At 38.1% G+C, this 144,179-nt stretch overlaps 7 protein-coding genes across 10 annotated transcripts in view; 2 read left to right on the plus strand and 5 right to left on the minus strand.

The window, feature by feature from the left end:
- The first annotated feature begins 4,026 nt into the window (after positions 1–4,026).
- On the plus strand, positions 4,027–8,777 carry LOC131944180 (neuronal acetylcholine receptor subunit alpha-7-like). The gene is made up of 9 exons (XM_059304711.1): positions 4,027–4,136; positions 4,486–4,640; positions 4,812–4,856; positions 5,136–5,245; positions 6,010–6,205; positions 6,725–7,016; positions 7,148–7,234; positions 7,648–7,766; positions 8,234–8,777. The coding sequence occupies exons 1-9, from the start codon at positions 4,073–4,075 to the stop codon at positions 8,558–8,560; spliced, it is 1,395 nt and encodes a 464-aa protein (XP_059160694.1). The 5' UTR covers positions 4,027–4,072; the 3' UTR covers positions 8,561–8,777.
- A 3,982-nt stretch (positions 8,778–12,759) lies between these two features.
- LOC131944156 (myosin, essential light chain, adductor muscle) lies at positions 12,760–20,315 on the minus strand. Its single transcript, XM_059304680.1, has 6 exons — positions 20,159–20,315; positions 18,623–18,650; positions 16,383–16,529; positions 14,541–14,708; positions 13,421–13,507; positions 12,760–13,110 (listed from the first exon to the last, which is right to left on the minus strand). Exons 1-6 carry the CDS (start codon positions 20,162–20,164, stop codon positions 13,073–13,075), a joined length of 474 nt encoding a protein of 157 aa, XP_059160663.1. The 5' UTR covers positions 20,165–20,315; the 3' UTR covers positions 12,760–13,072.
- A 10,663-nt stretch (positions 20,316–30,978) lies between these two features.
- On the plus strand, positions 30,979–37,268 carry LOC131943990 (uncharacterized). Its single transcript, XM_059304421.1, has 13 exons — positions 30,979–31,422; positions 32,560–32,749; positions 32,937–33,086; positions 33,282–33,368; positions 33,490–33,586; positions 33,947–34,088; positions 34,394–34,464; positions 34,707–34,784; positions 34,939–35,039; positions 35,338–35,416; positions 35,937–36,006; positions 36,188–36,492; positions 37,092–37,268. The coding sequence occupies exons 1-13, from the start codon at positions 30,979–30,981 to the stop codon at positions 37,240–37,242; spliced, it is 1,965 nt and encodes a 654-aa protein (XP_059160404.1). The 3' UTR covers positions 37,243–37,268.
- A 2,055-nt stretch (positions 37,269–39,323) lies between these two features.
- LOC131943980 (uncharacterized) lies at positions 39,324–75,688 on the minus strand. The gene is made up of 6 exons (XM_059304409.1): positions 75,218–75,688; positions 53,014–53,101; positions 46,771–46,862; positions 45,156–45,205; positions 42,116–42,290; positions 39,324–40,008 (listed from the first exon to the last, which is right to left on the minus strand). Exons 2-6 carry the CDS (start codon positions 53,073–53,075, stop codon positions 39,998–40,000), a joined length of 390 nt encoding a protein of 129 aa, XP_059160392.1. The 5' UTR covers positions 53,076–53,101; positions 75,218–75,688; the 3' UTR covers positions 39,324–39,997.
- Positions 75,689–76,875: 1,187 nt separating this feature from the next.
- On the minus strand, positions 76,876–91,947 carry LOC131944024 (propionyl-CoA carboxylase beta chain, mitochondrial). Its single transcript, XM_059304469.1, has 17 exons — positions 91,709–91,947; positions 88,544–88,657; positions 88,278–88,346; positions 87,450–87,506; positions 87,102–87,215; positions 86,874–86,934; positions 86,271–86,320; positions 86,003–86,044; positions 79,988–80,054; positions 79,686–79,806; positions 79,504–79,585; positions 79,087–79,210; positions 78,610–78,717; positions 78,417–78,517; positions 78,103–78,201; positions 77,686–77,785; positions 76,876–77,439 (listed from the first exon to the last, which is right to left on the minus strand). Exons 1-17 carry the CDS (start codon positions 91,928–91,930, stop codon positions 77,318–77,320), a joined length of 1,653 nt encoding a protein of 550 aa, XP_059160452.1. The 5' UTR covers positions 91,931–91,947; the 3' UTR covers positions 76,876–77,317.
- Positions 91,948–96,428: 4,481 nt separating this feature from the next.
- Positions 96,429–119,071, minus strand: LOC131944031 (uncharacterized). Of its 3 annotated transcripts, none has more exons than XM_059304490.1 (4): positions 118,985–119,071; positions 105,611–105,822; positions 104,282–104,372; positions 96,429–98,913 (listed from the first exon to the last, which is right to left on the minus strand). In XM_059304490.1, exons 2-4 carry the CDS (start codon positions 105,759–105,761, stop codon positions 98,538–98,540), a joined length of 618 nt encoding a protein of 205 aa, XP_059160473.1. In that variant the 5' UTR covers positions 105,762–105,822; positions 118,985–119,071; the 3' UTR covers positions 96,429–98,537. The 3 variants fall into 3 exon arrangements, with proteins under 3 accessions (XP_059160473.1, XP_059160465.1, XP_059160483.1); XM_059304482.1 differs by lacking the exon at positions 118,985–119,071 and adding an exon at positions 118,715–118,972; XM_059304500.1 differs by lacking the exon at positions 118,985–119,071 and adding an exon at positions 108,083–108,184.
- Positions 119,072–132,135: 13,064 nt separating this feature from the next.
- The window catches only part of LOC131944168 (myosin-VIIa), a 25,073-nt gene continuing 13,029 nt past the window's right edge, over positions 132,136–144,179 (minus strand). The window contains exons 9-30 of one of the 2 annotated variants that reach the window (XM_059304691.1): positions 144,117–144,179; positions 143,439–143,569; positions 143,097–143,193; positions 142,459–142,599; positions 141,854–142,125; positions 138,951–139,102; positions 138,477–138,658; positions 137,144–137,244; positions 136,868–137,034; positions 136,352–136,446; positions 136,080–136,141; positions 135,718–135,870; positions 135,433–135,541; positions 135,225–135,339; positions 134,905–134,988; positions 134,685–134,794; positions 134,354–134,472; positions 134,039–134,105; positions 133,499–133,615; positions 133,164–133,247; positions 132,789–132,908; positions 132,136–132,402 (exon numbers count right to left, since the gene is read on the minus strand). The exon at positions 144,117–144,179 is cut by the window's right edge and continues 111 nt beyond it. In XM_059304691.1, coding sequence (XP_059160674.1) covers positions 132,292–132,402; positions 132,789–132,908; positions 133,164–133,247; positions 133,499–133,615; positions 134,039–134,105; positions 134,354–134,472; positions 134,685–134,794; positions 134,905–134,988; positions 135,225–135,339; positions 135,433–135,541; positions 135,718–135,870; positions 136,080–136,141; positions 136,352–136,446; positions 136,868–137,034; positions 137,144–137,244; positions 138,477–138,658; positions 138,951–139,102; positions 141,854–142,125; positions 142,459–142,599; positions 143,097–143,193; positions 143,439–143,569; positions 144,117–144,179 — 2,652 coding nt within the window. In that variant the 3' untranslated portion in view covers positions 132,136–132,291. The remainder of the gene's footprint in view (positions 132,403–132,788; positions 132,909–133,163; positions 133,248–133,498; positions 133,616–134,038; positions 134,106–134,353; positions 134,473–134,684; positions 134,795–134,904; positions 134,989–135,224; positions 135,340–135,432; positions 135,542–135,717; positions 135,871–136,079; positions 136,142–136,351; positions 136,447–136,867; positions 137,035–137,143; positions 137,245–138,476; positions 138,659–138,950; positions 139,103–141,853; positions 142,126–142,458; positions 142,600–143,096; positions 143,194–143,438; positions 143,570–144,116) is intronic. The other variant, XM_059304700.1, reaches the window with a different exon arrangement.

Raw genomic sequence — 144,179 nt, forward strand, 5'->3', positions numbered from 1 at the left:
ATGTCAACAGAGAAAACGCGAAACGGTATACAGTGGACATTGTGGAGCCAGCTGGATGACCTGGACTTTGCTGACGACCTGGCCCTCCTTTCTCACACACAACAGCAAATGCAGGATAAAACCAACAGGGTTGCAAATTTTTCTGCAAGCCTGGGTCTGAACATCCACAGAGGGAAAAGTAAAGTTCTCAAAGTCAATGCATCAAACAACAACCCTATAACACTGGCAGAAGAAGCCCTAGAAGAAGTGGATAGATTCACCTACCTTGGAAGTATTGTTGATAAGCAGGGTGGGACAGAAGCAGACATAAAAATAAGGACGGGTAAGGCAAGAGCAGTCTTCAACCAACTAAAAAATGTTTGGGGTTCGGGAGATTTAACCCTTAGAATAAAAATCCGGATCTTCAACACACTAGTAAAACCTGTTTTACTCTATTGAGCCGAGACATGGAGAATAACTGCTATAAATAAGAAGAAAATACAATCATTTATAAACGCATGTCTCAGAAAGATCCTGCGAATTCGCTGGCCTAAAACCATCAGAAATGATGTTCTATGGCAACGGACAAATCAACTGCCAGTGGAAGTAGAGATCCTCCAGAGAAAATGGAAATGGATTGGCCACACACTCAGGAAGCCTGTATCCAGCATAACAAGACAGGCCCTCACCTGGAATCCACAAGGCAGGAGGAAGAGAGGCAGACCAAGAAAGACCTGGAGACGTGACCTGGAAGAAGACACCAAGAAGATTGGATACACCTGGGGACAGTTGGAGAGACTAGCCCTGGACAGAGACGTCTGGAAAGCTCTTGTCAGCGGCCTATGTCCCAGTAGGGACGACAGGCAAACATGACATGAATAGCCGTCACCAAACCCGTCTCTATGATTGTAAAATGTAAACAGAGTGAACACCGCTCACCAGATCATGTGGGGTGGGGTGGGGGGTGGTAGTGATAGTGATAGAGAGGAAGAGAGGGGACTGCAAAGGCGCGCTTGCAGCTTGTTTTCTAACTGATCCCAGAAGAGAATTATATATATAGATAGTAACAACAAGTTACTAGATTCTAAGAGTTAGTGTAAACCTAAACTTAACTAAACTAAAAAAACTTCTAGATCTAGATCTAACTAATTCTAGGTTAAAGTAGATAAGTAGTAGATCTAGATCTAGAAGTTTTTTAGTTTAGTTAAGTTTAGGTTTACTCTAGTTTAGAGTTTAGTAGAGATCCACGACTCTACTCTTAGTTTACTCTACAACTCTACAGTTTGAGATTCTTGTGTGCTATGTCAGTGAGTGCACATAATACTTAGATCTAGTTATAACTAACTACTAAGTTATCCCAACTGTGTAACTGCAATACCTAAGAAATAAATTAGACTAACAGAATATTTTAAAATATAACTTATTTTTTACCTTCTTGTTGAACAAAAATGACTCAGTAATCATATGTAGTACATACGTACACCAAAGATAAACTGGTAGTTTTATGGTACTTTATGATAAGCAAGAACTGTGTGGTTGAATGGTAGAGCATTAACTGCTAACTTGTAAGTCTCAAGTTCGGATCCTGGGCTCAATTCTAAACAATGTACCAAAGTCCTCCCATTGTACCTGACTCAAGTTAAGCCAGGGAGAGTAAAGGTGGCTGGGCATAGTGCTTATCACACTATCACTGCATACAGCAAAGTCACTGATACAGGTGAACTCTGCTTACTTTTTATGATAAGCAAGCAGGGTTGTGTCAGTTATATTTATTATTTATATTATTTATACTGTTAATGAAACCCCATATCCCAACAGGAGAAAATAAGAGCTGATGTGATACAGATTTGACTCTGAAATCCCTTGCCTGTGATCACATAAATAACTATTTGTATTAGAACAATAACAAAATACTTTTGACAGGCAAATAAAGGTTTGTAATCATCATCAGATTCAACTACTTAAAGATGTTTTTTCTAATACAATATAGCAATACACAGACAGGTTGTAAAGGTGGATCTAGATTGTAGTAAAGTTTCTGTTAGTGTATCAAAACTCAAAGCCAGCATTAAGAGAACTTGATGAAAAAATATAACAATGGTGGCAAAGTGACCTACATACAGTGACTACTTTCAAATTGTATAACTAGTGTCTGAGTCAAATTATCCAAAAACAAATATCATTCCCACACACATAAGATATATCTGTTGCGGAAACTTTTCTCCCCTAACATAAGCTTTATAAATATAAAAATTCCAACGTATTTGAAACCAACCTTATGGGTACAGTAATATATTTTTATCATAATAATATGACAATATAATGTGCCAATGTTATTAAATTTAACTAATAGCATCCAAGTTTGATGAGAAGCCCCCCTCCCCCTAATCATTATTGTTGATATGGATACAAAAAATTTGCCTGTAAAAAAATTATTAAAAACAAACTCAAAGCTTAAATAAGATTAAATATTTAAGAATCAATGTTATTATTAAAATTAGCAAATTCAAAGATGCAGAGAACTTGAAACTATTTTTTACATTTAATTTTGATCTATTGAAAGGTGGCACCTGGACATAAGTTTCCTAGCATATTTTGTAGATATGAGCCATTGAGCAAGCTTGTAAGTTTTTCTTTTGAAAGTCTAGAAAATTTAAGATACAAGGACCCGAGGACATGTTTTTTTTTAAACAGCCTCCTGGTGAGGAAGTCTATAACTGACAAATTAATTACTAGAAAAATCTAATATCAACAAGTATTTCATGGAAATTAAAATAGACTTAATTTTACATGAGCTTCTTAATGAAGTGGCTGTAAACAAATAAAGCCAGAAATCTGGGGTGTTGGATGCTAGAACTTCTACCCAACCATCAACTTAAATCTTTTTTCTATGTCAACACCTTTATGTTTTGGACTGCGATAACTCAGTTAAAATTAGATATATAATTATATCTCTCTCCCTTGTAATACCTTCAACATTGTTAATATATGTATACTACTGATGATCTCAGTATTTTGTTACCTCCTTTTTGTTTTGGAACAGTTTGTATTTTTTTCATGTTTAAATTGTTATAAATGCCCATCCAGCACAAAATGTCTCCTGAAAGAGAAATTGCTAATACATTTTGCCTAGCAAGCACCTCAACCTGCCTTAAACTATGATAAACCTGACCCTAGCTAAATCAAACCACCATCCCTACATAAAAATGCAAAGATCAATTTTAATTCATTAAATCCTGTATGCTGCTGTTTATTGTATTACAATTTTTTTAATTTTATTTTAAAAAGAGTGGTTGTTAAATTTAGAAGTAGAATGAAAAGATTTGATAGGGTGACAAACAACAACTGGCAAGCTCTTTCACCACCAGGACAACAGAACACATTTCTTATTTCATCAGCTCAGGGCTTTAGTTTTCTTTGTACTTTAATGATTTCACACCCAAAAAATTTTGGAGATAACATTTTAAATTTCTTTAAATATAGCTCTGGATCAATAATCTCATTTGACTCAGACCCAGCATAGAAAGGCCAATCTTTTCAGCAGATTATATTTTTTCTCTGGATGATTAAATTGTTTAAATAGAAAGTCAATAATTAATTTAACATTTCCAATTTTTAAATTTGTATTTAATTTAAAAACACCAGTAATCATGAAAATTAGAAAAAAGCTAAAATAAACAATGTCCTCTCCAGTAGTATTTAAATTATTTTTAAAGTTTCTAAAAATATTTTTGTGTCTTTTGCAACATTTTTTTTCTGTTTTAAACACCAGGCTATAAATTCATGGCAGCTTATAGTTGTGTGAAGTATGTGACAAGTGCTCCAGTTTAGTGTATAATCTCATCTTATTTGTCAATTCATGTTTTATACATTATTTCACTCTAATCTTTACTTCAGTAACCAGAAAGATTTGTAGCATATTTTTCAATTCATGTCTTATGCATTATTTCACTCTAATCTTTACTTCAGTAACCAGAAAGATTTGTAGCATATTTGTCAATTCATGTCTTATGCATTATTTCACTGTAATCTTTACTTCACTAACCAGAAAGATTTGTAGCCAACGTTTGATCTGCAATGTTAATGAGCAGGAATGTTTGAACAGAAAATTGGTGTTCTGCTGCTTCTGTCATTGTTCTGTTTCTCTCCCAACAAAGGTAGGCTATTTAGGTTCAGTAAGTCAAAAGTTAAACTTTGTGTCAGAACTTAAGGAATCTTAATGTAAATGCAACCTACCAGGACATAAAGACTTGGAGCATTAAATTTGATACATCTGACAAGTTTCTAATAAGTTTTGGCATGCCAGTTAAGTGCTGTTTAATATCTTCTCAAGTTTATCCATTTTTAAATTATTTGTTTTATATACATATCCTTAAATTCATGACTGATGGTTTAAATGTAAGTCACAGAAGAAAAAATATTTTTGGAATGCCAGAGTTTTATGTCTGAGTATTCTGAAATAATGACTTGCCAGTTAATGTATAACTGTGTGTGGTTTGGGTATAGGTCAGCAGCCACAGAAGAAAACTTACACCTTTCATGAAGAAAGCTTGATCAGAACACTGCTGGGTAACTACGTCAAAGAGGCTCGGCCAGTTACAAACCCAAATGAAGCTGTGTCTGTTTCTGTCAAGTTTTCATTTGTCAGGATTGAAGATCTGGTAAATAAAATGTAGCCTCTAGTCTACACATTCGTTATAAATTCATGTCTACCAATTTTAACCTGTAGTTTTTTTGTTATTAAAACTATTTTTTAACTCTTAGTTTACTACATGTTTTTAGCGATTTACTTATCTTTGTTTTCCTAACTTGAAACATTTACATGACAATAGGATGAAGCCTCAGATACATTTTCATCTTCAGTCTTCATTGTTCAGGTAATTCCATCGCTAAATCTTTCTTAAATTATTTCATTAAATTTCAAAAGTCTGCTACTAAAGTTCTTATGGCTCCCATGCAGGTGCCTGGTTTTGTGTGTTATTCCAGTTAGTTTAATGTGTGCTGCATAGAGTCTTAGAGTTAATTTATTTAAGACCAAGTAAACATTAGTAAAGCTGTATGAATGCATCTCTTTAGATGTGCTGCATAGAGTCTTAGAGTTAATTTATTTAAGACCAAGTAAACATTTGTAAAGCTGTATGAATGCATATCTTTAGATGTGGAATGATCCTAGATTGAAATGGAACAGTTCAGAGTTTGGTGGAGTTCGTTCTGTTCGCCTCCCTGCCAGCAAGCTTTGGACTCCAGATCTGGTTTTGTATAATGTGTATGTCATCCTAATTATTTGTTAATTCTTTCTTCTATCTTATTAATTACATTGGTTAAACTTTTAATATACTTATCTATTTCTATTTTTTTGTATGATTACTTTCATAAAAAACTAAAATTGGATAGCACTGACTGTGTGCTGTATTTGTATTGTTGGGTAGCACTGACTGTGGTGTATTTGTATTGTTGGGTAGCACTGACTGTGTGGTGTATTTGTATTGTTGGGTAGCACTGTGTGCTGTATTTGTATTGTTGGGTAGCACTGACTGTGCTGTATTTGTATTGTTGGGTAGCATTGACTTAGCTATATTTGTATTGTTGGGTAGCACTGACTTAGCTGTATTTGTATTGTTGGGTAGCACTGACTGTGTGCTGTATTTGTATTGTTGGGTAGCACTGACTTTGGTGTATTTGTATTGTTGGGTAGCACTGACTGTGCTGTATTTGTATTGTTGGGTAGCACTGACTTAGCTATATTTGTATTGTTGGGTAGCACTGACTTAGCTGTATTTGTATTGTTGGGTAGCACTGACTGTGTGCTGTATTTGTATTGCTGGGTAGCACTGATTGTGTGCTGTATTTGTATTGTTGGGTAGCACTGACTGTGTGCTGTATTTGTATTGTTGGGTAGCACTGACTGTGTGGTGTATTTGTATTGTTGGGTAGCACTGACTGTGTGCTGTATTTGTATTGTTGGTTAGCACTGACTGTGTGCTGTATTTGTATTGTTGGGTAGCACTGACTTAGCTGTATTTTCTGCAGGGCAGCCAAGACCCCACCCCAGTCCCTGTACGAGGAGACCGTGACTGTAACAGCAGATGGGGGCATTGTGTTTGTGCCCATGTTGACCCTGTACAGTACCTGTCCCATGGACCTGCAGGACTTTCCTTATGATGTCCAGACCTGTAGCATGGTCTTTGGTTCCTGGATGCACACTAGTTGGGAGATGAATGTCACGGTCAGTTGGTTTTTTTTATTTAACACACTAGTTGGGAGATAAATGTTATGGTTAGTTGGTTTTTTAATTTAACACACTAGTTGGGAGATGAATGTTATGGTTAGTTGGTTTTTATTTAACACACTAGTTGGGAGATGAATGTTATGGTTAGTTGGTTTTTATTTAACACACTAGTTGGGAGATGAATGTTATGGTTAGTTGGTTTTAATTTAACACACTAGTTGGGAGATGAACGTTATGGTTAGTTGGTTTTTATTTAACACACTAGTTGGGAGATGAATGTTATGGTTAGTTGGTTTTATTTAATGGTGCCCTTTTATTTTATTTTGGTGACATTTTAAAAACAAAATATTTACTCGACTGTAAAACTGTATTTTTAATAAGATACAAATATACATTAATGATATCCTGTAGCATAAGCAATATTTTGGTATTTCACAAAATATATAAACACATTTTGTGATGATATGTTCCCTGTTCTAAAATAGAAGGTTATTCTGCTTTCTGCTTCCATTTTAGTTTCTATCTAAGAAGACAGAAATGGATGTGATGCTGAATGAAGAAGATTCATCATACCTTGTACACCAGCATCCACAATGGGAACTTGTGGACAACAAGGCTCATGCTAAGCTCTCATTTAAAAAATATGAATGCTGCCCACAACCTTTCACCCTCATCACAATCACTGTGCAGCTGCGTCGACGCCCCCAGTTTTATAGGTACCTGACCATTGGACCTGCTGCTGTCATGGGCCTCTTGGTGCCAGTTATATACTTGGTCCCCAACCCAAGACATGATAAAAGTATTTTTGGTACGTTTTGTCTGTTGACTTATTTATGTGTATGTGATTAATTTCTGGTAAAAAGTGTAACAAAATTTGATGTAACTTAAAGTTGTTGTCTGAGAGGTTTTCTAGACTTGTGTTTGTAATCTTTTGTTTAGGGTTGCTTCTGTTGCTAAGCCTGACTATTTTGATGAGTATTTTACAACAAGCTATCCCATTTAACCACGGAACACTGCCTAAAATTTGTAAGTTGATCAAATTATTTTTGTTTATGTTAAATAACAAAAAGCACTTTTACAGTAGCTAAGGAAGGATGTGGTTGAGCTGTAGCACACACAACTGCCAACAGAGAGAGTTAAAAGTTTGCTTCTGTGAGACTGTAGAAAAGTCCTTGAGTCCACCCAGATCTGATGGGTACCTGACCTGAGTCAGGGAGAGAAAGGCAGCTGGTCATAGAGCTGACCACACCAACCCCTTACAAGTCAGTCACAGATACAGATGAACACATACATCACAACTTCTGAAAGAGCACTTTACTTACCTACAACAGATAAATGTTACATTGTGATGCAGCCAAGTATGGCAACTGAAGTAAAAATGCTTTAAAGGGTAGTGAAAAATGTAATGTCTATTTAATTATTCAACTCACTGCCCAAAGGTTCCTTCTACCTGGGCACAATGATCTTGACCTGCATGAGCATCATCACATCCGTGGTTGTGGCCAACATCAGTGTCAGGGGAGCCAGAAGGAAACCTGTGCCAGCTTGGATACATGCGGTAATTGCTTCCCTTTGTAATTGCTTCCCTTTGTAATTGCTTCCCTTTGTAATTGCTTCCCTTTGTAATTGCTTCCCTTTGTAATTGCTTACCTTTGTAATTGCTTACCTTTGTAATTGCTTACCTTTTTCTTACCTGGTCCTGTCACTAACATGACATGAGTAGTTTGTTTTACTAACTAAAAATAAAAGTCATAATTATACAACCTATATAAAATAGAAAAGTAATGACTCAATTAATCATCCCATCCTTTTGTTAAACAATTAAAAAAACCTTTTTTTAAAAACTATTTGTCCAGAAATATTTCATCATTTTGCTTCGAATTTAAATAATAAAACCAAACTATTTGTAGTGGGTTTTTAAATATAATTATCTAGAAGTTTTTAATAATCTTGCTTTACATTAGTTAGGTTAAGGTTTAATTTTATAAACAGATGTTTGGAGTTCTGTTTCTTGTTTCTGTTTAGATATTTCTTGGCAGACGGAGTTTGCGCCGAGTCCTCTGTATAGGTGACTACAGCCCAATAGGAAATCTCTACAGCGCTGACCTTCAGATGTCTGGCGTCCAGGACTTGGAAGGTGTGAGTGAGCACATGTTGCATGCACACGAGGACGGAGGCAAGCTCATGTCTCAGATCAACGCAAACATCAAGTACATTGTCGGCAAGATGATTGCTGAAGTTTCTTATGAAAATATCAACCAGGAGTGGGAGGAGCTTGGCAGAGTCATTGACAGATGTCTGTTTTTAGCATTTTTCACTCTGTATGTGTTTACTGCATCTTCACTGTTATAGCTGTAACTAGCCAGGTAAAAGTAGGTCGTGTGTATTGCCTTCAATGTAAATATTTTCATCGCAAGCCTTAAGACTGCTGCACATTTATATGCTGAGGAGTTTTACCTTTAATAAAAATGTGAATTTTGAGCACTTTCTCACATCATTAGACTTTTGATGTGGACAATATTTTTCACCTCATTTATAAGACATTGTTAGTAAATGTGCAGTTATTTTTTACCTCTTTTATTAGACATATCGTTAGTAAATGTGCAGTTATTTTTTACCTCTTTTATTAGACATATTGTTAGTAAATGTGCAGTTATTTTTACCTCATTTATTAGACATATTGTTAGTTAATGTGCAGTTATTTTTTACCTCATTTATTAGACATATTGTTAGTAAATGTGCAGTTATTTTTTACCTCATTTATTAGACATATTGTTAGTTAATGTGCAGTTATTTTTTACCTCATTTATTAGACATATTGTTAGTTAATGTGCAGTTATTTTTTACCTTATTTATTAGACATGTTGTTAGTTAATGTGCAGTTATTTTTTACCTCATTTATTATTATATATTGGTATTAATGTGCAGTTAAATTATACCTCATATAGAATTTATATTGATTATAGAGCCATAAGTCATTTATCAAACAAAATGTTTGATATTTTGTCTGTCTTTGAAACATCTTAAAAGTTTTGTGTACTGGAAATAAAAACCAAACTTGTCAATTTTTGTGTGATTCCGTCCACCAAGTTCCAACATTTTAGGATACAACATTTATTGTGGCTTAATTTTCTCTGCTGTTTTTTTTACTATTGAACAAATGGCATGAATCTTAAGTTTTAGATTCAAAGATCTGATGTCTTAAATTTTGAGAAGATTAATGTTTTATATCCTTAAAGCCACAACAGAAGCAATGAGAGTGGCTGTGTTGTAATGTAAAGCCACAATAAAAAATTTGAACTGTTGAACATTTTCCTTAGCCTTATTGTTTTCATTAAAAAAAATTCTAAATGTTTTAAACTGCACTTATTTTGAAAATGTTTCATGTTATGAAATGCATTTTTTTTCAAAATTTGTGTAATGTTATGAAACATTTTTTGGTTGTTGAAAAAACTCCATGCTTCACCCCTGCTGTAGAATACAATTTTTTTTTCAAATGCTGATTTCAATTGACTGAACAATTTTTTTATGTAACGGTTGTGTAACAATTTATTGGAATATTGTACTTATAGTTTGATGATTTACACATAAATGTAACACTATGTAGTAACTTTTTGTATTGTTATTTAAACAAAATTTACAAATATAATATCTTAAAGATGTATCTAAATAAATGTTAAATGGATGTAAAAGACTATATACTTTTGAAAATTAGTGATTGTATATTTTCTGCTTATTCACTTTGTTCCCTTGTTTTCTGACCTGAAATTTTACTTGTGATAGCTTCTTTATTAATTTAGCAAACAAATAATCTTGTCCATGAAATTTTTTTACAAGCATCTCCCAAAATTTTTAGAACAATCAAGTGCCCAGTTTTTTCTTGCCTGTAAGTGAACCTTGCAGCTCCTGGTCAGATTTTTTAATCTGACACACAACCTAACCACAGCAGTATTAATTTAAATTTTGAGATGATTTTTACAATTGAATGGTACAATCATTTTTTCTCTCACTTGTAATGTATATAAATGATTCATACAACTTTTTTACCTTTAGCATTTATTTCCATGTGGTACTTAGCATTTTTTCTACTCCTTCATTTTTTTTATATTGGTTAATTAATTAATTAATTATACTGTTTAAATAACTACAGGTTAAAATTTTGTAATAAAAGGCATTAAATCAATCTTTTACATAAATAAAAGAAACAACTTTAAGTTCATTACATGAAACCTGAACAGCTGAAGTCATTTTTCCGTGTGCTTTAAATTGGTCTTTTGTGTATTTGACCAAAAATGTCAAATGTCTTCTGATTGAATCATTATTTAATAATCGATGTAGCTGTATTGATATGTATGCTAAAACATTTTTCCATTTTGTACTTATACAGATAGACAGAAAGTACTGTGTATATTCCAGATTTTGTTGTTTGTATACCTCAAAACATAGCCAAATGTGCTACCTCATATAACAATATTTTATTCCCCAGAACCAACAGGCTGCTACCTGCTTACTATATTTAGAGCTGTATAAAACCTGTGGTACTATTTAGCATGGGACACTTTTTATTTGAGTTATATTTTTTAAAGTATCAATAAATATATGTACAGAACATTTTTGTTCAATGAAGTAATATTTAGCTGTTAACAAGTTTGTTACAAATGAAAATATTTTTTGTTCAATTGATGGTTGTTTCCCTTGTTCCACAATTGAGTACAGTGCACAAATTTTACTGCCAGTTCCAGTTCATTAAACTTCATGGTGAACTCTGTGTATTAAAATTAGTTGGTGAATTCAGATTGCTAAAATGTATACTGAGTTCAATTTATTAAAATTAATGGTGAACTTAGTTTATTAAAATGTATGGGTGAATTCAGTTTACTTAAGTTATTAAATTTCACAGTGAACTCAATTTATTAAAAATGTATGGTGAAATCCTCAACAAAAGACTAAACATTATTCTCCATATTCTGTTTGATAGAGGTTTGTTAAAATATATTAACAGTGTTCTTTAATTGTGTGCATTTTTTTAAAAAAGGAAGCAAATTTGTCTATTTCTGGTTTTTCCAAGAGGTTATGCTAATAATTTAACCAATATCCATTGAAGTGTATTCTCAAAAACCCAGAAAGCATATCATCTCATTGTCATGTTCTAATTTCAAACACTCATCATCAGTGTTCATTTTAATTTCATCATTAGCACTGTAAATTATGTAAGCATTCATTCACTGAACTTGCTTGAGACAAAATAAAGTTAATATTAAGAGATCTTTTTTCTGATGGCTGTTTTTTAGCTTACTCCACCATCTCAGAGATGAAATTATCTCCCATTTTGTTCACTCCACCAACTCAAAGATAAAAATTATCTCCCATTTTGTTCACTCCACAGGGGGTCGGCGTGGTCGAGTCGGTAAAGCTCATGGTTGCTAAACCGAAAAGTTTCGAGCTCGAACCCTCGGGCAGATGAGGCTCGTTAGCTGGGAACCGCCACTCTTCTAGGAGAGACAACTCCAAAATTAAAACAACTGCTGCCTTGTAGTTTGTTCTTGGTTGGACAAAGGCTATGGAAGCAAATCCAAAAAGAAAAGCAGGCTGAAATCGGAGTCAATGGCCTCACCAATGGCATAACCAGTTGACACGTAACGCTTAATTGTGTTGGAGGCGTGGTCGAGTCGGCAAAAAGCTCATGGTTGATAAATTCGAACAAAGTCTCGAGTTCAAACCCACTGGCAGATAAATCTCGATCCCCTTCAACACTAATAATTAAGAACAAAGAAGAAGAAGTTCACTCCACCAACTCAAAGATAAAAATTATCTCCCATTTTGTTCACTCCACCAATACAAAGATGAAAGTTATCTCCCATTTTGTTCACTCCACCAACTCAAAGATAAAAATTATCTCCCATTTTGTTCACTCCACGAACTCAAAGACAAACATTCATTTTGTGATGCCACCACAGACCCCAACTTGTTCTCACATAAATAATTTGGTGGTTTTCATACACCTGTATCATACCTGTATGCCATAATAAGTTTTTTAAAAATCATTTTAACAAAAACAAAAAATTTCAAATCTTTTTTTTAATTGGTTCCAAACACACACACGGATAACACTGTGGATACAATAGCCTGATTTAAAGGTGGATAATTCTTAACAACAGTTGGATGTTAGTTTCAGCAGTCTTCTTATAAGATGCCTTCAAGTTGTTTTAATATTACTGTCCCAGTTTCACATGCCAAGTTGTTCTGTTATTGTTGGTTGCTATGGTGATCCTCAGTGTTTATCTCTCCGCCTGTTTGTGTCATGGATTCATACAAAGGTAAACAGATGTCTTGTAGCTCGGTGTCAGAGTGTCTCCAGTTGGGTTCTAACTGCAGCTGAGTTGGATCAGTTGAGTTATAAAACTATTCCTGTACAATGCACTTCTTAACTTTAAAACATTACATGTTGCGTCACATGTTGCAGGTTAAGAAATAACTGGCCACACTCAAAACATGTCTACCAAAGACAAACAAATGCATTTATCGACAGGTGTTCGACAGGTGTTCGACAGGTGTTCACATGGACCTCACACAGACAAGACAAAACCTTCCACACACACATGGGTTCTAGCCAACAGATCATAGCTTTCAACTTTAACTTTTTGTAGTAAAAATAAACTGAAAACTGATCTATTTTTAAATTGTGAAGAGAATTTTCAAGAAGTACAGAAACTTATGTAACACTAGCCAGATGAGACCAAATTTTCAGGTGTTTTACTTTTTTGTCGTCAAATTTTGAAAAATGAACTTTGGAAAATGTTTTTTTAGTGATAAAGAGATGAGAGAGTAAGTCTGGTTTCTGAATGCCTGAGGGGGGTGGTGACCTTATTCATATGGTCCTTTCAAGATTTTCTGGATGAAATCTGGGGAAAAAAATGTATTAAAAAATAAAAATTAAGTAGGCATTATCTCCCCTACATTGTCTAACTATTATCTCCCCTACATTGTCTAACTATTATCTCCCCTACATTGTCTAACTATTATCTCCCCTACATTATTAAAATACTGCCTCACTTCGAGTACCTACTGTTTAACTTTTCATGATCTATATTGACGCAATTTAATAATTTTGCACCTTCGCCTCAATTATCACAACCATGTTTTAATTCTATTTTTAAACAAATGTTAGTGTATAAGGAGAATTTAAAATGAACAGGCGAAAGCCTTCCCCACCTTCGTATTTAATGTTTCCTTCCAAATCTTCTCTGGTATCTGTGGCCTGAATGATTTCGTCCACTTCAGCGTCCTTGAGTTTTTCTCCTGAAATCGGCAGAGAAATTTACAGGAATCAGATTGGCTACACGATCGTCATAAATTTCACATTTACTTTGAAAAATTAGATAACAATTTTAAATGTCTAAACAAGTCTGTTTTTAATTCACCAGGCGCATGTACACATGGAGGCCTAATAGATTCTATCATTAACTTCACTTGTGTACGTTTTATTGTATCGTCTTCAGCATCTCTCACTTATGTTTGAGACTCACCTCTCAACACTGACGTCAAATAGTCCTTCCCCACCCCCAAATAAAATAGACATTATGCTAAACGCATTTTATTTACCTAACTTTTTACTGCGAGACATTTCTTTACTCCCTTCCTCAAATCTTTGAACTCTTTTCCTCATTAGGTGTGTGACGTTATATTTGGTAGACTCTTCCCCCCCCCCCGGGATATTATTGCCCATACACAATGTGTTAGACCGTTGCCCCTATACACAAAGAGTGTTAGCCCGTTGCCCCTAGTGTTAGCCCGTTGCCCCTAGTGTTAGCCCGTAGCCCCTATACACAAAGAGTGTTAGCCCGTTGCCCCTATTGTTAGCCCGTTGCCCCTAGTGTTAGCCCGTGCCCCTATACACAAAGAGTGTTAGCCCGTTGCCCCTATACACAAAGAGTGTTAGCCCGTTGCCCCTATACACAAAGAGTGTTAGCCCGTTGCCCCTATACACAAAGAGTGTTAGCCCGTTGCCCCTATACACAAAGAGTGTTAGCCCGTTGCCCCTATACACAAAGAGTGTTAGCCCGTTGCCCCTATACACAAAGAGTGTTAGCCCGTTGCCCCTATACACAAAGAGTGTTAGCCCGTTGCCCCTAGACACAGAGTGTTAGCCCGTTGCCCCTAGACACAGAGTGTTAGCCCGTTGCCCCTATACACAAAGAGTGTTAGCCCGTTGCCCCTATACACAAAGAGTGTTAGCCCGTTGCCCCTATACACAAAGTGTGTTAGCCCGTTGCCCCTATACACAGAGTGTTAGCCCGTTGCCCCTAGACACAAAGAGTGTTGGTCCACTTACCAAGACATGTTAGGACGTGCCTCATCTCGGCTGCTGAAATGAACCCCTGGCCCTCACGATCGAAAGTCTTGAAAGCTTCATTGAAGTCAGCGAAGGTGCCAGTGTCTTTTTCTTTAGAAACAGCTGAGAAGATGGGCAGAAACTCCTCTAGTTTGTAGGCTTTCTCTCCTGTAAAAAGTGGTAGACATGTTGGTACTCACAGGTAGTTAGAGTATACGCACTGACTATTTTTTTTTAAACTACAGAAATCTATGCTTTACTATAATATTGGAAGTTCTTTTTAAACTTTTACTTTGTTGTCCAGTCACCTACCCAGTATGTTGGGTATGTTGTCCAGTCACCTAGTTTGTTGGGTATGTTGTCCAGTCACCTACCCAGTTTGTTGTCCAGTCACCTACCCAGTTTGTTGTCCAGTCACCTACCCAGTATGTTGCCCAGTCACCTACCCAGTGTGTTGTCCAGTCACCTACCCAGTGTGTTGGGTATGTTGTCCAGTCACCTACCCAGTTTGTTGTCCAGTCACCTACCCAGTATGTTGCCCAGTCACCTACCCAGTGTGTTGTCCAGTCACCTACCCAGTGTGTTGGGTATGTTGTCCAGTCACCTACCCAGTATGTTGTCCAGTCACCTACCCAGTTTGTTGTCCAGTCACCTACCCAGTTTGTTGTCCAGTCACCTACTCAGTTTGTTGTCCAGTCACCTACCCAGTTTGTTGTCCAGTCACCTACTCAGTTTGTTGTCCAGTCACCTACCCAGTGTGTTGTCCAGTCACCTACCCAGTTTGTTGTCCAGTCACCTACCCAGTTTGTTGTCCAGTCACCTACTCAGTTTGTTGTCCAGTCACCTACCCAGTTTGTTTTTGTATGTTGTCTAGTCACCTACCCAGTTTGTTGGGTATGTTGTCCAGTCACCTACCCAGTTTGTTGTCCAGTCACCTACCCAGTTTGTTGTCCAGTCACCTACCCAGTTTGTTGTCCAGTCACCTACCCAGTATGTTGTCCAGTCACCTACCCAGTTTGTTGGGTATGTTGTCCAGTCACCTACCCAGTTTGTTGTCCAGTCACCTACCCAGTTTGTTGTCCAGTCACCTACCCAGTATGTTGTCCAGTCACCTACCCAGTATGTTGTCCAGTCACCTACCCAGTGTGTTGGGTATGTTGTCCAGTCACCTACCCAGTTTGTTGTCCAGTCACCTACCCAGTATGTTGTCCAGTCACCTACCCAGTGTGTTGGGTATGTTGTCCAGTCACCTACCCAGTATGTTGTCCAGTCACCTACCCAGTATGTTGTCCAGTCACCTACCCAGTGTGTTGGGTATGTTGTCCAGTCACCTATCCAGTATGTTGTCCAGTCACCTACTCAGTTTGTTGTCCAGTCACCTACCCAGTATATTGGGTATGTTGTCCAGTCACCTACCCAGTATGTTGTCCAGTCACCTACCCAGTTTATTGGGTATGTTGTCCAGTCACTTACCCAGTTTGTTGTCCAGTCACCTACCCAGTATGTTGTCCAGTCACCTACCCAGTATGTTGTCCAGTCACCTACCCAGTGTGTTGGGTATGTTGTCCAGTCACCTACCCAGTATGTTGTCCAGTCACCTACCCAGTATGTTGTCCAGTCACCTACCCAGTATGTTGTCCAGTCACCTACCCAGTATGTTGTCCAGTCACCTACCCAGTATGTTGTCCAGTCACCTACCCAGTGTGTTGTCCAGTCACCTACCCAGTATGTTGTCCAGTCACCTACCCAGTTTGTTGTCCAGTCACCTACCCAGTATGTTGTCCAGTCACCTACCCAGTATGTTGTCCAGTCACCTACCCAGTATGTTGTCCAGTCACCTACCCAGTTTGTCGGTTCCTCCGTTCTTCTTGACGGTGCCGAGGGTTGGGTTCAACCCCAGGCAGTACAACATGTGACCTGTCTTGAAGGCATCGACCTCACCGTCACGACCGTCCCAGAAATCGAACAGTTCGAACACGTCTTTGATCTCTGTGATCAAGGATAAAACAACAGCTCAGCACACAGCTAGTTCAAGGTTAGAATTATGGTGTTCAAGGTTAGAATTATGGCGTTCAAGGTTAGAATAATGGGCATTCGAAATCTAGTGGCAAACAAAACTCTAGGTTGGGCAGAACAGACGTTTATCTTTTATTTAGAGAGCCTCTTCTGTAAACTCTCAAACAAGTTTTTGTTGCAGACTCTGTTGTATAAAGCTGCTGAACACACCTATTTATCCTTTTAAAAAATAGCTTACACACTTTATTGCGTTATTGAGCAGATAAAAGAAAATCATATGACTTTTATTTCAGTCATTGTTAGATTTAGTCTATATTGCCAAAAGTGATGTATTTTGTTAATGTCTCTAGTGACGTAATGCAGAGAAGAGCATGCAGGATCATGAAGTATATCGCAAATTTGCGTGTTTCTATTTTTGTCTACTGGTCTAACGCGACATGAAGCTGGTACTTGTGCTAAACTAGAAACATCTTTGAAACACGCAAACACGCAGGCCTATATAAAGTGTAATGCGGCAGAGCACAAAAATTAAAAGCGAATGTCACAAATAATGAAGTATCATTTTGCTTTAATAGGTATACATAGTATGATAATTATTTTTTTTAATACTTGAACTCAAATAGTATGATTCTATCTTTTTAACAGTCACTATTTTTTTTTAAATAATTAAAAGTGCTCTTGAAGCAACTGTATATGTTTAATTAATGCCGTATTTTGGGAAATGCGCACACAATTTGTAACCGTAGATAAATAACAAATAAATTCTTCCACCCTCGCCTCCCCCCCCCCTCTCCCCCACAAGCAACGGTGTGCCAAATTGTTGATTTACCTGGCAACCCAGCTTTGCCTACCGTGCCCTAAAAACCTGACCCGTTACGTGGCTGATCTTTATGCGCTCTCCTACAACCGGTTGCCATGGTTACATATGGGTAGAAATGTGCCCTATTCAGCACATCACAGATCTAGCATGATGTTAATAATTGTATTTATTAAAATTAGATTCTATATGAAAAGTTTTAATCAGACAACCTAGATCAATCTATTTTTTTTAAATCTTTCCAAGAAAATAACGCTCTACATCAGTTGTAAAAAATTTCCTTCTGGTGTAGGTCTAATCTCTAATGGCTACCATAGGCAACAACATATTTAGTTTATTTACAGTTAGCACAACATACTTACATTCCATCTAAACCAACTTTAATGTTTGCCGATGGAGGATATTTTTAAAAATGGCATTAATGCAACACAACTTACGTTATTGCATGACATACTGAATTAGAAGAAGGAATTAGATTCTAAGATGACTCAAAGGGGAAGCAATTCAAATAGAGGTAACTGTTTGGTGTATGGGAAGGTACTGGGAAGGTAATGAGAGGGTAAAAATATTGATAGATGGATTAGAAACAGTGTTTCTTCCAGACTTTTTTCTCCGGGGGTGCACTTGAAATCTTCGGGGGGCGGTAAACTTTCTTCGGGGGGGCGGACACTGTTAAAAGTATATATTTTCTATATAAATTATATAAATTTCATTTCGTTCGGGGGGGCGGTAAAAATTTTTCGGGGGGGCTTCGCCCCCCCGAAGAGATGCCTGGAAGAAACTCTGATTAGAAAATGCAGAGTAGGGTTCTGAGATTATAGATATATCATTTAAATAGAAAATCTATGCTATGGAAATGCAAATACCGTTGATGGAATGAAGGTGGGGGGGGGGGGGGGGGGGGGGGAGTTGAGGTACAGGAAAAATGTTCTACTTTCGAAATGCACGAAACGAAAGGGAGATAAATGCTTGATGATAAGTGAAGGAAAATTTAAAAAAAAAAGAAAATCAAAAGAAAAATCAAAATCAGGGAGAAACATACTAGATAGTAAGTGGGTAGAGTGGAGGTATGGAAGGGGGGATAACACACCGGTGAAGGTTGCGGGTAGTTAAAACACAGCAAACGATGACGTGAGGGCAGGCGCACACAACGAGGGTCCCACGTAGAGCCGTGGTTGCTCCAGGGCTATCGGCGCTGATGCTATGAGAAACATTCCACGAGGGGAGAAAACAAATGGGTGAGAGTTACCTTCGATCTCGTCTCTGGATAGATCAGTCTGTGGAATCAAGGGGAGCTCAGTCAGTTTCACATGAAAATATTTGCTTTCTTCAAGTAGCAGTTACTTCCCATGACTGCAAAAAACTACGATATTGTATGCCCCCTACCTACATTCATAGTATTTGTTTTAATACGAATTCTCCACCAATTATTTTCTGGTATAGACCTGATTCTGGCAATTGATGAACAAAACATGAGTAGATCTGTACCAGCTTTAAAATTAAACCTGTCGAGCTTGGGCTTTGGAACGGCGTGGCCTAGCGGTAGAGCGATAGAATGCTAACCCGTAAGTACGTTAGGGAAAGAAAAGACGGCTGGGCATGGTGCTGACCACACAAACCCTTCATATGCCGAGGTCACATAATCTACCATGGACCGTCAGGGAACTTTACTAGCTGTGGTTATCCTCTACACCATGAGCGGATCTTATCTACCTGTACCAATCAAGTGGTACCCTCTAATAGAGCTAGGTGTTGGCCTGATTAAATAAATAGAAACTGGGAGATATTTTTAAAAAAAAAGAGTTACTTGAACAAACCGAATTATCTTTCTTAGGGGAGTTATCTCACTTTAATAAACCAGTTATCTTTCTTTAACACGTCGAGTTACTTTACTTTAAAATGTTACCTTACTGTATTAAGCCGGGGTTACCTTACTTAAACCAGTCAAGTAATGTTACTCGTTGGCCTACACGCAAGTATTATTTTTAAAAAAACCCGAGTTATTTTACTTTGATAAGCCTTACTGTAACTCTAGATATTAAAACACGCTAGAGAGGAAATTACAAAAGTATTGCGTGGACCACCAGACCTCCATATACCAGGAGGTCTGGTGGTATGTTAAACTCTGGCTTCAACTATCTACAGGCGTTTCCTGGTCTATTCAAACTACCTGTCAATACAATCTGTCATTCAGGTTAAACTACCTGTCAAAACAACTGACCGGTCAATACAACTGCCGGTCAAGCCAACCTGCCGGTCAAGCCATATTAATTATCAAGTTTCCGTAACTAGGCAATGTAAAATATTCATTGACCAGATGTGCTGCCCACCTCGCTCACTTCTCTCGACTGTAATCCCCACCTTTTATCTCTCACTTAATTAGATGTGTAATTAAAGCTATTGCTTTTGAAAGATACAATCACACAAACATCTGATTGTTTTCACATTGCATAGTATTAAGCACTGAAAAAAATAACCAACCATTCACACTATAATTTACATTTATTTGACAATTTCCAATGAATCACTAGAACAAAATTACGAATATCCTTGAAAGTTTTTTAAGCAAGAACTATGCTCTTAATTAGCTAATTAAGTTTGTTAATGTATCTATTATCATTACAGTTAATTAAACTCTCAATATAACACATTTTTCGCCTGATTTCAATAAATCTCCGAATTGTATCAAATATAGTGAAGAAATCACCACAACAATGCAATCATTCACAGTATAAATGTCTAATTAATTCGTCTAGGAGAAGGTAATTTAGAATGGGGTACTTACAGCCATGGTTCTCTACAAGTTTGACAAAGGCAGGAGGCGATGATACACCGGCAGCGGTGGATTAAATACACTAGAAAGACGCACGTCTCCAGCCAATGCCTTATAGTACTGATGGCTGGGTATGCACGCTCGTGCTCAGGTAGGATGGGACTGGCCCACTTTAGCTGCGGGGGTGTACAGGTACAAGAGGTGAGATTTCAGGCTAGAGTTAGTTATTCAGCAGTTTTTTGTTATCGGCGAACGTCATTGGAAACAAATTTAAAAAAAAAAAAAATTAAAGTACTTTTATTCATGTGTGACATATATATTTATCAAACATCAACGAAAAATAAGTAAACTTTCTAACACTTCACAAATGTAACTCTTTATCAGATTGTGCTACAATAAAAGATCGTTAATGTTACCACCTATGTATAACAGGTACAAACGCATTATATGCCCTATCAAAAGTTTTCAAAACCTTACAGGGCCTAGATAATTCCGAGCTAAGATCTTCGGGCTAAACGTGAGTTTGGGTTGGTTGATCAGAAGTAACAACAATAGCCATGGGTCGCGCTAAAATATGTAGAACACAAGACTAAATTGATTGTACAAAAACTATCACGTGGACGAAGCTATGAGGTTAAACATTTGCATTCAAGCTAGGCCAGATAACGAAGGTTGCTACAACATTAGACCTAGTGCTACATCATTAGACCTTGTATTACAACATTAGAACTAGTGCTACAACATTAGACCTTGTATTACAACATTAGAACTAGTGCTACAACATTAGACCTTGTATTACAACATTAGACCTTGTACTACACCATTAGACCTAGGGCTACAACATTAGACCTAGGGCTACAACATTAGACCTAGTGAGTGCTACAACATTAGACCTAGGGCTACAACATTAGAACTAGGGCTACAACATTAGACCTAGGGCTACAACATTAGAACTAGGGCTACAACATTAGACCTAGTGAGTGCTACAACATTAGACATCTAGTGAGTGCTACAACATTAGATCTAGTGCTACAACATTAGACCTAGGGCTACAACATTAGACCTAGTGAGTGCTACAACATTAGACATCTAGTGAGTGCTACAACATTAGATCTAGTGCTACAACATTAGACCTTGTATTACAACATTAGAACTAGTGCTACAACATTAGACCTTGTATTACAACATTAGACCTTGTACTACAACATTAGACCTAGGGCTACAACATTAGACCTAGGGCTACAACATTAGACCTAGTGAGTGCTACAACATTAGACCTAGGGCTACAACATTAGAACTAGGGCTACAACATTAGACCTAGGGCTACAACATTAGAACTAGGGCTACAACATTAGACCTAGTGAGTGCTACAACATTAGGCCTTGTGAGTGCTACAACATTAGACCTAGGGCTACAACATTAGATCTAGTGCTACAACATTAGACCTAGTGCTACAACATTAGATCTAGTGCTACAACATTAGACCTAGTGCTACAACATTAGACCTTGTACTACAACATTAGACCTAGTGCTACAACATTAGAACTAGTGCTACAACATTAGACCTAGTGAGTGCTACAACATTAGACCTAGGGCTACAACATTAGAACTAGTGCTACAACATTAGAACTAGTGCTACAACATTAGAACTAGTGCTACAACATTAGACCTAGTGCTACAACATTAGACCTAGTGAGTGCTACAACATTAGGCCTAGTGAGTGCTACAACATTAGAACTAGTGCTACAACATTAGAACTAGTGAGTGCTACAACATTAGAACTAGTGCTACAACATTAGAACTAGTGCTACAACATTAGAACTAGTGCTACAACATTAGAACTAGTGCTACAACATTAGACATCTAGTGAGTGCTACAACATTAGACCTAGTGCTACAACATTAGAACTAGTGCTACAACATTAGACCTAGTGCTACAACATTAGAACTAGTGCTACAACATTAGAACTAGTGCTACAACATTAGACCTAGTGCTACAACATTAGACCTAGTGCTACAACATTAGAACTAGGGCTACAACATTAGACATCTAGTGAGTGCTACAACATTAGAACTAGTGCTACAACATTAGAACTAGTGCTACAACATTAGAACTAGTGCTACAACATTAGAACTAGTGCTACAACATTAGACATAGTGCTACAACATTAGACCTAGTGCTACAACATTAGAACTAGTGCTACAACATTAGACATCTAGTGAGTGCTACAACATTAGATCTAGTGAATGCTACAACATTAGAACTAGTGCTACAACATTAGAACTAGTGCTACAACATTAGACATAGTGCTACAACATTAGACCTAGTGCTACAACATTAGAACTAGTGCTACAACATTAGAACTAGTGCTACAACATTAGACCTAGTGCTACAACATTAGACCTAGTGCTACAACATTAGACCTAGTGCTACAACATTAGACCTAGTGCTACAACATTAGAACTAGTGCTACAACATTAGAACTAGTGCTACAACATTAGAACTAGTGCTACAACATTAGACATCTAGTGAGTGCTACAACATTAGACCTAGTGCTACAACATTAGAACTAGTGCTACAACATTAGACCTAGTGCTACAACATTAGACATCTAGTGAGTGCTACAACATTAGACCTAGTGTTAAAACATCAGACCTAGTGAATGCTACAACATTAGATCTAGTGAATGCTACAACATTAGATCTAGTGAATGCTACAACATTAGAACTAGTGCTACAACATTAGACATAGTGCTACAACATTAGACCTAGTGCTACAACATTAGAACTAGTGCTACAACGTTAGAACTAGTGCTACAACATTAGACCTAGTGCTACAACATTAGACCTAGTGCTACAACATTAGAACTAGGGCTACAACATTAGACATCTAGTGAGTGCTACAACATTAGATCTAGTGCTACAACATTAGACCTAGGGCTACAACATTAGAACTAGTGCTACAACATTAGAACTAGTGCTACAACATTAGACATAGTGCTACAACATTAGACCTAGTGCTACAACATTAGAACTAGTGCTACAACATTAGAACTAGTGCTACAACATTAGACATCTAGTGAGTGCTACAACATTAGACCTAGTGTTAAAACATTAGACCTAGTGAATGCTACAACATTAGATCTAGTGAATGCTACAACATTAGATCTAGTGAATGCTACAACATTAGACCTAGTGCTACAACATTAGACCTAGTGCTACAACATTAGACCTAGTGCTACAACATTAGATCTAGTGCTACAACATTAGACCTAGAACTACAACATTAGACATAGTGCTACAACATTAGACCTAGTGAATGCTACAACATTAGACCTAGTGCTACAACATTAGACCTAGTGCTAAAACATTAGACCTAGTGAATGCTACAACATTAGATCTAGTGCTACAACATTAGACCTAGAACTACAACATTAGACCTAGTGCTACAACATATATATATATTATTTATATATATATATATATATATATATATATATATATATATATATATATATATATATATATATAATATATATATAATATATACAAATGTGTGTGTGTTTACTTCAGTATGTTACAGGTCATTTAGTGAAAGTATCTTTTTATTTTTTAAAATATTAATTAGACTTTAACAATCATAAGCATGGGTCTTTTCATCCCATTGTCTAACGACATATACCACCAACTGCTACCATTATTGTAGTCTACATAGAGCAGTAACTTCTCGGGCCGACAGGAGAAAAAATGGCGGGGATCCAAGAAATAGTTCAACACGCTCGTGCTAGAGACTTATATGGCACGAGATACCTGAACAACGCACACGCCGTGTGCTCAACGTGAGCTGCTCACGCATGCCATGCACCAGATCTGCAAACCGGGTAACCGTTTCAACGGTTCTCACACTCGTAGCACTCTGCTGGCAGGCTACATGAGTGGGAGGCGTTCGTACAAGACACACTAGTCAACAAATGTAGGAGTGTGTACACACTAGTCAACAAATGTAGGAGTGTGTACACGACACACTAGTCAACAAATGTAGAATTGTGTACACACTAGTCAACAAAAGTAGGAGTGTGTACACACTAGTCAACGAATGTAGGAGTGTGTACACGACACATCAGTCAACAAATGTAGAAGTGTGTACACGACACACCAGTCAACAAATGTAGAAGTGTGTACACGACACATGAGTCAACAAATGTAGGAGTGTGTACACATTAGTCAACAAATGTAGAAGTGTGTACACGACACACTAGTCAACAAATGTAGGAGTGTGTACACACTAGTCAACGAATGTAGGAGTGTGTACACGACACATCAGTCAACAAATGTAGAAGTGTTCACACGACACACTAGTCAACAAATGTAGAAGTGTGTACACGACACACTAGTCAACAAATGTAGGAGTGTGTACACGACACACTAGTCAACAAATGTAGGAGTGTGTACATGACACACTAGTCAACAAACGTTGGAGTGTGTACAAGAAATCAAATTAAATAAATATTTAAATTATCGCTACATTAATCGACTAATTTGGTCATGTGGAGTGTTTTTGTCTAATCATGTCATGTAGTTCGTATAGTCACGACAATTAGCCTGCTCTGTCCAACGTACGTGTTGTATCTACATGTTGTTGTCTTACGGGACTTTGTTTGCTTTATATGTTGTTGGACCACATGTCGTTAGACTTTTATGTTTTTGGATTTAATTTAACATTGATGTCAATAAAAAACTTGTCACAAGAACTAACGAAGAACTTTCTCTCTGATGAAATATCAGATAAAAAAATAAATTCTCCCATGACTTGAACAATTCACAAAAAATGATTCGTCTTTTTAACAACTAAACTCAATGTTCATTTTTTTGCGTGCACATTTGTAGATCTAAGGGGTCGTCCATAAATGATGCCACACTCGTTGGGGGGGGGGGGGGGCGTAATTTTGTGACGGTGTGTGTGATGAGGGGTTGGGTGGGGGGGGGGGTTCAGACGCATTTTGCATTATAAAAAGCAATGTTAGAAAACTAATTTTAGCCGTTTTTTCGCGTTTTAGAAAACTGCTTTAATAAATTGTAATAGGAATTTATTAAAATACTCCATGTTGACAGAGTTCAGACAGATTTTGGAAAAATATCGATGTTTTAAGAAAAATTCAACAGCAATTTTTTTTTTGGGGGGGAGGGGGGTTGTAGGCTGAGGTTTGACGTCATTTTAGGGGGTCTGGCTTTTTGTGACGATGTGTGACGGAGGGGAGGGGGGGGGTAAAAATCGTAAAAAAACGTGACGTCATTTATGGATGACCCCCTAAGACCTGCATATACAAACGACTTATTTCGTATTTCATGTGTTTCTAAATTATTTTTTCCTACAGTATAATAGAACAAGAAAAGAATGGCCCACAAGTTGGGCCATATGGCCATTTTTGGCCTTATAGAACCAAATCAAACCATACAAGTCTGGCCATATGGCCATTGTAGGACAAGCAGAGCATGGCCTACAAGTTGGGCCATGCGGCAACACCTACAGCTTTCACCTAGAGCTGTATCGTGTGTGCTAAAGGTGTCTTAATTCTACCTGCTGTCTGTACCTCAGGTAACCCGTGCTATGACCGACATTGCTGTAGAATGAATTCATTTCTTCTACTTAACAACCAGAGGTTCTCAAACTTCTCCCATTCTTCTTAGTTTGTCAACATTCCCAAAAGAACACATTATATTTTCTGCCAGTATCCAACTAGTTTATTTTGTAACTTTTACTATTCCCCCTTTGACTCGGGGTGAGTTGAATCAAAATAAGAAATGATTTACGTTTTCAAACTAAAATAAACCGGGAGTGATCTCCCCTAAACTTTCTCGAATATTCTTATATAAAACAACAGGGGATGGGAACTCGGGATATAGATCTAGTTATGATTTTTAATCCATTTTAAATACTTAAACTTTTTAAAATAGAATAGAATCTCATAGAAAAAAGTATTGCGCACCAAGCGAACGCCGAATAAAGATGTTCATAATGGTGCGCAATATTATTAGTACTTTATAAATTTACATGCGTTTTTGAGAAATCGGAAATAGCGTAAATTAGTACTTCCCGTCAACGGAAATTAGTCAAAATTTAACAGAAGGTAGAGAATTAGATCTTTTACTTACAGTTGAAATTTCATTCCTCTATCTGAAATAGTACTCAAGTTATAGGCTTTTGAAAAATTCAAAGTAAAAAAAGTACCACTTCCGGTTATCGGAAATCGCTCAAAAGTTGATACGGATCTACGATTTTGATAAAATACTTATATATGAAATTTCATCAACCTAGCTGTAACGGTACTCAAGTTATCGTGTTTACACACACACACACAGACACACACACACACACACACACACACAGACACACAGACATACGGACAAGATTGCAAAATTATGTTTTTCCGTATCAGTGAGGTGTAAAACGTCGAGATTTGTAAAAATCTCGATTTTTTTTTTGCACGATTACAATACTTTCTCTATACTACGTATATACGAGAAAGTAAAAACGCATCTTTGTATGAGTCACTCAGTTTAACAGGAATTAAATAATTACAAGTGATGTAATTGTTTGATGGTGTCATCAATTTGACATTATCTGCAAGCCATCCCATCAGTGAGAAATTGCTTGCATACATCATATGTTAATAGAAGTCTAATGAACTTGTGTTAATTGATGTACTGACTTTATGATTGGGACTAGAGATGTGCTAATATGAGTGTAGCACCTATAGATGTGCTAAAATGACTGTAGCACCTATAGATGTGCTACTATGACTGCTGTACCTATAAATGTGCTGCTATAAAGAGTGTATACATGGCTGTGCAAGGCCAACATATGGTAGCTGTAGACAACATATTGTTGGTACCAACATTAACTGTAGACAACATATTGTTGGTACCAACATTAACTGTAGACAACATATTTTTGGTACCAACATTAGCTGTAGACAACATATTGTTGGTGCCAACATTAGCTGTAGACAACATATTGTTGGTGCCAACATTAGCTGTAGACAACATATTGTTGGTGCCAACATTAGCTGTAGACAACATATTGTTGGTGTCAACATTAGCTGTAGACAACATATTGTTGGTACCAACATTAGCTGTAGACAACATATTGTTGGTGTCAACATTAGCTGTAGACAACATATTGTTGGTACCAACATTAGCTGTAGACAACATATTGTTGGTGTCAACATTAGCTGTAGACAACATATTGTTGGTACCAACATTAGCTGTAGACAACATATTGTTGGTGCCATCGTATCTAAACTAAACACCTCCTGTTGGTGCTCTGCTACGACCTATTTAGGTCAGTCTCTGCTGCCGATCGACTCCCACACAATGTCTTAAGTAAACACGCGCATCGCACGTGCATAGGTAGAATATATTCTTAAGACGTCTTCGTGTTTTTTTTTTTAATGAAAGCTGTAATTAATTAAACAAGATCCGAGGAGCAGAACGAAAATGGGAATTAAAAATTAACTTGTTTGGTAGAGAGGCCTACATGGTTCATCACGAAGGTTGAAAGACGACAAAATAAAGGTCGACATGGACAAAAGGTCGACATGAACCAAAGGTCGACATGGACAAAAGGTCGACATGGACAAAAGGTCGACATGGACAAAAGGTCGACATGAACCAACGGTCGACATGAACCAACGGTCAACATGAACCAAAGGTCGATATGAACAAAAGGCTGGCATGGTCAAACGACCGACACGGACAAATGGCCGCCGACGTGGACGAATGCCGACATGGACAAAAGGCTAACATTGAAGAGTCCTACTGGCCTACACACTATAAGGACATAATGCCGACAGACTGAAAGACGGCCGTCAAAAATGTTGACTGACAAAAAGCCAGCGAACCAAAGACCAGAAACATAAGGCCGATATACCAAAAGGCCGACAACTAAATACCTGTCTATTGTTAATATTCTCGAATGGGTCTTACATCACGTGATAGGCCCTGTCTATGACAACAAGGTGTGACAACCATCTAAGAAAAAAAACATGTATTGCCGGCAGAGGCGTAGCGACCCTTCCCGGCGCCCGGGGACATACTTTCAATTTGGCGCCCCCCTCGGGAGCAAATTTTCGATTTGCACCCCCCCCCTCGAACTTTTCATTTGCACCTCCCCTCGAACTTTTCATTTGCATCCCCCCCCTCAAACTTTCGATTTGCACCCCCCTCGAACTTTTCATTTGCACCCCCCCCCCCTCAAATTTTCAATTTGGCGCCCCCCCCCCTAAGGTCGGCGCCCGGGGACATATGTCCCCCCCCGCCCCCCCCCCCCCCTCACTACGCCTCTGATTGCCGGCGACACTGTCCACATGAACGCTATTTTATGATAGGAAGGTCTTCAAATCAAAGCAAAAGGTGGATATTAGTCTGTAAGTAGTAGACTGGTCACCACGATATGACCCCTACTAAAGATAGATTGCAACATGATGTTAATTGCATTCTAGTTTTCTCACATTAGCCCTATTTATATTTTTTTTTAGATTCAATGGACAGTGAAGTTAAATCTCTAAATCAGTAGCGTACGCAGGGGGGAGCAGGGGGAGCGGCCGCTCCCCCTCTGGCCATTTGTAGCAAAGTGGCGCCTTTTGGAAACTTTTTAAACTCAAATTTTTAAAATTGATTTGTTAAAAAATTATCTTTGGTCGGTACATTTGAAACGTAAATCTCTGTGAATATTGTTTTTGCAATTACCAGTAAAAGGTGTGTGAGCAATACAGTGATCTAACCCATACCTTCTCATTAGGTCAAAAAATTATGTTTAAAGAACACAAAAAGTCAGTAGCTAATTAAAAGTGCATGGTTTGAAATGTAAAGCTGATGTTTCAGTTACATGTGGGCTATTATTCCGAATCTTTTACAACTACATTGAAAAGTTGAAAAGCTGGCTTTTATACCAACTTTAATTCTAAAAACGTTTATTATGCTGTAATACTTTAGCATTTATGATGACAATATATTTAATTTTGATTGTAGACAAAATATTTTTGTACAAACAAATAGTATTAAGACACTTTATTAGATTCTAAAGTAATTATTGATTTTTTTTTTATATTCATAATAAAATATCTAGACATATACATAGTTATATTAAGATATTGATTATTTCCCCTTTTCGCTAGTCTTAATATATGTCTCAGGAATTATTATGTAATTTTTTTACAAGGATTATTACGAAACAGATTTTGCCGCGTTCATTGTTTTTGTTGTAGTGTATATATATATATATATATATATATATATATATATATATATATATATATATATATATATATATATATATATATATATATATATATATATATATATATATATATATATATTTGTTTAGAGTGAAAACATTTTTTTTTGTTTCGTCGGCCTACATTGTGTGTTTTTTTTTATTTCTTCAGTGTGTTAATTTAAATTTATTTTACATCATATCGAAAAAATAACATACACCTAATATATATATATATATATATATATATATATATATATATATATATATATATATATATATATACTTATATAGAAGATATTACAAATTCGGCGCCTTTTTTTGCTATTTCCGCTCCCCCTACACCGAAAACCTGGATACGCCTCTGCTCTAAATATTCTTTTGTTTTATTTTCAAAATAATTTGGCTAACATATAAATAAGAACACTGTTTTCTTCAATAGCCTTAAACATTTTAAATCTGTTACCCAGATGATTTTGATTTTATATCAAATATAAAACTCCGTTGAGTGAAAAGTTTTTTTTTAGTAATTTAGGGGAAACTATTATACATTTAAAATTGTATGTTAATTGTCGGCCTTTTGCCAGTTAATTTTGGTAGTATCGAATGTATTTATTCTGTCTATGTCCGGCTTATATCTGGACCCCATTCTCTACTCTAGAGTGCTCAAACATTGTTGTTTTATAACAATTTTGTTCATTTGTGGGGTCCTTACACCAAGGCCGGATAATTAACCTAAGAGTTGCCGTCTTACCAGGTTTTCTTAATACTGGAAGTCCTCAACTTTAATAAGGTGCAGAGGAAAAGCTGCATTCAATTGCGAAGGATTAGGTCAAAGATTCCAGAGTTTCTTCCAGCCTTCTCTTCGGGTGGGGGTGGGGGGGGGGCTCTTCCCCCCGAAGAAAGTCTACCGCCCCCCCCCCCCCCCCCGAACGAGATGGAATTTATACAGTAAACATATACTTGTACTAGTGTCCGACCCCCTCCGGAAAATGTAGACCCCCCCCCCCCCCCGAAAATATCAAATGCCCCCCCCCCCCCCCCCCCCCGGAGAAAAGAGTCTGAAAAGTCTGGAAGTAACACGGCAAGATTCCCTCCCCTATTCGTTGCCCCCCAACATTGAGCTAGTTCCATAACACAAGGGGTTGCGTCCCCAAGTTTCAGGCAACTATTTATTGCTCACTTCCTCAAAAGCTTGCAAATTATGTAGGAAATATTTAGGCTACTCCAACCAATGCTTTCTTTAATAAAAGCAAGCTTGTATTTTCTTATTTTCAGTACATTTATTTTAAAAGCTTATTATTATAAAGCTTTTTATAGGGTATTTTTTTTTTAGTAATTCGTTCTAGATCTAAATGAAATTCACACTAAAACCTGACCAGTAGTGTTATTTTTTGTTTTCAATATTTAAAAAATAGTTTCAAAGCCTTTGTGCTAAGGGTATTCCATTTAATGACGTCCACAAAATCTGAGAGCGAGCGTTTCTTATAACTGGTATTTAGACTTTTATAGTTTTCGTTACCTTTTCTGTTCTTTTACGGTTTTTGGGTAGACCCAAGATGGAAGATATAAACATAAACAAATCGGTAACTTCGGAAAATGAAATTGGGACTGTCTCCATTGAAGGGTTTTGCAATCACCCATCCCTAACTTTTAACATAAATAAACCAGACTACCACGCGCCGGTTTACATTGGGGAAACATTAAAATATGATGTTGTTATCAAGCGGGCAAACAAAGATGAAGGAGCTTGGAAACTTCAGATTGTCCAAATTGCTGGACAAGCTACTATCGTACCATCGACATTTTCATCAACAGTGTCAGGCGATACTCCAGATTCTTCTCAAAACAGAAAAATAGCAGACTCTAAAAAGACCACTTTGACATCTAATGAAAGTTTTGGTTTAGTGTGTCCTGTCTTAGCTACATTTTTTGGAACATCTAGTCAATCAAGCTCTTTAACTTCTTCTGGTTTAACATCAGCTTCAATGAGCTTAGAACATGTATGTGTTGTATGTTGTTTAATTTTGTTGCTTATCATATTAGAAGTCATGTACGTTAGAATCTATATATATTTATATAATTCTCCACGACGTTGCCCTACCATGCGGGACACCACCATGCACGCAAGCCGTCTCTCTAACCCACCCCCTCCGTCACTCTCCAGGCATGCACGACAGACATCACCCCCCCCCCCATCAGTCTGGTGAACTGTGGTTCAATGTTTACATTTGTAGAACCGGGTCATATTAGTGGTGGCTATTAGGGGCAGATAATTTAGGTTTTAAACAATTTGAAACTAAGGGGAGGTAACAAGTTTTGCTTGATCTTTTCATTGTTGCTTGTAAACTGTCATCACCGATGGCTGCTTTCACTAGGAGGGGGGGGGGGGGGGAAGGGAGGGTGAGGATAATTGACCTTCATTAACCTACGGATAGTCTTTTATAGCAAATATTTTTAGTCCCAGTATTGATAGTGTCGAATTAATAAATTATGAATTCCTGAAAAGTAGAAAATAAAATAACCAAATAGCGGCGTATACTATGCAGCCGTTCTGCTCGTAATATATAAGTGTCCAGTTATGTCATAAGGGAATTTTTTTTTTTTAAATGGGTATCAGTTATCAGGATACAGGTAGTTATAGCTATAATAAAAATAAACATACTAGTTTCACTTACTAATGTCAATGCTATCTGCACATCTGGACTCCTTAAGTCATAATGGTTAAAGTGAAGCCCTATAAGTTGTAGTACTAATAATACTCAATATTAATCTTTATCCTAACACCGAACCTGTTAAAACAATACTACTCACTACTAACAAGAACCAAGAATTTAAGTTAGGTTAGACTTAGAATACGAAATATTAAATTAATTAAACATTTTAGAAATACGAAATATTAAATTAATTAAACATTCAGTATTTATGGAATCTAATTCAAATTATGTTTGTCATGGTGAAACAGTATCATAATACTATCATTAATTTTTTTTGCCATTTTATCGTTATGGCTATAATTAAAGCTAAGGTTTTAGGACCAGAGTTAGGGTGGAAATACCAGCAAACAATTATGATATGTTAATTTAGCCATTGAGGGAAACAAGTTATTACAACTGCCTACTTATTTCTTTAAATTACAGGACAGCTCTTGCAAACCTTATTTTCGTGACGATAGCACTTACATCATACCTATGTCATCATGTCTACAAGATCTATCAGGAGACTGTCATTATGTTGAGCTGCGTGTAGTTTTGTGGCTGAACAGCATTGTCACTAATCCTTCAGATAGCGGAACTAGTGCAGAAAGTGATTTGCAGACCAAAGCAGAGGGTTGGTGTTTAACATATAGTTTTGTTGTGTTATTATTTACCAATTTGAAAAATATTAAATTAAATATTAAACAAATGAGAATATTTAATCTCTCTTTTGTCATACACTACAGATATGTATACTTTATATTCTTGTAATTTCTAAAGCCTGATGTCAATCTAACTTTTTATTTATTTTTTAACATTAGCTGCAACCAACAATGAAGTTGCAACTAAAAAAAAAATTCTGGTTGACATCAAAGAGTTCTTTGATTCAGCTCCTGGTGATGGGACAAATATCAAACACGCCAGACCTGTCGGAGTACCTTGTACTTTCCACACAATTCAAGAAAAAATAGGTGCGCTAAAAGTTGTTTTTTTAATTTCTATCAAATACATACTCATAGTCTTTTTTAAAGCTGTTTAAAATTATTTCATCTCATCATTTTTGAATAATTTCAGTAATAACATTCAGAGAGAGAATAGATAGAAAGATATTTCAGGGTAATTTGACAGAGTTACTGAACCTGATTCCTGCCATTTATTTTTGTCAGTGACCAAGAAGCTGCGAGTTCAAGGACCACCAGAACTGAGAGTGAGACAGATGTCAGCTGGACAAAAACAGCTGCTTCTTTTATCAGGTAATTAGGCCGACATTAATTAAATTAATTAATTAAATCACATTCTGTTAGTCATGTTATATTGTAAGATAATTCAAAATCATAACATATTGCATGTAACAAAGAATCTTTACATTGCTAGTAAACAACACTACAGACAAACAAATGGTCATCAAAAGTATTCAAATACTCTCAAGTTCTAGTCCTGTTCTTGATGTTGGAATTTCGTATGAAGATGGGTAGGATATTTATATTTATTGTTCATCTATTCATTAAATGTGCAGTAATAGTATTTAATACCTTTGGGAAAGATATTGTTTATGATATCACCCTGTATTCTTCTATCCCCAAGTCTAGTTAGATCATTTGGTGTCTTCTTGAACATCTTCCCCCATCCCACTCTGTCTTTCACCAGCCTCTGTGCTTCTCTCAGTGTTTGACCTTTAGTCTTCTTATCTATTTTTAAAAAAATGGCGTACATCGTGACATATCATAAAGGTTATTTTGCTTACATAAAAAGCTTGTTGCTAGATTTACATGGTATGGTACCCACATTCTCCCATCATTTGATACATCATTACGTCCACCATTTTTTCAAGTTCCATCAAATGGGAAAGCTGCCATCAGCTGATCAGTCTGGAAGTCCCTAAAAGAAGTCTGGCATTTCCTGTGATACTGAGTCCATGTGAGGACTTGAACCTGATCTATAGGCTCCATCTTTCTTCCATACCATCAGACTCAGTAGGTAGCATTCCATCAGACTCAGTAGGTAGCAGTTGACTTAATCAGTCAATCAGACTTAGTAGGTAGCAGTTGACTTAGTTAATCAGTCAATCAGACTTAAAAGGTAGCAGCTAAAAGTATGTGTGTAGGTCTTTCATATCTATTTAGAAGAAATAATTGTTATTACTTATAAGTAATAAATGAGTGTAAAAGCAAAAGGGGACTAACCATGTCATTTTAAGTTATGGACTATCATGGTTTGTGTTATTCCTGCTTGAAGTGCTAATGAGATGTTAAAACAATATGAATATAAACATTCTCAGGAGCTTTCATTACGTGCCAATGTGAAATGGACACATGCTGGAGCCAGTCATGAAATTACAACTCTCTACAAGTTGGTTTACTCATTTCTTTATTTTTTGCTGCTACATTGTTATAGCTTTTGACCTTTAACCTTAAGCTTACTTTTACCCTCTGCATGACATGAACATTTTATATTTTTGAATTTTTTAACAAAATTTTAAAATCTTTGACCTTAAGTAAACCAGTTTATACAAGTTTATTCTATTCAAATTTAGTCAAGGTACAGAAAGTACTTCAATGTTCATGAAATTCTGTCTTGTTTTTGTATCATAGGTTACCACGTATTAGAATACGTTGTCCTCCATTTATAATTACTGTCAAATGTGATGAAGAGGTGGTCTTGGGGAAAACGTAAGTAGGCCTACATTTTTATTTGTGATATCAACACATATACCATACCATTAGAAGATTTCTCTTAGGCATAAGATCCCACATAGCCTACTGTATCATTAGAACATTTCATTTAATTTTTTTTTTATTACTAAAAGCTTTATTTTTGTTTCAGTTTTTTTGTTACCTTCAGCATCAGCAATCAGCTTCATGATTTTATGAGCATGAGACTGTATTACAACCTGGAGAACATGTATAGAAATATGTTAGAGAATGGTAGGTGAAGGTCATATGAAACAGAGCTAGGGGAGATAATCATATTTTAATCCAGTGTCTACAATTTACAATAATGTTTTTCCTTGTGTTATTTTATTTAAAAAAAAAAATCCATTCTTTTTTTTATTTTGAAAGGTGCAAACCATATTTACATAATTACATTTACAATTTGATTTGTTGGTTCTTCTTTTTTTGGGTGCTTTCTTATGGTTTTGTTTACATATTTCTGATTAAACCTACTTTGTGAGTTGTGACATGATTGTTGTGCAAACACTCACTGCACATAAACCTATCTCAGGGGGATCTCCAGAAGAAATGAGCAGGATTCAGCACCTCAAAGATTCCATCATTTGTCATGACCCAGATATTGCTGGAAGGTAAGTTGCCTGGAGCTATTTCTGTATGTCTTGGTAGATGACGTCTAATTAATTGTGTGAGTGTAATAGATGGATGTTCTCTAAACAAATATCCTGGAAAATTTCTAGTGGTGACTAGTGAAAAAAGATTGCTATCATCTGTGTAAGCTAAAACAATTTTGTTTAGTCTTCTCAGTTACAACTAATATACTTCGCTATAGCAGTCTTTTAAACAACTTATATATCTCGAGTTATATTTTATCTAATCTGCAGCCATCTTTTAAAAGACAACAATATATACATTTTTTTAAAAAGTTTCTCAAGTTGGCTTAGCGCTTTAAAAACATTGAGTTCTTTGGAGTAAAACTTCAAAGCAATATGGATAAAACTGTGCTTTATTCTAGTATTAAGGCTCTGTGACCTTCTCATGCTTGTCTTCAACACTTTAACAAAGTTAATCAACCACCCCAAACATGTGTATTTTTAACAAAGTTTATCAACTACCCCAAACATGTGTATTTTTAATCTAACCTTCTGCCAGCTCCTGTCCCCGCGGTTCTTGTATGCCACACAGAGTCGGTTTTCAGATCCATAAGCCTGGACTTTACGAGGTAACCATTTGTATATATAGGTTGATGACTTTACGATGTAATTATTTTTATGTTTGGTGTGTTATAATTAGCATTTTGATTGAATTTTTTTTTTCACACAGTTGAATAATTTTAATAAAATTTTAAACCATACACCTCGATTAAATATTGACTTAACTGAACATTGACCTGTTTTAACCAGCTGAGTGAGCTGATGAAGGTAAACCTGCGCTACTCCCTACCTGACACACAGCTGTCACCTGTGGTTGATGAAAGTGGCTCGTCATCCAGCGACACCTCCATCTCCTTCCAGTCCACAGACGACCACCTGCTGGCATCTGAAGAACTGTGGAGAGACCGCAGTGGGAGCACGGCTTCACTGGCCACACCCATCATGTTCCAGACGGCTGAGGAGCGCAGACGCAGCTTTGCTTCCAAGTCTTATTCATTTGGGGATCTAGGCCCAACTGTTTCAGCAGAATCTGACGAAGTGGCTGGTAATGCCAGGTAAATAAATGGCTGCTTTCTTGTTTACTATTTTCTTACTTTCACCATAAGTGAGGTCCTTTAGATGATTTAAAAAACTTTCTTGTTTACTATTTTCTTACCTTCACCATAAGTGAGTTCCTTTAGATGATTTAAAAAACTTTCATGTTTACTATTTTCTTACCTTCACCATAAGTGAGTTCCTTAAGTTGATTTAAAAAACTTTCTTGTTTACTATTTTCTTACCTTCACCATAAGTGAGTTCCTAAAGTTGATTTAAAAAACTTTCTTGTTTACTATTTTCTTACCTTCACCATAAGTGAGTTCCTTTGGATTATTTAAAAAACTTTCTTGTTTACTATTTCCTTACCTTCACCATAAGTGAGTTCCTTAAGTTGATTTAAAAAACTTTCTTGTTTACTATTTTCTTACCTTCACCATAAGTGAGTTCCTTTGGATGGTTTAAAAAACTTTATTGTTTACTATTTTCTTACCTTCACCATAAGTGAGTTCCTTTGAAAATCAAACCAATAGTTTCTAGTCAAGTAATTGTACCTTTTAAATAAACCTCAAACTTAAATTAACCAAGCTATGAAACAAAATAATTTGTATGTGTGTAGGCCTAAGGTCATCAAAAGGTCCTCAGCAGTTCCTCCACCACGACCTCCACCTCCTCGTTTACTGAGTCAGTCTGAGAAGGATCTGATCAAGCCAAGTAATTTTCTCAAGCAGCCGTTCTATATTTACGTCAAAGATTTGCAGATGTTGTAGAAGCTGGCTGGGAAATTTTGTTTTATTTGCTGATAGCTTTATCTTTTATTTAGCAAGTTATCTTTTAAAACCATTCCTATTTTATTTTATTTGTATCCTTGTCATTCCACTAATGGAGTTGTTCATGTGACATTTTTACACTTGTCACTCCACTAGCTCATGTATGTGACATTTTAACACTTGTCACTCCACTAGTTCATGTATGTGACATTTTAACACTTGTCATTCCACTAATTGAGTAGTTCATGTATGTGACATTTTAACACTTGTCATTCCACTAGCTCATGTATGTGACATTTTTACACTTGTCATTCCACTAGTTCATGTATGTGACATTTTAACACTGGTCATTCCACTAGCTCATGTATGTGACATTTTAACACTTGTCATCCCACTAGCTCATGTATGTGACTTTTTTACACTTGTCACTCCGCTAGTTCATGTATGTGACATTTTTACACTTGTCATTCCGCTAGCTCATGTATGTGACATTTTTACACTTGTCACTCCACTAGCTCATGTATGTGACATTTTAACACTTGTCATTCCACTAATTGAGTAGTTCATCTATGTGACATTTTTACACTTGTCACTCCACTAGTTCATGTATGTGACATTTTAACACTTGTCACTCCACTAGTTCATCTATGTGACATTTTAACACTTGTCATTCCACTAGCTCATGTATTTGACATTTTAACACTTGTCACTGCACTAGCTCATCTATGTGACATTTTAACATTTGTCATTCCACTAATTGAGTAGTTCATCTATGTGACATTTTTACACTTGTCACTCCACTAGTTCATGTATGTGACATTTTTACACTTGTCACTCCACTAGTTCATGTATGTGACATTTTAACACTTGTCACTCCACTAGCTCATGTATGTGACATTTTAACACTTGTCATTCCACTAGTTGAGTAGTTCATGTATGTGACATTTTTACACTTGTCATGTATGTGATAGTTAATTTTACACCTGGTGAATCTCCCATAATAACTTGTAAAAATAATTTTTGGTATTTTGAAACTACTAATGTAACAGATTATTTAACTGCAATTGAATTTTTCACTAATGAAAAATAGCCATTAAGGGGTCGTCCATAAATGACGTCACACTCGTAGGGGGGAGGGGGTCCGTAATTTTGTGACGGTGTGTGATGAGGGGGAGGGGGGGTTCAGATGGTGCGACGTCACACTTTTGTATTATAAAAAAGCAATGTTAAAAAACGAATTTTAGACGTTATTTCGCGTTTTAGAAAACTTTTTTAATAAATCGTAATAGGAATTGATTAAAATACTCTATTTTGACAGAGTTCAGACAACATTTTAGAAAAATATCGATGTTTAAAAAAAAAATTCAAATGCAATTTTGAGGGGGGGGGGTTGTAGGCTGAGGTGTGACGTCATATTAGGGGGGGTCTGGCTTTTTATGACGACGTGTGACGCAGGGGGGGAGGTAAAAATCGTCAAAAAAAGCGTGACATCATTTATGGATGACCCCTAATTAAATAATGTTGTGTAATTTAGTATATTTTTAAAAATGTAAAGTTTGATCTGCAGGCAGAAGAGTAGAGCAGATAGTTGTTTTTAAATTTAAATCTCCGTTTCAAAAATTTATAACTGTACTTGACTATAAAATATTTATATGGAGTGTTAAAATTGTTTTAAGTTTATTTCAAGTTGAACTATTTGAGTCATTTTTTTTGTTTACATTCCTGGCTTAAGCCAATGTTGAACATAAGATGAAGTAAAAAATACTAAATTATTTTTTAACTCTTTAACTTTAAGCTTTAAGAATGTTTAAAATGAAAATATTTTTTATAATTAAAGTGTTGTGGTCATTTTACTGTTACAGACAAATATTTTGTATACAGCATTAAAAATATCGGATCCAGTCATTTATAGTTCAGACATTTATAGTCTAGATTTTAGTAATGTCTCAGTTTTGATATTAGACATTTGTAGTCTAGATTTTTGTACTGTCTCAGTTTTGATATTGTAGGTTCAACACTTTTGTTAAGTCAAACTATATTGTAGTATTTAAGTTACTTTTATTTGTGAAAGGAAAGGAAGAGGAAATATATTGTGAAATAGTATTTTATTACATTTTCTCTAATTTTACAAAACTGCTCAAATATTTAATGTATTTTGTGTTAGTTTTACATATTTTTAATTTTAATTTAAAGTTTAAAAGTTGAACTTATTATCAAAAGAACAACTTTACAAAATATGTGCAATACTAGTTTTACAATCATGTGATAAACATTCAATAAAGTCACTTCTTGTGTACTGTGTTGTTTCATACATTTATTGATTTTATAAAAAAATTCTTTTCAGTACCTTTTTTTTTTATTTATACAAAAGATCTATATTGGTAACTAAAGTTTATCATTATTTTTAAAAATCTAATACAACAACATATTGAATATCAGACAAATTATATGCATGGACTAATACAGGACAATTATTTCTTTAATTAAAAGTAGAAATGTATATCTATAAATAATGAATTAAAATAGTTACAATTGAACCCCTAGAAAATTAGAAACCTAATGCTTACACTAGTATGAATCAATCACCATGATGTATACAATTATCTTTTATAATACAATTTTTCACTATGCTACAAATCAATAATTTAATCTAGCAGTTAAAAAATGTGACTAGACTAGCCATACAAGACACAAACGCACTCAGCACAGAGGTCATCAATTTTTGACTGCTTGTTGCTACACTCTACACAACAGATTAATCTGCCTCTGTAAGAGAAAAGGTTGGTTAAAAATATCACTTCAAATATCTACAGTATAACTTAGTATAACATTCCAAACTGAAGTTATCTAATCTCCACCGTAGTCTATATGTTGCAAAAATGAATAGCTTGCAAGTTATATGGAATAAAAAAGAACAAAATCTAATTCTGGATCAATGTCTTAAAAGAATGCAAGCAGAAACCCTTATTCCCCACTAAAAACTGACCACAACAAAAACCTTACCACCCCCCCATTAAAAAATGACCACAACAAAAACCTTACCACTCCCACTAAAAACTGACCACAACAAAAACCTTACCATCCCCCCCCCCCCCATTAAAAACTGACCACAACAAAAACCTTACCACCCCCCATTAAAAACTGACCACAACAAAAACCTTACCACTCCCACTAAAAACTGATCACAACAAAAACCTTACCATCCCCCCCCCCCCCCATTAAAAACTGACCACAACAAAAACCTCACCACCCCCCACTAAAAACTGATCACAACAAAAACCTTACCACCCCCTCCCCACTAAAAACTGACCACAACAAAAACCTCACCACCCCCCACTAAAAACTGACCACAACAAAAACCTTACCACCCCCTCCCCACTAAAAACTGACCACAACAAAAACCTTACCATCCCCCACTAAAAACTGACCACAACAAAAACCTTACCCCCCCCCCCCCCCCACTAAAAACTGACCACAACAAAAACCTCACCACCCCCCACTAAAACTGACCACAACAAAAACCTTACCACCCCCTCCCCACTAAAAACTGACCACAACAAAAACCTTACCATCCCCCACTAAAAACTGACCACAACAAAAACCTTACCCCCCCCCCCCCCCACTAAAAACTGACCACAACAAAAACCTCACCACCCCCCACTAAAAACTGACCACAACAAAAACCTTACCACCCCCTCCCCACTAAAAACTGACCACAACAAAAACCTTACCACCCCCCCCCCCCATTAAAACTAACCACAACAAAAACCTTACCACCCCCCATAAAAACTAACCACAACAAAAACCTTACCCCCCCCCCATTAAAAACTGACCACAACAAAAACCTTACCCCCCCCCCCCCCACTAAAAACTGACCACAACAAAACCTTACCATCCCCTACTAAAAACTGACCACAACAAAAACCTTACCACCACCACCCCCCCCCCCCACTAAAAACTGACCACAACAAAAACCTCACCACCCCCCACTAAAAACTGACCACAACAAAAACCTTACCACCCCCCTCCCCACTAAAAACTGACCACAACAAAAACCTTACCACCCCCCCCCCCCATTAAAACTAACCACAACAAAAACCTTACCACCCCCCATAAAAACTAACCACAACAAAAACCTTACCCCCCCCCATTAAAAACTGACCACAACAAAAACCTTACCCCCCCCCCCCACTAAAAACTGACCACAACAAAACCTTACCATCCCCTACTAAAAACTGACCACAACAAAAACCTTACCACCACCACCCCCCCCCCCCACTAAAAACTGACCACAACAAAAGCCTTACCACCCCCCCCTCCCCCACTAAAAACTGACCACAACAAAAACCTTACCTCCCCCCCCCCACACACTAAAAACTGACCACAACAAAAACCTTACCCCCCCCCCACTAAAACTGACCACACCAAAAACCTCACCATCCCCCACTAAAAACTGACCACAACAAAAACCTTACCCCCCCCCCCCCCACTAAAAACTGACCACAACAAAAACCTTACCACCCCCCATTAAAAAATGACCACAACAAAAACCTTACCACTCCCACTAAAAACTGACCACAACAAAAACCTTACCATCCCCCCCCCCCATTAAAAACTGACCACAACAAAAACCTCACCACCCCCCACTAAAAACTGATCACAACAAAAACCTTACCACCCCCTCCCCACTAAAAACTGACCACAACAAAAACCTCACCACCCCCCACTAAAAACTGACCACAACAAAAACCTTACCACCCCCTCCCCACTAAAAACTGACCACAACAAAAACCTCACCACCCCCCACTAAAAACTGACCACAACAAAAACCTTAACATCCCCCACTAAAAACTGACCACAACAAAAACCCTACCATCAGGGCGATGACCTGACTTCAAGTTGGTCTGTTTCTCCTGTGCTACCAACTGATCGTCAAAGAACAGATAGTTGGTCATTTCTGTGCCCTCCACGTCACTGTAGATGTGACCTTTATTCTCGCCCAAGTTGAATAAAAGGTCAAGGTCATACCCGCTGTCCGTGATGTAAGCCTGTCATGACGTCAAAGGTAGATTTTTAACGAAACTTTCTACCCAAGGTACACAACATTTTACTTGATTTATCCAAACTACAAAACTGAACTACTATTTATAGCTCAACATTATGTATAGTTCTGCTGAATTGCATGCTCGGTTACCAAAATAAAAAAAAAAATGAAAACTTTCACAGTCCTCACATGCTCACTGAGACATCAAATTACATCAATGTTTTTATAACGGGTTTGACAGAATGGAAAAATTTTTAAAAGCATTTCAAAATCTGTAAATTAGACCCCGGATACGCCGGCATCGATTGGGTAGAATTCCTTTATGTTGCTCCACTCTCCCTGTTGTGAGGCTCAAATGTTTTTGTCGTCTGTATCACAGAGCTGAAGTGGCCAAGAGATGACCCGCCTGAAAGGCTCTGTCTGACGTCATTGTTGACCAGGTCGTGTGGCCATTTTGTCCATATAAGGGCAGCCAGAAATAGTCAGGTGGCCATTTTGTCCATATAAGGGCAGCCAGAAATAGCCAGGTGGCCATTTTGTCCATATAAGGGCAGCCAGAAATAGTCAGGTGGCCATTTTGTCCATATAAGGGCAGCCAGAAATAGTCAGGTGGCCATTTTGTCCATATAAGGGCAGCCAGAAATAGTCAGGTGGCCATTTTGTCCATATAAGGGCAGCCAGAAATAGCCAGGTGGATTGGTGTGTTTGTGATGGGAAATGTTTTTCTGCCTATACAATATTGCAACACGTTAGCTAAAGGCAGACCACCCCTTTTCTTTTCTCAGTGTCGTAGACAATTGGCGGCAGGGGTAGAGGGGGAGCAGAGTTTCTTCCAGGTATCTCTTCCGGGTGGGGGGGGGGGGGCCTCCGAAGAGAGTCCCGCCCCCCCCCCCCGGAAAATGTTGATCCCCCCCTCGAAAGTATCAAGTACCCCCACCCCCCACCCCCCCGGGAAAAAAGTCTGGAAGAAACACTGGTGGCAGGGGTAGAGGGGGAGCAGAGTTTCTTCCAGGTATATCTTTGGGGCTCCGCCCCCCCCCCCCCCCCCTCCCCAGAACGAAATGGAATTTATATAGAAAACATAATTTTACTAGTGTCCGCCCCCACCCGGAAATTTCGTTCACCTCCCCGAAAAATATCAAGTGCCCCCCCCCCCCCCCCCGGAGGAAAAAATCTGGAGGAAACACTGAAATCAGGGAAATATCAGAGCATGGCAGGAAGGATTTCAGGCACACTACTGTAGACTGGAGGTTCCAGACCAAGTTGCCGGTGACCAGAGTTTCTTTCAGGCATCATCTCTTCGGGGGAGTACATCCACTCCCCGGACGGGCAAGTGGCATTCGGGCATTTGTCGCATTCGGGCAAGTGTCCATTCGGGCATTTGTCGCATTCGGGCAAGTGTCCATTCGGGCATTTGTCGCATTCGGGCAAGTGTCCATTCGGGCATTTGTCGCATTCGGGCAAGTGTCCATTCGGGCATTTGTCGCATTCGGGCAAGTGTCCTTTCGGGCATTTGTCGCATTCGGGCAAGTGTCAATTCGGGCATTTGTCGCATTCGGGCAAGTGTCCATTCGGGCATTTGTCGCATTCGGGCAAGTGTCCATTCGGGCAAGTGTCCATTCGGGCATTTGTCGCATTCGTGCAAGTGTCCATTCGGGAAATCGGCCTTCGGGCAAACGGCATTCGGGCAAGTGTCTTTCGAGAATTTGTCGTAGACCCCTGATATATATATATATATATATATATATATATATATATATATATATAATCCCACCCTTGCAGATACATTATCGCTGTAAATATGACCGCGTCAATAAGACTGCTGTAAGTATGAGTACTGTAAATATGACTGATGTAAATATGACTGCTTTAAATGTGACTGAAAACATTCAGCATTTGATGTTCATATTGTATTGCCACGTAACAATAACTTCTCCATAAGATTTCCGCACCAGGAAATGTTTGTTCATTTCATTGAGAGCTCAAGCCTAATCGATACTAAGAATAAATCGATTCACTTCAGTCGGAGATTAGCAAAGCGTGACCGCTGATTTATAGGGTACCTACAGCCCCATATGGATTGCCTTTTGCATGTAGCTGAAAACTTGAGGGTGGTGGAGATGGAGGGTAAAGCCTGTGGTAGCAGAGAAGATGAGGAAAACAAGAAAGGGGGGGGGGGCATTCGTTATCCGCATTGTACCCAGAGCCTGTAGTGAACCTACTCTTGGAACATGAGAGGAACCTGGGATAAAAATTTGAGAGAGAATCTAGGCTACAATACAACAAGGGGGAGAACCTGATGTAAAACATGGGAGAGATCTTACAATAAAACAAAGAAGAGAACCTGATACAAAAATTCCAGCGAAAACCTACTATGAAACAAGGGGTCGGCGTGGTCGAGTCGGTAAAGCTCATGGTTGCTAAACCGAAAAGTCTCGAGTTCGAACCCTCGGGCAGATGAGGCTCGTTAGCTGGGGATAGCCACTCTTCTAGGAGAGACAACTCCAAAAATTAAACAACTGCTGCCTTGTAGTTTGTTCTTGGTTGGACAAAGGCTATGGAAGCAAATCCAAAAAGAAAAAGCAGGCCTCAATGGCATAACCAGTTGACACGTAACGCTTAATTGTGTTGGAGGCGTGGTCGAGTCGGCAAAAAGCTCATGGTTGATAAATTCGAACATTGTCTCGAGTTCAAACCCACTGGCAAATAAATCTCAATCCCCTTCAACACTAATAATTAAGAACGAAGAAGAAGAAGACAAGGGAGAGAATCTAATGTAAACCCATGGTAGAGATTCTACACTACAGTATATTACAACATGGTGGAGATCCTACAGTACATAGCAAGGGAGAGAACCTACAGCCCTTACCGTACACTCGATTGGATTGTTGTCCACGTACACGTTCATGTTGTCGCGAGCTGGAGAAAAAAATATTGAAAGTGTTAGTTCATAGACTCGGAGCTGCAGAAAATAAATAAAAAGTTGTAAGTTAAAGTTGATAAACTCGGAGCTTTAGAAATTAAATCAAAAGTTGTCTAATTCTTTATCTAAGTGTGTCTGACTGTGAGTGTTGGTGTATAGCTAAGTGTGTCTATGAGTATAGCTAAGTGTGTCTGGGTGTATAGCTAAGTGTGTCTATGAGTATAGCTAAGTGTGTCTGGGTGTATAACTGGATTTGAGTGTATAGCTAAGTGTGTCTATGAGTATAGCTAAGTGTGTCTGGGTGTATAACTGGATTTGAGTGTATAGCTAAGTGTGTCTATGAGTATAGCTAAGTGTGTCTGAGTGTATAGCTAAGTGTGTCTATGAGTATAGCTAAGTGTGTCTATGAGTATAGCTAAGTGTGTCTGAGTGTATAGCTAAGTGTGTCTATGAGTATAGCTAAGTGTGTCTGGGTGTATAACTGGATTTGAGTGTATAGCTAAGTGTGTCTATGAGTATAGCTAAGTGTGTCTGAGTGTATAGCTAAGTGTGTCTGGGTGTATAGCTAAGTGTGTCTGACTGTATAGCTAAGTGTCTGGGTGTATAGCTAAGTGTGTCTGAGTGTATAGCTAAGTGTGTCTATGAGTATATATATATATATATATATATATATATATATATATATATATATATATATATATATATATATATATATATATATACAAGTTTGTATGGTTGTATAGCTAAGTGTGTCTGAGTGTATAGCTAAGTGTGTCTATGAGTATAGCTAAGTGTGTCTGAGTGTATAGCTAAGTGTGTCTATGAGTATAGCTAAGTGTGTCTATGAGTATAGCTAAGTGTGTCTGAGTGTATAGCTAAGTGTGTCTATGAGTATAGCTAAGTGTGTCTGGGTGTATAACTGGATTTGAGTGTATAGCTAAGTGTGTCTATGAGTATAGCTAAGTGTGTCTGAGTGTATAGCTAAGTGTGTCTGGGTGTATAGCTAAGTGTGTCTGACTGTATAGCTAAGTGTCTGGGTGTATAGCTAAGTGTGTCTGAGTGTATAGCTAAGTGTGTCTGAGTGTATAGCTAAGTGTGTCTGTGTGTATAGCTAAGTGTGTCTGTGTGTATAGCTAAGTGTGTCTGAGTGTATAGCTAAGTGTGTCTGGGTGTATAGCTAAGTGTGTCTGACTGTATAGCTAAGTGTCTGGGTGTATAGCTAAGTGTGTCTGACTGTATAGCTAAGTGTGTCTGAGTGTATAGCTAAGTGTGTCTGTGTGTATAGCTAAGTGTGTCTGTGTGTATAGCTAAGTGTGTCTGAGTGTATAGCTAAGTGTGTCTGAGTGTATAGCTAAGTGTGTCTGAGTGTATAGCTAAGTGTCTGAGTGTATAGCTAAGTGTGTCTGTGTGTATAGCTAAGTGTGTCTGAGTGTATAGCTAAGTGTGTATGTGTGTATAGCTAAGTGTGTCTGTGTGTATAGCTAAGTGTCTGAGTGTATAGCTAAGTGTGTATGTGTGTATAGCTAAGTGTGTCTGAGTGTATATCTAAGTGCACGCTCACAAAATGAGATGGTCACTTTCCGTCCCCCTGTCGTCACCTTCCATAATGCAGTAACAGCGGGTTCCTTCCCCTCAGCAATCTTCCCAACTTTCCTGGGGAACACAAGGGGAAATAATCGTTCATTTAAAAATAAACTCTTTGCTGTTATGTGGAAGCCGTTTATCTGGTTTTACGATTGTTTCATGTGTATTTTTGCATGTATTTTTTTTTTTGGAAAATGTAAAGGAATAATTAAACAAAGTATTTTTACATGATAAAGATTGTTATTATACTCACTATTGTTTTTAAAAAATGCTGCTCTTAATAAAAAAAAACAAAAAAACAGACGCCTTTGTCCATTTAAAAATGTGACCAAGACACCGGACGAATAACTTATGAGCTGAGGTGGGATGACAAAGTTCTCTTCAACAGGAGTCTACATGTTTAATGATACCATCCCTCTAACAGGAGTCTACATGGTTAGTGACGCCATCCCTTCTACGGGAGTCTACATGGTTAGTGACGCCATCCCTTCTACAGGAGTCTACATGGTTAGTGACGCCATCCCTTCTACAGGAGTCTACATGGTTAGTGACGCCATCCCTTCTACAGGAGTCTACATGGTTAGTGACGCCATCCCTTCTACAGGAGTCTACATGGTTAGTGACGCCATCCCTTCTACAGGAGTCTACATGGTTAGTGACGCCATCCCTCCTACAGAGGTCTACATGTTTAATGACGTCATCCCTCCTATAGGAGTCTACATGGTTAGTGACGCCTCACCACTGCAGGAGTCTACATGTTTAATGAGGCCACCCCTCCTAGGAGTCTATATGGTTAGTGACGCCTCACCACTATAGGAGTCTACATGGTTAGTGACGCCATCCCTCCAACAGGAGTCTACATTGGTAGTGACGCAACTCCCACAAGATTCTACATTGGTAGTGACGCCACTCCTACAGGAGTCTACATTGTTAATGACGCCACTCCTACAGGAGTCTACATTGGTAGTGACGCCACTCATGGATGTGTCTGCTAAATAAAGCTCGCGATCAGGCGATTGTCATGTCACTACAAACTGCCTTTGTGCAAGTCACGCACTATTCTCTTCAGGCAATCCACCAATTAAGATCCTGCAAAACTCCGCATAGACATTGCACCATTGAACACACAAATACACACACTGCACCACCAAATTTATAAAATCCACTAATCAACACATACTGCACCATTTAACATACAGATGTACTACCCCATTTAATACACAAACATAGTCTACTGCACCATATATATATAATATATATATATATATATATATATATATATATATATATATAATATATATATATATATATATATATATATATATATATATATATATATATATATATATATATATATACACCGGTATAGTAGCAGTATCAGTATAGTGGCATCAGCATAATGGTATCAGTATAGTGGTAACGGTAAAATGCTACATGTATACCCCATTACGATGGCAAATAAAATACTAAACCATTTCAACCTGCTATTCGATTGATTAGGGTAGGGACGAGGGCCATAATTTCAACACTCATAGTTTCCGCAGTAATGGATATCTTTAATTTTGGTAGTAATGGATATCTTTAATTTTACTAGTAATGGATATCTTTAATTTTGGTAGTAATGGATATCTTTAATTTTACTAGTAATGGATATCTTTAATTTTTTTTAGTAATGGATATCTTTAATTTCGACAGTAATGGATATCTTTAATTTCGACAGTAATGGATATCTTAAATTTTGGTAGTAATTGATATCTTTAATTTTGGTAGTAATGGATATCTTTAATTTCGACAGTAATGGATATCTTATATTTTGGTAGTAATGGATATCTTTAATTTTGGTAGTAATGGATATCTTTAATTTCGGTAGTAATAGATATCTTTAACTTTGGTAGTAATGGATAACTTTAATTTCGACATATTCTGTTTCGGCAGTAATGGATAACTTTAATTTCGGCATATTTCAATTCGGCATTAAGAGCGACACCGAGTCTGTCGCTTCAAATGGGCGGGTCACAAAAATCGTGTGACGACTTGGTGTACGGTCCAGTACAATTGGGGAAGAAACTCAGTGAACCAATCAAACAGCTCATACACAGTAATATCTAATGAGCTCATACACAGTAATATCTAATGAGCTCGCGACTGATGTCATCTCTCAGACCACAAAGGTGGACTTTCTGAGCAGATGGTGTTTTTTGTCAGGCGGTCAAGTGAAAACTAGAGACAATCAGACGCATCAATCAATCATGTAAGCATTGATCTCAATCATGCAATTATTGATCTCAACAATTTTCGCGCATAAACAATTTGTTTAAATACTGATGAAAGATGAGATAACTTGTGATCAATAATATCGGATCGATCGACACGATTATCGATTTTCTGGCGAATTGAGAGGGGAGCTTGAAGTGAGATTACATTTATATTTTGCACAACTGCACTAGTGCTATAGCACAACTGCACTTTCAATACAGCACAACTACACTTGTTCTATAGCACACAGCTGTACTTGTTCTATTGCACACAGCTGGACTTGTTCTATAGCACACATCTACACTTGTTCTATAGCACACAGCTACACTTGTTCTATAGCACAGCTACACTTGTTTTATAGCACACAGCTGTACTTGTTCTATTGCACACAGCTGGACTTGTTCTATAGCACACAGCTACACTTGTTCTATAGCACACAACTACACTTGTTCTATAGCACACAGCTACACTTGTTCTATAGTACAGCTACACTTGTTCTATAGCACAGCTACACTTGTTCTATAGCACAGCTACACTTGTTCTATAGCACATAACTACACTTGTTCTATAGCACACAGCTACACTTGTTCTATAGCACAGCTATACTTGTTCTATAGCACACAGCTACACTTGTTCTATAGCACAGCTACAATTGTTCTATAGCACACAGCTACACTTGTTCTATAGCACACAGCTACACTTGTTCTATAGCACACAACTACACTTGTTCTATAGCACACAGCTACACTTGTTCTATAGCACACAGCTACACTTGTTCTATAGCACACAGCTACACTTGTTCTATAGCACACAGCTACACTTGTTCTATAGCACACAGCTACACTTGTTCTATAGCACACAGCTACACTTGTTCTATAGCACACAACTACACTTGTTCTATAGTACAGCTACACTTGTTCTATAGCACAGCTACACTTGTTCTATAGCACAGCTACACTTGTTCTATAGCACATAACTACACTTGTTCTATAGCACACAGCTGGAACTGTTCTATAGCCTAGCTACACTTGTTCTACATCACAACTACACTTGTTATATTGCACATAGCTGAACTTATTCTATAGCACAACTACTCTTGTTCTATACCACAGGTGCAATTTTTCTATAGCACAGCTACTCTTGTTATATTGCACATAGTTGAACTTATTCTATAGCACACAGGTTAGATCGACCAAACCAATGTCTAATTCTTTAGTATGCTGTAAAAGTATTAAATCAATTACAGGAATAGAAAAAAACATATTATCAATTGATTTCGACTCATTAAGCAACACCAATCAACATGTCAAGTCACCAATCAACACATCAAGTCACCAATCAACATGTCAAGTCACCAATCAACATGTCAAGTCACCAATCAACACGTCAAGTCACCAATCAACATGTCAAGTCACCAATCAACACGTCAAGTCACCAATCAACATGTCAAGTCACCAATCAACATGTCAATTCACCAATCAACATGTCAACTCACTAAGCATACATTCGTCATGAGGGTACCAATCAACACATCAAGTCACTAATCAACACGTCAAGTCACCAATCAACATGTCAAGTCACCAATCAACATGTCAAGTCACCAATCAACATGTCAAGTCACCAATCAACATGTCAAGTCACCAATCAATACATCAAGTCACCAATCAACACGTCAAGTCACCAATCAACATATCAAGTCACCAATATCAAGTCACCAATCAACACATCAAGTCACCAATCAACATATCAAGTCACCAATATCAAGTCACCAATCAACATGTCAAGTCACCAATATCAAGTCACCAATCAACATGTCAAGTCACTAATCAACATGTCAAGTCACCAATCAACATGTCAAGTCACCAATCAACACATCAAGTCACCAATCAACACATCAAGTCACCAGTCAACATATCAAGTCACCAATCAACACATCAAGTCACCAATCAACACATCAAGTCACCAATCAACATGTCAAGTCACCAATCAACATGTCAAGTCACCAATCAACACATCAAGTCACCAATCAACATATCAAGTCACCAATCAACATCTCAAGTCACCAATCAACACGTCAAGTCACCAATCAACATGTCAAGTCACCAATCAACATGTCAAGTCACCAATCAACATGTCAAGTCACCAATCAACACATCAAGGCACCAATCAACACAACAAGTCACCAATCAACATCTCAAGTCACCAATCAACACGTCAAGTCACCAATCAAGATTTCAAGTCACCAATCAACATGTCAAGTCACCAATCAACACATCAAGTCACCAATCAACATGTCAAGTCACCAATCAACATCTCAAGTCACCAATCAACATATCAAGTCACCAATCAACATTTCAAGTCATCAATCAACACGTCAAGTCACCAATCAACACGTCAAGTCACCAATCAACATCTCAAGTCACCAATCAACACGTCAAGTCACCAATCAACATGTCAAGTCACCAATCAACACATCAAGTCACCAATCAACATGTCAAGTCACCAATCAACATATCAAGTCACCAATCAACATTTCAAGTCACCAATCAACATGTCAAGTCACCAATCAATACATCAAGTCACCAACCAACATGTCAAGTCACCAATCAACATGTCAATTCACCAATCAACATTTCAAGTCACCAATCAACATCTCAAGTCACCAATCAACATTCAAAGTCACCAACCAACATTTCAAGTCACCAATCAACACGTCAATTCACCAATCAACATGTCAACTCACCAATCAACATGTCAAGTCACCAATCAACATGTCAATTCACCAATCAACATGTCAACTCACTAAGCATACATTCGTCATGAGGGTAACCAAATTTGTTTGGTGCAGTACATGGTGAGGATAAAGTGAGGGAGAAAATGTTGGCTAAGTGCTTTGGTGTGTTCAGTGTACGGTGTTTGATCCTGTCTGACACCGTCACCAATACATGGCATCACGTTGCCTAGCAACCAGCACACTTCCAGACGAAATTTCAATTAGCGTTTGATTGTTTTTTAAACTTCAGACTCCCGGTTAGAAAGCTATTAATGACAATTTCTAATTAAAGTTGTTTAAATCGGTTTTATTATACTATTCAAACACATTCACATTGGCGTATGAATTTTATTGTTTTAGAATAGGCAACCCCTGCAAATGAGGCGATTAATTGATCATCCTTCATTAGGCATTAGCTCCCCACCCGGGCTCCATCAATCATTACAGTCGGCATTAATTAGTGGGTAATCAGCAGCCGTTCGCCTCCCTGATGGCTATATACTCACCCCCCCCCCCCCACCACACACACACACCAACACACACTGAGCCAGCGTCTTTGTGTAAAATAGCCTACCCCCCCCCCCCCCCACACATACCCATTTCCCACACATTGCAAGTACGAAAGGTGTCACTTCACACATCTCAGAAACCACATACCTGTAGTTACCACATAACTACACTTTAAGCGGCAGAAAAAAAAATCAATATTTATCGATTACTTTCTGCATGTTTTGGCTTCAAAAAACCCCGATGTAATGACAAATAAATTTTATCTGAAAATGGACAAAAAAATGTCTTTCATATCAACCCAAGCGTCACACACAGTAAAAACCATAAATTGCCCCTTTCCCTAACCACAACATCCCCAGCGATATTCTGGTCCATTCTTCCATGTGGTTCGTTTAATTAATATAGTACCAAAGCACTCATCAAAAGCAAGAAAAAGAACGTACGCGTGGTGTAACTATAAAGCTGTATTAATTGTGACCTAAATGTAATACACTACACAACCCGTTAACACTTTGATCGGCAGAGAATGTGTAATAGAATCCCTCGTTAAAAAACCTTTCTAACTTGGCGAAACTCGCTTTGACTGTACCAACGGCGTCACTAGGAAGGGTTTCACCCGGTGCGGTTGCACTGAGGGTGTCACATTGATAAATGAAAATAAAATATTCTGCAAGATCTTACCGAATAACTTTTTTCTTCTCAGCAATTGCTTTCTTCCTCCCAGACAAAAGTATGACCGACATTGCTCAGGTTAATTGGATGGCTTGAACTGTGGATGAAGGATATAGAACAAAGTATGAATGACATAGCTCAGGTTAATTGGATGGTTTGAACTGTGGATGGAAGATATAGAACAAAATGTCTAAGTTAAATGGGCTGAAACTTTGTATTTGTCTAGCTAAGTCGTGAGACATAGGGAAATATAGCTCAGGTACATAGACGCTTCTGTGACTGATGAATTGGTCTGTCTATTGGGTAACGTCATCGTCTAGTTACAGACGTCATGGTCTAGTTAATGCCGTCATGGTCCAGCTAGTGGCTTAATGGTCTAGTGAGTGACGTCATGACACAATAACACAATAACACACATACAAGTAACACACCAAGTGCCCTTAACACACGTCTCTTTAACCTGTTTCATGTTAACCCAGAGTCTTATCCCGTAAAATATCATCTCTGTAATGGGGGTCTTAGTCCGTAAAATATCATGTCTGTAATGGGGGGTCTTAGTCCGTAAAATATCATGTCTGTAATGGGGGGTCTTAGTCCGTAAAATATCATCTCTGTAATGGGGGTCTTAGTCCGTAAAATATCATCTCTGTAATGGGGGTCTTAGTCCGTAAAATATCATGTCTGTAATGGGGGGTCTTAGTCCGTAAAATATCATGTCTGTAATGGGGGTCTTAGTCCGTAAAATATCATGTCTGTAATGGGGGGTCTTAGTCCGTAAAATATCATGTCTGTAATGGGGGTCATAGTCCGTAAAATATCATGTCTGTAATGGGGTCTTAGTCCGTAAAATATCATGTCTGTAATGGGGGTCTTAGTCCGTAAAATATCATGTCTGTAATGGGGGTCTTAGTCCGTAAAATATCATGTCTGTAATGGGGGGTCTTAGTCCGTAAAATATCATGTCTGTAATGGGGGTCTTAGTCCGTAAAATATCATGTCTGTAATGGGGGGTCTTAGTCCGTAAAATATCATGTCTGTAATGGGGTCTTAGTCCGTAAAATATCATGTCTGTAATGGGGGTCTTACCCCGGAATTATCAATAAAAAACACTAGTGAAATGGTTCCAGCTAGTAACTACAGTTTTTGTTTTAATTTTTTTGTTTAATATTTTGTTTTAGTTTTTTCTTTTAATTTTTTGTTTTAATTTATCATACACAGCCTTATGGGCAGTGAAGGACGACGATTTTGTAAATGTTCCTTTTCAACAATTGTTTGTCTTTCAAAGGTATCATGTTTTCTTTGCATTTCAAAGGTAGTTTCCTATATCAATGGTGGTTCTGGTCCAGTGGTCACACTGCGTGACAGAATCGAATGGTGTTTGATGTAATATTCAATGAGCATCACAAAACACAGATACAAGAGACACTTCAAAAGAGATCACATCTCATTACAAATGCACCAACCAACACAATGTGAACATATTAATATGGAACACAATTACAGCAACTACCACAATGTGAACATATCAATATGGAACACAGCAACTACCACAATGTGAACATATCAATATGGAACACAACTACATCAACTACCACAATGTGAACATATCAATATGGAACACAGCAACTACCACAATGTGAACATATCAATATGGAACACAACTACATCAACTACCACAATGTGAACATATCAATATGGAACACAGCAACTACCACAATGTGAACATATCAATATGGAACACAGCAACTACCACAATGTGAACATATTAATATGGAACACAGCAACTACCACAATGTGAACATATCAATATGGAACACAGCAACTACCACAATGTGAACATATCAATATGGAACACAGCAACTACCACAATGTGAACATATCAATATGGAACACAGCAACTACCACAATGTGAACATATCAATATGGAACACAACTACATCAACTACAACAATGTGAACATATCAATATGGAACACAGCAACTACCACAATGTGAACATATCAATATGGAACACAGCAACTACCACAATGTGAACATATCAATATGGAACACAACTACATCAACTACAACAATGTGAACATATCAATATGGAACACAGCAACTACCACAATGTGAACATATCAATATGGAACACAACTACATCAACTACCACAATGTGAACATATCAATATGGAACACAATTACAGCAACCAACACAATTTGAACATATCAATATGGAACACAGCAACTACCACAATGTGAACATATCAATATGGAACACAGCAACTACCACAATGTGAACATATCAATATGGAACACAGCAACTACCACAATGTGAACATATTAATATGGAACACAGCAACTACCACAATGTGAACATATCAATATGGAACACAACTACATCAACTACCACAATGTGAACATATCAATATGGAACACAGCAACTACCACAATGTGAACATATCAATATGGAACACAGCAACTACCACAATGTGAACATATCAATATGGAACACAACTACATCAACTACCACAATGTGAACATATCAATATGGAACACAGCAACTACCACAATGTGAACATATCAATATGGAACACAGCAACTACCACAATGTGAACATATCAATATGGAACACAACTACATCAACTACAACAATGTGAACATATCAATATGGAACACAGCAACTACCACAATGTGAACATATCAATATGGAACACAGCAACTACCACAATGTGAACATATCAATATGGAACACAGCAACTACCACAATGTGAACATATCAATATGGAACACAACTACATCAACTACAACAATGTGAACATATCAATATGGAACACAGCAACTACCACAATGTGAACATATCAATATGGAACACAGCAACTACCACAATGTGAACATATCAATATGGAACACAGCAACTACCACAATGTGAACATATTAATATGGAACACAGCAACTACCACAATGTGAACATATCAATATGGAACACAGCGACTAACACAATGTGAACATATCAATATGGAACACAACAACTACCACAATGTGAACATATCAATATGGAACACAGCAACTACCACAATTTGAACATATCAATATGGAACACAGCAACTACCACAATGTGAACATATCAATATGGAACACAGCAACTACCACAATTTGAACATATCAATATGGAACACAGCAACTACCACAATGTGAACATATCAATATGGAACACAACAACTACCACAATGTGAACATATCAATATGGAACACAGCAACTACCACAATTTGAACATATCAATATGGAACACAATTACAGCAACTACCACAATGTGAACATATCAATATGGAACACAGCAACTACCACAATGTGAACATATCAATATGGAACATATTTACAGCAACTACCACAATGTGAACATATCAATATGGAACACAACTACATCAACTACCACAATGTGAACATATCAATATGGAACACAACAACTACCACAATGTGAACATATCAATATGGAACACAACTACATCAACTACAACAATGTGAACATATCAATATGGAACACAACTACAGCAACTACCACAATGTGAACATATCAATATGGAACACAACTACATCAACTACAACAATGTGAACATATCAATATGGAACACAGCAACTACCACAATGTGAACATATCAATATGGAACACAGCAACTACCACAATGTGAACATATCAATATGGAACACAACTACATCAACTACAACAATGTGAACATATCAATATGGAACACAGCAACTACCACAATGTGAACATATCAATATGGAACACAGCAACTACCACAATGTGAACATATCAATATGGAACACAATTACAGCAACTACCACAATGTGAACATATCAATATGGAACACAGCAACTACCACAATGTGAACATATCAATATGGAACATATTTACAGCAACTACCACAATGTGAACATATCAATATGGAACACAATTACAGCAACTACCACAATGTGAACATATCAATATGGAACACAGCAACTACCACAATGTGAACATATCAATATGGAACATATTTACAGCAACTACCACAATGTGAACATATCAATATGGAACACAACTACATCAACTACCACAATGTGAACATATCAATATGGAACACAACAACTACCACAATGTGAACATATCAATATGGAACACAACTACATCAACTACAACAATGTGAACATATCAATATGGAACACAACTACAGCAACTACCACAATGTGAACATATCAATATGGAACACAACTACATCAACTACAACAATGTGAACATATCAATATGGAACACAGCAACTACCACAATGTGAACATATCAATATGGAACACAGCAACTACCACAATGTGAACATATCAATATGGAACACAACTACATCAACTACCACAATGTGAACATATCAATATGGAACACAGCAACTACCACAATGTGAACATATCAATATGGAACACAGCAACTACCACAATGTGAACATATCAATATGGAACACAGCGACTAACACAATGTGAACATATCAATATGGAACACAATTACAGCAACTACCACAATGTGAACATATCAATATGGAACACAACTACATCAACTACCACAATGTGAACATATCAATATGGAACACAGCAACTACCACAATGTGAACATATCAATATGGAACACAACAACTACCACAATGTGAACATATCAATATGGAACACAGCAACTACCACAATGTGAACATATCAATATGGAACACAATTACAGCAACTACCACAATGTGAACATATCAATATGGAACACAACAACTACCACAATGTGAACATATCAATATGGAACACATCAACTACCACAATGTGGACATATCAATATGGAACACATCAACTACCACAATGTGGACATATCAATATGGAACACAACTACAGCAACTACCACAATATGAACATATCAATATGGAACACAGCAACTACCACAATGTGAACATATCAATATGGAACACATCAACTACCACAATGTGAACATATCAATATGGAACACAGCAACTACCACAATGTGAACATATCAATATGGAACACAATTACAGCAACTACCACAATGTGAACATATCATTATGGAACACAGCAACTACCACAATGTGAACATATCAATATGGAACACAACTACATCAACTACCACAATGTGAACATATCAATATGGAACACAGCAACTACCACAATGTGAACATATCAATATGGAACACAACTACATCAACTACCACAATGTGAACATATCAATATGGAACACAGCAACTACCACAATGTGAACATATCAATATGGAACACAACTACATCAACTACAACAATGTGAACATATCAATATGGAACACAGCAACTACCACAATGTGAACATATCAATATGGAACACAACTACATCAACTACAACAATGTGAACATATCAATATGGAACACAGCAACTACCACAATGTGAACATATCAATATGGAACACAACTACATCAACTACAACAATGTGAACATATCAATATGGAACATATTTACAACAACCAACACAATTTGAACATATCAATATGGAACACAGCAACTACCACAATGTGAACATATCAATATGGAACACAGCAACTACCACAATGTGAACATATCAATATGGAACACAACTACATCAACTACCACAATGTGAACATATCAATATGGAACACAGCAACTACCACAATGTGAACATATCAATATGGAACACAACTACATCAACTACAACAATGTGAACATATCAATATGGAACACAGCAACTACCACAATGTGAACATATCAATATGGAACACAACTACATCAACTACAACAATGTGAACATATCAATATGGAACATATTTACAGCAACTACCACAATGTGAACATATCAATAAATTAGCCCAGCATTGGGATGTGTTAGGTTTTTAATCAACAATTTATAAAAAATGTCCGGGTGCACTAAAGAACTATAATCTGAAGTAGAATCGGCGCTAGTGTTCGCTAGAGCGTGGTAGAGAGTAGGCCTGTATCGTCATATCAGCATTGTTTTCCCATCCCACGGTGTACAGTTTGCATATGGACAGGGTGAGCTCAATGTTTCAACGGCAAGGCGACCCCCCCCCCCCCCCCACCCCACACCTCCCAATGACTAAACGTTCATCTTTGCAGCTGTTTGACCACATAGTGCTTCATTTGGTGTTTAAAATTGTCCTAAACGCATTGACCGACACGACACGACACATCCTCACTATCGACATGTTTATTTTACTACATTGTCAGCAGTCGCTACTCAACATTTCTGTTTTTCTTAAAGAAGAAACAAGCGCTTGCGGCATTACTCATAGAATATAAAAAATCATTACTTTTCACTGTTCGAGGATTTAAAAGGATAAAACAATGAAATGTGGAATTCGATCTTTTGTCATCAATAATTTATTTAGGTTTCTGGATTAAATACTAGACCAAGGGGAGGGGGGCATAAAATGAAAGAAATTAATTATAGCCCGAGAAATTTTAGCCAGGCAAATTATAACCAAACAAACTGAGCCATATCTGGTGCTGTAGACTTCTGCGCCATTTCCTTGTTTTACTCACTCAATTCAACAACACACGGAAAAAGGTCAAAGTTCGATTTATTTGTCAATGGGCGATTGGATTTCAGTCAGCCTACAATAGTACGATGTAGGGAATCAGTGCAGAAACAAAGAGACGCTGGGTCAAGGTCAGCAACAGGTGACGTCATAGATTGTTCGATTTACATTCACTGCGATACTAATCAAACTAGTTTTACTGCGAAACTGACGAGGGCCATATAACTATATATATATATATATATATATATATATATATATATATATATATATATATATATATATATATATATATATATATATATATATATATATTTATTTATTTATTTATTTATTTATTTATATATATTTGTGTGTGTTTGTGTGTGTATGTGTGTGTGTGTGTTAAATCAAAGCCCGACTGAGCTGGCAGCATCAAATTAACTAATCTAGAAGTTGTATAAAGCCCACTATGTTGAAACTCCCACATACAAATAAAATCCGTCATAAAAATGTTTTTGACAACTTAATGCGCTAGAAATGGCGAAAGCTGGAAATTGGCTTGACTCAAAAGTCAACCTCTCCAAGCCAGAGTTTCTTCCAGCCATCTCTTCGGGGGGGGCGAAGCCCCCCCGAAAAATTATTTCCGCCCCCCCGAACGAAATGAAATTTATATAATTTATATAGAAAATATATACTTTTAACCGTGTCCGCCCCCCCGAAGAAAGTTTACCGCCCCCCCGAAGATTTCAAGTGCCCCCCCGGAGAAAAAAGTCTGGAAGAAACACTGCTCCAAGCTACTGCTGCAGCATGGCATGCAGTTACCAATATTTAGTTGCGGCTTTTCGTGTATTTATGTCATCTTTTTTTTACAGTGGACTTACGTCATAACTGTGACTTTGCTGACGATTCTGTTTCACAAGCTACAAGTGACGGTTCTGTCTCACAAGCTACAAGTGACGATTCTGTTTTCACAAGTGACGATTCTGTTTTCACAAGTGACGATTCTGTTTTCACAAGTGACAATTCTGTTTTCACAAGTGACGATTCTGTTTCACAAGTGACGATTCTGTTTCACAAGCGACGATTCTGTTTTCACAAGTGACAATTCTGTATTCACAAGTGACGATTCTGTTTCACAAGTGACGATTCTGTTTCACAAGTGACGATTCTGTTTCACAAGTGACGATTCTGTTTCACAAGTGACGATTCTGTTTCACAAGTGACGATTCTGTTTCACAAGTGACGATTCTATTTCACAAGTGACGATTCTGTTTCACAAGTGACGATTCTGTTTCACAAGTGACGATCCTGTTTCACAAGCTATAAGTGAAAGCTATCCTCATCCATGATGTGATCATCTAGTGTTAAAATATGATTGACTTCCGTTTTCGTGCCTTCTTAACCAACAGGTATCAGAGTTTCTTCCAGGCATCTTTTCGGGAATAAATGGAATTTATATAGAGAATCTATGCTTTTAACAGTGTGCGGCCTCCCGGAAAATTTAGTCTCCCCCCCCCCGAAAATTTTAAATACCCACCACGTATAGACAGGAACTAGCTTCATGAACCAATAGACGTTCAACTAACTTAAGTGTTGAGCGATGTGGTCAACCAACACAGAGATACAAACTCTGACCTTCTACAGACGCCAGGTTTAATACTCGCCACCTTTTATTATTTTTTTTGTTAGTTTTTTCCCGTTAGTTTTTTTTTTTTTTTGTCTAACTGTCGCAGTTTGGTTTTATTTCAGCTGCTCACGTGTTTAAAAAAAAAAGGCCTTCCAGATATTGCTCTCATGGGCATTGCCGCCCCCGCTGCTCAAGCCTCTGGGAACTGCCTAACGATTTACTGCGAGACTCTTTCTAAGCTGCTAAAATCGAATTTCTATTGATCTCCATGAAATATCTCTGATCGCATTATCTGTATCTTTCCCTACAAAAGCCTAACGAACAATTCCAGTATTCTTGTAACTACAATGGACAACATGTGTACAATATTGCATCTGAATTATAGACGACAAATTTTTTTTTTTACTCGGTGACCAAGTTTTAAAAAAAAAACATCTTTTATTTTACTTTAGACAAGACAATTATTTGCCATGGGCGACCAACAATGGGCGCTAAAGCTAAGCAATCAAGCGAACAGCAGGAGCTAAAGAGCAAACTAAACTCTTATACAAGAAACGATGCAATGTATTGTATGGCTGCAGCTATTGCAGAATCTAGCAGCCAGATCAGTGTATTGTTGTATGGCAGTTTGACACGCAGCTAGACCCGTGTATCATCCACATGTTTGTACTATCCATCTGACCATCTGAACTAGCATGTTGTCCACATGTTTGTACTATCCATCTGACCATCTGAACTAGCCTGTAGTCCACATGTTTGTACTAGCCATCTGACCATCTGAACTAGCCTGTAGTCCACATGTTTGTACTATCCATCTGACCATCTGAACTAGCTTGTAGTCCACATGTTTGTACTATCCATCTGACCATCTTAACTAGCCTGTAGTCCACATGTTTGTACTATCCATCTGACCATCTGAACTAGCCTGTAGTCTAAATAATTGTACTATCCATCTGACCATCTGAACTAGCCTGTTGTCCACATTATTGTACTATCCATCTGACCATCTTAACTAGCCTGTAGTCCACATGTTTGTACTATCCATCTGACCATCTGAACTAGCCTGTAGTCCACATGTTTGTACTATCCATCTGACCATCTGAACTAGCCTGTTGTCCACATGTTTGTACTATCCATCTGACCATCTGAACTAGCCTGTAGTCTAAATGTTTGTACTATCCATCTGACCATCTGAACTAGCCTGTAGTCTAAATGTTTGTACTATCCATCTGACCATCTGAACTAGCCTGTTGTCCACATGTTTGTACTATCCATCTGACCATCTGAACTAGCCTGTAGTCTAAATAATTATACTATCCATCTGACCATCTTAACTAGCATGTAGTCCACATGTTTGTACTATCCATCTGACCATCTGAACTAGCCTGTAGTCCACATGTTTGTACTATCCATCTGACCATCTGAACTAGCCTGTTGTCCACATGTTTGTACTATCCATCTGACCATCTGAACTAGCCTGTAGTCCACATGTTTGTACTATCCATCTGACCATCTGAACTAGCATGTAGTCCACATGTTTGTACTATCCATCTGACCATCTGAACTAGCATGTAGTCCACATGTTTGTACTATCCATCTGACCATCTGAACTAGCCTGTAGTCCACATGTTTGTACTATCCATCTGACCATCTTAACTAGCCTGTAGTCCACATGTTTGTACTATCCATCTGACCATCTGAACTAGCCTGTAGTCCACATGTTTGTACTATCCATCTGAACTAGCATGTAGTCCACATGTTTGTACTATCCATCTGACCATCTGAACTAGCCTGTAGTCCACATGTTTGTACTATCCATCTGACCATCTGAACTAGCCTGTAGTCCACATGTTTGTACTATCCATCTGACCATCTGAACTAGCCTGTAGTCCACATGTTTGTACTATCCATCTGACCATCTGAACTAGCCTGTAGTCCACATGTTTGTACTATCCATCTGACCATCTGAACTAGCCTGTAGTCCACATGTTTGTACTATCCATCTGACCATCTGAACTAGACTGTAGTCCACATGTTTGTACTATCCATCTTAACTATCCTGAAACATAAATGTTTGTACTATCCATCTACGTGTAGCCCAGAGGTGGGGCAGGTGTGTTAGACTTCGTGTAGCCCAGGTGTGTTAGACTATGTGTAGCCCAGGGGTGGAGCAGGTGTGTTAGACCATGTGTAGCCCAGGTGTGTTAGACCACGTGTAGCCTAGGGGTGGGGCAGGTGTTTTAGATCAGTCCAGGTGTGGAGCAGGTGTGTTAGACTACGTGTAGCCCAGGTGTGTTAGACTACGTGTAGTCCAGGTGTGTTAGACTACGTGTAGCCCAGGTGTGGGGGCAGGTGTGTTAGATTAGCCCAGGTGTGGAGCAGGTGTGGTAGACTACGTATAGCCCAGGTGTGGAGCAGGTGTGTTAGACTGCGTGTAGCCCAGGTGTGTTAGACTACGTGTAGTCCAGGTGTGTTAGACTACGTGTAGCCCAGGTGTGGGGCAGGTGTTTTAGATCAGCCCAGGTGTGGAGCAGGTGTGTTAGACTACGTATAGCCCAGGTGTGGACAGGGTCGCCGGGACACCGGGAAAAATTTCGGTGGGCTGCAGATGTCGGTACTGTAATGGGCCTATTAGTCAGGGGCGTAGCGAGGGGGGCGGGGGGTGCGGATCGCACCGGGTGACACCATTTAGGGGGGTGACACGAAGGCAAAAAATAGCAAAATATATATAGGGGGGGGGTGCAAATCGAAAGTTTGAGGGGGGTGCAAATCGAAAGTTTGAGAGGGGGGGGTGTAAATCGAAAGTTGGAGGAGGGGGTGGTGCAAATCGAAAGGGTCGCTACGCCTCTGGGGGGTGACACCATTAAGTGCCGCACCGGGTGACACCCGACCTCGTTACGCCACTGCTATTAGTGTTTTGATTTTACTTTTAATGTGTCTGATTAATTTACCCTTCCGATTTGTCGTTTTGTTATTCTTATTATTTTATGTGACTTTGTAGGCGGCTGTCCTCCCTAAACCTCGATTTAGATTTTGTTCACGATACATCCTTTATGTACGGTATACGATAAAGTAGGGGAGAGGTAAAACGGAGAAACGGTCAAAATTACTGTTAAATATTTAGCCCCGTTACAAAACTTCCTCTACACTCTGTTTAAGAGAAAGTAAAAATGCACCATAAAAATTGAAGTCGAGAGGGACCGCTTTTAATTGTAGCATTTTTAGCTACACCAAATAGAACCGGACAAAAGAGATCTAGAACCGGACAATGAGATCTAAAGCAGACAATGAGATCTAGGATAGGACAAAAGAGTTCCAACATCCTGGTTCCATAGTGCATTGATTATCGGTCGTGTTTTCTCAGGGGCAAGTAACAAAGTAATGTTTACCCAACATTATTCACTGTCACAATCACAATCAGACTGGCACACAATCCTTTGTCATAATCTACTGGCACCAATATTAGTGAATGATCTATGAAGGATTATATTTTTATTAGGAACGCCAACAAATTAATATGATGGCGCGCGAGAGAGAAAGAGAGAGAGGATGAAAAGAAGATAGTGTCCTTTATCCTTTCTTGGTTTCGTTAGATAATTAAGCGACCTTGTAACGGGTAATGAAGCCCCTAATGTTCTTGTTTTTCAACATGTCTACGACAAATTCCCGAAAGACACTTGGCCGAATGCCGTTTGCCCGAAGGCCGATTCCCCGAATTGACACTTGCCCGAATGCGACAAATGCCCGAATTGACACTTGCCCGAATGCGACAAATGCCCGAATTGACACTTGCCCGAATGCGACAAATGCCCGAATTGACACTTGCCCGAATGCGACAAATGGCCGAATTGACACTTGCCCGAATGCGACAAATGGCCGAATTGACACTTGCCCGAATGCGACAAATGGCCGAATGGACACTTGCCCGAATGCGACAAATGGCCGAATTGACACTTGCCCGAATGCGACAAATGGCCGAATGGACACTTGCCCGAATGCGACAAATGGCCGAATGGACACTTGCCCGAATGCGACAAATGGCCGAATGGACACTTGCCCGAATGCGACAAATGGCCGAATGGACACTTGCCCGAATGCGACAAATGGCCGAATGGACACTTGCCCGAATGCAACAAATGGCCGAATGGAGACTTGCCCGAATGCGACAAATGGCAGAATTGACACTTGCCCGAATGCGACAAATGGCCGAATGGACACTTGCCCGAATGCGACAAATGGCCGAATGGACACTTGCCCGAATGCGACAAATGGCCGAATGGACACTTGCCCGAATGCGACAAATGGCCGAATGGACACTTGCCCGAATGCGACAAATGGCCGAATGGACACTTGCCCGAATGCGACAAATGGCCGAATGGACACTTGCCCGAATGCGACAAATGGCCGAATGGACACTTGCCCGAATGCGACAAATGGCCGAATGGACACTTGCCCGAATGCGACAAATGGCCGAATGGAGACTTGCCCGAATGCGACAAATGGCCGAATTGACACTTGCCCGAATGCGACAAATGGCCGAATGGACACTTTCCCGAATGCGACAAATGGCCGAATGGACACTTGCCCGAATGCGACAAATGGCCGAATGGACACTTGCCCGAATGCGACAAATGGCCGAATGGACACTTGCCCGTATGCGACCAATGCCCGAAAAAGTAAATAATTGATGGGAAAATCTTGGTATCTATGACTACGGTGGCCATCTTGAAAAATTTCCACCATTCATAAAGCTTTATATTTTTTATGCCCAATAAACAATGAATTCGTAATCTTCTAGATCTATTATATTTGGGGTATTCGGCTAAAATTTTTAAGTGCAGACCCAAAAACTCCTAAAAATAGTTACCCAGATTTTTCCCCCACCAATTTTTTAAAATGAAAACACATCTGCGGATGTAGCCTACCTTGAAAAAGCTATAGAGAAAAAATTGTTTCCTAACGGGTATTTAAATAAAAAAAATTACCGGCGCCTACCCCCTTAAAAAATTCTACATTTTTTTTTAATTGTGTTGTCAAAGTTTTGAATACAAATAACTATGAGTTTTCTATGAAGTGAGGTTTTTGGAACATCGATTATGGAGTCCCTGTACAGCCAATCAATGTTTGTCTTACGATAGTAAAACTTCAGGTTATAACTTAGGCTTGTAAAAATAAATAGTAATATAGCGTTAAACTCAAGAAATTATTTTCAAATTCTCTGCATTTGCAACTTTTACATTGATTTTAAAAATTCTAAATTTCTGAATTATATTGCAGGAGTTTTTGTTTTATAAAAACATTTTTTACGGCCCCTTTGATAGCAAATTAAAAAAAAAAAGTTTTTTTTTAAATCCATGTCAACAATGATGGTCGAACCCAACGTGTCAAACGAGGCTGCCTCCATTCTGCGAGTTTCCATTTATAATCTTTTTTTTTTTTTGGCAAACACAAATCCTGTAAATTGGCCTACGATTGTCTAACAGTCTAAGGCGACATTCGACTATGTATTAACATGGTGTTGAATGGTGCGCGGACCTTTGACCACAGAGGGGCTTTGACCATAACGGGGTTTTGACCATAGGGCCTTTGACCATAGGGGGTTTGACCACAGGTGTTTTCTCAGCAGAGGGTCTTTGATCACAAGCGCTGTGTCCGGCTTTGACCACAGGTGATTGTCCACATAGGGTCTTTGATCACAGGTGGTTTGTCTATATAGGGTCTTTGATCACAGGTGGTTTGTCCATATAGGGTCTTTGATCACAGGTGGTTTGTCTATATAGGGTCTTTGATCACAGGTGGTTTGTCTATATAGGGTCTTTGATCACAGGTGGTTTGTCTATATAGGGTCTTTGATCACAGGTGGTTTGTCTATATAGGGTCTTTGATCACAGGTGGTTTGTCCATATAGGGTCTTTGATCACAGGTGGTTTGTCTATATAGGGTCTTTGATCACAGGTGGTTTATCCAATGCTGGCTTTTGATAACAAGCGCTTTGTTTATATATGGTAAGGATCAGGGGCGTAGCGAGGGGGGGGGGCGGGGGGTGCGGACCGCACCGGGTGACACCATTTAGGGGGGTGACACCAAGGCAAAAAATAGCAAAATATATAGAGAAAAACTCGAGGGGGGGGGTGCAAATCGAAAGTTTGAGGGGGGGATGCAAATCGAAAACTTGAGGGGGGGGGGTGCAAATCGAAAGTTTGAGGGAGGGGGGTGCAAATCGAAAATTTGAAAGTTTGTCCCTGGGAAGGGTCTCTATGCCTCTGGGGGGGTGACACCATTAAGTGCCGCACCGGGTGACACCCGACCTCGCTACGCCACTGGTAAGGATTAATTTCAAATGCTGTGTAATTATATTTTAAATTGCGGCAGGATGTAATAATATGTTAATTCATTCGTCATTTAGTTAGCCATACAAATATTATTTATTTGACTATACTGGTAACTGTTGGCATGTTTTTTATCCTTTATATAAGCTTTGTATTTTCAAGTACATCTACATTACTTATTTGTGAAACTTGTTATATGTCGCATTATTTGTGTTTCATTTATAATTAAAATAAATCTATGAGGCCTAGCACCAGCCTTTATGTGGAGACTAAAATATCGTTCTTGGCTGTTTTTAGTAAATTTCTATTAATTGACTCTCATGAAACATGTGTGAAATCGTATTAATTGTATCATAAGTTTAAATCAAATAACAGTTTATAATTTCTATTTTAAAATCTATATGTTTTGTTTAACCTCTTCTGTGGTCAAAGCCACGCTGTGGACAAAGCCCCGCTGTGGACAAAGCCCCTATGGTCAAACCCCTATGGTCAAACCCCCCCCTATGGTCAAAGCCCATCTGTGGTCAAAGCCCCTAGGCGGTTATATAAAAGCAATATATTGTTTAACATATATAAAATCATAAGCTAATAACACTAGATAAGAGATATGTCAGTCTACCAAGTTTTACGGCTAACGTAAAAGCCTAAGTGTTTAGGATTGAGGTAGATTATTTTTATATTACCAAGATAACCGATGTCTGACTACACAGCCACAGTGATTTAAGGGGATATGCGCATTAAAAAAAATCACCAAAAATCTTGATTTTCGTCATAATGGGTTTCTTGCACTTTTGGATACTTTGTCCATTTTTGTATTAATAAAACTTTAATGAGATTTTTTTAATGCGTTTAAAATACCATTTTTACGACCCCATTAATTAAAAATTATATTTTTTTCCCAATCTTACAAGCTCTCTATGAAAAGTTTAATACCCGTCATCATATTGTATTTGGCATCATTGGAAAGCTGGATTTCTCATGCATTTGATAATCATATTTCCCATCATTTTGGAATCACACGAAGCTTACAATCGGCTTTACAAATTACACAGAAATAGTATTTTTGCGACCTTTTTGGTGTTTTTCTCAGTTCGCAGTTTTTTATCACTAAAAAGCCAATTGCTATTTATCTATAAAGCAATACCCACCATATTTTCAGTAATTGTACTTCGTGCAAAAATAAAACTTTTGTTTCGAGGGAATTGTGATAGAAAAATAAGTTTATGGTAAAGTTTGAAACTTTAGCATACTAAAATGGGTGATATTTTTCAGACCTTGTAGAATTCTGACCAGTAGCAGTATCCAAAGTTTGTCGTGACAAAAGTTTTAATATTTACTGAAATAAAAGCAGTGTCAATTTTATTGCTATAACTGCATTAATAAAAAAAGCCTTAGCGTTTTTAAAAGTACCAAAAGAATTCAAAATGGCGGAGGTTTTTTGTCGGGTTTCCATGACAACCGAAATTGTTTTCAAACCCTTTTTTAAATACCTACTTTCATGTGCCAAAGATGGTTAAAATATTCAAAAGGCTTTAGATCTTAAATTGTAAAAAAAACAGAAAAAAACTGACCATATCCTCTTAAATTCTTAATGCTTTTAATATTTTTTGTTTGCGATACCAGTACCTAATTACTTGTGATTTATGGGGTGATGGAGGGGGTAGTGGAAATGTAAATGTAAATGTAAAGAGAAAGTTAATAAAAATGTTATGTAATATGATATGGTGACGTAAGGCGTACAGCATATAACAGCTGACAAAAGCTGGACTATCTTGCCAGAAAATTGCCAGAGACCGACAAAAGAGCTTTTTATGGCGGCCCTATGTGTCTTGGGTACAAAAGGGAAAAGATGATGATTGATATGAGATGGGGATGGTCTATGAAAATATGAGCTGTGTCGAAATTGTTTTATTTACATCAAGCTGGCGCTCCCTAACTGTCCCCACAAATAGGCTTCAGATGATCGTTCTGTACAACATTAGCCAGTCCTCTATTGTCCAACATTAGCCAGTCCTCTATTGTCCAACATTAGCCAGTCCTCTATTGTCCAACATTAGCCAGTCCTCTATTGTCCAACATTAGCCAGTCCTCTAGTGTCCAACATTAGCCAGTCCTCTATTGTCCAACATTAGCCAGTCCTCTATTGTCCAACATTAGCCAGTCCTCTATTGTCCAACATTAGCCAGTCCTCTATTGTCCAACATTAGCCAGTCCTCTATTGTCCAACATTAGCCAGTCCTCTATTGTCCAACATTAGCCAGTCCTCTATTGTCCAACATTAGCCAGTCCTCTATTGTCCAACATTAGCCAGTCCTCTATTGTCCAACATTAGCCAGTCCTCCAATTGTATGCACGTATTTTAAATTAAGTATTTATTTACTGGTTAACCAAAACTAATTTTCATACGCAGTATTTTTCTTTGAGTATTTCTCTCTTAGTATTTCTTCATGAGTATTTCTCACTACCTATTTCTGAGTATTACTCGCTGAGTATCTCTGAGTATTTCTCGCTGAGTATTTCTCACTGAGTATTTCTCACTGAGTATTTCTTAAGAGTATTTTACCTTTAGTATTTCTCTGAGATTTTCTCCTTTTTAAGTTTTTCTAAATTCCACTTTAAATTGTCAGCTCCGGTTTATGAGCTTACAATTTCTGCTAGAAACGGGTCTATGCCTACTTTCTGCTAGAAATGGGTCTATGCCTACTTTCTGCTAGAAATGGGTCTATGCCTAATTTCTGCTAGAAATGGGTCTATGCCTACTTTCTGCTAGAAATGGGTCTATGCCTACTTTCTGCTAGAAATGGGTCTATGCCTACTTTCTGCTAGAAATGGGTCTATGCCTACTTTCTGCTAGAAATGGGTCTATGCCTAATTTCTGCTAGAAATGGGTCTATGCCTACTTTCTGCTAGAAATGGGTCTATGCCTACTTTCTGCTAGAAATGGGTCTATGCCTACTTTCTGCTAGAAATGGGTCTATGCCTAATTTCTGCTAGAAATGGGTCTATGCCTACTTTCTGCTAGAAATGGGTCTATGCCTACTTTCTGCTAGAAATGGGTCTATGCCTACTTTCTGCTAGAAATGGGTCTATGCCTACTTTCTGCTAGAAATGGGTCTATGCCTACTTTCTGTTAGAAATGGGTCTATGCCTACTTTCTGCTAGAAATGGGTCTATGCCTACTTGCTGCTAGAAATGGGTCTATGCCTACTTTCTGCTAGAAATGGGTCTATGCCTACTTTCTGCTAGAAATGGGTCTATGCCTACTTGCTGCTAGAAATGGGTCTATGCCTACTTTCTGCTAGAAATGGGTCTATGCCTAATTTCTGCTAGAAATGGGTCTATGCCTACTTTCTGCTAGAAATGGGTCTATGCCTACTTGCTGCTAGAAATGGGTCTATGCCTACTTATGTGAACCCGTGGCTCGCCCACGGGTTTGTTTTCCACTTGACAGATTGAAGTTGACAAGTTCCACTTGACAGATTGAAGTTGACAAGTTCCACTTGACAGATTGAAGTTGACAAGTTCCACTTGACAGATTGAAGTTGACAAGTTCCACTTGACAGATTGAAGTTGACAAGTTCCACTTGACAGATTAAAGTTGACAAGTTTCACTTGACAGATTAAAGTTGACAAGTTCCACTTGACAGATTGAAGTTGACAAGTTCCACTTGACAGATTGAAGTTGACAAGTTCCACTTGACAGATTGAGGTTGACAAGTTCCACTTGACAGATTGAAGTTGACAAGTTCCACTTGACAGAATGCTCTCATCTTTATACGGGTATCGCAGCCGCTAACAAGTTTTCAAACTGCTGCACGATAGACAATATTATATACTATTGGCGATCTAAGGCTTTGTTATTATTTCTAATGTAGAATCTAGCTGTCACCAGCGATTTGTTTCTAAACACAAGATTGTTTTTGAATTTATCACTATCTGTCAAGGTTTTATGTCTAACTTATTATCCCACTGATGAAGATATGACTTTTTCTGTAAGAGATGCGTAGCGACTCTTCCCGGCGCCCGAGGACAAACTTTCAATTTGGCGCCCCCCCCCCTCTATATTTTATATATTTATAATGCAAAACTGCAGCTCAAATGAGCTTTTCATTATTTTTTCAACCCATTTTGGCGCACCCTAGGGTCGGCGCCCGGGGACCTATGTACCCCCCCCCCCCCCCGCTACCCCCTCGCTACGCCTCTGTTATGTCATATCTGCAAATGCAGAACCTCAGCTTCTTATAGGCCTATATGTTAGGGCCAAAGCTCAGACACTTCGCAAACTGGCCGGCATGTCATGACCAATGTCCGATGTAGGTTACATTTTCAATAATTCATTGTGAGTAATGTATTGCTCGGCTCGCTTTTGTATTGCATTCTATATGCATGCCGACATGGACAAAAGGCCGACATGCATAAACGGCCGACAGGCAAAGAAGCAGACGGACTATAAGGCAGCCAAAGAACACAATCCACACTCTTGTTTAGTTTACGAATACCGCCAAATAAAGGCTACTGTTGTATTTCATAGCCATCTCTGCGGTAACGAAGTTAGATAATAATCAAAGAACAAAACCGAAGGTAGATGGCGTCACCGCCCACGTGCAAGGGATTTAGCAGCAGTTGATGCTACCCTTTAAAAGTGAAGGATATGGTCCAAACGACCCGGGGCTCTAAAACCACATGTGGCCAGCAAAGGAAGTAGACCGATCACCACACCTTAACCGGACTACATGATAAATACCGACACAATTATAATTGCATTTCTGTGTTTTTGTGCACTTTGGAATACTTAACATGTTAGGCCTATACTTCTTCTTCGTTCTTAATTAAGTATATGATGGAGGATTTAAACAACAAGCCCAACTTCGTGTATGAACTGGACTGTGGTCTCCAGATCAGCGGGTGCCCCATATAGTTTTTCCTTGAGTGGGGTGTATAGGGGGACAGTGTTTGGATCGCACCTGTCTATATAATGAACATTCTTGAAGGACGTGCTCCGTATTTTCCGGGGCCACAAGGGCATATTTCGTCGCACCCAATTTTTAGTTTTTTATGCATGTGCTGTTTTAGTCTATTGTGGCCTGTTCTGAGTCTAAAGAGTATGCGTTGTTGGTTTCGTGTCAAATTGTAATATCCATAGTCTTTTTTTAAGTGAGGGTGTGTGTCAGACCACATTTGTGTTTTTTTTTATGATTCTTTTGATTTCTTTTGGATGTAGCGAGATTTCTGGTTGTTTTTTTCTTTCCCCCAATTTTTGCTAGCTGGTCTGCGATCTCATTTCCTTGTATCTGTCAGTGGCCCGGGATCCACTGCAGCACAATTCTGCTGCAGGTATTGTAGCCTTTCAAGTGCTGTCCTGAGTGATTGAGTATAGGAGTCTGGATTTTTTAGGGACTGCAGGACAGATTTGGCATCTGTAAGAAATACTGACTATTTGGAGATTCAGGGTGTTCTGACAGGAGGTTTGCTGCATGCTCTAAAGCTTCTTTTTCTGCTCTAAAATTGTCAGATAGGCTGCCTGTGGCTATTGACTTTTCTAAGCTTTCTCCGTTTGGCCATTCAATAAGGACGCCAGCCCCGCCTTTTTGTGGTATCTTCAGCTGAGCCATCTGTGAATACTCTAATCCAGGTATTGCTGGGGTACTGATCCTTAATGTGCTTATTTGTTCTTTTCTTTAATTCCTCTTGATCGTAGTAGGATTTTTTTCTATGGTGTCTATTGAGTCACTGATGGTTAAAGTATGGTGGGAGATCCACGGCGGGGAGAGGTTTTGAGTTTTGATTGTTTTAGAAATGATGTTTTCTATTTCATATTTCTTTTTTAGATTTTTTGCTTCTTTGATAAAACGAGTTCTTTGAAGTCTGTTTGATGGAATGGGCTTCTGGAGTTTGTGTTTTAGGTTATGGTTTTCCAGTGCCTCTAGTTTGTGCAATTGAGTGAGGATTTTTTATTCTCTTCTTTCTTCTATTGAACTAAGAGCGGCTATTTCCTCCATTGCTTTTATAGGCGTTGTTTTCATAGCTTCTGTAATTATTTTTAGGCCTATACAAGTTTTACCTTATATTTGTTTGATTGTGTAGGCCTAGACAAGTTTTACCTTATATTTGTTTGATTGTGTAGGCCTATACAAGTTTTACATAATATTTTTTCATTGTGTAGGCCTATACAAGTTATACATTATATTTGTTTAATTGTGTAGGCCTATACAAGTTTTACATTATATTTGTTTAATTGTGTAGGCCTATACAAGTTATACATTATATTTGTTTAATTGTGTAGGCCTATACAAGTTTTACATTATATTTGTTTAATTGTGTAGGCCTATACAAATTTTACATCATATTTGTTTGATTGTGTAGTCCTATACAAGTTTTACATTATATTTGTTTGATTATGTAGGCCTATACAAGTTATACATTATATTTGTTTGATTATGTAGCAGAGGCGTAGCGACCCTTTCCGGCGCCCGGGGACAAACTTTCAATTTGGCGCCCCCCTTGGGAGCAAATTTTCAATTTGCACCCCCCTCAAACTTTCGATTTGCACTCCCCCTCAAACTATTTATAATGCAAAAATGCAGCTAAAATGACATTTTAATTTGTTTTTACAACCCATTTTTGCGCCCCCTAATGTCGGCGCCCGGGGACATGTGTACCCCCCTGCTCCCCCCCCCCCCATCGCTACGCCTCTGTTATGTAGGCCTATACAAGATTTACATTATATATGTTTGATTGTGAAGTCAGGCCATCCAAAATTACAAAGACATTGCAACAAAGACTAAACATCAAACTGATTTTTAAATTTAAAAAAATTAATTAGTTTCGTACCAAAACAATAAGCATGGCACTATGCCAGGAGTCGGAATAAGGGGAGACAATGACGTCACGGGATGGAGTTACAGACACACACAGCAGCAGAGGACCGAGACGGAAAATGATCAACTGTGGTGCCCAAATGTCACAAATAAAGGTTAAGGGATGAATGATTGATTGAATGATTGATTGATGGAACTTTTATCTGCACTAATCGTAAATGTTACTCTAAGGTGCTGGTGTATGAAAATGTTATGTAATAGTAATATTATAGGGCGTAGGGAGTGAAAAAATGTTTTTTTTTTAAATTTAAAATGCGTGTGCACTTTCCTAGCAGAACCTCGCATTGTCTCAATACGGGAAAAATTGTTTAAATTATTACAGATTAGAGTTGTCAAATAAAAAAAAACTAAAGCAGAGGCATTATTTTAAAATATGCGACAACTAAAAAGGTTGAGGTATTCTAAGCTTTGCAACCCCCCCCCCCCCCTTTAACGATCAGCATCTCTTCCTATTACATTGTTTAGTGGTTAAAGTAAAGTTTCCCTTTCAAACCTGACGGTCTATGGGGCAAGTGAAGTAGAGTTCTAGCGGTAGAGAGCTGGACTGCTAACCCGTAAGCCTCGAGTTCGAATCCGGGTTCAAGTCAATAGACGGTCCCTGAATCCACCCAACTCTGATGGGTACCTAACTCACGTTAGAGAAAGTAAAAGCGGCTGGGCATAGTGCTGACCACACTATCTCTTTATATGCCGAGGTCACAGAAACAAGTTTAGTGGTTAATCACGCCTTAAATGTGGATAGTATTTTGTTTTCAAACGTTATTCTGTTACAACACAAAAAAAAAATATTTAATCATTAAAATCAAACTGCACATTGAGTGCTAAGCCACAGAAATGTTAAACACGTCGACACCAACCTTTTAGACAAGAAATGTGCCAACAGCTACAAGTGACCTGTCCTGTAGCCTGACGCTGTAAGTGACCTGTCCTGTAGCCTCACGCCGTAAGTGACCTGTCCTGTAGCCTGACGCTGTAAGTGACCTGTCCTGTAGCCTCACGCCGTAAGTGACCTGTCCTGTAGCCTCACGCCGTAAGTGACCTGTCCTGTAGCCTCACGCCGTAAGTGACCTGTCCTGTAGCCTGACGCCCAGTAAGTGCCGACAGGAGACTGAATCTAACGCCGCTGTTTGTTTACCTAATTGCTTCAAAGACACGCGATCTGCCTCATTGATTTTTTGCTCATTGATTTTCGGCTCATCGAACGCTGGCTGATTGGGCGCTAACGGCGAGCTTGATTACTTGTGAATCGGCCTCACAATCGACGAGTCATTAAGACAAGCAAAAACTCAATCTAAACAGCTAGTACTTTTTGACGTCTGCCGCTGGAAGGCCCAAAGTCAAGAGAGAAACGTCACAGCGCGTGAGCTCAGCTCACGTGACTTAGTGTCGACACGCTCCCCGTCACGGTTCGAAATTCTCCCGGCAGTCGGCAACCTGCACCGCAGGTGTGTCTGCAACACCCACAGGTACAATCATGCAACACCCACAGGTACAAAAAACGCAACACCCACATGTACAATCATGCAACACCCACAGGTACAATCATGCAACACCCACAGGTACAATCATGCAACACCCACAGGTACAATCATGCCACACCCACAATCACCCACAGGTACAATCATGCAACACCCACAGGTACAATCACGCAACACCCACAGGTACAAAAAACGCAACACCCACAGGTACAAAAAACGCAACACCCACAGGTACAAAAAACGCAACACCCACAGGTACAATCACGCAACACCCACAGGTACAATCATGCCACACCCACAATCACCCACAGGTACAATCACGCAACACCCACAGGTACAATCATGCAACACCCACAGGTACAATCATGCAACACCCACAGGTACAATCACGCAACACCCACAGGTACAATCACGCAACACCCACAGGTACAATCATGCAACACCCACAGGTACAATCATGCAACACCCACAGGTACAATCACGCAACACCCACAGGTACAATCACGCAACACCCACAGGTACAATCATGCAACACCCACAGGTACAATCATGCAACACCCACAGGTACAATCACGCAACACTTCTTTCACATGCGCTGTAGCACTTGTCTCATAAGTACAACCTGCAGAGCCTGTTTCACATGTACTACCCGCAGAGCAAAACTGGCCTGGACTGCATGCTACATAAGTGCCTTAAATGGTCTACATGTGAGTTTTTGTATTTTTAACTCAGTAGAAGGGAGATAATTTATTTTAGCGTATTAAAATGTTGGCTGATTAACCTCTGTTCAACAAATATCTCAATCAGCTAATTCTATAAATGTAAGCCATACACTACTTGGTGTTTTCTCCTCTAGATGGGTTGTTGTCCTCAGCTAAACAAACCCTATCTGCCAGGGGTTCTAAAGGAAAAACTTTTGGAGTTATCAGCCATGAGCTCTGGCCCACATCCCATAGAGACATACTATCAACATGTAAAGATTGCTCCATTCTATAGATGTATTCATTGAAAAAGTAGGGAACCACAACAAAAAAATAGATTGAATAGATACACAATTTTATTGCAACAATACATATAATAACATTGAGCATGTATAGAAACTGTCACACAAACAAAACCTTTACAAATAAATGTAAACTAATATCTGGTTAGAGAAGTTCACCTGCTTAAAATTTGAGTACAATATTTAAGCATCAATCTTGACCACATAAAACATATTTCAAAACTTCAGACCCTCATAATGTGAGTAAAACGTCTGGCTCACAAATTAAATGAATAAAAAAATCTTTAGAATCACAGCACATTGTATAGCATTCATACATAGTAACAATGTATTTACAGTAAAGCCTGTCTGTTGGGTGGTACTGGCATCACACACCACGGGGTGGGGGCAGGCAGGTTACCCTACAACTACATGAAGCCAGCTCAATACAGTAGAATTTGACACTCGTCAGATCTAACAGCTAATCCAAACTTTTATTACAATGGAATGTTGGCATGTTTTTTCCATGGGTTAGACCGGGTTTTGCTGGACAACATATCCAGGTCTCTGTTGATTCTCATTCTGGTTGTACGGGGCTCAATTATGTCATCCACAAACCCTGGTGAAACAAACAAAAAATTATGTCATCGACAAACCCTGGTGAAACAAGCAAAATTATGTCATCCACAAACCCCAGTGAAACAAACAAAACAATTATATCATCAACAAACCCTGGTGAAGCAAACAAAATTATATCATCAGCAAACCCTGGGTGTTACAAACAAAAAGCAACATTACCAAAGCCTGGGTGTAGGATACAGTGAATTAAATAGCTGCTATCAAATGGAAGTTACAAATGACATACCTCTTATAGCAGCAGGAAATGGATTGGCAAACTTTTCTATATATTCATCTTCATTGTCTTTTTGGTTTTTGCTGCCTCGAAATATGATGGAAACTGCACCCTAAAATAGATCACTCATCATCAGACTGAGCAAACATCAGACAAAAACTGATTAACTATTAGTAAAAAAAGATAAATGTTTTTAAGAAAACTGATCAATTTTCAGTCAATAATATATACAATCTGTCTAAATTAGCCCCACAGTCTCAGCACAATCTCTCCCCACCCATTCACAGTTTTTCCTAAGTTATTTCAGCGCAGTGACTGGTGGTTATCTGACCTAGCAGCCAACAGCTGAGAAAGCCTGTGGTCAACCTACTTATCCAATGCAGTACTAGAAAGTAGATGTTGTAAAGCTAGAGTTAAGCATGAACCAACCTTTGCACCCATTACAGCAACTTCAGCTGTGGGCCAGGCATAGTTTATGTCCCCTTTTAGATGTTTGGAGCTCATGACATCGTATGCTCCACCATAGGCCTGGAAAGTAAAATCATTCGTTATTAACAGCTGGCTTTAGATTTAACATATTTGTACTGGCAAATGTTGGATACAGTTTTGTTGTTCACTGAAGAACAGCTAATGTGTAGGACAACTAGGTAATCATACTAAGTTTAATTCGTAACTAATAAAAGAAAATCTAAAATGTTAAAAAAAAACACCATGCACACAAGACCCAGACAGATAAAAAGTACCTTTCTTGTGATGATTGTTATTTTAGGCACTGTGGCTTCTGCAAATGCATACAAGAGTTTAGCTCCATGTCGAATGATTCCACCATACTCCTGAGTCGTACCTACAGTGTTTAGATATTTCATACACATTAATTTTAAACAATAGACAAAAATGTTTTCAGAAGTTAAGTTTTGAGTCCAAATTGAAACTGACCTGGTAGAAAGCCTGGAACATCAACAAATGTGATGATGGGGATGTTGAAGGCATCACAAAACCTGACAAATCTCGCAGCTTTAACTGATGCATTGATGTCCAGGCAACCTGGGAATTGTTACATCAAAACATTTAAAGTAAATTAAAGCTGGCATTGGGATCCTCTCATGAAATCTTGCACCACAAAACTCAACTATAACAAATCTATTTGCTATATGAGAATTGTTAATATCCTAGGATTTTCTATAACCAGTATATATGCTACATTATTTAGTAGCCAATACTTAAAAATAATCTGTAATCATCAATTCATTTTAATTGTCACCAGGTAATATAAAATACACAGACAAAATACTATACAATGAAACTAGTGCCATTAGAACAGAATTATTTTTTGACAAAGATAGTAAGTTTGTTTATCACTTATATCAAGTACTTTGTGTGGATAAAATAAATGTGCAACACATAAACACTCACCAGCTGCTACTTTTGGTTGATTACCCACAATGCCTACAGTACGACCATTCATACGTGCAAATCCAACTATAATATTTTTAGCATATGTGGGCATAATCTCAAAAAATTCTTGTTCATCAATAACCTGTTTGTAAGATACATATTTTAATAACAGCCAATGTAATAAGATACATATATCAAACTGAATACACTAAAGTCTTTATACAAAATGTTCAAATATGTTTAGATTTCTAGTTTACATTTTCTAGAACTAAATTTAGATCTAGTATGTTTTCTGCTTTACAGTTGATTGAGTGAAAAACACATCTCTGTAGTTTTCACATCGGATGATTTCAGTAGCTCTATAGTCAGCTAATGCAACTCAATGTGGGAAAACGTGGACAAAGTGCCCAAAGTATTAGTAAAATGTGAACTTACGCCTGTGATGACATCATGCATATCATAGGCTGCTGTAGATTCAAGGGGCACAACTGTATCCAAACCTGGCACAACTCTGTCCCTGCATCAACAGTAGTAAGATGTCATATTTTAACAATTTACAACACACTGAGTCAAGTAATAAACTATGTCATCCTATTGCTAGTGTTAGCAGTACCTACCATGGGTCATCACACTCTCGTATTGGTGCCTGATCCTGGTTATTTAGAGGTAGGTAGTTGAAAAATTCTCTCAGATTCATCAAAGCATCTACATCATTTTCAAATGCTCTGTGTGCAACACCTGCAACAGGAGCAGTTATTATTATGAACAGTTACACTAATTTACTCATACAGCTAACTTTATTGTGACATGGTTTATGGGTGACTCCTTAAAATAATGGAATTTCAGAGAGAATGGAACTACATAGTAGTATAGTGTAGACGTGTGTGAAAGGATATGGTCAAAAAGATGTTGGCCATACCTGAAATTGTTGTATGTGTTTTAGCTCCACCCAACTCTTCTTGTGTCACATCTTCATTGGTCACTGACTAAGATTCACAGATGAGAAAACTAATTATTATCAATTACTGCAACTTATATAAATATAAAATTATTAAAGCAAAAAGCTTTGAATCTAGTATAACTGTTAAAGATACCATAAAAAATATCAAAGGCAAAAATCCTACAAATTACTTTCATCTTTAAAACTATCTTTGCTCTTAGTATAACTCAATTTTTTTTAAATTTCAAAGACATCAAATGTTCCTGAAAGAGGAGAGAAAAACATGGTAGCTGTGCAGAGTATTTCTGAAGGTTGAATATGTGTGTGGAGTGTGTGAGTTGAGTGTGTGTGCTACAGCATGTTTAAAAAAAAAATGAATCTGATAACTTTTATAGCGAACTTTTTTTTTACTTTAAGGATAATTATGCTTCACTTTTTTCCCTTTTCACCCCCTACCCTTGTATAAAGAGAATGTGCAATTAAACTGGTACTATGTATCTAACCAAGCCCCCCAATTCATGAACACTGTTGAAAGGTTAACAAGGCATCGATGACATCTACGGTCATTCTATTCACCTTCCTCTCTGGTATTTTCAACAAGCAAACGGTAAAACCAAACTCTGTTGAAGGGGTTACCGCTATATTCCTACGTAGTGCTGAGGTGTGCTGTTAACATCACGTGGTCATACTTCGTGAGTCGGCCGCTTATCAGGGGCCGTTATCGGGGAATGACTACATAAATAAACCTTTCAGCCAACATCCTTATCAAAAGATGTAAAAAAAAAAAAAAAATTCAACCCAACTTATCTCCCCTTGTTATTGCCACTCGGAGGTTTGAGCTATCTGATAGCAAGACGTTCGCACGTGCAGTAAGCCAAGGGAAATAACCCCTGGGACGATTTTTCATCAACTCGCTACTGGTACAGACTAAAGTTAATCAATCTTGGCTTTTTAGAAGTCGCGATACGGGCCCAATCGTCTACCGTGATTCTCAAACTCAGGTGAGACACGCAGAGCTGAATCAACTTGATTATTTTTGTACTTAAACGTGATCTAGAAAATAGCTTTTAAACATAAGGCCTACATTTATTACTGAGAAATCATCAAAACTACATTAAAAGAAATATATTTTTTAAACTTTCAAATTACACTGTTTTTAAAACAGATGACTATAGGAAGAGTTGTACAAAAAGAATGTAAGTTAATTTAAAACGTGCCACGCACCAGCAAATAACGGAAGAGTCAACCTCCCAACCTGACAACTGAGACAGGCGCCTTAACAAGCCGGGACCCACTGGGCCTACTGCGAGCAAAGCCACAAAAGATCACTGGCAGTGCCGCCAACTGCTAGCGAGCACAACAGGCACAGGTGAGCATAGGCGCAGGTAGATTCATCGGTCAGAGGTGAGTACATTTTATACAGTTTGATTTAATGTACATGAGCCTTTACATGGCACGCCGCTATGGTAGGGCAATGGTCGCCATCTTATTTCAGTTTTAGTCGAGCTTAGTTAAACGTAATCAACGTTCCTTAGCTAAACAATAACTGGGTTTGTAATTTTAAAATACGGGTGTACTTAAATCCTGCATGAAAATCTCGAGAACGTGATATTAACCAGAGCTATCCTGTTCTAATTATAAAAGCGGATATTCCCACACTAATTAAATCCAGCCTAGATGGCTGTGAGTTTTTTTTTTTTAATTTTGTTTTCTTTATTAATGTATCATAGCACGACCATCTTTTTTCGTTACTACCAGAAAGAGAAGGAAAGTAAAGGCGGCTGGGCATAGGGCTGATCACACTATCCCTTCATATGCGGAAGTGACAGAAAGAGGTGACACTACTTCACTTGCCACAAGGACCCTCAAGTTCGAAAAAGGGAAATTTACTTTTATATATGATATACGAATATATAAAACATCGCTTGTAAATGTGTATCCGTTTCAAGGACTGGCGTAAGATAGTGTTGATTAACGTATCGCCGCACGTAACCAATTAGCCAATTGCTTTAGCCAGTTTGTACTATTGTGGTTTTTCATCCACGGTCAATGTTTACACCGCAGTAAAGTAGCGAACATTTCTAGGTAGATGTGCGTTCTCAGTTAAGTAAATCCGCGTTTAAAACATTTTAATATCATAATCCCGTACTATCACACCGCAGTAAAGTAACCAACATTTCTAGGGAGATGTGTTCTCATTAAGTAAATCCGCGTTTAAAACATTTTAATATCATAATCCCGTACTATAACAAGATGTTTGTATAGTGATACAAAGACCGAGAGTGCATGTTTCGCTTTATGTGGAAATAAAAGGACAAAGATTATTTGAAAAAAAAAACTGTAACTACATCAAAATATACTTAAGCTTTTACATACCAGAACAGACGGATCTTTTATAATCTCCCCTTGCCTTCTTAAGAAAAAAAAACTCCCTTGGTTACCACAATGTTACGTAACCAATCGTACCTAGCCTGGATTTACCACCTGTATTACTCATCACGACCTCTTTGTTTTGCTCCACTGCACCAAAACCACGTTAAATTTCGATCCAACGGCTAAAACATTTGCTACCTGTACCCAATCATTTATCATAGCGCTAGCACTGATAGGGCATTAGCCTCAGTAAGACTTGAACAACAAATAGTCCTGTGACCACACCCAAATTTATCAGTTACAGCACCCTGTTTTTTCTTCTACGCAAGTCCACCTATCTTATTTTTATCAAAAACTAAGTCCACTTTCCCTCCATCTACCACACCTCCCCCACCCCATCCCCTTTACCATATTTTATCCTCTCGTGTTTTGATGTGAAATTAAATGCCATCTGTAGAGTTGTTTTTTTACCCGAGCGATGCCTGACTGATGTCAAATAAGGTTCCCCCAGCCAGACAACATAAAGAAGCTGGGGAGTAGCCTGCCGAGGGGGGGGGGGGGGGAAGAGGAGGGGGGGGGGGGAAGAGGAGGTGGTAGATAAGAGGTCAGACGGATCTTAAGTTCTCCGGGTCAGTACGTATTTTGCCGGGGCGAGAACGGGGTCAAATGTTTTGTGGAACTCTACGGGATTTTTTTGCCAGTTGGTCTTGCCACCTTCACGTTGTGATGGAAATCTAACAGTTGGTTTACCCCATTTGTTTGTGTCATGGAAGAAATAAACGTAGCCACCAAATGGTTGGCTTAATGCTCCGCTTGCTTTAGTAGCGAAACAAACCCTCCATCGAAAAGTAAGTCTCAGCCTTCCTTTACACATTTAAGATGAACTTTGCTGAAGAAAATACTTTTGTATATTTGTTTTTTTCTTGCATAGAAAAATCATTCAGGCAATTATTAATTTTGATTTCGTATTTTATATAGAAAAACTATTCGCACAATTTATTTTAAATGTGTAGGTCAAATAGGCCAAACTTGAGTGAGCTGTTATAACTTTCTCTCCTTTAAATAATATTTCTCCAGCAAAATATGTTATGTTCACTTTACATATAAAGTGTATATAGAATATTTACATGTCACACATTTTTTAGCTGTACTTGCTATAATAAAAAGCATCCTTTATTTCAGGTCATATAATCACAAAACAACATAGGCAACTAACAACACGAGTTATCAAAGTGCCAGTACACATTAACATGAAGTCAACTGAAGACCACAATTAGGTCAACGAAGTATCAATAGTGACAAAAATGAGCACTAAATTGTATTTGAAGAGACTATCCAGAATCGTCTCCCTTGTCTGCTTGTCTTTCATCTGTTACACAAGTTTTGTCCATTTCCTGCTCCAAACACCAGCAGAGCAAGAGCTGGCCACAAGAAACCAGCAGACCGTGACCACACCTACAGACAAACACGAGACAAGATCACATCTAGAGCAGGCGGACAGAGAGCGTGTCACCAGCAGTCTCAAGGTCAACTTTCTTCCCCTCACACCGTTTCTCTCAGTGTTTGGTGTCTACCTGGACAGGAGAAGTCCCCAGGTGTACATCAGAATTCTGGTGCTCCAAAAACAGGTGAACCACACGGTCAGGATGGTGTGTAGGTTCACTGATACCATGTCAACACCAGCACAAGCCTATGAGATGTGTGAGAACCACGGCAAGGATTACGGTGGCTGGATCTATTCCTGTCCACTACCCAACAGACTGACACCGGTCAACATTCACATAGCCACGTACTGGGGGGACAACTCTAGCGACCACATGTTTCAGCTTCAAGCACTACAACCCCATAAGAAGTGTGGTGGGAAAGATTTAGTTAACCTGGACACAAGCAAGAAATATCCCACCCAGCTGAACCTCACAGCTCCACATAAACAACCTGGGACTTTGTCACACCAGCAACTGAGTCACGTGACTGCATGCAAGCAAACAAACATAGCAGTTTGTGTCTCACCAATTCATGGAAACATTCCCTTACAAAAACTGATCCATTTCTTAGAACTGGCCGCACTACTTGGAGCTGATCAAATATTTCTCTACATTGACAACATACCAGAGGACTTGAGGGCTTTCCTCTCCCACTATGATTCACATTTTCTGACTCTAGTTGGCTGGAACATGTCATTCCTATCTCAGTCTTTATACCAGGTTCTATGGAACCATGGCCAACTGCTTGCCATCCAGCACTGCTTATACAGTCAGATGCCTCACTTTGACTGGCTCTTGTTTATGGACATTGATGAGATGCTGGTACCCCAGACAGCCAGCACATGGCAAACACTGGTCCAAGACATTTTAACTGACCACCAGGTTAGCACTGACCAGGTGGCTGCCATCACATTCCAGAGTGCTTTCTTCTCCCAAGACATCCAAAGCCCAGAGTCGTCCAGCTGGATCCCGTACTTCCAGTACTTGTACAGGAGCAAACAGCTGAGTAGAGAGAGGTCAAAGCTGCTAGTCAGGTCTCAGGCTGCCCTGGAGGTGGGGATACACCATCTCAGTCAGGCGGTCAGCACAAACTTGAGGACACTGTCTGCCCCCACACACCAGGCTATCCTGCACCACTACAGGACATGTGACCCTGCCAGTGTCCAGTGTGATCAGGTGGTCAAGGATCTAACAATCCTCAAGTATGAAGATCAGCTGACACAAGCCAGTAAACAAAAACTTCATTTAGCAATCAAATGGTTTCAGCATACTTGAAACAGGATATTGACAAAATAAAGCTACCAAATAATTTAATAGTAATTTAACCGATACTTGAATACCAAAGGTACAACACTCAAGCCTAACAACTATTTCTACCAGAACACTCAGAAATAAAGTACAAGGATTTCTCCTATAGTTGACTACATGTGATATACAAAATTTTGCTACTCCATCAGATTATTAAGTACCAGCAACAAATTATGCTTACTAATGTTTATGTTACTGGAAAAGTAAGAAATGCAGGAATTCTTTAAAATGACAGATTTAGCTGTTAATTATATAAATTCTTTGTAACCAAGATGTTTAATGAGTAAAACAAATGAAATTATTTGCAGTGCTGTACTCTAGCTGGAATAAAATTGTAGTGGATTGATCTCTTAGGGAAAACTCATTATGTAAGATGAAGAAAAATATGTTACCACCCCATATCCATCATTGTATATATACAACATTTCAAGAACCCCTCGCCCATAAGTCACAATATAATTTGGTACAAATAAAATTCGTTTTCTAATTGAATTATGGGAATAGCATCATCCTCACATCAGAAATTTTATAAATACAAATACAGCAACTGACAAAACAACATAATTTTCTCACACCCCTGTAGTCTATAAAACGTGCTGGATTTCCAAAGTATTTGAAAACGAGACATTCCCTTTTTAACAACTAAATTTGACCAGTTTTATTTGCTAATAAATGTATCAGATGTTATTTTGTGTGGTTATTGAAAATTTGTGCAATAGTGATTATTTAGGAATGATTGTAAGCTATTAATATTGTTAGTCTGTGTGATTATACTACATGATAGTAAACAGAACATAAATTTATAAATGAATGTTAATGAATTACTGACCTTAACAACATCAGGCCCAGTTATAAAGAGGTAAGAAGAGTCCTGTAAACAAATAACACTGACAGTAAGCTTTACACATTTCCTTTCTAATCAAAGATTTCTTAGACAAAGTCATTCTAAAAAAAAGTAATTCTTTCTTGACTATTGTTGGTTTTTAAAAATATGAGACATTGAATTGCTGTCATTCTAGAAAAAGTAATTATTTTTTGACTATTGTTGGTTTTTAAAAATGAGTTATTGAATTGCTAGTCAAAGAAAAAATTCTTACCTTGACCATAAAGGTGAAATCTGTGAGAGCAGGTGAATATACAGCTCCACCTGAAATAATAAAAACTTTAGTTAAATCAGGAGAATTAAACCAATACATTGTTTTAGTAACCTTGGTTGATTTATGTAGGAAAAATTGTTTTTGTGTCAGTTAAATCAGGAGAATTAAACCAATACATTATGTTTTAGTAACCTTGGTTGATTTATGTAGGAAAAATTGTTTTTGTGTCAGTTAAATCAGGAGAATTAAACCAATACATTATGTTTTAGTAACCTTGGTTGATTTATGTAGGAAAAGTTGTTTTTGTGTCAGTTAAATCAAGAGAATTAAACCATTACATTATTTTTTAGTAACCTTGGTTGATTATTGTAGGAAAAGTTGTTTTTGTGTCAGTTAAATCAGGAGAATTAAACCAATAGATTAGGTTTTAGTAACCTTTGTTGATTTATGTAGGAAAAGTTGTTTTTGTGTCAGTTAAATCAGGAGAATTAAACCAGTACATTATGTTTTAGTAATAACCTTGGTTGATTTATGTAGGAAAAATTGTTTTGTTTCACTTAAAATGTGTGAAAAATGTCTGTCATTTAAACAGCCACAACATACCTGCACAAGGTCCCATGATCATAGATATCTGAGGGATAACACCTGAAGACTCTACATTTCTCTGAAAGATTAAGGTTTCAATTCAGATAATTGTATCAAAATTGGGATTTTTATACTAACAAACCAGCATTTAGAATTTTTATGGTTGAAATGTTTCACAGGATGTGACAATCAATCAAATACCAACCTGGTTTATATTTAATAGTCACTAAATATTTCAAAGCTTACCTGAAATATATCTGCATAGCCTGCTAAAGACTCAACACCTTCTTGAATTCTAGCACCACCTGAATCATTTAGTCCAATAACAGGAGCACCAACCAACATTGCCTGATCCATTATCTGTGTCAGATACAGTATACACTTGATTATATCAAGCATTCATGTGTAGAACTAAAAGAAAAGCTTTTAAAAAGTTTAACACTCTTACTGAGGTCTAAAAAATGAACCACAAAAACATCAATTTTTATCCTACTAGCAACTAATAGTCATCAGAGAATACAAGTTTCTAAACTAACTATAAGCCAGATTTTGTCAACAATTAAAATTCCACCAGTAACAAAAAGGTATACTTGCCTTGCAAACTTTTTTAGCATGTGCACCAGACAAACTTCCTCCAAAAACGGTGAAGTCCTGCATAATAAACAGTCTGGTTTAAAATGCACACACACATAAATCTTTTATATTGCAATCCTGGTAATTTGTTTTTTTTAAACAAGCTATTTTCCAAACCTGAGTAATGTATGGAGTTCTGAGTGATATAAATAGTAGCACTAAAAAGAACAGCAATTTTTTAATGATAGATTTAAAAGACTTAACAGGCCAAACGAAGCAATGTAATGAATGATATATTAAAGTTGTAGCATGCTCAACTGCAGCCAAATCTGATGTCTCATAGAAAGTTAAGCTCTGTAGTAGCCACATAATTCACAGTCATATGCTGTGGCCACAGAAACATAAAAGCTATGTCCTCTACTCAAGGTTAGAGACGTAGCGACCCATTCCAGCACCCGGGGCAAACTATCAATTTTGCACCCTCCCCCAAATATGCAAACACGTTTGTATTGTTTAAACCCCCCCCCTCCCCCCAACTTGGAATGGTCAGAGTGCTTTTACTTACTACTTTCTCTTTTTATTACGGTGTCACAGATTTGACGTGAAAACAGTCAAGTAAGTCCGTAAAGCCAGTAAGCAGTCTATTTTCTTAACCTCGACTGTGGATCATTTACTAATGCTGCTAAGAATGAGCCTTTAAATATATTTTTTTTCCTAACCAGTTTTGTGCCCACCTAGAGTCTGCGCTTCGCCCGCCATCCCCTTGCTATGCCTCTGCTTAAGGTCTGATGGCTTCTTTCACAATACAAACAAGATTGGCACCGCACAAAAAAAAAACAGTAACTTTACCTGACTAAATACAAAAACAGTTCTGCCATTGATTAGACCCCTGCCAGTTACAACACTATCACCAGGATACTGGGGAAAAAAATGTACACAGAATTTTAAAATTCAGTTTTATTATTTGCAGGAAATACAAGCATCTTAAAAATAAACCTGAAATTTTTAAAATAGCTTGAAGATATTTAATGGAATACCTTTTTATCATAACAACTGCATTTAGTTATAAAAATGTCTGACGATTTATACCAACTAGTCCAACTCTTTCAACTTACTTTCTGTTTTTCCATACCAAAGTCTGCACAATTATGCTCAAGGAACATGTCATATTCAATAAAACTATCATCATCAACCAAAAGTTGAATCCTTTCTCTTGCTGTTAACTTTCCCTGTCATAAAAATAAATGTCAACAATTAGTAGACAAATTGTTAAAGTGTTTCAATAGTTGAATTTTCATTCTAAATATCAGTAACTTTTAAAAAACTTCACTGTGGCTTGTGAGTTATAAAAAAAATAGTACTTTAAAAAGAAATAGCAGTTTCTAAATAGTATAATTGCAGTAGTGGATGGGGTGGAAAGTTCAGGAAAGACTGAAATAATGCCAAAAAATGGTTTTAGATAATTTTGACAGAACTTGAGATGTTTGGTCAATAGGCTCTATATTATACATACCTATTTAATATTTTTAATCCATAAGTTAACTAAATAAATAAGTAGTAGGTATGTTTTTAATAATTTTTGGCCCAATAAATAGGCTGAAAGTTTTCCTTGCCCAATTGATTTAGAAACAAAGGCCAAATTAAAAATCTTGAGTAGAGTTAAATTTGGAGAATTGACAGTATTGGTATTACAGATGTTCGACAATACTCACCCAAAAATATGTGTGTTCGGTTTTTAGTAGTATTGTAATCTGTGGTTTATTTACACAGTCAAAAATTAGGGTTAGGAGTCTGGTAGGGATAGGGTTGATGCTGACACTGACATGTAGCATGTCATATTTGTATTTGGTATTTAGTTAACTACCAATTAGGTATGATGTAATAACTTACATCTCTGGACCTGGGTGAGGTTTATAATTATATTGATTATTGACAATGAACCTACTACTAATGTAAAAAAAAGTTCAATGTTATATATAGTAGTTTTTCTTACTAAATTTGAAATCTACTCAATTTTCAACTTAAACATGACAACTGAATAAAAAACGTCCATACTTTATCCACTAGGCACTAATTTTGGGAGTTGTTGCGAGTTTTAGACTAAATTATTGAATTTTAAATTTTTTGGTCACTCACAGCTATGGTATGAGGGATCCATCCATGACAACCTGCTTAAAAGCTGAAAGATTCAACTTTTTAAATGAGCGTGAAATAGAGAATGTCATCAGAAAAGAATTTTAAAAAAGACAAGATAGAAATAAAAAGAAGTGATTTTTTGAATTCTTTTATTTCTTTAATTTTATAACATTTTTATTGTACAAAAGAGCATCAACAGACCATACCAGGTAAACGTATCCATTCAAATAGTGGTCACGTGGTCAAAAAATGTATAAAAAATTTGGTTGTCATTTTCTGGTCACTCTTATTAAAAAAAGGGTTGAAGATATTTGATTTATTTTTTCATAGAATGATAAAACTAATAATGCTTTACTATGGAAATCAATTTTGTGATATGGAGATCTATATTTAAAAAGTTATATTATTTTGAATGACACCGACTTTAAATTTAGCCTACATTCTCCAAAGCAATTTTTGAAAATGCTTTTCTGGCATATTTCGACTTGCCACCTATAGCATGTTTTTATAACGTGAAAACCTGCCATTTTGCTCGTGGTAAACATTTTTAAAAGTAATTCCAAGGAGGTCTCTGGAACTAAGTAGAAAAAGTCGCCGTAAGTCATGGTCCGATCCTTACGCCATGTTCTGGTTAGCAACCAAGGACGCTTTCAAGTTAGTGAGCCTCACTAATATATAGGACCTATATAGATAGACCTAATCATTGACGATCATTTTATTTAGGCCTATTTAATTAACCACTAGTAATTACAGTAATGTAACACTTTTTTTAAAAAATTCTATTAATTAGGCTTAACTTAGATCAAGATTTCTAGATCTATAGTTAAGTATGTATAGGCTTATGGATTATAGATTTAGGCTTAGGCCTAAATAATAGTAACTATGTTAGCCTATATATATAGGCCTACCTATATTATTAGATTTTTTTAAAGGGGTCTAGGCATATTTTATTTATATTTTATTTTAGGTAATAATAAAATGGCATTAGGCTAAATTGATTAAATAAATATTAAATAGGAATAGGCCCAATAGGCCTACTAATTAGGCCTATATTAAAATAATTAGGCCTAGGCCTAAATGAAAATGTCACTAAATGAATCACTGGGACATTAGTCCCAGTGATTCTATAGCAGGGGTCTCCAAACTTTTCAGTCCGAGGGCCACATTAACTATCAGATTTCAGTTCGGGGGCCAGTTTCTTCCAGACATGTGATTTTTCTTAGCAAAGTTCCTCAGCCATCACCAACAAACATTTTTTCCGTGGACAAAAAGATCTCCGCGGGCCGGATGAGAGGACCTCGCGGGCTGCGTGCGGCCCGCGGGCCGTAGTTTGGAGACCCCTGTTCTATAGTATAGTAGTGTAGATCTGGAAGATCATATTCGGTACATATAGTAGGCTAGATCTAGACATATTTTATAGATCTAGATTCTAGATCTCTGATCAGATAATAATATCTACTTATTATCTAGTCTCTTTCTTTATTTAGGCCCTAAGGCTAAATCTTTATTAATATTTTAACATTTTTTGGAACAAATGAATTTAGATTACCTAATAGACTCACTTAGTCACTATTATAGTAGGCTATAGATCTGCTCAATTTAGAGTAGATCTAGATCTAAATCTAGATCTAGGGCCTATGCATTTTTATTTTTATAAAAAAATTATTAGACTATTTTAGACTAGACTACTAGATCTAGTCTAGAATCTAGATCTAGATTCTAGATCTACTAGATCTAGATATAGATTCTGATTCTAGTTAGGCCTAAATTATAAAAATTATTAATAAAGGCCTAGCCAGCCAACTGTATTGTTTTACTGTAGTTTACTGAACTATTCTTTAGCGTTTTTATTTTTATTTTTATTAACCATAAAAAAAAACAACTAGAGTATAGATAGATAGAGTATAGATCTAGATCTAGATCTAGATCTAAACAAGGGTCAATATCAGCCAGATCTATCTATCTAGATCTACTCTAGATCTATTCAAGGCCAACCCCACCCCAGTACCGGAACTCACACAAGAATATTGATACCGCTATCATTAGCCGACCGGCCGACCGTAGGCCTAATGCAAACCGTAACACAACTACCATGACCTAATAATGCAGTAAGTGCAAAAGATAGCAATGAAGTTGAAGCCTACCTTTTTATGTTGTACTTGTATACGTTGTTCTCCACCCCCTAGCAGTGCTCGTTGTCTAACTTCTTCAATTCGACGTTTAACATCAAGAGTAAGCTCGACGCTCGCCATTGTTGATTGGCGTGCGCTTCGTAAGGCCAATGTGTGCTGAAAAACACCGTGACATCGTAAGATCGTACGAGTGCAACCAATAAGGGTAGCCATTGTTGACAATTCAAAGGTCATCTAAAAACTGAACAGGCAAATGACTGCTGCTCGCTTTATATATGCTTAATTTTTTAAAAAGTTAACTTATTTTTAAAATTCGAAATTATTTTTAAATTAAAGTTTGGCAATTTTGGTTTTTTTTTTTGTTATTTTAATACTAGGCCTAAAACACTCTAAATTAGAAGCGGTTGTATTTTTAGCTAAGGGAACTAACAATGAAATTGTATGTTGTACTTTAAATTAAGATTTTCCCCCTTAACTTTGGAATCCCTGTTAGTTTAGTAGATATAGATCAGCGATTTTAGTCTGGGTGGGTTCGAAAGAAACCCAGTTTTTCCAGGGATTCGGTGAATCAGTCTCGGGAGTTGGCGGACGTCAAGACACATCGATTTATGTCAGTGTGGACAATAGAACATGACACACATACGCCACGAATTGTGTCAACGTCACCTATACTCAGAGGCGTAGCGAGAAGGGGGGGGGTGCGGACCACACCTGGTGACACCAATTAGGGGGGGTGACACCAAGGCAAAAAATAGCAAAATATTTAGAGAAAAACTTGAGGGGAGGGTGCAAATCGAAAGTTTGAGGGGGGGGGGGTGCAAATCGAAAGTTGGGGGGGGGGTGCAAATCGAAAATTTGAAAGTTTGTCTCAGGTAAGGGTTGCTACGCCTCTGGGGGGTGACACCATTAAGTGCATTAGGTGACACCCGACCTCGCTACGCCACTGCCTATATTGAGTATACAGGCGCACGTTGATCGCGTATATGCGTGCTTTGAGGAACATACTTTTTATTTCTATACCGTGGACAACATTCGACTTGTAACTTTCGTGATGGTCATTTATCGCGGAACTGTGTGTAAGTCAGCGGCCTAGCTAAATGATTTGCAATGCGTATTTGAGAAATTCTAACCTAGCACCGTCAGAACTAAGAGAATACTTCCTTAAGCTCAGTGTATCTTACAGGCATCTCTTCCAGCCCCCCCCCCCCCCCGAATGAAATGCAATTTATATAGAAAACATATACTTTTACCAGTACCCCCCCCCCCCCTGGAGAAAAAAGTCTGAAAGAAACACTGCCTAAACTGCACGGAGATAGAAAATGCCAGAACACAACGCTCGCTGAATTCAAGGTAAATCCGCGCATTTTTGATAGGCAACAGCGCAAATCACACTGTTTTGCTTTATTTAAATATTCTTTATAATGTTTATGTTTTTGAGTGAAAATCATATTTGAATGGTTTAGCGCGGTTCATTCTCTGCACCAGTAAAATACATACTTATGTTTTGAATTTGAAAAGAAAAATCATATTTTATTTTTATTAAGGAGGGTTCGGTGGATGAAGTTGGTGGCAGTGTTTCTTCCAGACTTTTTTCTCCGGGGGGGCACTTGAAATCTTCGGGGGGGGGGGGGGGCGGTAAACTTTCTTCGGGGGGGCGGACACTGTTAAAAATATATATTTTCTATATAAACTATATAAATTTCATTTCGTTCGGGGGGGCGGTAAAAATTTTTCGGGGGGGCTTCGCCGAAGAGATGCCTGGAAGAAACTCTGGTTGGTGGGGCTCGATACTGTCAAAAAGATTAAGAACCTCTGATCTAGATCTTATAGATTCTATGTCTAATCTAGTTAGTCCTACACAAATAGTTATTCTATTTCTATTGTCCAATGCGTAGCAAGGGAGGGGGGGGGGGGGGGTTAAGAGCCTCGTATTTAGATCTATAGAATGGAATAAAAATCGCGTATATGCCTCGTTTGAATTGATGAAAGAAGCAACTTTTAAATACAATTCTACCTTACCCTTGCGGAGGGTGATTCACGTACACTGAAGGTTCGAGTTTTTTGTCCTTATGTGACATGCATCTATTATTACAGCGATATGTGTGAAATAAAAAATTACGTCACGAGTTTCAGAATGCATTATTGGTAACAATTGAATCATAACAAATGTCTTTGAATCTCTTCTCTTCTGAGGTCGCAGCAATGCACGAGAAGGGTAAGCCAGAGATAATAATTATAAACGCTTCTGTCAAAACCACATTCATATATATATATATATATATATATATATATATATATATATATATATATATATATATATATATATATATATATATATATATATATATATATAACTTTATATAACATGTAACTTTGGAAAGTTAATAAACAATTAAATGCCCCGGCATAGTGCGGTTTTGGCACCCCGGGATTCCCATTAGCACTATGGCGCCTTCGTTCGTTTTAAAGAGTTCGATACACTGTTGATACGGTGGGCTACTATAATCGTCGGATGACCTGCGCCTACATTCGTTTTAAAGACAACCTACCATAGGATCACAGTGATACACAAAATTCGATGCTTAAAAATGCATACCTGGCGGTCCCGTCGCGGTAGTGTAACCGGTAGCTCCCGAGAGCGCCTCGCTTCATCCTTGGGCGGTCGTCGAGGTGTGCTATACCTCACTATTACAGAAGATGATTAGCGTACACCAGTAGCGTAGCGAGTGGGGCGGGGGGTGGCGGGGGGGGGGGGACATATGTCCCCGGGCGCCGACCTTAGGGGGGCGCCAAAATGGGTCGGAAAAATAAATTGAAAGGTTGAGGTGGGTGGAAATCGAAAGTGTGAAGGGGGGAGCAAATCAAAATCTTGTTGAGGGGGGGGGGGTGCAAATCGAAATCTTGAGGGGGGGGGGGTGCAAATCGAAAAGTTTGTCCCCGGGCGCCGGGAAGGGTCGCGCTACGCCTCTAGCGTACACTCAAGCTTTCAAATAACTCGCATGGAACGTCTGGTCGGTAGTGTGGACGAACCCACACCCCAACAACTAAGATTCTAGAAATATAGCGCCTAATCTATTTACATCAAATAACTCAGTTTCAGAAAAGGACACGCGTCTAAAAATACACGATTGATAATGGATTTATAAAATCCTCTTAAGAGACCGAAGCATATATATATATATATATATATATATATATATATATATATATATATATATATATATATATATATATATATAGGATATCCAAGTCTCATTGTGAGGTACAACTGATTTCCTTACCCTGTGAAAAGTCCTCCTAGTGTCCAGGCTATTTAAAGATGGTGTAGGCCAACAGAGGTACCTCAAAAACTCTGCTTTCTATCCTCGGTCACAAAATTACAGAATCAAAAGAATTATTCCCATTCCTCGATTTCAAATCAACAATCACGCATACGAGAAGGCTATCGCTGCACCGGTTTGACTTTTTACAGAATATTTTGTACACTTAGTGACAACGTAATTTTATGCCAGCTGACGAACTTAGCGAGAAGAGTTTAACTCCCCTCGTGGTCTATCACTGGAGTGAGGCTCTCAGCTGGCTGTTTGCTGATGGGCAGGCAGGTGCTCGAATAATTATCGTACAACTGATAATGTAGGTATGTGAGTTAACCATCAACACCTCCATTCAATACAGGAACATTTTACACATGCTAACGACCATGTGTCGGGTGGGGTGGGGGAGGTGGCAGCAGGGGTCTACTAAGGCCATTAATAAGCCAGTGGTACCCTTTTTTTCGGACCTAATAAATAAATAAATAGAGGAAACAAAATCTTTACTCAGCACCACCACTACTTGAGTGTTCCTACCCCAGTGACTTCACTACCCCCACCACAGTGACCTTACAACCCACACCACAGTGACCTTACAACCCCCACCAGTGACCTTACAACCCCCACCAGTGACCTTACAATCCCCACCACAGTGACCTTACAACCCCCACCAGTGACCTTACAACCCCCACCAGTGACCTTACAACCCCCATATCAGTGACATTACAATCCCCACCCAAGTGACGTTACAACCCCCAACACAGTGACCTTGCAACCCCCACCAGTGACCTTACAACCCCTACCACAGTGACCTTACCCCCCACCACAGTGACCTCACAACCCCACCACAGTGACCTTACAACCCCACCACAGTGACCTTACAACCCCCACCACAGTGACCTTACAACCCCACCACAGTGACCTTACAACCCCCACCACAGTGACCTTACTACCCCCACCACAGTGACCTTACTACCCCCACCACAGTGACCTTGCAACCCTCATCACAGTGACCTTGCAACCCCCACCACAGTGACCTTACTACCCCCACCACAGTGACCTTACAAACCCCACCGCAGTGACCTTACTACCCTCACCCCAACAAGAAGCTGCTCAGAGCATACAGAAGTCTGACGTTCTACTGGTACCAATGTTTATAGTAAAAGAAATAGCATCCAACTCATTCATGTATAGCCTCAGACAGACGGAGGCGATGGGCGGTAGATAGGGAGTTGGGGGTGGGGGAGGCAATGCACAATTACACGCACATACACACATTCTTACACACTTCCACAATCGGAGACGGTTATTCTATGTAAAACAAACTTTTCAGTTGCCGTTACCACACACACACTTTCCCCCCCCCCCCCCCCCCACCAGTTATTAATGATCTTCACGTAGAATTGTTCTCTCTTTAATCAACAATCGTCCGTCTTGGTGTCACCCCACCCCCATTTTAAATGAGATGTTTCTAAAAGACAAATCGTTAGTGAATATACTCTTCAACTTTATGTTGAACTTGGTTTATTTTCTTTTATTATTGCTCATCAATATATTTTAGAACACACAATAGTAACATGGCCAAGTAAAAATTAAAAAAAAAGTAAATTTAAATATGGAATATTTTTGAGAATATAAAAAACTGTAACATTTGAATAATGGCTGCATTGGACAATCAAACAAAATGGCGGGTTAAATCTTAATGCTGTACTCATGAACAATAGTTCTAGTCATCATTCAACGCTTGCCACATTCTCGCTTCCTGTCATTTTTGTCATGCCAAGCAGAGTTCATCTTAGAATTTATACAGAAAATGTATATAACACAAATTAATTTAAGTAAATAATCACAACAACAACAACAACCAATTTTTTTTTAAATCACCCAAATTGTTCATGTTTTCGTTCATAAATTTTTAATTGAGTTCTTTTGGTTTAACTCCACTTTTCTTTTAAGGAGGTTGGTGAATTTGGTGAACTCTTTTAATACAAATGGGTGTTTCGCCCGCTCAACTCACTAACAGAACCAAACTGCATGCAAACAGACGAGCAATTTCTAGAACGTTCCACGTCAACATTTCTCCATTGTTACGGTGTGTAAATCTCACACTCTCCAACATAATAAATGTATGTATAAGTATATGATACTTCGACTATAGACAAAAAATGTATATGAGACATAGGTTATCGCTTTGAACATGTTATTACACAAATAATTCCTGTACATGGCGTTAACAGGAAGCATAAGTATAAAAGCCTCAACAAACAGGACATGGAGATATTTGATAATTGTCTCCCTATAATTTTTTTATATTGCTTTTCTTGTCTTAAAAAAATCAAACTGTCTGTCATGTTATCAAAATAGTATAACACCTAATCGCATTCACTATTATAACACCTAATCGCATTCACTATTATAACACCTAATCTCATTCACTATTATAACACCTAATCGCTTTCACTATTATAACACCTAATTGCAGGCGGATTATATGCATTTTTTTATACTTTTTCATGGGATTCATAATCTTCGTTGGTTTTTATGTACATGTATTATTTTATATTTGGCGGCAATAGATCCAAACTAAAGCTATATCTACTGATCAACATTACAGGAGAATAAAAGATTACTGATATTGTCAACAGCACTAGTAGAAATTAATCTAAATAAAAACTACTGGTTTGTGGTCTTGGGTAAAATAAAATATAATAAATTCAAGTTATGTTGGTTAAAATCAAACCGGAATTGAGTTTGAAAATTGTCACGATAAAAAAACACACAAATGACATCACACTAAGTCAGCTGGACACATTTTTTGCTCTCCACTTTTTAGCTGCATGTTCTTCATCAACTGTGCTGTCCTTAAAGTGGGTCAACCCCCCCCCCCCCCTCCGTGTCGTTGCTGATCTTGATTGACACTTCATGGTCAACTAATTATGCAGGTAATTTAAGTAAACAGTAGCACATGTTGTAGAGTATCCAATGGTCAACCAATTATAGAGGTAATTTAAATCAACAGTAGAAAACTCTGTAGGGTAATCCAATTGTCTTTGCTGATTCTATCAGTGGGTACAGAAGTCTATTTTAGATTGTGTCAATCACCTTCAAAAATCAGTGGACAGCATCGGACTGCCCACCATACAATCAGTGGACAGCTTAACACAAATGTAGCAATCGGACTGTCCACTATACAATCAGTGGACAGCGTAGCACAAATGTAACAATCGGACTGTCCACTATACAATCAGTGGACAGCTTAGCACAAATGTAGCAATCGGACTGTCCACTATACAATCAGTGGACAGCTTAGCACAAATGTAGTAATCGGACTGTCCACTTTACAATCAGTGGACATCATAGCACAAATGTAGCAATTGGACTGTCCACTATACAATCAGTGGACAGCATAGCACAAATGTAGCAATCGGACTGTCCACTATACAATCCCAGGAAAAAAAATTCCATAGCCTCAGCATAAATTAAAACAATAATCCCCAGAAATATAATCCTTAGAAGTTGAGCTTTTACACTCATATTGTATTCTTTCTATTGACATCAAATCTGCTGTCGTCAATTTTGATTCCCAGCGTCTCAAAATCTAGGTCAAGGATTTCTTCTTCTTCTGCCGTCTCACGGGCCATGTACAGCTGGCTCATGGCTTTCTTGGTCGCCTCGTCCTCAAACTGGGACTGCCCGAACACCTCGTCGTAGAAATATTCCTCCTTAGCCTCATTCTGAGCCTGAGCCTCGTAATCATCGATGGTGAACATCTCCTCGACGTCACCTTCCGGTTTCGGATTGTGCCCAGTCTCAAACACATCCGGTTCATCCAGAGCTCGTCTGCTGCTACAAGTCGATGACCTCCGTGTTCGTGTGTACTTCCGACACGGCAGCCTGTCCAGTGTGCTGGGGATTAGGAGGTAGAGTGTAGGTTAATGCAGCTATAAATGTGTTAGGTTAATCCAACTATAAGCATAAATGTGTTAGGTTAATCCAACTATAACCATAAATGTGTTAGGTTAATCCAGCTGTAACCATAAATGTGTTAGGTTAATCCAACTATAACCATAAATGTGTTAGGTTAATCCAGCTGTAACCATAAATGTGTTAGGTTAATCCAACTATAACCATAAATGTGTTAGGTTAATCCAGCTATAACCTAACTTTAAAGTGTTAGGTTAATCCAACTATAACCATAAATGTGTTAGGTTAATCCAGCTATAACCTAACTTTAAAGTGTTAGGTTAATCCAACTATAACCATAAATGTGTTAGGTTAATCCAGCTATAACCTAACTTTAAAGTGTTAGGTTAATCCAACTATAACCATAAATGTGTTAGGTTAATCCAGCTATAACCTAACTTTAAAGTGTTAGGTTAATCCAACTATAACCATAAATGTGTTAGGTTAATCCAGCTATAACCTAACTTTAAAGTGTTAGGTTAATCCAACTATAACCATAAATGTGTTAGGTTAATCCAGCTATAACCTAACTTTAAAGTGTTAGGTTAATCCAACTATAACCATAAATGTGTTAGGTTAATCCAGCTATAACCTAACTTTAAAGTGTTAGGTTAATCCAACTATAACCATAAATGTGTTAGGTTAATCCAGCTATAACCTAACTTTAAAGTGTTAGGTTAATCCAACTATAACCATAAATGTGTTAGGTTAATCCAGCTATAACCTAACTTTAAAGTGTTAGGTTAATCCAACTATAACCATAAATGTGTTAGGTTAATCCAGCTATAACCTAACTTTAAAGTGTTAGGTTAATCCAACTATAACCATAAATGTGTTAGGTTAATCCAGCTATAACCTAACTTTAAAGTGTTAGGTTAATCCAACTATAACCATAAATGTGTTAGGTTAATCCAGCTATAACCTAACTTTAAAGTGTTAGGTTAATCCAACTATAACCATAAATGTGTTAGGTTAATCCAGCTATAACCTAACTTTAAAGTGTTAGGTTAATCCAACTATAACCATAAATGTGTTAGGTTAATCCAGCTATAACCTAACTTTAAAGTGTTAGGTTAATCCAACTATAACCATAAATGTGTTAGGTTAATCCAGCTATAACCTAACTTTAAAGTGTTAGGTTAATCCAACTATAACCATAAATGTGTTAGGTTAATCCAGCTATAACCTAACTTTAAAGTGTTAGGTTAATCCAACTATAACCATAAATGTGTTAGGTTAATCCAGCTATAACCTAACTTTAAAGTGTTAGGTTAATCCAACTATAACCATAAATGTGTTAGGTTAATCCAGCTATAACCTAACTTTAAAGTGTTAGGTTAATCCAACTATAACCATAAATGTGTTAGGTTAATCCAGCTATAACCTAACTTTAAAGTGTTAGGTTAATCCAACTATAACCATAAATGTGTTAGGTTAATCCAGCTATAACCTAACTTTAAAGTGTTAGGTTAATCCAACTATAACCATAAATGTGTTAGGTTAATCCAGCTGTAACCATAAATGTGTTAGGTTAATCCAACTATAACCATAAATGTGTTAGGTTAATCCAGCTATAACCTAACTTTAAAGTGTTAGGTTAATCCAGCTATAACCTAACTTTAAAGTGTTAGGTTAATCCAGCTATAACCATAAATGTGTTAGGTTAATCCAGCTATAACCTAACTTTAAAGTGTTAGGTTAATCCAACAATAACCATAAATGTGTTAGGTTAATCCAGCTGTAACCATAAATGTGTTTGGTTAATCCAGCTACCCTATAACCTAACTTTAATGTGTTAAAGTAATCTACCTATGACCCTAACTTTAATGTGTTAGTTAATAAACTGTAACACTAACATGAATGAGCTGGTTTATTAATATTATAGGTATAACCCTAACTTGTATATGTTAGTTTAATCTAATTATAAAAATAACTCGAGCGCTTATGTTTAGTAATGTATATACTATATCTATATATATAAAGCAAAGTGGTCGGGTGCCCGATAGGGCACTTCCCGGCGCCGCAGGCGCGTCAAATTTGGCACGAAGGTGCCTTATGGCGATAGAACACGAGGGCCGGTGACGGTTCGACAAAAAGTCTACGGAGAGGGGGTCAAAACTGACCTCGACTGACCGGCGCCTTATATGAGCTCTATTACGAAAAAAAATTTCCTCCGACGACCCCCCTTGAAATTTTGTGAGGTGGTAGGAGAACGCCTAGGGGTGTCACAAAAAACTCGGCATATCTCGGAAAAATCGGGAAGTGGGTCAAAACTGACCAGTCGTATTTCCCTATATAATCTTTGTATTTTATGGGAAAAACAGAGGGTCATTTCAAAACGGATTTTAGGGCCTTTACCCTCTTTACATCTCGCTAATTTTCAGCAAGTTTATAGGTAAATGGCTTGGCCGTACGGCTGACCTGTCAGTTTCACTCAAAGCCCTCGACGAGGGCTAAAAAGTGACCGCGAGTGAAATTCTCTTTATATGAGCTCTATTACGGAAAAAAAATTCCTCCGACGACCCCCCTTGAAATTTTGTGAGGTGGTAGGAGAACGCCTAGGCGTGTCACAAAAAACTCGGCATATCTCGGAAAAATCGGGAAGTGGGTCAAAACTGACCAGTCGTATTTCCCTATATAATGTTTGTATTTTATGGGAAAAACAGAGGGTCATTTCAAAACGGATTTTAGGGCACTTACCCTCTTTACATCTCCCTAATTTTCAGCATGTTTATAGGTAAATGGCTTGGCCGTACGGCTGACCTGTCAGTTTCACTCAAAGCCCTCGACGAGGGCTAAAAAGTGACCGCGAGTGAAATTCTCTTTATATGAGCTCTATTACGAAAAAAAATTTCCTCCGACGACCCCCCTTGATATTTTGTGAGGTGGTAGAAGAACACCTAGGGGTGTCACAAAAAACTCGGCATATCTGGGAAAACTTCGTAAAGCGGTCAAAACTGACCAGTTGTATTTCCCTATATAATCTTTGTATTTTATGGGAAAAACAGAGGGTCATTTCAACGCAGACTTTAGGGTACTTAAGCTAAGTATATCTGGCTAATTTTTTGCATGCTCCTAGATCAATGGCTTGACCTTTAGGGAAAACTGTCGGTTACACTCAAAGCCCTCGACGAGGGCTAAAACGTGACCGCGAGTGAAATTCTCTTAATATGAGCTCTATTACGAAAATTTTTTTCCTCCGACGACCCCCCTTGATATTTTGTGAGGTGGTAGAAGAACACCTAGGGGTGTCACAAAAAACTCGGCATATCTGGGAAAACTTCGTAAAGCGGTCAAAACTGACCAGTTGTATTTCCCTATATAATCTTTGTATTTTATGGGGAAAACAGAGGGTCATTTCAACGCAGACTTTAGGGTACTTAAGCTAAGTATATCTGGCTAATTTTTTGCATGCTCCTAGATCAATGGCTTGACCTTTAGGGAAAACTGTCGGTTACACTCAAAGCCCTCGACGAGGGCTAAAAAGTGACCGCGAGTGAAATTCTCTTTATATGAGCTCTTTTACGAAAAAATTTTTCCTCCGACGACCCCCCTTGATATTTTGTGAGGTGGTAGAAGAACACCTAGGGGTGTCACAAAAAACTCGGCATATCTGGGAAAACTTCGTAAAGCGGTCAAAACTGACCAGTTGTATTTCCCTATATAATCTTTGTATTTTATGGGAAAAACAGAGGGTCATTTCAACGCAGACTTTAGGGTACTTAAGCTAAGTATATCTGGCTAATTTTTTGCATGCTCCTAGATCAATGGCTTGACCTTTAGGGAAAACTGTCGGTTACACTCAAAGCCCTCGAGGAGGGCTAAAAAGTGACCGCGAGTGAAATTCTCTTTATATGAGCTCTATTACGAAAAAAATTTTCCTCCGACGACCCCCCTTGATATTTTGTGAGGTGGTAGAAGAACACCTAGGGGTGTCACAAAAAACTCGGCATATCTGGGAAAACTTCGTAAAGCGGTCAAAACTGACCAGTTGTATTTCCCTATATAATCTTTGTATTTTATTGGAAAAACAGAGGGTCATTTCAAGGCAGACTTTAGGGTACTTAAGCTAAGTATATCTGGCTAATTTTTTGCTTGCTCCTAGATCAATGGCTTGACCTTTAGGGAAAACTGTCGGTTACACTCAAAGCCCTCGACGAGGGCTAAAAAGTGACCGCGAGTGAAATTCTCTTTATATGAGCTCTATTACGAAAAAAAATTTCCTCCGACGACCCCCCTTGATATTTTGTGAGGTGGTAGAAGAACACCTAGGGGTGTCACAAAAAACTCGGCATATCTGGGAAAACTTCGTAAAGCGGTCAAAACTGACCAGTTGTATTTCCCTATATAATCTTTGTATTTTATGGGAAAAACAGAGGGTCATTTCAATGCGGATTTTAGGTTACTTAAGTTCTGTACATCATGCTAAGTTTTTGCATACACTACTTTAGATGACTAGGCCGTATGTAAAAACTGTTGGTCAGACTCAAAGCCCTCGACGAGGGCTAAAAGATGATCTTGAGTGAAATTCTCCTTATATGAGATATATAGATAAATAAATTGACGAACGATCCCCTTAATATTATGTGACATCGTAGACCGACCCTGGAGGGTAACAAAAAAACCTTATTTCCGTCGGAAACAGCCATTATAGTCGTTAAATTTGTTCATATAACGTAATTTCTTATATAAGTAAACAATATAAGTAAACAATGACAATCGTCATACGTTCAGTTTTCAAGGGAGGTAACGTTTTTAAAATTATTAGTTTTTCAAATAATTGTATACTATTTTAAACAGAAACAGAAAATGACGAAGTATAGCATTTGTTTTAGTACAAAATTAAGTTGTTAATTCAGTTACGTATCGTAATTAAATAAATTAATTAATTTCAAAAGGCAATGCAATATAAATTATGAGATATACTGTTTATGGAACCAGTGTAGTTCTAATTCCATTTTAGTTATACCTTGCGTACTTTCCACATAATTTGCTCTGAGAACGGAATTTAAACAACAAACAACCACATTTTTCTAAAGTTAGCATTACTGTTTAAATTTAATTAAGCACTTCACACCTAATCAATCGCTAAATAATTAAGTATTCAAATTCTCAAATGTTTTCAAGAACCTAAGCGAAGCTAGGCAGTATGCCTAGTATTTAATAAATCTAGATTCTTTAACTTAACCAGTTACTGATTCTATAGCTATAGATAGTAAGATAGGGTACACATATTAAAAACATGATATCACTGTATAATTTATAGGCCTATTTCCAACTGTGTTGCAAGCACACACGGAAACACACTTACCCGTTTTTCCTTAAGTAGATATAAAGAGCAACAAGAGCCGCAACAACAGCAATCAACGTGACGACAACGGCAATAATTTTTCCTGTCGTGTCTGTTACAAAAGAAAAGGTTGTAGCTGTAGTGCATGGGTGTGGTAGGTGGGTGTGGTAGGTGGGTGGGGTGTGTCGGGTGGGGAGGGTGGGTGGGGTGTGGCGTGTGGGTTTGTTGGTGGGTGGGGTGGAGGTGTTGTGGTGAGTTATTGTGTGGAGTGGATGTGTTGTGGGTGGGTGGGGGTTTGTTGGTGGTTGAGGTTGAGGTGTTGGGTGAGTGTGGAGTGGAGTGTTGTGGGTGGGATGGAGATGTGTATGATAGGAGGTATTGTGGGTAGGTGTCTGTGTATAAATCAGTGGCGTGCAAAAAAGAAAAAAAGATAACAGTTTTAAAAAACTTATCTTCACACTAGAAAGACACATCAATGCTACACTAAACTGACCAATGGCCCCTACACTATAAACTGACCATTGGCCCCTACACTATAAACTGACCAATGGCCCCTACACTATAAACTGACCAATGGCCCCTACACTATAAACTGACCAATGGCCCCTACACTATAAACTGACCAATGGCCCCTACACTATAAACTGACCAATGGCCCCTACACTATAAACTGACCAATGGCCCCTACACTATAAACTGACCAATGGCCCCTACACTATAAACTGACCAATGGCCCCTACACTATAAACTGACCAATGGCCCCTACACTATAAACTGACCAATGGCCCCTACACTATAAACTGACCAATGGCCCCTACACTATAAACTGACCAATGGCCCCTACACTATAAACTGACCAATGGCCCCTACACTATAAACTGACCAATGGCCCTTACACTATAAACTGACCAATGGTCCCTACACTATAAACTGACCATTAGCCCCTACACTATACACTGACCAATTTCCCCTACACTATAAACTGACCAATGGCCCAGAGGCGTAGCGAGGGGGGGACATATGTACCCGGGCGCCGACCTTAGGGGGGGCGCCAAATTGAAAGTGTGAGGGGGGGTGCAAATGAAAAGTTCGAGGGGGGGGGGGTGCAAATGAAAAGTTCGAGGGTGGGGTGCAAATCGAAAATTTGCTCCCAAGGGGGGGGGGGTGGTGCAAATGAAAAGTTCGAGAGGGGGTGCAAATCGAAAACTTGCTCCCGAGGGGGGCGCCAAATTGAAAGTATGTCCCCGGGCGCCGGGAAGGGTCGCTACGCCTCTGCAATGGCCCCTACACTATAAACTGACCAATGTTCCCTATATATACTGACCAATGGTCATTACAACAGCATCTTACCATTGTCTTGTACAGAATGTGCTGGTGTTATAAAATGGGTCACCCAGCTAACACTCTGATTTGTTGCGACCGTAGTGTTTGTCGTGTTTATTGGAATTGTTGTAGTTGTAGTTGGTGTAGATGTATCCATTATGTTGCCCGAGGAAGACATGTTGACGACCTGATCTGCTTCTAATCACCGCTAAATGTGGCCATGGCTTTTTACAATTACACTGAAAAGAAAAAGAACAGATTGCAACGAATGTAGTTCAAGTTGTGTTAGATAAGTTTTTATAGCTTCTGCCAATCATCATTTGTAGTGCTTTTTAAAGGTTTTTAAACCAAAAATGAGATAGGAAAACTAAAGGTTTGGGGTGAATATAACGCATTCAGACACCTTAAATAACATACTCTATGAAAACAACGTATTCGGACACCTTAAATAAACTCTATGAAAACAACGTATTCAGACACCTTAAATATATATACTCAATGAAAACAACGTATTCAGACACCTTAAATATATATACTCAATGAAAACAACGTATTAAGACACCTTAAATATACTCTATGAAAACAACGTATTCGGACACCTTAAATAAACTCAATGAAAACAACGTATTAAGACACCTTAAATATACTCTATGAAAACAACGTATTAAGACACCTTAAATATACTCAATGAAAACAACGTATTCAGACACCTTAAATATATATACTCTATGAAAACAACGTATTCGGACACCTTAAATAAACTCAATGAAAACAACGTATTAAGACACCTTAAATATACTCTATGAAAACAACGTATTAAGACACCTTAAATATACTCAATGAAAACAACGTATTCAGACACCTTAAATATACTCAAAGAAAACAACGTATTCAGACACCTTAAATATACTCTATGAAAACAACGTATTCAGACACCTTAAATATACTCAATGAAAACAACGTATTAAGACACCTTAAATATACTCTATGAAAACAACGTATTAAGACACCTTAAATATACTCAATGAAAACAACGTATTCAGACACCTTAAATATACTCTATGAAAACAACGTATTAAGACACCTTAAATATACCCAATGAAAACAACAAATATATATACTCTATATACTCCAAGTCAGTGTGTGAAGTAGTGCGTTTGGACTGGCATTGTTGGTAGGTTTGGAATAGGTTTTGGAGTAGGGTTTGGGGTTAGGCAATTGGGTTATGCATTTTGGGTGCTTATGATTGGATGAAGGGGGTTGGACCCGGATGTTCAGAAGCCGATGTGCTGTATGGGTTTGTATGGTGAATGGGTTGGTCTGTTGTGTGGGTAAGTGTGTTGTGTGGGTTAGTGTGTTGTGTGGGTTGGTCTGTTGTGTGGGTAAGTGTGTTGTGTGTGTGTTGTGTAGGCTAGTGTGTTGTGTGGGTTAGTGTGTTGTGTGGGTTAGTGTGTTGTGTGGGTAAGTGTGTTGTGTGGGTTAGTGTGTTGTGTGGGTTAGTGTGTTGTGTGGGTTAGTGTGTTGTGTGGGTTAGTGTGTCATGTGGGTTAGTGTGTTGTGTGGGTTAGTGTGTTGTGTGGGTAAGTGTGTTGTGTGGGTTAGTGTGTTGTGTGTTGTGTGGGTAAGTGTGTTGTGTGGGTAAGTGTGTTGTGTGGGTTAGTGTGTTATGTGGGTTAGTGTGTTGTGTGGGTTAGTGTGTTGTGTGGGTCAGTATGTTGTGTGGGTAAGTGTGTTGTGTGGGTTAGTGTGTTGTGTGGGTAAGTGTGTTGTGTGGGTTAGTGTGTTGTGTGGGTAAGTGTGTTGTGTGGGTTAGTGTGTTGTGTGGGTTAGTGTGTTGTGTGTTGTGTGGGTTAGTGTGTTGTGTGGGTTAGTGTGTTGTGTGGGTTAGTGTGTTGTGTGGGTTAGTATGTTGTGTGGGTTAGTGTGTTGTGTGGGTAAGTGTGTTGTGTGGGTTAGTGTGTTGTGTGGGTTAGTATGTTGTGTGGGTTAGTGTGTTGTGTGGGTTAGTGTGTTGTGTGGGTTAGTGTGTTGTGTGGGTTAGTGTGTTGTGTGGGTTAGTGTGTTATGTGGGTTAGTGTGTTGTGTGGGTTAGTGTGTTGTGTGGGTCAGTGTGTTGTGTGGGTTAGTGTGTTATGTGGGTTAGTGTGGGTTAGTGTGTTGTGTGTTGTGTGGGTTAGTGTGTTGTGTGGGTAAGTGTGTTGTGTGTTGTGTGGGTTAGTGTTTTGTGTAGGTTAGTGTTTTGTGTGGGTTAGTGTGTTGTGTGGGTTAGGGTGTTGTGTGGGTAGGGTTAGAGTGTGTTGGTGTGTCGAGGTGTGTGGAGGTTATAAATAGACGATCACTAATAAAAATAAAATATGTACGTTTTTTTTCTTCAGTAAAGCATTCAATTAAAGCGTGTGTTTAGTTTTTTTTTCCGTTTGAGGTTATTAAATATGCAAATAATATACACCGTAGCACTGACTAATTAGCATACATTTCGTAATATTCTAAGCGTCTTACCAGAGTTAAAAAACGCAACATTTTTTATTCATAAGTTCCACATTAAGAAAGTTCTAGCTTTTCCGACTTTTAACGCTAATATATGCTCTATACTTGAGCTCTAGATTAATAAATCCTCTAATTGATCGACCCCCGCCTTTGTTTATTGGTCTGACTTGTAAATTAAAAGAAAATATTGGCAAAATGAACTGGGGAAAAAAAAGAATCAATAGACCAACACATACACACGGGATTTATATTGTATTATAGACTTAGTGTGCTGGATAGTTATACTGCATTTAAGACGTGGATTGTTTGCTATTGTAAAATAATCGATATTAGAGTAGCTTAAAAAATATAAATCAGATTGGGTTGTGTATAGATCTACAAGGGGGGGGGGGTAAACTTGTGACGCTGCATGTTAACCTACATGTTTTTTTTTCTAGATAAATTCTGATCATCATTTACCAAGTAACCACATTTGTCGATAACCACCGCCCTAAATGGATTTTGCCACACAAAGGTCATAGGTCAGATACTTAATTTCTCAACTTCAGGTCAAACTTGAACGTCCAACCTCAGATCAGACTTTAAATTGTGCACTGTACCAGACGACCAACTTTAAATTGTACACTGTACCAGACGACCAACTTTAAATTGTACACTGTACCAGACGACCAACTTTAAATTGTACACTGTACCAGACGACCAACTTTAAATTGTACACTGTACCAGACGACCAACTTTAAATTGTACACTGTACCAGACGACCAACTTTAAATTGTGCACTGTACCAGAGTACCAACTTTAAATTGTGCACTGTACCAGACGACCAACTTTAAATTGTGCACTGTACCAGACGACCAACTTTAATTTGTACACTGTACCAGACGACCAACTTTAAATTGTGCACTGTACCAGACGACCAACTTTAAATTGTGCACTGTACCAGACGACCAACTTTAAATTGTGCACTGTACCAGACGACCAACTTTAAATTGTGCACTGTACCGGACGACCAACTTTAAATTGTGAGTAGTAGTATATTAGGTCCCTTTTGGTTAGCATTTTTGGCGGAGGAGTCAAGGCGCAGGCGCAAAGGTTATATAGTAAAATACTCGGGAGGAGCAGGCGCAGCCTGGGACAATGAGATATAGCAAAATACTCCCAGCCTGGCGCATCGCAGGGTGAGGAGCGAAGGGTGAAGGCGCAAAGACATAGTAAAATACTACGCCAACCGGGGTTGGCGCAGGTGGTGGGGAAGTAGGTCACCAGTGACCTTGTGACGTAATCATTGACCTTGTGACGTAATTAGTGACTTTGTGACGTCATCACTGACCTAGTTACGTAATTTTAATGCGTTTTTTTAACTAGATTTAATGAGTTTTTAAAATTTTAATTAATTTTTGACCTAGTTACGTAATTTTAATGTGTTTTTATTACGTAATTGTTTAATTTGTTTGATTTAAATTGTTTAATTACTTTGTTTATATTGTGTAATTTTTATTAACGAATTACGTAATTTGATTATTTGTTTACTTTTTAATTATTTTTATTTTGTTTATTTTTAATTTTATTTTATTTTATAATTAGTTAAATTATTATTAACTAGTTACGTAATTTGATTTTAATTACTTTTGTTTATTTATTTATTTATTTGTATGTATGTTTAAAATTCTCCCCTACAACGCGAACGTATACTTTGTATACCACCCTTTAACCAACCGTGCAACATGTGTTACATATCGATCCGCAATCCTTTGTTTTTGTCAAACACTGGACAACGGGCGCGTTAATATTGATTCCACCCACGGGCCATCACAGCATGATGTCCCACCTAATTAAATTTTGTTATGCTTCACCGAGTTTCCCCGCTCGGTTTGACAGGTCATGATAATTAACGACGTACATTAAGTGCCTCTCCGCGTTAAGTGTGGGAACATCTGTTACCACTTTAATTGGTTTTACCACTCGGTTGGGTCCCGTGCTTTTCACTAACAGTTATACGGACAGTATCATAGGTTTTTCATCGAGTAAAGAAATAGTATTGAGCGACTCGGGTCGAGCCCGTGTGTTGTATGTAGTTGGTATATCCATGTTTTGTTGTTGGTTGGTGTAGAGTTTATACCAGGGTCGGTGAAGTTTTCACCGAGGTTGGTTTTGAACTCGGACCATGCATGTTTAGGAATTGCTAGGTGTAGAGTTTATACTAGGGTGGTATGGTTTTGGTTTCACCATGGCTTGGTTCAAAGTTGATACATGTATGCTTTGGAGTTGGTAGGTTTCAAACCTGCCTCGGTGAAGTTTTCACCGAGGCAGGTTACAAAGTTGATACAGGCATGTTTTGGAAGTGTTAGGGGCCGAATCCATACTAGAGTGGGAAGGATTTTGTTTTCACTGAGTGATGTTGGTTCACGGATGTTTTGGAAGGGGTTGGTGTAGAGTCTATACTAGGGTCGGTGAAGTTTTCACCGAGGCAGGGTTCGAAGCTAGACCATATATGTTTAGGAATTGTTAGGGGTAGAGTTCATACTAGGGTCGGGGGAGTTTTGTTAACACCGAGGCATGTTGGTGCATACATGTTCTTGGAATTGTTGTGGGTAGAATGTATACTAGGGTCGGTGAAGTTTTCACCTAGGTAGGTTTCAAAGTTGTTACATGTAGGGCCTATGTTTTGGAGTTGGATTAGGGCCGTGTTCATACTAAGGTCGGTGAAGTTTTCACCGAGGCCTGTTTCAAACTCTGTCCATCCATGTCTTGGAGTTGTTGCTGATAGAATTTATACTAGGGTCGGTGAAGTTTTCCCGATGTAATATTATTTTTGTCTTTACCAGTTCGTTTTGTGATTGTGTGTGTGTGTGTGTGTGTGTGTGTGTGTGTGTGTGTGTATGTGAGAGCTTTTTGGTTTGAGTGAAAAAAGTTTGGTTTGCGGTGTATAACAGACACCGATGTTTTGACTGCGTAGGATTTCAAAGTTGGATGGGAAAGTTGTCACACCTTTTAATCAGCTATTACAATAAATCACAAAAGAGCATTTAAATGTATATAAAAATTTTATTTACTTAAAACAACTCCTGTGTGTGTGTGTGTATGTGTGTGTGTGTGTGTGTGTGTGTGTGTGTGAATGTGCAGCCCGTACAAAAGGACAGTCTGGATAATAGCGTCGATGTTCTTCTTCTACCACATCACCCGTTTCCCAACCCCTCAACGTATTCAAACAGAAAATACACTTGACAAGGTCGCCAGGTCCAATGAAGATAAAACCATTTTTAGCCAAACTGATAGGGTCGACCGGGTAGAAGTCGGACCAACACCCTGAAAATGTTTGCAACCTTTCCTCCTCATCATGGAACCTGATGTCACTGTCCCTGTCAGAAGCTGGGTTGGGTGGTGGTGGTGTCTCATCAAGGGGTTCAATAAAGGTTCCACCTATAGGTCGCTGTACAAACACTCTCTCATAACCTAGATTCACATCCCCTTGATTAGTCTCATGAAAGGTATTGATCATCTGTACAGGATACAATCTCACTTCATCTGGTCCAATATCAAGACCAGTTTCCGTTTGATCCGACATTCCCGTGCTCTCACTGGAATCCCATCCACAGCACTGAAGACAAAAACATTCACCGGACATGGTATAGGGTTCTTATACGGCGGTGTTTATAGTATTCCCTGAATACCACGCCTGGGTGGGCTATCGATCAATGCCGTAAAGAGCTGTTTCCAACTCGGATCCAGTATTTTAAATGGTTGATTTTGATTTCAGTCATGCCTCTTATACAGGATACCGAGTTACATAACTTTCAGGGACAAGTAACAAAACAATAACTCACATCAAAAATTTAAAAAAGACCGTTTATATCATAAGTTTTTATTGAATAAAAACAACCCCATCAGCATACCGTCATGGTTCTGTCTTATTTACATATTTACATTAAAGTCTCGTTAAAGTCATGGTTGGTAAACTAAAGGTTCTTATATGTCTAGGGGAGATGTTGTCACATTGTCTGCGTCTACTCGTCTTTTAATGTAAAAGTAAGAAAGTGAGTTTCTGTGTTGGGTGTAAGTATATATCCCCGTGTTGTATGCTCTGAACCCTGTGTTTGTCCCACCACTTGGTTCCTTTGTTGTGAGGACCTGCATGAAAGATTCTTTGCCTAATGTGTTGTGATTTTTAGATAATCCTTTGGTTGATGTTTTATTATACTCGCCAAAACAGTGGTACGTCTTACTACATAAAGATACCATCCCATCCCCTTCATATTCTAATTTAAACAACCCCGGTGTTCTTTTTTCATAAATTTTCCTAGCCCTACACCCCAGACAATGACTATCTACCGTGCCTTTGCCGCTTATAAATTGTGGTCTATGTGAGTCACATACTTCTGAGGGGAACCATTTATCGTAAATGTCAAAAAACTCGTGTTCTAGTCCCGGTCTAACGGTTTTTAACAAGTCATCGGTACTTAAGGCTACGTATAAACTGTCCGTGTCCATCTCACATAGCTGAAAGTCGGTTCTATCTATATATTTGTCTATAAAGTCATAATAAAATTCTAACATTCTAAGTTTTGCGTACTGATAAACGAAAAAGCCTATCTGAAGAGGGAGATCCCAAACTATCTTCTTTTTTAACGTTTCTACTTCGTAAACAGCGTCGGTAAGTTTTGTCATTTTTTTAAATCGTGGATTATTAATACAATCCCCTATATCCCTATCACTACAGTAGGTCATGTCCGCATGTCGTGTTTTATCCGTCAAAGTTTTACCGTATGCCGCGTTTCCTAACAATTTCATTGTTTCACTAGTTATCGCGTATTTGTCGTCTATGTCCCCCTTTCTTCGCGCGTCTGAAACTGTATCCCCAAATGTCTTAAAACATGCAACTGGATTATATTCAACGACTTGATAAATTTTACTGACTACCAACCCATGATTTAAATACCACTTTAAAAGGGGGGTCGCTAATAAAATTTTCTCCCCTGTAAAGCTACCGATTAAAGTCCGTCTACCGCTAGTTAATAAGTTGTTATCGATCGCGTATTGTCTCATAAACGGTCCGATGTCATCGCGCGTAACGTCCGTATTTTTAAAAATAGGTGTCATCTCACTAAAATGTTCTCTTAAACTATCCGGTACTTTAATGTCGCATTCTATCAGTCCAAAACACGAGTCGTCTAAAACAGAATCGATGATCTGTTTTTCAGTCAGGGGCCATTTCTTACCATAGGTCGGTGTCGGTGTCTTTTGTGATTTGTCAATAGAGTTTAAATAGTCTTTAATAGTTGGGTTCATTTTTTTCTGGTTCCCCCACTCACATTCCCACATTTCTACGACTTTAACGTCAACAGTCTCGGTAAGGTACTTCGTAATTTCGTTTGTCTTTTTAAATAACTCAGTCAAGGGTCTGTTACTAATGGGGTTTACTGTTCTGTCTTTAGTTAAAGGGCAGTCAGGGTGTCCATGAAAGAGGCAGCCATGGAACTGATAAACGGTTCGAGTGTTCGCGTCCCACCCGTCTACTCTTATATGGCGAGATCCTAAGCTAACTTCGCCCCCGTTAAACGCGGTTTTTAAAGTTACCCCCTTTGTTTTTGAAACCCACGATAACCACTGAAAAGCCTGTTCCCCGTAATGATTCGTTTTACGCGGTCTAAACCCCTCCTCACTATTTCTAATAATCGGAAATCCCGTCGGCATTTTTTGCATTAAAGACCATAAATAAAGCGCGTTCGCATCGTACCCCTTAATTGCCTGTACCACCTTTTTACTATTCCCCCTAATGAACGTTTCACCCTTTTCGTGATGTCTATGAAAAATAATGGAGGGGCCCCCTACGATATTATTTCGGATTGTTTTATGTAACTCTGATTCGCGCTCGGAACACAAAGAAAAAGAAACGTTTTTGGGTAGTGTTTTGAATAAGTATTTTAAGGTTACCCCCGGGACAGAAATCGCGTCTTTAAAAATATCAACCCCTAAATTTTTGTAAAAATTAGTTTGCTGCTCGAGCGCTTCGATAAACGGTTTTACATCGATATTGTTATACCAAATAAGATAATCTTTAAACGTTTGCATCCCCTTCTCTACCCAAATTTGCCTACACGTCGCGTACTCCTCGTCTGAAATGTTACAATTTTTTAATGATGAAAAAAAGGCCGAATGCGGAGGTAAAGACGTTTCATCTAAGACGGCTAAATTTTTGACATATTCGTACGGAAAAAATCCCTTGGTCTCTTTAACATTATATGCGGCGAGGTATTTACTATAGCTAAACCCTGGTGCTAGATAATTAACTATATCTAAGAACTTTAATTTATTTGTTGATATACACATAAAATTATTATTTCTTTTAACTACATATTTAAACGGTGTTTGTTTATCTTCTACGTCGTCTTCATCATCGTTACAACTAGCTCTAGGTCCCTCCTCTAACCCCTCTTCTGTGTTTGAATAAGCTAAAAAGTACTGAATAAAATACGGCTTAACGAGATTTATATCATATGTTCCTGAATTAAACCCTATAACCGGCATTTGTCGCAAATACTCGTCTAATCTACCGCTAAGAAACCTATCAAACCCTTTGTCGTTCGACTTATTATCACTACCCCTAGCTTTAGGTGGAAATAACTTCCTGATTTGCTTAAAAACAGGCTCGAACTGTTTTTTCAAAATTCCATAAGCTGCCTCGGCGATTATGTGGAGTCTGTCAATAACTCTAGTCACTAATTCTTGAGGGTCACCAGTCGAAATAAAACAGATGGGTTCGACGAACCCATCTACGTTTGAGGCGACAGAGCAAGACAAAGGCACGTGTTTGGCAACGCTTTTTGTAACTCTACCTAACGTGGGTAACTCGGTATGGTCGAAATAGCATTCGAAATCGTAAGTTGCTCGGAAGGGATAAACAAAGTTACTATCTACATCTAACCCATAGGACGCTAAAAACTCCCAGATTGTTTGCTGTGTCTGATAAACCCCTCCCTTATACCTATCTACGGGTTTCCCCCCATTACACCCTTTCACGTGTCTGTTTAATTGTTTAACGGTGGGCCATAATTTGTTACACACAGAACACGCGAAAGCGTGACCCGCCCCACCTATATTATTAATGTACATAAACTGGTTTTGAAAAAATAAAAGATACACAGTCTCCCTAAACCTATCACTACTTCTAATTTTCGGAGAAAGGATCTGGTTTTCGTTAAATTCAAAAAGCTCAATATTTACACTAAAACACGACTCTAAGAGGGGAATTTCGACCAACCTAACCCCGCTAAAATTATCCAAGGTCCCGAGACCTTGGTGCGCTTGCCACTGTTTCGCGAGTTTTAATGTTGGCTTTCTAAGATCTGTTACGGGTGCTCCTAAATGTGTGGCTAAACATCTAAAAAAGGAAAAATTGTCTGTGTAGGGTTTTGAATGTGAATCGTGTTGTAACATGTTAATGGCATGATTATGTTTAATAAAGTCAGGAATGTCTGTGAGAAGGGATGTGGGTAAAGGATTGTCTGTGGTCGTGTGTAAGTCTACTGCATCTCCCCTAAGGTCGTCTACAGGAAACATAGTGGTGTCTGAATAAATGGTACTGTCATTGTTAGTCTTTACGCGTTTGTTGTTTGCTATATCGTCATACGTCGTATGTCGTTTTAAAGGGCTAGTGTTGGTCGCGGTACAAGCTGTTTGGCTCGCTGAAGGGAGTTGGACAGTATGTGTGTCGGTCACTAATGTGGGTTGGAGTGTTTTTCTATCGGTCGATAATGTGGGTTGGTGTGTTTGTCTGTTAGTTGCTGATGGGGTGTCGCTCGGTAAGGTTTGGTTGTTGTGTGCTGTCTTATAGTGGGTTGTTAAATTTTCTCGGCGTGTAAATACTTTCCCGCATGATGTACAGGAATGTCTTTGTCGTCCGTGTGCCGTCTCTTGATGTCGTATGAAATGTTGATTACGTTTGAACACCCGGTCACAGATCTCGCATGTGAAGCGGGTCATGGTTGGGTGGGTGGTAGGCTGGGCGGCTTCCATTATTGATGAAGTGTCTAGTAGTCGGCTGCTTGGGTAGGTCGCTGGCTGTAGAATAAAAATAAAATAAATAAAGATTAAAGTAATTACATAAAATAAAATACATTTGTCAACTTTTTAAATAAAAAAAGATTGAAAATGAAACGTACCTATGGGTTTGCACGTCTAAGCTGAACGTGAAGTTAGCTGTATGTGGAGATCCGAAGTGGTGTAGTTGGATGTAGTTGGAACGTTTGGTTCAGTGGATGCCTCGGGGCTGGGTAGGTAGCTCAATGGGTCAGTGGATGGAGCGGTTGTGTCGGTTGTACACTAAAAAGGAATACAGTTGCCTACTTATTTAGATACATATTTATTTAAAGGTTATTTTAATTGGTTAGTTTCCTTAAAACAATACGTACTATTAACCTTACCTCGGTGTGCGATACAAAATTAAATACATGTGACTACTTATTTAATAAGATTTGATTTTAATGGGGTTAGCTCCCTTAAAACAATACGTAATATTAACCTTACCTTGGTGTATGATACAAAACTAAAGTAAATACCTGTGACTACGTATTTAGAAAAAGGTTTAATTAAAAGGGGTTAGCTCCCTTAACACAAAAGTAATATTATCCTTACCTTTAATAGAATAAACACCCACAGAGTGCGGTCCGTGGTTGTTTAGGTAGATGTGGTGATTGGTAAAGCTGGCGTGGGTTAGTCTCGGGAGTCAACAGAGGTCGCAGGCTGGATAAGTCGCGGTGAAGTTTGGTGTGAAGTCCGAAGTCGAATTGGTTTCAAACAAAATTTTCGCGGTCATTTATACGATTGCTCAGCGTAATTACACCACCAGCTGTCGCACAACAGCTGTTGCATAATGACCTAAGTGCTTCGCGGAGCTGACAAATCGATCGACGTACTTCGCGGAGCTGACAATTCGATTGGGGAAAAAATCAATTAAAGTGGTAACAGATGTTCCCACACTTAACGCGGAGAGGCACTTAATGTACGTCGTTAATTATCATGACCTGTCAAACCGAGCGGGGAAACTCGGTGAAGCATAACAAAATTTAATTAGGTGGGACATCATGCTGTGATGGCCCGTGGGTGGAATCAATATTAACGCGCCCGTTGTCCAGTGTTTGACAAAAACAAAGGATTGCGGATCGATATGTAACACATGTTGCACGGTTGGTTAAAGGGTGGTATACAAAGTATACGTTCGCGTTGTAGGGGAGAATTTTAAACATACATACAAATAAATAAATAAATAAACAAAAGTAATTAAAATCAAATTACGTAACTAGTTAATAATAATTTAACTAATTATAAAATAAAATAAAATTAAAAATAAACAAAATAAAAATAATTAAAAAGTAAACAAATAATCAAATTACGTAACTCGTTAATAAAAATTACACAATATAAACAAAGTAATTAAACAATTTAAATCAAACAAATTAAACAATTACGTAATAAAAACACATTAAAATTACGTAACTAGGTCAAAAATTAATTAAAATTTTAAAAACTCATTAAATCTAGTTAAAAAAACGCATTAAAATTACGTAACTAGGTCAGTGATGACGTCACAAAGTCACTAATTACGTCACAAGGTCAATGATTACGTCACAATGTCACTGGTGACCTACTTCCCCACCACCTGCGCCAACCCCGGTTGGCGTAGTATTTTACTATATGTCTTTGCGCCTTCACCCTTCGCTCCTCACCCTGCGATGCGCCAGGCTGGGAGTATTTTGCTATATCTCATTGTCCCAGGCTGCGCCTGCTCCTCCCGAGTATTTTACTATATAACCTTTGCGCCTGCGCCTTGACTCCTCCGCCAAAAATGCTAACCAAAAGGGACCTAATATACTACTATTGTACACTGTACCAGACGACCAACTTTAAATTATGCACTGTACCAGACGACCAACTTTAAATTGTGCACTGTACCAGACGACCAACTTTAAATTGTGCACTGTACCAGACGACCAACTTTAAATTGTGCACTGTACCAGAGTACCAACTTTAAATTGTGCACTGTACCAGACGACCAACTTTAAATTGTGCACTGTACCAGACGACCAACTTTAAATTGTACACTGTACCAGACGACCAAGTTTAAATTGTGCACTGTACCAGACGACCAACTTTAAATTGTACACTGTACCAGACGACCAAGTTTAAATTGTGCACTGTACCAGACGACCAACTTTAAATTGTGCACTGTACCAGACGACCAACTTTAAATTGTGCACTGTACCAGACTACCAACTTTAAATTGTACACTGTACCAGACGACCAAGAGCAGAAGAGCAACACGCTGCCGTTATCGTTGCTTGATCGTATACAGTGTCGGAGATAACCAACAACTGAGTTCAGGCAATCTTTGACCTTTGAACTCGTGCAGCGTATTTCACCCACCCTGCATGTATTTCATTTCATTAAACTATCTTAACTAGCAGACGACACAATCAACGGATTTGGCGGTGCAACTTGGAACGTGATATAAACTAACTGACGTCACAAACATGACAGAAACTAGTCGACGTCACAAACGTGACGGAAACTAGCTGACGTTACGATGTTTTGATCTACTGCAATATCACCTGCTGTTTACGTCACTCCACGTGTTCCCACGCGACTTACCTGGAGAGAACATAAACAATCCTTCCTGGCCCACGGTGGGAGAGAACAAAATCACTTAAGTCCTTGACATAATGTTCATTTCCTAAAATTAACCACATAAGTCCATGGTATAAAAATAAGTTCCTAAGTCGAAGACACAACTAGAAATGAAGGTAAAACAAGCGTACAGCTGGCTTAAGATCTCAGTAAACGGTTCAACAGTAAAGCACAGAGGGCAGGCTTGCGACAAGACGGATGTAAGATTTGGTTTGACCAGGTAAATAGACCAACCTGTGTACGTCGCGCGTTGATCAGTGCGGGGTAACTAGAGATAAGCTTTAGTGGGGCGTGTTGACACACCTGCACTACACACCTGGCTAGATAGAGACCCATAAACAATCTATATCAGCTGACTGGTGTTTTTTTTATAGTCGGCACCACGAGTCAATACGAGGGTGGGTGCGGCTGTTTGCCCCCCCCCCCCCCCACCCGCCCCTTATGCGGATATCAACAACTGGATGAGACGTCTTATTTCGACACTACTGGGGAAATTTGGCAGGTGACCTGATGTTAAGTTTCACCTGGATTCTGGGAAGTTTCGCGTTGTATTTTTAGAATTTATTTTACTATCTTGCTGTCACGTCTATGTTGTCATGCCTTAGTTGTCACGTCTATGTTGTCATGCCTTAGTTGTCACGTCTATGTTGTCATGCCTTAGTTGTCACGTCTGTTGCCATGGTTGTGTTGTGTCACATTGTGTTGTCACGTGGTGTTGACACGTTATGTTATTGTTTCGGTTCTTTGACTTACCACGACAACAACACAATATAAGAACAACAGACTTGACCGGCTGTAGAGAATAGACCGGCTCTAGAGAATAGACCGGCTGTACATAGTAGACCGGCTGTATATAGTAGACCGGCTGTATATAGTAGACCGGCTGTAGAGAATAGACCGGCTGTACATAGTAGACCGGCTGTACAGAGTAGACCGGCTGTACAGAGTTGACCGGCTGTACAGAGTAGACCGGCTGTACAGAGTTGACTGGCTGTACATAATAGACCGGCTGTACATTGTTTTTTAAGCCAGCATCCTAACCAAATACAATATAGACATTTAATGAACTGCAGTAAGGATAATTTTGGCCTAGTATGTCACTTAACAGTGCGGCCTAACAGGATGTGATAAACATAACATAAAGAATAACTTGATGTCCTTGTTTGACTTCAAGAGATTTCCTAGACATATGTAGTAATGCGTGACTGAGGGAGGCGGGGTGGGGGGAGGTGGGGGGAGAGATTTTGGGGAGGTCACTCAAAGTTTGTCAACCCACCCACCCCTAGCGACGCCCTCATATAAGAGGTTTGTAGTCTTTACTACGATTATGTTTGCAATGATTATATCAATTAAAAAAAAATGCTTATAGATCGTCGCCTATGTAGGTCATGATGAAGATATGCTAATCTACCCCTGGGTTTACGATATACCTGTGACACACTGGGTAGCTACACTTTACATAGCCTACCGTTGTGTGCCGGGGATTGTTTTTAATTTCCCTTAAGTAAATCTCCCCTTCTCTTGAATGTCGATCTTTGGTCCAGGATTGTAAAACTCGCGAAACCATTCGAGAATTTATGTATGCCTCAGTGGGCCTCATGCATGCGGGTGTGGCGTTCCCAGAACCATCTATGGGCTCGTCATCCCCCTGACCCCCACCCCCGTTTCCCCTCCCTCCCTACCCCATAACCCTTTCCCCCTCCCTCCCTCTACCCCCCTTTTTCCCTCCCTCTACCCCACCCCCACCTTTTCCCCTCCCTCCCGCTACCACACCCCCCCTTCCCCTCCCTCCCTCCACCCCCCTTCCCCCCTCCCTCTACCCCACTACCCGCCTTTCCCCTCCCTCCCTCTACCCCCCTTTTTCCCTCCCTCTGCCCCACCCCCCTTCCTCCCTCTACCCCACCCCCACCTTTTCCCCTCCTTCCCGCTACCAAACCCCCCCTTCCTCTCCCTCCCTCTACCCCACACCCCCCTTTTCCCCTCCCTCCCTCTACCCCCACCCACCCCATCCCCCTCCCTCTACCCCCCCTTTTCCGCTCCCTCTAACCCACCTTCTACCCCACCCCCCCCTTTTCCGCTCCCTCTAACCCACCTTCTACCCCACCCCCCACCCTTTCCCCTCCCTCCCTCCACCCTTTCCCCTCCCTCCCTCCACCCTTTCCCCTCCCTCCCTCCACCCCCCCCCCCCTTCTCACCTCCCTACCCCCCCCCCCTTCTCACCTCCCTACCCCCCCTTCTCACCTCCCTACCCCCCCCTTCTCACCTCCCTACCCCCCCTTCTCACCTCCCTACCCCCCCCCCCTTCTCACCTCCCTACCCCCCCCTTCTCACCTCCCTACCCCCCCCCCCCCCTTCTCACCTCCCTACCCCCCCCCTTCTCACCTCCCTACCCCCCCCCCTTCTCACCTCCCTACCCCCCCCCCCTTCTCACCTCCCTACCCCCCCCCCCCCCCTTCTCACCTCCCTACCCCCCCCCCCTTCTCACCTCCCTACCCCCCCCACCCCCTTCTCACCTCCCTACCCCCCCCCACCCCCTTCTCACCTCCCTCTCCCTACCCCACCCCCTTCTCACCTCCCTCTCCCTACCCCACCCCCTTCTCCCTCCCTCTCCCTACCCCACCCCCTTTTCCCCTCTCTCTCCCACCCCCTTTTCCCCTCTCTCTCCCACCCCCTTTTCCCCTCCCTCCCCCTACCCTACGCTCCCTCCATCTTCCCCACCCCAGTTTCCCCTCCCTCCATTTTCCTCTCCCTAACCCAACCCCAGTCTCCCTCTCCCCTCTCTCTTCATATCCTCTGCCCTACCCTCCTTTCCCCTCCCCCTCTTCCCCCCCCCCTTTTTTCCCTCTTTCCCACCCACTCCCCAACCCCCATTTTTTTCCCCAGCTTATTTACCCCCGTTTCAATGCACGCAACCATTTCCCTAATTTAACCCATTTATACAACAATATAAAAAAACAAAAGAATTAGAGCGAGTATTAAATACCATGCTAATGTAGTTCTTTCAAATTTTAGATTACTTTTCTTGAAAAAGTGTTTTTATTTATTTCTAAATAGTCTTATCTAAGAGTAAACATTTTTTTTTTGCTTTATATATATATTTATGCTGGTCATGTCCTCACATGGTGGGCTGGTCATGTCCTCACATGGTGGGCTGGTCATGTCCTCACATGGTGGGCTGGTCATGTCCTCTGGTCATGTCCTCTCATGGTGGGCTGGTCATGTCCTCACATGGTGGGCTGGTCATGTCCTCTGGTCATGTCCTCACATGGTGGGCTGGTCATGTCCTCACATGGTGGGCTGGTCATGTCCTCACATGGTGGGCTGGTCATGTCCTCACATGGTGGGCTGGTCATGTCCTCACATGGTGGGCTGGTCATGTCCTCACATGGTGGGCTGGTCATGTCCTCACATGGTGGGCTGGTCATGTCCTCACATGGTGGGCTGGTCATGTCCTCACATGGTGGGCTGGTCATGTCCTCACATGGTGGGCTGGTCATGTCCTCACATGGTGGGCTGGTCATGTCCTCACATGGTGGGCTGGTCATGTCCTCACATGGTGGGCTGGTCATGTCCTCACATGGTGGGCTGGTCATGTCCTCACATGGTGGGCTGGTCATGTCCTCACATGGTGGGCTGGTCATGTCCTCACATGGTGGGCTGGTCATGTCCTCACATGGTGGGCTGGTCATGTCCTCACATGGTGGGCTGGTCATGTCCTCTGGTCATGTCCTCACATGGTGGGCTGGTCATGTCCTCACATGGTGGGCTGGTCATGTCCTCACATGGTGGGCTGGTCATGTCCTCTGGTCATGTCCTCACATGGTGGGCTGGTCATGTCCTCACATGGTGGGCTGGTCATGTCCTCACATGGTGGGCTGGTCATGTCCTCACATGGTGGGCTGGTCATGTCCTCTGGTCATGTCCTCACATGGTGGGCTGGTCATGTCCTCACATGGTGGGCTGGTCATGTCCTCACATGGTGGGCTGGTCATGTCCTCTGGTCATGTCCTCACATGGTGGGCTGGTCATGTCCTCACATGGTGGGCTGGTCATGTCCTCTGGTCATGTCCTCACATGGTGGGCTGGTCATGTCCTCACATGGTGGGCTGGTCATGTCCTCACATGGTGGGTTGGTCATGTGGGCTGGTCATGTCCTCACATGGTGGGCTGGTCATGTCCTCACATGGTGGGCTGGTCATGTCCTCACATGGTGGGCTGGTCATGTCCTCTGGTCATGTCCTCACATGGTGGGCTGGTCATGTCCTCACATGGTGGGCTGGTCATGTCCTCACATGGTGGGCTGGTCATGTCCTCACATGGTGGGCTGGTCATGTCCTCACATGGTGGGCTGGTCATGTCCTCACATGGTGGGCTGGTCATGTCCTCACATGGTGGGCTGGTCATGTCCTCACATGGTGGGCTGGTCATGTCCTCACATGGTGGGCTGGTCATGTCCTCACATGGTGGGCTGGTCATGTCCTCACATGGTGGGCTGGTCATGTCCTCACATGGTGGGCTGGTCATGTCCTCACATGGTGGGCTGGTCATGTCCTCACATGGTGGTCTGGTCATGTCCTCACATGGTGGGCTGGTCATGTCCTCACATGGTGGGCTGGTCATGTCCTCACATGGTGGGCTGGTCATGTCCTCACATGGTGGGCTGGTCATGTCCTCACATGGTGGGCTGGTCATGTCCTCTGGTCATGTCCTCACATGGTGGGCTGGTCATGTCCTCACATGGTGGGCTGGTCATGTCCTCACATGGTGGGCTGGTCATGTCCTCACATGGTGGGCTGGTCATGTCCTCTGGTCATGTCCTCACATGGTGGGCTGGTCATGTCCTCACATGGTGGGCTGGTCATGTCCTCTGGTCATGTCCTCACATGGTGGGCTGGTCATGTCCTCACATGGTGGGCTGGTCATGTCCTCTGGTCATGTCCTCACATGGTGGGCTGGTCATGTCCTCACATGGTGGGCTGGTCATGTCCTCACATGGTGGGCTGGTCATGTCCTCACATGGTGGGCTGGTCATGTCCTCACATGGTGGGCTGGTCATGTCCTTACATGGTGGGCTGGTCATGTCCTCACATGGTGGGCTGGTCATGTCCTCACATGGTGGGCTGGTCATGTCCTCTGGTCATGTCCTCACATGGTGGGCTGGTCATGTCCTCACATGGTGGGCTGGTCATGTCCTCACATGGTGGGCTGGTCATGTCCTCACATGGTGGGCTGGTCATGTCCTCACATGGTGGGCTGGTCATGTCCTCACATGGTGGGCTGGTCATGTCCTCACATGGTGGGCTGGTCATGTCCTCACATGGTGGGCTGGTCATGTCCTCACATGGTGGGCTGGTCATGTCCTCACATGGTGGGCTGGTCATGTCCTCACATGGTGGTCTGGTCATGTCCTCACATGGTGGGCTGAATTGGGAGCATCAAGATCTGGTGTGTAGTCAACTTGATGTTTTAGATCTTCTGACTTGGGAGCATCAAGATCTTGTGTGTAGTCATCTTGATGTTTTAGATCTTCTGACTTGGGAGCACCAAGATCTTGTGTGTAGTCATCTTGATGTTTTAGATCTTCTGACTTGGGAGCACCAAGATCTTGTGTGTAGTCATCTTGATGTTTTAGATCTTCTGACTTGGGAGCATCAAGATCTTGTGTGTAGTCATCTTGATGTTTTAGATCTTCTGACTTGGGAGCACCAAAATCTTGTGTGTAGTCATCTTGATCTTTTAGATCTTCTGACTTGGAACATCAAGATCTTGTGTGTAGTCATCTTAATGTTTTAGATCTTCTGACTTGGGAGCACTAAGATCTTGTGTGTAGTCATCTTGATGTTTTAGATCTTCTGACTTGGGAGCACCAAGATCTTGTGTGTAGTCATCTTGATGTTCTAGATCTTCTGACTTGGGAGCACCAAGATCTTGTGTGTAGTCATCTGACCAGGCTTGCATTGAGTGGGGGTTCAAACATCTGGGGAAAAATGTTAAAAAATATCTTAAATGTGATGCACATGTATAATGTCATATGATTTGCAATGTTTAGATTGTTAATACAAATTCCTGTTGACTTGGTATAAATTTTTTTAAGAATACAAACAATCAAATGACTATCAAAACAAAATCTTTAAATAAAAACTGCTCTTAATGATGGCAAGTTTTTTTAGCATCAATTGTTGACTACTGACCACAAGACTACACATAAATTCTTTGCATAACCTACAATAAGGTAATAACATCAGACCAGTATTAGTTGTACAAGATGTCTGTACACTACATGAGAGTACACATATGTTACAAGTATTAGTTGTACAATATGTCTGTACATCACAGTACACAGATGTTAACAGTATTTGTTGTACAAGATGTCTGTACACTACATCACAGTACACAGATGTTAACAGTATTTGTTGTACAAGATGTCTGTACACTACATCGCAGTACACAGATGTTAACAGTATTTGTTGTACAAGATGTCTGTACACTACATCACAGTACACAGATGTTAACAGTATTTGTTGTACAAGATATCTGTACATCACAGTACACAGATGTTACCAGTATTTGTTGTACAAGATGTCTGTACACTACATCACAGTACACAGATGTTAACAGTATTTGTTGTACAAGATAACTGTACATCACAGTACACAGATGTTACCAGTATTTGTTGTACAAGATGTCTGTACACTACATCACAGTTCACAGATGTTACCAGTATTTGTTGTACAAGATGTCTGTACATCAGATTACACAAATGTTACCAGTACTTGTTGTACAAGATATCTGTACACTACATGACAGTTCACAGATGTTACCAGTATTTGTTGTACAAGATGTCTGTACACTACATCACAGTACACAGATTTACCAGTATTTGTTGTACAAGATGTCTGTACACTACATAAAAGTACACAGATGTTACCAGTATTTGTTGTACAAGATGTCTGTACACTACATCACAGTACACAGATGTTAACAGTATTTGTTGTACAAGATATCTGTACATCACAGTACACAGATGTTACCAGTATTTGTTGTACAAGATGGCTGTACACTACATCACAGTACACAGATGTTACCAGTATTTGTTGTACAAGATGTCTGTACACTACATCACAGTACACAGATGTTACCAGTATTTGTTGTACAAGATGGCTGTACACTACATCACAGTACACAGATGTTACCAGTATCTGTTGTACAAGATGTCTATACATCACAGTACACAGATGTTACCAGTATTTGTTGTACAAGATGGCTGTACATCACAGTACACAGATGTTACCAGTATTTGTTGTACAAGATGTCTATACATCACAGTACACAGATGTTACCAGTATTTGTTGTACAAGATGTCTGTATATTACATCACAGTACACAGATGTTACGAGTATTTGTTGTACAAGATGTCTGTACACTACATCACAGTACACAGATGTTACCAGTATTTGTTGTATAAAATGTCTGTACACTACACCACATTACACAGATGTTACCAGTATTTGTTGTACAAGATGTCTGTGTACACTACTTCACAGTACACAGATGTTACCAGTATTTGTTGTACAAGATGTCTGCACATCACAGTGTGTTTGCACATCATCATTGTTTTTGTGCAGTGTATGTTTTAGTTTTCTTCCTTTTTAAAATACAAATTTAAAAAAAAAAAAAAAATTTACCTAGAATATTCACTGAAGTTTTTGTTTCTCTTTTTTGCTTTCTTCAACAGATATAGTTATAGTATACAACTTTTATTTTTAAACTTTACTAATCTTTCTTTGTGTTAGTTTTAGAGGTAAACCTGAAAGTGTAAGATTGATGTAGGCGTGTGACGTCCAGAAACTCCAAAATAGAAATGAGTGAATACGAGTTCACTGTTTAAAAAAAACTTTGTGCTAAATGTGTTATTCCCCTTTTTGTAAACAGAAATTATTTAATTGCCGAATGGTCTTTTTAGAATCTGTGCAATTGTTGCCAAATAAATTAAATAACTTGTTTTTTTTTTAAATTAAAATATCACTTGCATTTTTCTATAATGAACAGTTTTGCATTAGTTTTATTGAAAATCAGGGAACGGGTGAAGTTTTTTGTAGGGACAAAAAAAATTATTTTTAACTCTGGAATGACATATTTTGTTATAGCACTGTAACTCTACGACACACAAAAGCTTCGCTAGGATGCGGCACTTAGACATGACAAGCAGGATGTAAAACCACGCCGCTGAAACTACCCTAAGAAAGAAGACAGAAATCTGGATGTGCAGGAATTCTTTGACCTTGGCTGGCAGACGTACCAATCAGGAAGCGCAGAGTCACGCCTTTTTTTTGTTCTGCGACCTATATGGGAAACTACTGCCATCACTTCTTCACAGAAAAGGTTTGAAACCCATATGTAAAGGCGGTCACGTGGAAGAATTAGAAAAGTTGAGTGTCCTAGAGCTTGACGAACAGGATTCAGAATTTCATAAACAACTGACTCTGGCTGATCCTGGGATACATAAAGTACCGAACAAAGACTCAGCAGGAGCCAATGGCAGCGAAGGTAAAGAGAGGGAAGTGGCTGGGGCACACGCTGCGTAAAGATCATACAAAGGTGACCAGTGTTTCTTACAGACTTTTTTCTCCGGGGGGGGGGGGGGTAGCGGACACAGGTGAAAGTATATATTTTCTATATAAATTCGATTTCGTTCGGGGGAGTGGTGGGGGGGAGGGGGTGAAGCAGAAGAGATGCCTGGAAGAAACTTTGGTGGGGGGGGGGGGGGGTGAAGCCGAAGAAATGCCTGGAAGAAACTTTGGTGGTGGGGGGGGGGGGTGAAGCCGAAGAGATGCCTGGAAGAAACTCTGAAGGTGACACGTCAAACGCTGGCAGGGAAAACAGAAGAGTGGGTACCTAAAACAGACGTGAGCGTTGTTTCAACAGAACTGACAAAGACACGGAATAAGCAGGACTAAGTCAAGTAGACCAACGAGGACTGTCCAGTAGACCAACGAGGACTAAGTAAAGTAAACCAATCAGGACTAAGTCAAGTAAACCAACGAGGAAGTAGTGTGAACGTTTGCCTATTTTTCACACTACAGCTCGTGTTGATTTGTTAAAATATTTCTCTCTACGCAACAGTGTGTGTTAGTTAATGTAGATCGTAGAACAATCACTGATATAGTAGACCTTTTTTTTACAAAATTACTATCAAGGTGCACGGAAAACATTATTAATGAAAATAAAATGCATTAATGTTTGGTCGGAATTGGGCCCCTAAATGCCCCCCCCCCCCCACTCGCATTGCGGGGTCAGGCGGCATGGTAGTTCCGCCCCTGAAACCAACGAGGACTAAGTTAAGTAGACCAATCAGTACTAAGTCAAGTAGACCAACGAGGACTAAGTCAAGTAGACCAACGACGACTAAGTCAAGTAGACCAACGACGACTAAGTCAAGTAGACCAACGAGGACTAAGTCCAGTAGACCAATGAGGACTAAGTCAAGTAGACCAATCAGGACTAAGTCAAGTAGATCAACGAGGACTAAGTCAAGTAGACCAACGAGGACTAAGTCAAGTAGACCAACGTGGACTAAGTCAAGTAGACCAACGAGGACTAAGTCCAGTAGACCAACGAGGACTAAGTCAAGTAGACCAATCAGGACTAAGTCAAGTAGACCAATCAGGACTAAGTCAAGTAGATCAACGAGGACTAAGTCAAGTAAACCCAAGAGGTCTAAATCAAGTAGATCAATGAGGACTAAGTCTTGTCAAGTAGACCAATGAGGGTTTTACTACAGGACTGTCCAGTAGTCCAACGAGGATTAAGTCAAGTAGACATATCAGAACTAAGTCAAGTAGACCAATGTAAACAAGTTCTTTGTTGGAAAGAGTGAACATGTTCCTTGTGTGATAGAGTGAACATGTTCCTTGACTGATATAAAACAGATACATATGATGTCATGCTAATGCTTACAAAGAAGATAGTCTCCCCTCCCCCTTACATGAACTTACAGGCGATGGACAACTAACAAACTCATCAGAAATATATTTTAAATATTTTATTTGAATCAATTATAAAAATATACACATTTTTTTTCATGATGAGAAAATAAATATTTTGAGACATTTGAATGAAATGTTGCCAACATGTTGAACTACTTACTGAAGACTAAAATATGATCTAAAATTACGCCTACTAGTGATTACAAATAAAATGCAAACAATAATGCAAATGATAAGCCACCAACATACACTCTCATAGAAATCAACCATTAAATCTAGCACTTCACATGTGGTTCATCTTTTGAATAAGAAAACATACCAACAGTTGCTACATTTTATAACAAATCTGTCATACTATAAAAGACTATATTTAAATCAAAATGGATCATATGTAAAATAGTTCGCTTTTGTATGTTGGAAAATAATTATTTTATATATACAAATATACACTTGATCAAATGGTTGAATGCAACAAAATTATGATTAAACTATAAATAAACAGTTGGTTATATACTACAATATTTTGTTTTAAAATTTAACAAGTTTTAAACCTTGTAAATAGATTTTTTTATTGTATTAGCACAAAAAATTCCTGAAATAGAAATTTAAACAAATATTTCAACTCTTTTTTTTCAAATATCAATAAAATATTTAGTCATAATGAACTCTTCAGGAGTTTATTTTCCTCAATAAACTAATAAATGTAAAAAAATTATTATAGTTTTGGATTAATCTCACATCTAGTGCACTTAAGCCCACAATTAGCAGATACTTTCTTCTAGTGCACTTAGCCGACAATTAGCAGATACTTTCTTCTAGTGCACTTAAGCCCACAAATAGCAGATACTTTCGTCTAGTGCACTTAGCCCACAATTAGCAGATACTTTCTTCTAGTGCACTTAAGCCCACAATTAGCAGATACTTTCTTCTAGTGCACTTATTCCACAATTAGCAGATACTTTCTTCTATCTTCTAGTGCACTTAGTCCACAATTAGCAGATACTTTCTTCTATCTTCTAGTGCACTTAGCCCACAATTAGCAGATACTTTCTTCTATCTTCTAGTGCACTTAGTCCACAATTAGCAGATACTTTCTTCTAGTGCACTTAGTCCACAATTAGCAGATACTTTCTTCTATCTTCTAGTGCACTTAGCCAACAATTAGCAGATACTTTCTTCTAGTGCACTTATTCCACAATTAGCAGATACTTTCTTCTAGTGCACTTAGTCCACAATTAGCAGATACTTTCTTCTAGTGCACTTAAGCCCACAATTAGCAGATACTTTCTTCTAGTGCACTTATTCCATAATTAGCTGACACTTTCTTCTAGTGCACTTAAGCCCACAATTAGCAGATACTTTCTTCTAGTGCACTTAAGCCCACAATTAGCAGATACTTTCTTCTAGTGCACTTAGCCCACAATTAGCAGATACTTTCTTCTAGTGCACTTAGCCCACAATTAGCAGATACTTTCTTCTAGTGGACTTAGTCCACAATTAGCAGATACTTTCTCCTAGTGCACTTAAGCCCACAATTAGCAGATACTTTCTTCTAGTGCACTTAGCCCACAATTAGCAGATACTTTCTTCTAGTGCACTTAAGCCCACAATTAGCAGATACTTTCTTCTAGTGCACTTAGCCCACAATTAGCAGATACTTTCTTCTAGTGCACTTAGCCCACAATTAGCAGATACTTCCTTCTAGTGCACTTATTCCACAATCAGCAGATACTTTCTTCTAGTGCACTTATTCCACAATTAGCAGACACTTTCTTCTAGTGCACTTAAGCCCACAATTAGCAGATACTTTCTTCTAGTGCACTTAGCCCACAATTAGCAGATACTTTCTTCTAGTGCACTTAGTCCACAATCAGCAGATACTTTCTTCTAGTGCACTTAAGCCCACAATTAGCAGATACTTTCTTCTAGTGCACTTAGCCCACAATTAGCAGATACTTTCTTCTAGTGCACTTAGTCCACAATTAGCAGATACTTTCTCCTAGTGCACTTAAGCCCACAATTAGCAGATACTTTCTTCTAGTGCACTTAGCCCACAATTAGCAGATACTTTCTTCTAGTGCACTTAAGCCCACAATTAGCAGATACTTTCTTCTAGTGCACTTAGCCCACAATTAGCAGATACTTTCTTCTAGTGCACTTAGCCCACAATTAGCAGATACTTTCTTCTAGTGCACTTAGCCCACAATTAGCAGATACTTTCTTCTAGTGCACTTATTCCACAATTAGCAGATACTTTCTTCTATCTTCTAGTGCACTTAGCCCACAATTAGCAGATACTTTCTTCTAGTGCACTTAGCCCACAATTAGCAGATACTTTCTTCTAGTGCACTTAGCCCACAATTAGCAGATACTTTCTTCTAGTGCACTTATTCCACAATTAGCAGATACTTTCTTCTAGTGCACTTAAGCCCACAATTAGCAGATACTTTCTTCTAGTGCACTTAGTCCACAATTAGCAGATACTTTCTTCTAGTGCACTTAAGCCCACAATTAGCAGATACTTTCTTCTAGTGCACTTATTCCACAGTTAGCAGACACTTTCTTCTAGTGCACTTAAGCCCACAATTAGCAGATACTTTCTTCTAGTGCACTTAAGCCCACAATTAGCAGATACTTTCTTCTAGTGCACTTAGCCCACAATTAGCAGATACTTTCTTCTAGTGCACTTAGCCCACAATTAGCAGATACTTTCTTCTAGTGCACTTAGTCCACAATTAGCAGATACTTTCTCCTAGTGCACTTAAGCCCACAATTAGCAGATACTTTCTTCTAGTGCACTTAGCCCACAATTAGCAGATACTTTCTTCTAGTGCACTTAAGCCCACAATTAGCAGATACTTTCTTCTAGTGCACTTAGCCCACAATTAGCAGATACTTTCTTCTAGTGCACTTAGCCCACAATTAGCAGATACTTTCTTCTAGTGCACTTATTCCACAATTAGCAGATACTTTCTTCTAGTGCACTTATTCCACAATTAGCAGACACTTTCTTCTAGTGCACTTAAGCCCACAATTAGCAGATACTTTCTTCTAGTGCACTTAGCCCACAATTAGCAGATACTTTCTTCTAGTGCACTTAGCCCACAATTAGCAGATACTTTCTTCTAGTGCACTTATTCCACAATTAGCAGATACTTTCTTCTAGTGCACTTATTCCACAATTAGCAGACACTTTCTTCTAGTGCACTTAAGCCCACAATTAGCAGATACTTTCTTCTAGTGCACTTAAGCCCACAATTAGCAGATACTTTCTTCTAGTGCACTTAGCCCACAATTAGCAGATACTTTCTTCTAGTGCACTTAGCCCACAATTAGCAGATACTTTCTTCTAGTGCACTTAAGCCCACAATTAACAGATACTTTCTTCTAGTGCACTTAGCCCACAATTAGCAGATACTTTCTTCTAGTGCACTTAGCCCACAATTAGCAGATACTTTCTTCTAGTGCACTTAGCCCACAATTAGCAGATACTTTCTTCTAGTGCATTTATTCCACAATTAGCAGATACTTTCTTCTAGTGCACTTAGTCCACAATTAGCAGATACTTTCTCCTGATGTTTCACCCAAGCTTCCATATTTTTTGCGCATCTGATAGTTCATGATCCATCCAATATAAGACATAAGAAGATCATCCATATTATGACCCTGAAGGATACAATTATCTTTATTAACAAAATTATACATTTAATAAATAATTGATAGCATATCAAGAGAAACTCATTTGTTTCTTTCTGTATAAATTTTTTCAATTTTGCAGAGGGAAAGAAAAGAAGACAATTCTTTAAAATGTTGTTATTTTTAATGTTGTAGTTAATTTTTTATTTGCAGCTAACATTAATCAAACTGGTCATTTCAATTAAGAACCTCATCATAAAAGGGTCAAACATTTGGTTAAAAATAACAGATTTATCTCCTTTTTTCATCAACATTACAACTTTGGGCAAACCTATAATCAAAATGTAGAAGCAATTCTAAGAATAAAAAAATTGTAAATCAATTCAATAAATATGTAAAATAAAATAGATTCATACCACTTTAGTTTCCATAAAGAGTTTTATCGTACTGTTGCCCTCTCCAACAATAAGCGTAAAGGAATTTTCATCATATGCCCAGTTTGGGATTATATCAAAGTTGTAGGTTTTATGCAAGGACTAAAGAAAAAAAATTTAAAACTTTGATAAATTTTATTGAACAATATCAACAAGTGTAAACAAATGCACATAAAGATTTTTGAATCACTAAAACAACTTTTTTAAACAAAAGATTTAATTTGATTAAATACTTAACTATTAAGAAGTAGGATTTAACTTACAAACAAATAAATTTAATAAATTAGGATTTTCTAAACAGTTTGAAAACAATTATAAAAATGTGAAACGTTAATGTGAAAATGTTTGAATACTAACTCTTGTATTAGCATCAATAATGTGGACGCCAGAGTAATTTATGGCTATTAAACAGTGTTTAGGTAAAGTCTGTGCATGTCTTTGCTGAAATATTTAAAAAATCAAGCACATTTAAAAAAAGAACAGATTGATGCTTTTACATACACTATTGAATTATTAAGTCTAAAATAAATATTTTTTTATCACATGATCTTTTATTTAACTTCTTGAAACAAAAATATTTATTCCTGTATCTTAAAGTATTACCATGAAACGTTAAAATGAAATAGCATAAAATATGTTTATACTTTTTATTGCATTACATTTGACTAATAAACTGGGTAAAACCCACTAACCTTGACCTCAAAAAACACTGAACCATAAGTACTAAGTTGAGACAATTCTTGTAAAAATGCAGATTTAGCTTCTTGTAAAGACATTTTTGGGTGATTTTGATACTGCTTTACAACATCCTGAAAAAAGTTGTGGGAACTTTTGAAAATAATAGTTTAAATTTACATTCCAACTAAATAACCAACATGTTTAGCCTACTAATACAGAAATATGTTTTTTAAACTATAAATCAGGATTTTCAAGTTGTGTTTCAAAACAAAATTTGTGTTATCAGATGTCAGCACATAAATTAGTATAAGAGCAGTATTTTTGTAAGGAAACACGAAAAACTGCAATTTAAATTTTTTTTGTAAAAATAAAATGATTCTTTGTGTGTTTCTGGGGACGTCCTTCTTACAGTTTTAAATTTAAAATATTATGTAGGCATTGTATGCCTATGACATTAATTGTTTCTTTTTTTTGAAAAAACAATAATTTAATGTTAAAGTTTTTTTTTAAAAACTCAGAAATAATCTAATACAAATAGCACAGCTCAAGCTCACTTTTTGAATATCTGAGCCAGCTTTACTTGTCAAAAAATTCTTTGGAAATATTTGAGTAGCAACAGTGCTGATGAAAAAATTAAGAATAAATGAAAATTTAAATAGCTGAAACATTTTGCCAATTTCTTAAAGCTAACTTATCAACATTATGTTAAAAAACAGTTCAAAGATTTGATTAATAATTTTACAATACAGCTAACATTTTAAAAATGTTTGTTGATAAACATTTGATTAAATAAAGATGAGTTTACAAAGGTGTTATAAAAAACAGACAATAATAATCTCAACTGAAAGTTTGTATATTTTGTTACTGACCCAAACTTTGTGAAATGGCTTGCATCATCCCCAAACTGACTGCGGTAACATAAAGCTGCTAGTTTAATGACTGTACTGTCTGGCATTTGATGATAGCCTCTGAGATAGTTAGGCATTTCCTGATCAAAAGAAATTTAAAAATTGGAAATGTTATTGTTAAATATATTTTGGGGTGTAGGACTACTACTACAGTCATGCAAAATTTTATAACCCTAAAGATTATAAGGTAATTAAGTAAATTCTGTATGTTCTAGTTTCCAATGAGTAGGCTCTGAACATTGATTTACATATTTATGTAGTCCTACTTACTTTTCTTTGTTTTAAAACTGACCTGTCCATAGTGAAAAATCTGGTCTGCAACTTGATCTATACCAGGTTGACCATTCACCCAAATTTTTTTTAGCATTACCAACATAGGATGACTTTGTTTTGTTCCAGACTCTAAAATGTAATAATAAATATTTGTTTCACATTTAAGTATACAAAAACAAAGTAAGCTTATACTTGTTGTCAAAAGAGTTTTCGGTACTGGACCATTTGTTTATACTTACGACTTTTTCTGGACTGCTTGTACCAGAAAATTTCTGCATGTGACAGGCAATCAAAGTAAAAAGCTCGGTCAGGTAAACAATGCACTGTTACAAGAAAAATAAAGGTTAGGATTAAATGGCTTCAAGTTTTTATGTTTTCATAATCTGTTTTAAATATTAATTATAAAATTGTCTAAATAGTTTTGTTTAACTTTTCATATATTGTCGACTAAATACTGCTTTAATTGTTAGATATAGACCTATATTTCATAGTAAAAAAATAGAATTTCTAAAAAGTATCTTAAAATAATTGAAATTTTAAGATTTTCAAGACTTCTGACCTTTGTCACTTGAGCTAAAAAATAAACTGTATTCTTGGAATGACTTGAGATGAAGCCGTGCCACAACATCTTTCTTGATCTCATAGATGCGTGTATGGCTTGCTATTTCAAGTGTCTGAAGTAAAATACAAGAGGTTTAAGGTCTAGTTAAACGTTACAAAATGTAAGCCTACCACAGAAATGTTGTGAGCAGTTTATAAAAACTTACTTGTGTACTGTGGTTTGGTAAAAACAGTTGAATTCTAACATTTGGTTGTTGTTTGATAACCATTTCATGTTCCAAGAAATGGGAGGAATAAAGTCTATTGCCACAATGCCTTCAAACAAAACAAAAAATTAAAATTCATTTATAATTCATCATTAATTTAAAATGTAAATTATCTTCAAAAATAAATATCTTTTAATCATATGCATTAATAAAAATCAGACACTAACACTGCTAACATATTTTTTAAATATGCTTCAAGTGTTTTATATAATTAATGAACCTTACTGCTTCTTAAGCTTGAGGTTATTTTCTGCCATTTTAGCCAGTGGGTGAGATGATCCTTTCAAAAATGCCAAGCAATGTTCAAACAGTTCATAACTTGGGGGTATCATGGATGTTAACAATGTGAGAACCACCCAGCCTCTGTCTGACTGTGACCTGTAATAACATTCATATAACAGTTCTGACGTTTATAGATATGATGTTGACTACCAATAATTTCTTCATTTTAATAATTATTTCTCCATTCATTTATTTAGTTCGAGTCACAGCTAAATTATTTTATAGCCAACCTCCATTTTTTGACCTGCCAACTAGAACATAATTTTGTAATAGAAAACTAGAAGCAATCATAATATGAAACTTACTTATCTGGGTTATTGGTCAGCTGCTTGATAATTTGGCAGTATATTTCTTCTCTAAGGTATTTCTAAGATAATAAAAAATAACTTGTCATTTATTCTAAACTGATTTATAAATTGTAAATGAACTAAATGCATATTGAAACAATATCAAAATAAATAAATAAAATAAACATAAGCCTTATGTCGTAAGGTCTATATAATCTCTGAGCCAAAGTTGGTCTTCTGCTCTAAAGACCAGACTTTAAAAAAAAATTATAAAAAAACCAAATGCTTACATTTCTCCTTGCTGGGTTGAGAATCCATTCAGTGCAGAGGTTAAAACTAGCAATCTCATCATTGAATACAGGGTTACTCATGTAAGTTTGGAGAGGTGGATTGAAAGTTAAGAAAATATTACATGTACATTTAAGTAGACATTAAGAGCAACCTCTAAAATTATTTTTATTAGTTGCTATAAAAATTAATAAAATATTTATTTTGATGAGTTGCCAATGTTATAAACATCATACAAATTTTATTTTAATCAGTTGCCTACAATATAAACATCACATAATTTTTATTTGAATCCGTTGCCTACAATATAAACATCACACAATTTTTGTGTATATCAAAGCTTGTCCTAAAATTCTCTCTTCCCTCCATTACAGACAGAGACCTCTTGAATTGTACAAATAATTAAACATTTCAACAAGCCGTATGACAGAAGTCAAGAATGGAAAGTTTGAAAGTATGTTTTAGTTTCCTTCTATAATGTTAGTAAAACATGATTCAGTTCTTCTGTTTAAGGATATATGCAAAGCAATGTGTAGCCACTTTGCGTACATCCTCTCTGTTACATGTCCTCTTTAGAAGTGGTTTCTTCAATCCATCCTTGCTATAACTCCAGAGGGCATCATTATCTTTTTTCTTGATGGAAGCTTTGCTAAGAAACTTTGTCACTGCATTGTCATTTGAAGGCCTAGACCAAATTAGATGATGGCAAATACAGTTTCACATTTTTGTACTCATTTAATCTTTGAACAATGCTTTGATGTAAAAAAATATTTCAAATCAAGGATTTAGCTTACCTGAAAAAAACTTTAGCATACTGCTGCAAACTAGAACATTGCTTTAACTCCTGGTTTAATAAGGTACCAGACTGCTTGTTCACATGGGCTTTTAAACGACTCTGTTGACAATGTAATTCATCTATTATCTAATATATAAAGCTCAATTCTGTAACGCATATGTTTGTCGTTGGCATTTCTACGGATTTAAGTGTTAGATCAATTATCGTGCGCGTTTGTCTAAATTTATGAGTTAAAAAATTACTATTAAAAGTGTTGGGAAATCATTTTCATTTTTCAAATTATAGTAATAATTGTCGGCATGTTCATTAAACACAAGTTTTAAAAAAAATATCATCTTTTACAAAAATTCTAATTATGTTTTTATTTAGTCCTATAGCGCTTACTTCCCTTTGATAAATTAGGCAAAACACAATTACTTCCCTTTATGAAACCATCGCATTAGTTGGAAAGCATTTACTTTTTAATTACTTTGTTTTGGTGTTGGGAAAAAAATAATTACATAATTAGCGGGGATTGATCAAGTGCAAATGTTTTAGGTATTTTACGGATAAGCTTGGAGTATTATAATTGTTCATTAAATTGAAACAGGCGCGTTCGTTTAAGTGAGTGCAAAAACTATGAATAAGTTGGGGTACTATAGTCGTTTATTAAGCTAAAACAGGCGATTCTGCCCCGGGCGTTTATGTTCGCGTTAGTGTTTTCTTTGTGTTTAGGTGGGTTTGCGTTAGTGGTTGCGTTTTGATTTGGTTCGTTTTTGTTCTTTCTTTTTTCGTTTTTGTTTGTGTTTTTTTTGTTTGGGTTTGTATTTGTGTTTTTGGTTGGTTTTGCGTTTGGATTTGGTTTGTTTTCGTTTGCTTTTTCGTTGTTTTTTTTTTGGTATTGGTGTTTGTGGTTGGGTTTGTTGTTAGGTTTTTGTTTTCGTTTGTTTTTTCTTTGTGTTTGTATTGGTGTTTGTGGTTGGGTTTGTTGTTAGGTTTTTGTTTTCGTTTGTATTTCTAATTGTGTTAGCGTTATGTTTGCGTTTTGTTGTTTTGGTTGGTTGTGGTTTGGGTGGGCAATGCCGGGTTTATGATGATTACTAAACACACAGGTAATGGTCTTTAACGGAAAGGTTTTTCACAGAAGCCAGAGCAGGGCCTGGCCGGGACGGCTAGTTTTAACTAAAAATGTATGAAAGTAAATTGGCTATGAATAATACTAATAAATTACTCTTTACTTTTCGTACAGGCCTGTCTATGAAGTACAATATTATCTTAGGCTATATCAAAATGAAAACAGTATTGGCTATCTTTAAAGTTAATATAAACATTAAAGTAATTTCTATTACTACCAAAAGATCATCTGATGGTTTGACTACAGTTGCCAGGATGTAGCATAGCCTAACTGGCACATCATTGGGTTTTTTGGTCCTGGTACACAACACAGTGAGATTTTCAGCGTCACCAAGATCTACCAAATTTTGACTCAATTCTAAAACATCTCCTTTGATAATATTAGAATCTGCTGGCCCATCTGTCAATTGTTAAATTATAATACATTGTAGAATTATAATTATTACATAATAGATCAAAGATATACAATCATTTGGTTTTTTTATAAATTATCTTATAAAAAGTTTTCACTTATAGTATGAATAATTTAAAATATAATTAATAAAATTTAGCTGGAACAACAGCTTTAAATACAACAAACAACTAAAACAATAAAGGTTAACTAAAATTGTGGATCAAGTGTTGAATCTAAAAAAAAGCCTCATCTGAGTAGCGCCAACATATAAATATTTGACATGATTAAGTTTCTTTACCCAGTGGTGTTATATCTTCCTTGGCTATGGCAATTGTTGATCTTTTTGTCAGCTCTTCAATAAACTTGGTCACCAAATTGTAGAAATCATCTGAGTGATGTGTGCTGAACATATAGTTGTCTTGATTGGCGATAGCTATAGTCAAATGGTGCCTGGAGTGAACAGAAAGAACAATGACACATTAAAAAACAAAAGAGAACTAAAATTCTACAGCATTAAAACTATATTATAGCTGCACCAGAGGCGTATACAGGTTTTCGTTGTAGGGGGAGCGAAAAGAGCAAATAAAGGCGCCGAATTTTAACACGTTCTATATACGTGTATTTTATATATATATATATATATATATATATATATATATATATATATATATATATATATATATATATATATATATATACACAATTTATTTATTTATTTATAATTACTAGCTGTATGTCATTACTTTGCTATGATGTAAAATTGAAAGTAGCACTCTGAAGAAATAAGAAAAAACACAATGTAGGCCGACAAAACAAAGATTGTATCAATCTAAAAAAAAAATCTACACACGCTACAATCAAAAACAATGAACGTAACACAATCTGTTTTGTAATTCTTGTAAACAAATTTCTTTCATAATAATTCCTGGGAAATTATTTAAGACAAGTGAAATAGGGGAAATAATTACTCTCTTAATATAAATATGTATATATCTGCACATTTAATTATAAATGTCAAAACAAAAAATTAATTACTTTAGAATATAATCAAATTATTTAACACTATTCGTTTCTACAAAATGTTTTTGTCTATATTCAGAATTTAATATATCGTCATCATAAATGCTAAAGTATTACAGCATAATGAAAGTTTTTAACATCAGAGTTGGTATAAAACCACGCTTTTCGATATAATAGAAGAACGTTCGGAATAACAGCCTACATTTAACTAAATATCGCACTTTTAGTTCAGATCATATATTTTTAATTAACTACTGCTTCTTTATGTTCTGTAAAGATCATTTTTAACATAGTGATAGGTATGGGTTAGATCACTGTATTGATCACACACTTTTTTTTACTGGTAATTACAAAATCAATATTCACAGAGTTTTACGTTTAAAAAGTTAATTTTCTGGCGGCATGGTACTTTGGTACATCATTACACGTTTTTCTACATGTTCGGGGTGGGTTGGGGGGGGGGGGAGGGGGTTAAACTTCATTCACCACTATCCGGTCACTTTAGGTCAATTATCCAACCCAGTGTATACCTAGGTGTGACATTACTGTCGCTCTACACAATTGTGGTGGTGAGGTGTGGAGGGGGGGGGAGATAACTGACTCAGAGTGAACATAGCGTCAGTTTTTAGATGACTGTTCTAAACATACATATATATTACACAAATATATATTACACAAATATATATTACACACATATATATTACAGAAAGAGATTTAAATAAGTAGCAGTGGTATTATGACAATATTTTTTTACAGAGGGGTCCATGGGGGAGGGAGGTTGTAACTTTTTCATATAATTTGTAATCGTAATCACTATCGCCCAAACTGTAAGAATACTGCTACTTCATCGTGATGACGCTGTTGACCTTGTTAAAATTTCCCCACCACTACGCAGTTTGCTCATAAGTAAATTTAAATATAGGTGCATTATCAGTTGTATTTGTTCTGTATTGTAATTTTTTTTTTAAATTAATCACACGATTACGGGTCGGCGTGGTCGAGTCGGTAAAGCTCATGGTTGCTAAAACGAAAAGTCTCGAGAGGGAGGAGGGGGGTTATCGTCCTTAACGAGCTACGTATAGTGTTTCAAATAAATATTTTCAGTGGCAGCGTTGGTAGTGTCAATTCACAAATTATGAATAACTGAAAAGTAGAAAAAACAAAAACTAAATAGCGGCGTATGATATGCCGCTGGTCGGCTCGTATTTTCTAATTCAATTATTCGTATAAATACATTATACAGGTGTCTTAAACTTAACACCTTGCCAAGTGGTACTACCCGTAGAGGTTTTTTAAACATTGCAATGCATCGTAATGGTTATTTTTAGAATGGCAAACTGATGCAGCTGTTAATACGTGTTGTAAACGTAGACACTACTAGACTAGTACAATAATGCTTAATTGCTGCATGAAAAGAAATCTTGTGATTTACATAGATGTGCCGACCAAAAATATTTTTTAACAAAAATCATTGTTTAAAACTCGTAGTTTTAAAAGTTTCCAAAAAAGGCGCCACTATGCTGAAAATGGCCTGCTCCCCCCCCCCCTGCGTACGCTACTGAGCTGCACTATATGATAACTAAACAGTAAAATCATTGATTAAACAGTATCTGTATGAGCACAAAATATGTATGGATAATTGCATTGAAAATTATTTCTTCGAGCAAGTTCTTGGCTCAGCTCAGAAAGTATGAACACATCTATTGCACAATTCATTTATTTGGAAGACAAAATGAATGTTAACTTTCACACCTACACACTAGGATGTTAAATAGTGAGCTAATTCTTTCCCATCTCACTTCTATTTATTTAAATTATTTTTTCCAAAATATTTCTAGCAAGCTACAGTGGAAATTAATGATGGTATGTTGTAAACTAATAAAAAGCTTAAATATAATCATTTGAATTGTGACAAGGTAAAATAATTAGTGATAGGTCTACTAGTGAAACAAATTAAATATAGTCTTCTACATTGTTAACCTATAATCTAGTGTTATATATTCACCTATAATTATAATGGTACATTGAAACTATATTCAAATGTTACATCTTAATCTACACACTAATGTTTCATCTTTCTTAACCTATACACTAATCTTACATATTAACCTATAATTATAATGTTACAACTGAACCAATGCTCTAATGTAACCCTATTACACATAGCATGTTAGCACCTACTTTGATTTGATAACATCAACAATCTCACAGAACTCAATATGCAGCCGTAGTTTGTCCACATCATCTACCACATAGATGCCTTTATTGTTGACACCAACAACAACTTCATTTAACTGGATATTTGTCCCAACAACTTTTGTCACATCGTAATATCTTGAGAACAGGATGAAGAAATTCTCCATGGCTAATTTCACCAGTTCTGACTTCAAAGAATTCTCAGTTGGTTTTTCTTTGTCCAGTTTTAGTTCATAAAACATTGCTTTTACTTTATCCTATTAGAAAAGTAAAGTTGTTTGCTATCACAATAAAAATTGTCAATTTACCATTTAATTATGTGGTCAACTAGAGCAGCAATCAGTAATACATTTAACAAAAATAGCATTCAATAATGTAGTAAACAAAAATAGCATTCAATAATGTAGTTAAAAATAATAGCATTCAATAATGTAGTTAAAAATGTAACTTTTACTCTTGTAGAATTAACGGTTGTTCTCTAGTTCTAATATTCTATTAGAAAATTTAAAAATGTGTTAAAGTCTATGTTATTTGGGAGAACTACTGAATATTATGGCTGACTTAGAAGTTTTAAACACTCTACTACTCACTGGGTAGTAGTCCTTGGGTCTCCGCTCTAAAATGGTCTCTGGTATAAAGGTACTGATAAAGGTTTCCAAATTTGTAAAGTTAACATCCTCAGGGTTCTCGATGTAGAAGATTTTAGCAGCAACACTCAGAATCATCTCCTCCTGGTAAAGAGCAGTTGCCATGACAACATTCAATTATTATTTTCTTATTGTCTTATCCTATACCACTTACATTGTCTAGTCTGTCTTCTGACACAACACTTACAGTGTCTAGTCTGTCTTCTGACCTACCACTTACAGTGTCTAGTCTGTCTTCTGACCTACCACTTACAGTGTCTAGTCTGTCTTCTGACCTACCACTTACAGTGTCTAGTCTGTCTTCTGACATACCGTGTCTAGTCTGTCTTCTGACATACCACTTACAGTGTCTAGTCTGTCTTCTGACATACCACTTACAGTGTCTAGTCTGTCTTCTGACATACCACTTACAGTGTCTAGTCTGACATACCACTTACAGTGTCTAGTCTGACATACCACTTACAGTGTCTAGTCTGACATACCACTTACAGTGTCTAGTCTGTCTTCTGACCTACCACTTACAGTGTCTAGTCTGTCTTCTGACATACCACTTACAGTGTCTAGTCTGACATATCACTTACAGTGTCTAGTCTGTATTCTGACATTGTAATTCCTCTCTTAACTTGCTGGTAAACTAGTTCTGTGCTGACCAAATCTTCTTCTGGACTAAACCAAGAGCTGAAAAGTTAATATAAAACAATCAAAATGGCAATGTTCTAATTGAAGGTAGCAGTAACAGCTACAAAGTAAACTAAAGCTGGTTCAATTTTTTTGTTGAGAATAAGTTGAGACTTGGAATGACGAAAATGAACCCTAAATTAGGGCTAATCCAGGCTTAACTTTAAGGGAAGAGTTTCATCTTTAAAGTAACCATGTTAAGTTTAGGTTAATTGTCTAGAATAAGCTGAGAAAAATGTCCCCACCTAAAGTACTCGAGTCTAAAAAAAAGTCGCCAGATTGCGTTGCTCTCTCTGACACCCATCTGCTTGGTGAACTGCTCACTCTCAGAGATGGCATCCATTATACGATGCTGCCCATTGCCCAGACATGAGATCTGAAGGTTTTTTATTCATTTTAGTTCATTTATAAAAATTATCTTTTAAAATTAGAAAGTTGATTCTTCTTACTTATATTCTTTGACAACCTACCCATGAAATTATGTGACATTTATAAATTTCATCTAAAAATCTACATCTCAATAGGTACCATAATGAAACATGCAATAGCATAGTTTACAATACAAATATTACATTGTAAAATCTGTGCATGAAATGAAATCCACAGTGTATGAAAAGTAAAGTGTGTATCTAACTACCTCAATATATAATGAACTCTACATACCTTTGTATGTAATGAACTCTACATACCTTTGTATGTAATGAACTCTACATACCTTTGTGTGTAATGAACTCTACATACCTTTGTATGTAATGAACTCTACATACCTTTGTGTGTAATGAACTCTACATACCTTTGTATGTAATGAACTCTACATACCTTTGTGTGTAATGAACTCCACATACTTTTTTGTGTAATGAACTCTACATACCTTTGTATGTAATGAACTCTACATACCTTTGTATGTAATGAACTCTACATACCTTTGTATGTAATGAAATGTACAGTGAGTATCCAGTTAGCTCCTGAAGACCCAGCCTTTCACT

Source organism: Physella acuta, unplaced genomic scaffold (genome assembly GCF_028476545.2).
Source record: "Physella acuta isolate Inbredline_101_S28 unplaced genomic scaffold, ASM2847654v3 ptg000041l, whole genome shotgun sequence".
NCBI classification, from domain to species: domain Eukaryota; kingdom Metazoa; phylum Mollusca; class Gastropoda; family Physidae; genus Physella; species Physella acuta.

Bases quoted from the DNA above. Each gene is read 5' to 3' on its own strand.
- LOC131944180 (XM_059304711.1), top strand. From the start codon at position 4,073: ATGTTTGAACAGAAAATTGGTGTTCTGCTGCTTCTGTCATTGTTCTGT. The intron at 7,017-7,147 runs GTACGTTTTGTC...TCTTTTGTTTAG, and splicing joins ACATGATAAAAGTATTTTTG to GGTTGCTTCTGTTGCTAAGC. The intron at 7,235-7,647 runs GTAAGTTGATCA...CACTGCCCAAAG, and splicing joins CGGAACACTGCCTAAAATTT to GTTCCTTCTACCTGGGCACA.
- LOC131944156 (XM_059304680.1), bottom strand. The intron at 16,530-18,622 runs GTAACTCTCACC...CCTTGATCACAG, and splicing joins ATCCAGAGACGAGATCGAAG to AGATCAAAGACGTGTTCGAA. The intron at 14,709-16,382 runs GTAGGTGACTGG...CACTTTTTACAG, and splicing joins CGGAGGAACCGACAAACTGG to GAGAGAAAGCCTACAAACTA.
- LOC131943990 (XM_059304421.1), top strand. From the start codon at position 30,979: ATGGAAGATATAAACATAAACAAATCGGTAACTTCGGAAAATGAAATT. The intron at 33,369-33,489 runs GTAATTAGGCCG...TTACATTGCTAG, and splicing joins ACAGCTGCTTCTTTTATCAG to TAAACAACACTACAGACAAA. The intron at 34,785-34,938 runs GTAAGTAGGCCT...TTTTTGTTTCAG, and splicing joins GAGGTGGTCTTGGGGAAAAC to TTTTTTTGTTACCTTCAGCA.
- LOC131943980 (XM_059304409.1), bottom strand. From the start codon at position 53,075: ATGTCGGTCATACTTTTGTCTGGGAGGAAGAAAGCAATTGCTGAGAAG. The intron at 45,206-46,770 runs GTGAGCGTGCAC...TTTTTTCTCCAG, and splicing joins GAAAGTGACCATCTCATTTT to CTCGCGACAACATGAACGTG. The intron at 42,291-45,155 runs GTAAGGGCTGTA...ACGTCATGACAG, and splicing joins ACAATCCAATCGAGTGTACG to GCTTACATCACGGACAGCGG.
- LOC131944024 (XM_059304469.1), bottom strand. From the start codon at position 91,930: ATGACCTTTGAATTGTCAACAATGGCTACCCTTATTGGTTGCACTCGT. The intron at 79,211-79,503 runs GTAAGTTCACAT...TCTTACAAACAG, and splicing joins TGCATGATGTCATCACAGGC to GTTATTGATGAACAAGAATT. The intron at 78,518-78,609 runs GTCAGTTTCAAT...TAAACACTGTAG, and splicing joins TGTTCCAGGCTTTCTACCAG to GTACGACTCAGGAGTATGGT.
- LOC131944031 (XM_059304490.1), bottom strand. From the start codon at position 105,761: ATGTCTTCCTCGGGCAACATAATGGATACATCTACACCAACTACAACT. The intron at 104,373-105,610 runs GTAAGATGCTGT...CTTTTGTAACAG, and splicing joins ACATTCTGTACAAGACAATG to ACACGACAGGAAAAATTATT. The intron at 98,914-104,281 runs GTAAGTGTGTTT...CCTAATCCCCAG, and splicing joins ATCTACTTAAGGAAAAACGG to CACACTGGACAGGCTGCCGT.